Genomic DNA, 114,655 nt, shown 5'->3' with positions numbered 1-114,655 from the left:
AACCTTACACAAATTGATGAATAAATCGCAGTATGCCACAGAAGGCTGAAAGCGCTGTAGCCGTAGCTTTGTCTTAAAATTCACATCGCAGCAAAGCTTGCAATTCTCTGCATATTTGCTGTACTGCATTCCTGACGTAAATGCTTCTATATTAGTTGCATGGCTATGAAAATCCATGCTTTCCAAATGTGCATGCCAGTTGTGGTCTCAGAGTAATATTTTACACAGGGGGTTAACCGGTTTACACCATGGCACACAGAGAGTTGATACTGGGCTGTCATGTCACCAAGGTTTTTCAGATGGCTCCCTAACGATACTTAGAACTCTGTTCCCATCTGGACAAAGGAGGATGTAAGCCAGCCTGATCTGGGAATGATAATTGCCTGTTGAGGTTTACCTTTTACACAAGCATCTTCTTGTCAGCCCTTTGGTACCTCCGTCACTGTGATGTGTGATGTTTGAAGCTGTCTCGGCATACAGTCAATCTTGCCTATTAAGTCAAATCTATTTGGACTGAAGAAATAGCTTTGACTTAGAGAAACTTTGACTAGATGTATGAGGGATTAAAATCAATAAAATATAAAGAGAAGAGGACTTGCAAAGACCTTTGACTTAGGCGATTACTGTATACGCCGAATATTTCGTGAGGTTTTTATTTTCGCGAATTTCGCGAGTCGGGTGCTATGCGCGAAATTAAAGACACACAAAAATAATGACTCTAATCCCGATAGGAATGTGACGTACACATATACATTTCTCCGTTCAGTACAATACTCCACTATCGCGAAGTTAACCTCTCGCGGAATTGTCGGGAAGCCCCGATTCGCAAAAATTTAAACTTGCTAAATGTATGGCGTACACAGTATTCAATTTTTGCGAGGTGAACTTAAGCAGGGTTGACTGTATATGCAGTACTGCATTTTGCTTCATTTATCAAATTCCAGCACAGATGTATTTACACATTACTGTGTCCATCTGCAGCAGACCCACATTCCATCTGATCTTTCTAGTGAAATGTGTGTGTTTTAAAATGCACGTCAGGATTGAGATTAGCTGTAGGCACCTCACAAGATGGCACATTCTTTCTTGTGTAGTCTGTGTACAAATGTACATGTATGTGTGTGTAGGAGAACACTGGAAATTCAGAAATTAAAGAAATAGACTTGTTGAGAAATATGACTCGTCGAGAAAAGTGATTCTTTTGGGGACAGTCCTGATGCTTTGAGAGAGGCGCTAGATCAGTCAGCAGTTTAATGGGTAAGATTTATTGCCTACAATGCAAGCATACAGCTAAAGGGACCACTATCTTAGTCTTTTTCCATGTGTCTGTGTGTTGGGTTTTGTTTGTTTGTTTGTTTGTTTGTGTGTGTGCGTGTGTGTGTGTGTGTGTGTGTGTGTTTGGGGGATCTTCAATAGAAACACATACATTATTAACAGACAGACATACACTTCTTTGTAAATGGGTGCATTTATATCACTTTCACAAAATGCTCCAGTTTTATTTGCATCACGCTTGCTCTGTGCAATGAGCTCTGTAACACCTTTGTTAAATGAATTTTGATGACACAAAGTGTGGCTTGCTTTACATACAATTACATTAAATGCATATTTGTATGGATAATATTCATATAACTTACACCCAATGGAGACTCTTCCAGATACGAGCGTTTTTGTGAGCAGCACCATAATTTGAGAGATAATATCCAGTGGGCAAATACATTTCTTTATGCACACTAGCACACGTTAGTCAGTGCTATACACAGAAAATTCATTATATACAGATAACACAGCCCACACAGTACAGACTTCATAAAAGGGACATTCAACAAAAGCATATTCCAACACAAATCAATATAAAAAAGCCTCAAGTACATGTTTAGGTTTGGGAACAATCACTGAGGCCCTGGGGTGGCATTCTGAAATCCTTCCTAATTTGTTCCTAGGTCAGCATTTTTTCCTAAGTGGTACTCTGAAAATCTTCCTTCCTTTTTTCCTTAACTTAGGAAGAAACTGAGGAAGATATGCAAATGATGAGATACGCACATTTCTGACTTACAGTAGGAAGAAGTTGGTATTCTAGAATGCACTTAAGAAAGAATTTTAGGAAGATATTTAGGAAAGCCCCACCCCTGTCCTAAGTACATGTATGTTGTAAAGATATAGCAAGCTACAAAACATTGTGATAGGCACTTGTCATTCACCGCGCGCAACATGTACTTTGATACGCGAAATGAGCATGAGAAAGGGGACGTGGTGCACACATGTGTATTCAACCCTACACTGTACGTCATACCGGTTATAATATGCGATTGTCATTGGTTGGTTCCTAATGATACAGCATTTCATATGGCTTAAGAAAAGCCACGGGCAGGGATAAGGATGGCCTAATTTGCATTAAGAAGTTCCGGGAAGAAATTTCAGAATACTAATTCTGTCTTTCTGAGGCACTTCCTAACTTTCTGACTTAGGAGGAAACTTGGGAAGATTTTCAGAATACCACCCTTGAAAAATAAGGAATAAGACAAAAAGTGGAGAAAAGGGGACATTTTGTTTCTAATGGTTGAACATGCAAGTTTCCATGCATATTTGTTCATAATGTGGAAAAGTAAGGTGTACAGTACATGTAATAAAACTGTATGTGCTACAGACCAAGAATACCTGCTGTACCAGAAAATGCAAGTAAAAAAGAAATGTGCCGCTGAAATTCACAGTTCTGGAATGGCAATTGCCATGGAAATGACAAGAATCTAGTTTCCTTATTGGTTGTTGCTATGGGTAGTTGCCATTCCAGCAAGAGTTGCTATCCTAACATCTTTTATGAAATGGGCCCTGGAGTCTGTGTAAGATTAAAAACAAAAAGACTTGCAGACTAGTAATCAAACTGGCACAATATAAACACACTGAAATGAAAGAACAGACAAATGTATTCTCTTCATAAAAAAAGGGGGAAAAAATGCAAACAAAAATCCCTCAAAACAGCAGATTGATATTGACAGTTTGTAGCAATCATCTCGATAATTTGATAGCACACAGATCCTTGTTCACATGAAGTCTTGCTAGCTTGTAGTTTAGACATGCATAGCTCTGGATAAATGTTCCTTGCTGTAGCTGTGTGCATGTGTTTGTGTGGACACTTACAATATGCTGGTTTTCATGTTGAAAAACTTGTCAATTTTTTTATTTCTATTTATTTTTTTTTAATCTTAAAGCAAGCCAAGTCCAGGTTAGGGCCATACTACAGCCAACCTTGACAAAATTTACTCTGTGGATTTTGTTTTTCCCCCAAAGCAGAGAGGGGAATACATAAAACTTTACAGAAACAATTTGAAGTGTTATCTAATATTGCACTATGGTCCTTTTCCACACTTCATGTACTGGGAGAATCGAGACACAATACACTACAAATGACTGCAATATGAAAGAATTTGATTACTCTTCCAAGCCACAATTATTAGAAGATATATACAGTTGTACATACATATATATATTTTTCATATACATATCTAACATTTGTTCATGGCTTTCAATTTACATTTCTTTTCACAAAGTTTGTTTTAGCAATGGCCCTAGAATTTACAAATTCACAGAAACCATCCCTCCACTGCAAAAAGAACCACCCTCAAAAAAAAAAAAAAAAAGCAAATACTGGGCTACCTCATTATAAAGAGTTCGCTTAAAATGAGATGGTGAATTCGGCAGTCCTGATGTTTGATTTCTACATTTAGCTAATCTCTTTTTTTAGTGCATTTTCACAGGAGGAGGTATCAGTTATAATGAGGTAAAATCGACAGTCCCAGCATCCTCATAATGGGCTTTCCTAGTACTCGGTAGCGGATCCAGAGGGGGCACACCGGGCGCACACCCCCTCTTTATTTTTTGTTAAAACAAAAGAAATATCAAGAAAAAATGGGGAGGCATGTGCGCACCCCCTTTAATTTTTTAAAGGCGTGAATTCCTGGATCCGCTCCTGGTACTTATCTACATTCCTTAAAAACCACAGCCATGAACCCTGCGTCCGCATAGAAAATATGGCAGTTTGAACGGAGAAGATACGTCAAAGTCACATCATCTTGGTCCACATTGTTGAGGATACAACGTATGATCAAACACTTCCATGCAATATCTAGCCGTTACATTTGTCAGGTCAGCTGATAGAAACAGGTAGGTACCATGGTTTCATATATGCTTGACCAATGTTGGTACATTCCATACCTCTGAAAACACATCTACCAATCCATCATGGACTTTTCAAATCAGGGGCTGTGGAACCCAGGGACTGAGGCGGGAGCCCCCACCCCCTCCCCCTTTTGGATCCTTAAAGAAAAAACAGGGGGGTTGAGAATCATTAATCCAATCATAAGCACTACCCTTGACTCTTGGGAGGAGGTTGCATTCTCCACTATACTGCATCACACACTTCTTCAACATCAGACAATAATAAAGCTGACCTATTCCTATTTTTGTACATTTTGGCTCCTGCTTTTCGACAACACAGTATTCCGTGAACTTGAGATGTATGTAAAACAAATAACAAAGATAAAAATATATCCTGATCACTATAAATAAGACATCAAGACTCCAAAACAGGCAATGTGAGACTTTTAACAAAGGAAAAGCATTATATCACGGAAAGATGTGTTTTTTTTTTTTAAATACAGCATTCAAAATCCACACTGGTAGAAGAGCAATACCCAAGCAATTCCACAGCCACTGCTCCTGAAACGCATAGAGTACATTCTTGGAGCCGGTTGCAGAGCTCAGGGATGTGTAAATACAGCATCTTGTATTCCCTGTGGTGACGTGAGAGAACTTTTTTAATCAAAGTGATAACAAAGCAACTGCTATAAAAAAATAAAAAATAAAAAAAAATCAACATTTCCATTCCCATGACCCCCCACCTTCCCACACCATCCCTCGAGTTTCCACGAACGCATAAAATTCATCGCAAACAAATGAGAAATGCCCACAGCAACTTTGGTTAAGATTAAATTCTAAATTGGCAGTGAGCTTTTGAGACTTCCCATAACATGTTGCACCCCTCAACATGTCTACACAACAGACCCCAGAGCCACTTTAAATACTGCAGTTAGAAGTACCTATGTATACTACATGTACTGCATTGTAATGTTACTGAGAGTCCTTGTATACGTTATCACAACCATGATAGCTTCATCATAGAGCACATAAAAGGTCTTAAGTTTAGGGAGCACTGAGTAGCCCACATATTTTACAGTGCTTTTATTTTCGCAAAATTCAAGAGTTGATTGATCTTTGAGAAATGAACAACAAAACATGATAATGTCTCCCATTTAGAGAAATATATTACTGAAACACAAATACAATATGTCTGGTCTCCGAGGCGGAAATTGCTAACTTGCCCTATAAACAGGGATAATTCTCATATCGCTGCAGTTCTCAATCAAAAAGGTAACCATTCCTGCCGTTGTTTTACGGTTTCTGATTTGCTAAATATCATGCTCCAAAATTCATATCTGGCTTATTAAATACACTTGTCTCCCAATATTGATCTTCAAAGTAAGCAAAATGCCTACTTACCCCTTCCCCACCCCCCCCCCAAAAAAAAATACAAACAAAAAACAAAACACAAAACAAAACAAGTGAATAAAACCATGTTACAGTACAGTACAGACAAATTTCAAGTTGGAACAAAAACTTTTTTTACACACCATCACATACAGATGAACAATCGTTTCAAGTAATAGGTCACAAAGGGAGACCTAGAACTTTCTGTGATGCATCGCAATCCTGGCATAAAGTTGTCTAGACTCCTCAGGACAAACGTCACGCGTCCAAAGCCTACAAGGCAAGGAGGCGGGGAATGCACGGCCAATATTTACACCGCCACTTCGATCGTATATTTCAATGAGGGCTAAAGCAGAATGGACAATTTCAGCTCATTTCTGCTACACAGTGTGTCCTGCGATGCGGTTACCATGACAGCATGAACACACCTCCTAGCAAAGAGTACAGGCCAGGATGGGCTATCGAGGATACCAGGCACCTGTCCAAAGTCTTCTTTTTCTCTTCAGAGAACCCCATGTGCTTTCCTTCATCCACGCCACCATCGCTACTGGCAACAACATCATCTCTTTTTTCTTTCTTTTTTTTCTGAAGAAAGAAGGGTTCATCCCAGGGTGATGTCCACAGGCAGCTCAATGTCATTCAGAGTGTAGAAGTTGATGTCGGCGTTGTCGACCACGCCCCAAATGACCGGAATGGGGTCTGCCTTGATGAGTAGGTCAAGCTGGGCAGCCAGTTCTGGTACTGGATCCTCCTCACTAATAGGATCAAACAAAGACATTTAAACCATTTAAACCATTTAAATCAATACTCAATGTCTTCATGGTGACGTGATTGTATTTTCGGCATGATGAAAAGAACATACAGTTTGCCAACTGTGTATAGCAGCAGCATACAGAGAAAATTATCTTCTTTATCTTCTTTTTTGGCAGTGAAGTTAGAAAAAAAAATATGATGGAGCAATTTGGACTTAAAGGGAATGGCTAGTAACTGATCAGTGGGAATCAGTTGGAATGCTGGGGGGTGATTGTTCCAATCCTTGTGGGATTCATTAAAGAGTACATTATCTATTGTTGTGTGAAAATCATTTGCTTCAGAATGGTCTCATATTCAAGTAATGTGCAGTTTGCCTGTTAACGATCGCCCCGTCACTGTACAGGCATGCTAACCTGGAAACATTGAATTGCACATTACTTGAATATGAGACCATTCTGAAGCGAATAATTTTCACACAACAATACATATACAATGTACTCTTAAATGAAACCCACAAGGATTGGAACAATCATCCCCAGCATTTCTACTGATTCCCACTGATCATTTACTAGCCATCCCCTTTAAACCCAGTAGGTCTCACAATGGCATGTTTATTGTGGTTTGGCAAAACATATTGTAAATATAATCATTATCATTTCGAGTAAAATGTAATGCTTCATTTGAGGCCTTTGCTGTTCATATATAATTGTTTTTAGGTTGCAGAGTTTCAAATTCCTCTTTAATCCTACAACTATTTCCAGCTCTTTAATTTGGTGAACATTATACTGTTAGAAGCTCTCATTTCTCTCTAAAATTGATGAGGATGTTAATCCCCCCCCCCCAACTTTAGGCACGATAAATGAATTCTGCAAGTTCATCTTATTTTTCTAGAAAAAAAAAGACACAGAGTAAATTCAGAGTTGCCAATTTGATGATGAGATGGCATTTTCTGAAGCTTAATTCCTACAGGACTTGCAGAGTTAAAGGGACCCACAGTCACTCATCTCATCAAAGAATGAGTTTATCAGCCAAGTCACTCAAGAAGAAAACCTACACGTCAAACAGAAGATCTTTACAACAGATAGGCCCCCTAGTGTACAGTGCACTGTCATTGTAATGAAATCCTGTGTGCAGTTCGAGTACTTTTTCTCACAATGTCATAATAAGGTTTAATAAAGTTAAAAATATTAACCTTAGGGCAATAATTTGCTCTATTATAATGTGAATTTGTTGTATCTGAACTTTCAATGAGAGGCCACTGTATTGAAACTTCAGTTCTTCATTTTTAATAATCAAAGCATCAAGTGAAGAAGCATAAAAAAAAGAAACAACAACAAGATACATGCAAATGACTCCTTGGCAAAGTATGAATGCAGTGGCAGTGCTTTGACTTTCATTTTATTCTGTTGTGTTTTATATCAACTTGGTTTTATCTCCTTACCTGCAGACAACGACGCAGAAGTTGGGCTGGCCTGGATTGGTCTTCTTGTACTTCTTGTTTGGCATGAAGACATCAAAGGATATCTTGGAGTCTATCAGCGGTGGAGAGAATCTGTAGAAGGAGATCACATTTTGATCCACGTTGCTAGCCAGCGGGACACATGCACATGCACATGTGATTATTCAGGAAGGCCGGATATTCTCCAGTCATTCACATTCAGAGACAAAGTGAACCCCCCCCCCCCCCCCCCCCATTGTACTGGAGTCAATGACATTCTTACAGCAAGCATTGAGTGAATTCTAAAGATTGAATACTGGAAACCTCTTGAAGAAAGACAACAATGTGTTCCTGACCATTGTGCTTGGAGGAGTAGTTTAAATGAATAGCACATAATTCTCGAAGAAGCTTTTGAAGACAACTCAGAAAAAAAACATTCTGTAAAAGAGGATAATTTCGTGCTCTGCTTTTATAAAGTACGATGAAGTTTGTGTGTTTTCTATTCTGCTGAATCAAGACATTAAAAAAGTTGTACATATAACAGTAAAAATATTTGTGTGCATTTTCGCACTTCTGCATAAAAAATTCCATATTGCAAAAAACTCCAGTTTTACAGTTACTTGTCTCCAATAGATGAGCAAGATAATCTCAATTTCCCGGCCAATGAAAGACTCAACTAGAAATGTCACTAGGGCAATTGGTATGCAGAACAGGTCTTCAGAACATCTTACCAAAATGAGACAATGGTTTCACATGATTGGGAAATAATTACCATAAGAAAAACCAATTTTCATGAAAATGCTTTGAGAGAAGTTCATGAAAAAACCTTCAGGAATTGCAAGGGAAATGGTGAAATTTTAGTATTTGACCTTCACCTGTAACCTTTGATCTTATGAGTGTGTGCCCAAAACTTGATACACAAAGTTTCGTCCCCTTACACATACGTATGCCAAGTTTCATTTGCATACCTTATGTGGTGTTTAAATTACTCTGTTCACAAAATTGATTACGGACAGACGGAAGGACGGACAACCTGAAAACATAATGCATCCGGTGACATTTCATGGCAGAGGTGTAAAAACAAAAATGTAATACAATGGAATATCAAGGATGCCTCCATACATGCTATGCAATTCTTGCCAAACACATACCATCTGCTCAAGCGCTGTGACTTCATCCTGTAAATTCTTGCTTTTGTACCAATTCATACCGATGCATTCATCTTAGATCGGTTACTATGACATTGCTCGAGGTCGAATAAGTGAATACAAAGTTTTCACCTGAATACATGACATTTGAAGTCATTGAGTCAATCTTGACATTACATACATACATACAAACATACATACATACATACATTTACTTACTTGAAAATTTCAGAAAAAAAGGCCATACTTTGCACTTTGTTCATCTTTAAACCTACCTATTGGTTCTGTACTGCAGTAGTCATGCACTGACTGTGACATCACAATTTAATACACGAAACTCATTGAGAAAAATCTTTTCAAATTAACATCATATGACACCCCTTTGAGGTGACAAGGTGCTTTTTTTTCTAATGGAGGGGGAGCAAAAACTGACTTGCAAGTCAACAAAACAGAAAATTATAATCAGATGTAGCCCCAATAGCTAGGAATTTTTCATCAAAAACTCAAAGACTCCTACCCTGCAAACAGCAGTAGTAGTGTATTCCTTCTACACACATCTCATTCTCTGCTCATTAAACTCACCTGTGTCCAGAATGTTCACAGGTCAAGTTGGCCCCGTCGATGACCTGCAACTTGTTCAGCACATGGCCTGCAACAGGAAAAATGAAAGACAATGTCAATGAATGTATCACAAGCAAAATCACCCCACCCAATAAAAACAAACAAACAAACAAACGTCAATAACAACAAGGTGACACTTTATACACTAACTTGCATTTAGTAGGAGAGTAAGATATAGAAAAGGGATTGTTGTTTGTTTATGTGTGTGTGTGTTTCCGTTGCTGTTCTTGGGTTGTTGGTTTTTGTGTGTTAGTTCTTATTTTTCTTATTTTTCTTATTTTTTTTTTTATTTTTTATTTTTTTTGGGGGGGAGGGTGTTTTTTCCTTTTACAGACAAACTCTGAACACACAAGTAAAGCTCAACTAACCTGTGGATTTAGCATCAGAAGGCTTCACCAGAGGTTTGACATCGCCCTGCCAGAGATGTCCCACAGGTGAGTTGAGGAGCTCTGTCATATTCTTGTCTTCTTGCTGCTTCTTCTCCTTGTACTCCTTCCAGTTGTCCGGTTCCACAGACGCCTCTTTGGAGGGATTCTTTGAAGCCTGGTTTTTGTCTGGCATCTTGCAGTCACCAATCAGCTCCAAGACGTTGATGATCTTCTTCGACTTGGCAAGCAGCATTTTGTTGTTGTTGCAGAGTTTGGTGAGTTCTAATTGCTTGCCTTCGACAGTACTGAAGTCTTCGATGCAACGACTTTCTGCGATGCTGGCGGGTACCAGCTCCTTTGCTGGAAATGGAAGGAGAGAGGATTTCATGTTGGATGCAATGTCTGGCAGGGTGATCTTGTCAAAGTTCCAGTGAGGATACTCCAGATAGGCTTGCAGCTCCTGACTGTTATCCCCGACAGCTCCCTTTGGAGCTCCATGCAACATGGGAACCACCATGTCCAGGAACTCCTCCAAGTCTACAGACATGGAGGAGGCCGCGTCTGAGAGGCCAAGGTCGGATGAGGGGCTCTCGTTGGACTTGTCCTTTGGTGGCTTCATCCCCAACTTCCCTCCCTGCTTGCCATGCTTTTTACCCTTGCCCACTCTCTGATGAATCCAGGCTCCATCGGGGCTGGTCATCACGCCCTTTGGCCTGTCCAAGGATGGCATTGGACAAAGCTCAATGTCACTATGGGTGTCCTTACCACTGTCATCCTGAACGGTTTTGCTCTTCCTCTCAGTTCTGGTTGTCGCCAAGCACTGATCACCTCCAGAAGAATATGACGGCGGCTTTTTCCTTTCCAGGCTGCTATTGCTCTCAATGTCACTCATCTTCAGCCTCTTGTTTCGGTTGGAGCCTTCTTCACTGCTGCCGCCGAGCCTTTTTCTATGGAAGTCCAAAAGGCTTATGCTGGTTTCATCAAACGCTGATTCTTTACTCGCCTCTTTTTCTTCGGGATAGACCGGACCATCCGAGTACTCTGAACTTTCATCTGACTCTTCTTTTATAGCCTTGGCAATTTTTTCGCCGATATCAGCCATCTTAGGTTCAACAAATTCAGTGATTTTGCCTCCTTGCTCAGAGTTTTCAGCTGCGGCCTTCTCTCCCTTGGAGGCCTCTCCCGAGTCGTCTGAAATTTCTGCACTCACATCTCTGATGAATTTCATCAATTGTCCACCCGTCAGAGAATCTGACTTGTACGTTCCCGCTTGACTACTAGACTTCTGCTTCAGACCGGTCTGCCCTTTGTCCTCACTGCACATTTTGCCATACTTGGCGCTGGCACGGTGTACCTTCTGACGTGCCTTAATCACCCTCGACATCTCCCCCGCACTTCCCACCTCGGATGAGTCGCAACCAGACTGCACTACGCTGCCTCCACTGTTGTGCGTGTTGGCGTTGCTGTTCGTCGCTGACATCCGCCCGTCACGCCTCCGCGAGGTCTTGAGGGAGTCGGTGGACAGGCTGTTGAGGTTGAGGTCGCTGTCGGGCCAGATAGAGTTCATCGGCTCATCACCTATCTGCTGGAACCAGCCCTGGACCTTGTGGTAGGCCAGCTTTTGGGTGTGTCGGTACTGATGCATGCGCAGGCGGTACTCATAGTCTGTGATATCAGATCTGTTGAAAGGAGAGAAAAGCACGACTTGATCATGGTTCTACAAATCTCTATCATTATCATAACATTACTCACATAACAGGAGAACAAGATCTCAATGAAATAATAGACCATCTTTTGTGGAGGATGGACAGTCTGTTGCAAAGCACATTTATGTGACATCCCCAGCCTTGGTATGGGGTAACATGATGCATCTCATCGCATCTTCAGACCCACGTCGAAACTCTGTTTTTTCTCACAAGTCATCTTGTGCGTGACTTAAAAATTGCACTTGAGTGTGACGAAATGTCAATTTCACATGTATTTTGTTATTGTTATTGTTGTTGAATACTGTAAACGCCATATATTTCGCGAGCCTACATTTTTGCAAATTGGGAATTTCCAACGATTTCGCGAGTGGTTAAATTTGCGATCGTGGAGTCCTGTACTGAACAGAGAAATGTACACGCATACATCACATCCACATCGGGATCAGAGTCAATATTTTCGCGTGTCTTTAATTTCGTGAATAGCACCTGACTCGCAAAATTGGCGAAAATAAAAACCTCACGAAATATTCGGCGTATACAGTACTTACATTCAAACATGATTCAGTCATGAACAATGCTTGATTTTCATCCTTGTTGAAATACAAAACAAAAAAAAAGTTAACAGAAACATTCAAATAAGTTTTCTTAAACCTGTGAAACAGTAACACCTATCACCAGTAGAGCAAGTGTACGTATTGATTGAATGAAATTGCAAAATGCTACTGCGAGGCTATTCATTAAGAGCCAGGGAGGTGAAACATGTACTCCAACTCCACATTCTCAGTCAGTCTGGGGTTCCTGCCTAAAATTCAGATTACTCACTCTATGTGGCGGGTGGTGATGTAGCCTAAGCGCATCAGATGGCAGTACACCTGCAGAAACAAACAAACAGAAACAAAACAAAAACAGAAATAAATGAACCAAACTTGCCCACTCTATCAACATGGATAGACATGATTATCTATCATGCCATGAAGCCACTATGTTTGTGCAAACTCAAAACAGTGGGATGAGATAGAACTTTTCAGCCATGATTCAATCAACTACAGTGGTCTCTTTTTTTAGTTACATCAAAATTTCGTTCTAACCATACAAATGAATAATAAAAAACCAGAGCGGATAATGTTGCAGTCTGAACTTTTACTTTGTTGTATCTGGAATTTTGTTATAACGGAAGCGCATTGTACAGTCAGACCTCTGTCTAAATGGATTGCTCAAGACGGAAAAAAAGTCATCTCTTTTGTGACCTAGGGTTGAATCATCAGCAAATATACACAACATTTCATAGAATGGATGTATCATGTAAAACTCTCCCTATCACTAGTATGAATGTATGTTTTCTCAAAAGAGTAAAGTGCGACATCATAGCCATTCATTACCATGGAAACTGATTCTTAGCAACCTCACATAGCAGGAATATCTATGAATACAATGGTTGCTAACCATGCTCAAACAAACAAAAGACAGTGACATCAACACTTTGGTACTCTACTAGTATTGTAATGCTTGTTATAACCACACATTCATCAATTTCAGTCCTAAGCAGTTTTTGTGTTTCTGTATGTATTTGTACATGTATCTTCTCACTTTCTATAAACAATGTATAAAGTAATTACAATCTGGCAACTGTGGACACATTAACAGTGAATGGAGATTGGGTGTGATAAGATGTATATCATCAACAAAAAAATGCAGGTCAAAGGTTTCAGGTAAGTAGAGCAATTATAAGGTAAGACATGGCATTAATGAACTCAAAATGAAACTAGAAAAGTGCTCTGAGAGTGTAGACCTCCACCAAGCAGCTCATTTCCACCACTGATCTTATTCTTCCATAGAGATCACTGATTTCCATTCATAGATGCATGCTTAACATTGCCAAATTTCCCAATACAGAAGCCTTTTGTTATACATCATAAGCTTCCAGCTGCACGGCGCATCACCACACCACACACATGCAAACCTCAAATACTGTATGCGCAGCTTGAACTCTTGAAGTTCATTGACTCTATCTGCCAAAAGGTCAAAAATCCATAAAAATTCCCACATCACTACCAACATTTGATCATCTGTTCCCGGTTGCATAATCAACTTTTCTTGTAAGTTTCATCCAAAAATATGTTCACAACTTTTTGAGACATTTTGCAAAGGCAAACAAACAAACAAACAAACAAGCAAACAAACTAACCAACACCGATAAAAAACATAAACCTCCTTGGTGGAGGTGAAATAGATGGAAAAAGAACTGGTTTGATCAACATAGGGACCCTGGTCTCTTTCTTCAAATGTCAAAACGACTCTGGGCTAAGGCTAGTTAATAAAACACCTTCAAAGTAGAAACGCAAACGCAAACAGAAGCCTTACTATTAACATACATGTGTGTGTCGAGACAGGAGGAGGTTGTGCATATGTGTGTGTGCAGCTTGGTATGAAAAATCTAGCCTTCATCTTTTCTCAGGAACATTGAAACAGAGCCCATCAGTTTTGTGGCTAAATCATCCCCCTGTGGCTGTCATCTTTCATGAAACTTGCCAAACCCATGCAAGGCCTGCCAGAGACAGTAGCAACACGTTAGCTCCATGGTAGGAAGAACATCTCCTTTTCTTACCCTGTAATGTTCTTTGGACAAGTATGTTGGAATGAGAAGACTGTAGGCTCTCTGGATGGACATCGGGACACCACCATAGTGGAGCTCCATGGACCCCTGGCAACAGAAACAAGGAACGTGAGGGAGGAAGACAAATATGGGAAGGGAAGAAAAATGATGATGAAGGAGTAGGAGTAGAAGAAGGAGGAGGAGGAGGAGGAGGAGGAGAAGAAGAAGAAGAAGAAGAGGAAGAAGCAGAAGAAGAAGAAGAAGAAGAGGAAGAAGAAGAAGAGGAAGAAGAAGAAGAGGAAGAAGAAGAAGAAGAAGGAGAAGAAGGAGAAGAAGAAGAAGAGGAGGAGCAAGAAGAAGAAGAACAAGAAGGAGAACAAGAACAACAAGAAGAGGAAGAAGCAAAACAAGAAAAAGGAGGAGGAGAACAAGAAGAACAAGAACAAAAGAAGTACAAGTAGAAGAAGAAAGAAGAAGATAATTAAAGGACAAGTTCACCTTCATAAACATAAGGATTGAGAGAATGTAGCAATATTAGTAGAACACATCATTGAAAGTTTGAGGAAAATCGGACAATCCGTTCAAAAGTTATGAATTTTTGAAGTTTTTTTTCTGTAACCGCTGGATGAGAAGACTACTGCAGTGTGTGAATAACTTAGATGTCACATGCGTACAACAATGTAAGGAAAATATATAGAGAATTTCACAAAATGTCATCTTTTGAAAAAAAGTGCACATTCCCCCGACTCGTTACCAACAAATGTTGTGGGTAATATTATTCCCCCTCCCTTTAGAAAGAGGCAAGTCAAGAGCTCTTTTATTATGCGAAAAAAGTGAAAATATGTTGAATTTTCTTTACATTTTCTTTATACTGTTGTACGCATATGACTCACAAGCTGTAGTAGTCTCCTCATCCAGCGGTTCCAACACAAAAATTTTAAAAATTCATAACTTTTGCATCGATTGTCCAATTTTCCTCAAACTTTCACTGATGTGTTCTACTAATACTGTTGCATTCTCTCAATCCTTATGTTTATGAAGGTGAACTTGTCCTTTAAGAAAAGGAAGAAGAAAGGAAGAAGAGGAGTATACGGACATACCTCTTACACTGGTTTTAGTGAGCAAGTAGTACAAAAATCAGTGCTTAAATCTTGGCAAGTTTGTGTGTGATGAGTCACTAAGATTAGGAATGATACTACTCTTTCAATGCATTGTGAGGAAAATATTGACTCCAAATTGCAACAATCCATCTTATTTGAATTAGTCTACCTCCTATGAAAGAAAAGATCAAACTGTGCAAATGTGGACATCAAAGATTTCAATCAACAAACATGCAAAAATTGAATTCTTCACCCTTCCTTCATTTCCTTTATGATTCACCATGCCAGGTTGAAAATCTGTCCTTTTTACTATAAACCTACTAGTACCAAACTCTGCCCCTTGAGATCTATAACAAATCAAACTGACCATATATTGTTTGACAACTTTTGATACATTGGTATGTATCTTCCAGTGTACCAGTGTAAACAGTCCACTTACAATGTCCCTACTGCCTCATTGCATAGCATGTAATCTAAATTTTGTTGTAAGTCATCCTGAAAATGATATGGTATGGTTTATGCATTTTTATGAAATGGTTCACCTGTAACTTTCAAAAGTGTATGGTGTATACTAATGAGAATGACCCTCCGTTTGAGGCATTGAAAAAGAAGTCGTCATCAACACCCACGCTAACAGTGTTCATTGTATGCCTTCTTCCAGCACTAAGCAGAATGAAGACACAGGATGTCATAAGACTTTTCCCGAAGTCTGTAAGTGCAAACGTGTGTATTTTCGTCTCTGAATGCCAGCATTTTTCAGCTTACCACTTCTAGGAGAAAGAGCCCTTCCTCTGGATACAAGTATTTCTGACCCTGTAACATGTATCCCATCGTGTGCCAGAATTTGCCCTAGAAACAAAGAACAAAAACAACAAATCCAAGGGAATGATATACAATGAGGGTGCAAGAAATGAGCTTGAACAAAACTCTAAATTTCATGCATCAGAGCAGTAAAACTTTTTAAGTTAAGAATTAAAGTTTTAAAAGTTTTAAAAAGATGAAACAGTTGGACTTAGTTGACAATGTCAAGAGCACTTCAGGGTCGCCTCATGGAAACAGCAAAGAAAAATGACATAATACTGCCTGATTAGAAATACTCTTTTGCTTTCTCTTCTGGGTGATCACAATGGAACATTTCCTGAATATTTGTGGTGTAAATTCTCCTTCTACAGTTATAGATGGTTTGTGATAGATGACCTTTCGCAAAATCACAAGGCAACTGACTGCTTTGGAGCTAAATTAAGAAGCAACTGCAAGTGCTTTTTTCCCTTTCTTATTCTTTCTTTATATCCTTTTTGGAATATCAACACTGCATACATGTGTATTTCATCACAACAAGCCATCATTTTCAACTCTTGACATTCACGTTCACGATGGCCCTCATTAACAACTAGTGAGTAATGCATGGTCATCCAGAATTGGTGTTATTTCTGCCTTTTCTGGCAAACAAGGATGGCAGATCTCTGCTTTGACTCCCAAAGTTCAAAATGCAACATGACGACACACAGACCAGTCAAACAGATTTTGAAAATTGATACAAACCTTGTGACTTTTCACCACAACTAACTCCTTATCTGGCTCCCACACACCCATAGACAGGCTGCCACTAAAACATGAAAAAAGACAAATACAAATAAAACTTAACACTCATTTGACAAAACCTGAAGAACAAAAATTTTAAAGGCATAATTTACTATTTGCAGATGAAACAAAACCCCCGCATTAGTGCTTCAAAATAGTTCTAAAATGTGAGTTAGGGATAGAAACACCCAATGTAAAAATTTTAATCAGTATAATCAATGTTAAGTATTTTTAGATATACAAAATGTGAACAATGGTTATAATAAAAATGTTTCCAGACTAAACCGTCTACAGTTATGGTTTATTGAGAAAAAGTGATATCTAATTACATCTTAGGCTTTCTTGTAATTTTTTATATGGATGGATGTTTTGTGACACAACTGAACAACACATATGCATCAAATGTGATATCTTGAACATTTTTTAAAATCACTGCTCCCAATGGTAAACAGTACCTTTAAGAAACAATATCTATTGTTTTGGACAAAAAAAAAGGTACCATGAAAATGTGACTCACTCTGATGGGTACACAAGATACCTCAAGAAGTATGAGACTGTCTTTATCATGACAGCAGCAAAATGAATCACAAACTCTGCCTTGACATTTCACTGTAACAGGACTTTCCCAATGTCATGAATTAGCCAGTTGTACTTATCATCTATGACTTTTGCTATCATAAAGAGGCCAATTCCCCCCTCCCCCTTGTGTTGGTTGTCTCAGGATGTTTCCTGTGGACATGTATGTGAACAGTCTTCCAGGGGAGAGCAAACTTGTCCTCTTCCTTAACTCCTCAAAATATCACTCAAACGACATCATACGATGACATTTAGTATCAAAATAGCAAGTGTCCTGTTCTATTCAGCAATGTTTAATTTGTGATCAAATCATGTTCAGTTACTTCAGAGAGCATGTAATGTTGTCAAGTGACTTAGGGGTTGGCCGAATAAGGAATAACAGTTCAATCAATTCTGCCACAAGTGATACCTTTAGGATAAAAACAAGACATCTTTTTTCAATGAGGGATAGAGATATTTATTGTCAGAGTCAAGATTAGACATATGCCACTCCAGAAGTCTCCTCAAAAAAAAAAAAAAAAAAAAAAAAAAAGGAACATTGAAAAGGCTTGCATAAAAGGGATTGTGCTTTCAAGTTGAAAAGTGCCAATTGGACCAAGATTACAAATCTGGAAGATTACTGTATGGCAAGAATTTTGTGAGTACAGTATTTGGTGAATTGGAACTTGCAAGGAAACTTTGCAAGTTGTTGAATCAGCATTTAGGATTCACAGTGATGGTATGAGACACAAGTAGCTTCCACTTTTAGGACGAATGGTAGTGATTTCCCATCTTGGAGATGATATACAGCTGTAGCTCATTTATGCTATATGATGCAATAATTTCATGGGTTAGTTAACTCACAAAATTTACACAAATTAATATGGTACAGAATCTACCATATATGCCTTAAAGATGCATGGACTGGAGATGTGCAGTAAAATAGATAAATTCAGAATTGATCTTTGACTTTTTGAGGGTGTTCACAGAGGGTGCAAGAAATTTGCATTGCTATGCGACCCTCTGATCAAAGCAAACAATTTGTGGGGATATTGATGGGTTTAGTTTAAGAAAAGGCAACAAATGCTGAACCACTTATTGAGATATAGTGGTTTGCAGAAACTAAAAAGTTACACTGCAAAGGTTAATAGAATTACCCCTTCATTAAAAAAAAAAAAAAAAATGACATTCGAGGAGTTTGGAATACAGATAACAAACATACAGTAACTTCAGATCTCTCTGGAATACTGGGCACCAATTGTGAAGACAGGACAGAAATTTGCTGAAGACTTGTTCTCCCTTGAAAGCCTATCCCATGAAACAAGAATGTTTCATTTAGTGAGGTGGTCTCTCACATTTTGGCGATCCTGGGAGTCTTGATGAGATTCTGTCGCTGCTCCCTCCGGCGCTCCGCCATCTCCTCCTGACGCCTGCTGCCATCAGGGTGGGACTCCTTGGGACCCCGGGGCGGAATCACCATCTTGTTCTGATGGAGTTCAACCAGATCCTTTGCACTAGATGGGGGAGGGGACAATATTAGATATGGAAATTTGTGAAGATTATTTTTTTTTTTTTCTGATATGTGACCTTAATATAATGGCTATACAACAAAACAAATGATATAGATATAATTCATGCAAGTATGCAAGTAATTCATGCAAATATACTGTGGCTCAATTTTCCATTTGTGTTTCCATCTTAACCCGATGAGGACGGTTTGATTTTGCTACAACACGCATTTCCCATAGACACTTGCCCGAGTATACTCGGGACTCGTCCTCAACAGGTTAACAAGAAGTAGATATTTCCCACAAATCATTCTTCCCATGGATATAAAAGCAATGGTACATGTACCATCTGAAATCAAAAATGTATAATGTTTCATCCAAGGAATTACATGTTTACTTTCTTACCATTTAAATGCAAATCTACTAATATCACAGACATTGCTGTAAAATGAGGTTTGCACATGGTTTCAAATGGAAGTACCAGGAAGGTGGGGGTTTTTTTAGCTTTCCTTGAGATTGTTCCACTATTCTAATATCATAAACTGTTGAGGAGGTCTATCTAGAGAGGGTCGCTCATTCTATTCATGATCACTTTCAACAATTTTAACATTTTCAAATATTCCACCTATTTTCAGAGTGTTCCACTACAGTTTCTGCATCGAACACTGAATCCAAATAAAACACACATGTTTACAAGTTAAGCTCAACTGATTCTTTTCCTATCCTTTATCCTATCAAAAACACCACTCTTTCAGGAAATTTTTATCATCCAAATGTTGTCAGTTGGGAAGTCTAATAGGGACATGCTACTCCCAATACACGAATAATCATATTGTATATATATATGTATATGCATTTACATGTGTAATATAAGCCACAAGTTCCAAGATCATGCAACAGGATTCAACTGTTGGCAAAAGGGGGACCACTGAATAACTCCTTGCTTCTCAAAAAGAAAGTGAATGTTGTCATTTCACACCAGATATAATCCCAGCCATTAAAGGGACTGTACAGTACTGGTTGAGGTAGGGATTCATGTTTTGAACATTCCTAAGTGAGAAAATGAAAAGCCTCCTATGTATGAAATATGAAAGAGCATGTAATCTTAAGAAGGATTCAGCGTTTATTTGATGAAAATTGGTTTTCAAATGGCTGAGATATCCAAAAAAAGTGCTACAAGCATGTAATAATAAAAGGCGACATGCCCCAACTTTATTAGTATCTCTTTGTTTCACCTTGTTTTTGGATATCTCAGCCATTTCAAAACCGATTTTCATCGAATAAACTTTTGATACCCCTTAGAATTGCATGCTCTTTGACATCTCATAGAGTGGTTTCTGAATATCTCACAAAACGTTAAAAGCTAAATCTTCACCTCGACCAGAACTGTACACAACCTTTAAACTAGCTCACAAGGTCCCTTCATCACCCTTGCAATGTTGTCTTCTGCATTGTTGGTGATATAAAAAAAAAGAGCAAATTATCATAATATACTCTTTTTTTATATCACCAACAATGCAGAAGACAGCATTGCAAGGGTGATGAAGGGACCTATGATTATTATACAATTATGCACACAATGAAGTCAGGGACCCATCTCACTACACTTTGTATAATGCAGTTGTACACATATCAACTATACAATATCAAATGGAAATGTTTTACCAAAAAGGAGGGAAGTGGAGAGATAAGAAAATTATACAAAGACGAAAGAATTGTGATTAGTGTAAAAGTTACAGGAAACTCACATAAGTTTGTTTTTTTTTCTCTCTCTCTCTCTCTGCTGTTTCTCACTAACCAAGACTATGAAAAATAACAATTGTATCTCAGGAACATTTTTTTTCATCCATTTAACTATACAGTATAGATATGATACAAATTCCTTCTATAATATACTAAGCTTTTTTTTTGTCATCAATGTACATACTGTACAGCTTTGTAGCAAGCAGGATGAAACAATAATACATGTAATATATAAAAGTAAATGATCAGTAATGACATCATTTATCAGTACATGACCAGAATTGCAGAGCAGTAAGGATCATTCATCCTTGATCTGAGATTTTTATTATCAAACAAATATCTTATTATTTTATGATGGCTTGTATGCATTCAGATTCACTGGCAACTGCTTTCTCACAGTTTGTCTGATTTGGCTCAATAAACCTTCGGTGTTAATGTACCTTTGTATCCATGTCAGCCCACTAAAACTGCACAAAGATCACAGGAAATACTTTAAGATAGAATATTTCCTATTACTTGTGTAAAATTGAAACAGATCATCTATCAGAAGACAGAAAGCGTTGATATCAATATTGACTTTCATGTCATCGCTCAAAACAGCTCTCTCTCTCAGCGAGTGATCACGATGAACACTAAATACACTACCTACACAATATGAAACTTTAGTTAGCCAGCTAATATATGTGATGTCCACTCTTTCTACTAACCTGTGGCTAGAAATCAATACTATATAATCTAAGACAAGTTAAATGAAGTCGGTTGAGAACTGCAGTTCCTACAAAAAATGTATAGCACACACAAACAGACACTGAGACAGAGGAAGACACATGGTCAATTCCAGCGTAACGGACATGACATTCAGACCACTTTTTTGTAATTCAAACCATCACACAGTGAAATTGGGAGTCTCCAAAAGATTCTAATTGAGTTTATCAGACACATTTCAGTATATGTAACGTACACAGAAAATTTCGTGGAAATATATCAAGTGGTTTTTGAGAAATTGCATTTTTTGCAAGCGTAACGGACATGACACTAAATGGACAAAGCATTTTGATCTACTTACCATTATGAAAATTCCTGTGAATTTTTGGATAAGATGCAGCTGGTTTTGGTCTTGATTAGATCTTTGGGTCATGCTTTACTCATAAAGTCCTAATTTAGACTAGTTTTACTGTTCATTCTTTTTCAGTAGTTTAAAATATTGCGTAACGGACATGACACTTCGAGTGTAACGGACATGACAGTTTTGTCCGCTTTTTTTACGCTAAGAGAATTTTTTTATTACAAGGTTTAGCAGATATTCAGTTGTTGGCATAGTAAGGTTAGTACATAGGGATACACATCATAACTGCAATCGTGTAATATTTCTTATATTCATATCATTTTAGGGGGGTTAGTCTTTTTATATATTTACAAAACAAACAAATATAAAACAAATTCGCTCCTGCACCAGCTAGCAACAATTAGTGACAAATTTCTAGTTACTACCACCCACCATAGCAAAACAGGACATATTACTATCTTATACTATGGCTATTTTTTTTCGTAGTGGCATAACATTTGATACTTAGTATTATACACTAGCGTAACGGACATGACACCCTTGTAAAGTGAACCATATTTTCACTTCTTTGTTTCAAAATAAAGAGATTAAAATAACTGAACACTGCTAACTACATTATGTTCTTGAACAAAACATCAAAAAGTCCTTTTGTTGCAGGTTTCAGTGATCTAACAGCTACTCTAAAGCACATGGAGTACAATGCCCAGAGTACCACAAAATGGCATGTAAGTACAACACAAGACCATGTCTCCATATCTGCGGATAGGCAAAGAAAACAGAACGAACCAGATCTGTATGAAATAAAAAGTTTGAATACAACATCATTGAAATGCACCCAGGCAACATTTATGCAATGAAACAGGACCACAAAACTGTTTGCTACCATTATCAAATTGTAGTGTGATCATCTGAAAGAAATATTAAGGTATGTATAACTCATTTCTGCAAAGTTCTTTCATTTGGCATTAATGTCATCCTTGGAGTAGAATCATCCTCTGCTATCCAATCTTGGATAGACTATTGTAAAAACTTCCACTGCTAGTACCAGTACTTTATCATTGTCAACAAATGCTTTCTTTTCTTGGCTAGAAGTGAATGAACAAGCCCCTTTTTTCTGAGAATTTTCATAACATATAATCTATTTCCATGTACAATGTAGTGGTCACGTGGGCAACAAAGTATTTCTTGTTTTCTTCACGGCAAATTCAACTCGTACAAATTGTATAATCAACTAATATTGCTTGCTCAGGCACTTCTTGAGGCTTGCCAGAGTGGTGTACTGGTTAATTCTCACCAGCGTGTGAGTTGGACTTTTTGAAATACTGGATGTTTTCCCTACCAACTGGTTTAACTGATTATACAGTGTACCTTTCAGTGGATAAACATCTTCTCATAGCATCTCAAAATTGTGCTTTAGGTACGATGCTGTGTGCTGTCATATGCCGGTATATCCCTTGGCATAGAGGTACATCTGGTTTAGTTGTATTGATGAAATGGATCTAGGCAGCATTCAGACCGACTTTCTCTGACGATAGAGCTACATGTACTTTCAACACGCTTTTTAATAAAGCAAACAATTCCATTTTCAGCCCTCTTGGCAAGTGATATCTCATTAAAGTGCCACTGAAGGTGTGGATTTATAGAGTCGGAGAGATGAGAGAGGTACACGTACATGTGGTATAGATGCAGTATAAACTTTTTGTTTTAATTATGAGGCAACACCATCATTGAAGACATTGATGCTGGTGACATTTGGATTCTTTGTTGCTGTATCATCAGTGATCATGCTCATTGAATGCACAAGGATCCATTTGTGCAGGAGTTCCTGGCTGTTGTGTTGACTCCATGGTGGATACGTGTTAAATGTGGTCTACAATGTACTTATATGTAGAAAGTGCTCATTTTAAGTATTAAAGGGAAGGCCTACAGTGAAAACTCCATTGTCTAAATACTTCTTGGAATGACAGCTACTGTTTATCAGTCAGGATTACAAGAGGTGGGAATGGATCAAACCGGTGTAACAGGGTAGCAAGGTCATCTAAAATCAACAGTCTTCTAGTGGCAGAAAGCAAAGTATGCTTGTTTTTGTTTTATGGAGTGATGTGCAGACTTAATTATTTACTCAAGTATAGAAATGTCCTACTATCCTCAAGCAATTAAAACTAATCACCACCCTGTTTCACTGGGCCACAGTGTTATTTCTGCCACTTGTCTAATTTGAGGTGTCATGTCCGTTACGCAAAGTGTCATGTCCGTTACGCCATTTTCAGGAAAACTAGAAGTGGTATACAAAAGTGGTTTCCACACATGCAAGGGGATTCAATCCTAACATAGAAAATGAATTTGCAGCAACTTTACACTAATTTCCTCTTGGCTATGAAAACTTATAGTAAAAAACGTAACGGACATGACGCTTCAAATGTTATAGAAATCACACAACTTTGAGGATCGATGGGTCAAGAACTGATGAATGCTAAGGAAGTTGGTTGTGATTTTCCATTGATGATATACACTGGACTATGATTTAATAGCTGAATAAGGCCTCTAGGACATACATCTGGCCTTCTTTAGAGACAGGAACACTAAACTCTCTAAAAATAGCCAAATTTTTGTGTCATTGCAATACATCATACAGTATTTTCATTGACTGAGAAAAATACCGAATTTTGTAATGACAAAGATGCGACTTGTGAAAAATGAAAATATATAAGTTACTTTTTTAGAATATTTGAGAACTAAAGTGAAACTCAAAACTTCATTTTTTCACTAAAGTGAACATTTCTCATGGAATTGCCCACATGTACAATGCACAAGTACAAACTGTACATGCGCGCATTTCTCAAACAACCTCTTTCAACTTCGTCATTCAACTTTATCTGAAAGATACAACTAATGTAAGTCATGTAATATCAGGTAGATGGCTACCTGCGATACGTCGCTCACAAAGAGCACGTCGACCTGCATGATGCCAGGAAAGCTGGCATCGAGATCAATGCTGCCAACAACCAATTCGGTTCAAATTTAAATGAGAGATTGAAAATACAGCATTATTATCCACACTCCATCAAGTACAGTATTTCCTAGTGTGTGTTTGGTGCAATATGATGGATATGATAACATTGCCTTGGCTTAGACAGAAAATCTGTCTGTCTGGAGGAATCTTGTAAAATTTGTTTGACTTTGACAAGAGGGATTCAATGAAGCCAGATATTTTCACTATTCTCTGTGGAACATATCCCTGACAATATCTAGAGTAGACTGATCGTTCAGACAGACCAGGGAGGTGTGAGAGAGACAGAGTCTCCGCGGAACATACTACATGTACATTGTATATCCTCGACCATATCTAGACTGATCTTTCGGTCAAGTCTACGCTTAGAGTTAGAAAAATTTGTCTGTCCGGAGGAGATTTATGACATGTTTTACTCTCTTACAGTCATCCTCCTGCGGGGTTTCAAAAGCCAGATCATGAAGTCTCGGTGGAACATACAGGGTATATATCCCTGACGATAAAATACACTGTACTTTTTCAGTCAAGTCTATAGCCATATAGGCTACGCTTGTTGAAGGTTCTAGACACTTACAAACAATTCATGTATGTAGGATCTAGATATCATGCCAGTTTTTCAAACAAACTCAACATGGCTGTACATACTTCAGTGTTATCACTCTGATCAGGATTATGCCCATACATGTTATTGTGTGTGGACAGAAAAATCCACCTGTCTGGAGGAGGTTTTTTTTTCCGTCATTTTTTTACTTAAGAAATACTTTTACGGGAGATACAACTTGTACCATGAAGCCAGACATACCCCGCGTTCACATTAGTCCCTGCTACGCGGGGACAGCCACAAGAGATCTTATCTTTTTATGACCGACCGTCCACACTGCTATCTCATCTGTCCCTGAGCTGTGGGGGCATTTGGGGCTTGGGGCGAGCTCTGCCACTTGCAACCAGGCATAGCGCATTCGCACATTTGATGACAACAGCTGGACGCTATCAATTTTGCCCCAAGGTCACTTTCCCCTCCAAATCTTGTCCCCGTACCCGACTTGCTTCGCGGGGACGAGGGGACAAGTCCCAGCGAGCATTCACATTATGGTTTTTGAGGAGAAAGTCCCGCAGCGTGGGACTTTCCCCGCATCACAGGGACTAATGTGAACGCGGGGATAGTCTCCAAAGAACATATCCTTGACAACAAGATACATGTACAGACTGATCTTTCGGTCAAGCTCGTATAACTGTAGATTTTAATAGTACATGTAGCAGTACTCCGTAGAAGCAAATGAAAAAACACATTTGAGCCCATTACACTCACAGGGTGACAGCATAATCTGCCAATCACTTGGGGTTTAGTACAGTGTATAGCCCCACCAAACGCCGTGCTAGCGCACGGCGTCTGACGGTATGTGATACACCAATCTACTAAACCCCTCGAACACGGCCACACAGCAACAGAACTGTTGAAAATTTCTAAATTCTTATCATAAATTTTACAAATCACTCATGTGAATTGAGATGCTTAGACTATGAGCATGGTATATCAGTCCATAGTAATCCCTCGCGCAACATACACTGAGCAAAAATGCTGTGATCATTGCTGGGTGAGTCAAAATACAGTAAATCTTTCCCAGCTTTGAACAATGCAAATTGCGCTGCTAGAGTTTGTACGCCCGAACGGTTGACAGCACCCCCTTTGCCCATTATTTGGCAGTGCTGCGCCGACATTTCGAATCATTTCTGCGATCTCTACAATTTCGGCAGTGTATACGATTAAAAAAGGCTTCCTTTTCGGTAAGTTGCAATATCTGTATGTCACTATCGATAGCTACAGACGGTACATGTAGCTAAATAGATAAAGTTTTCATCTTCTTCTTCTTCTTCTTCTTCTGATTAAGTCTGCCTCCTTCAATAGACTGAAGATTCTTGCAGACTGGAGCTATTTACATTATAATACAATTTATTTACAGATATTTACAAGCACATAGAATATATGACGAAACTAATTAGCCACTGTGATCAACCGTTAGATGGTTTCGAAATGATCCCACAGATGGCGCTGAAACAATTCATGTACATCATGAATTCATGAATTCATCTCATGTACTGTACATGTAGTCTCAGTAACAAATATGGTGCAGTAATTCAAAATAGTATCGGCGCCCCGGAATTATAAGATTACGTAACGTAGTGTCCACACGGTACAGCCCTATCGCGACTTTAATACACTTGTGTGTACAGCGACAGGGCTGTGTATAGTTACATGTAGGTTTAGTATAGCCCCGGAGACTTCGTGCGGCGGCTGTCGCAGTTAGGTTTAGTAAATTTTATAGAATTTAAGAAAATGACATCAAAGACATTTTGTTTAAATTGATAATATTGTGACACATAACATGAGCACTTCTCGAGACTATGCAGGAATTATAGTAGAGTCTATTACTACATTTACAATGTATAAAAACAAAAACAAATGGTTAAAAAAATAGAAAATGGTAGATCAGCCCAGCCCTCACTCAGGCTCATTCATGTCAACACTACCACTGCCTTCCACTGCCCACGCAGATCCCGTATCGCTGTGGTGTCTAAGTCTAAAAAAAACTCTTTTTAACGTGCTAGAAATGAGTATTCCACAAAATGTAAATTGTAATGACATGATGTCTAACATTATCACAAGTTAGGTTGTGAAAAGCTATTTTTTCTCAATTTAACAGGGATTGCTGTCGTCAACACTCGCAACATACAGTTGTATTTATGTCATACAAAACAAACTTTGTACGTCTAAACGTGTCATCATGCATCATCAGGAATCGAAAGACAAAACCTACTCACCTCAGCACGAAGTCTTCCCGTCTCAACGGTACTTTTTCGGTGTCCATGTCGGTAATTCGTGTGTCCATTTACCTTTTGTTTTTATTATAGGACATTGCATTGGGTACGAAAACTGTTTACGCAGACGGATGTCTCAATCACCCAAGGCTGAAGTTGATCATTCAAAGACGATCAGAAATGTCCATGTCTCGAAGTCATACTCTTTCTGCAACTAGCGACAGTTCTTGTTTCCGATTTTCTCCATTACCGGGTATGAGTTCCGCTGTAAACGTAAAATGTCGACACTAAACGTGACCGAGGCGAGGCCCGTCCGAGCATACACACACTCCGCAGTGTGGATCACTCACGTTCACGTCACGTATGCGCGGAATACACATTGCACAATAGCTGCTGGTAAAAGCGATATCGCGGTGGATTGATTGTCACACGGCGATGCACGTGCTGCATGCCGGGCTTGTGCTTTCGCAGGGTCGGGTCAGAATGTATCTATTCTAATGTGACAAAAGGCGGTATGTATCGAAATAAGCAATTGATTTGCGTCATCAGATTTAGCAAGAGCCGAAATGTGGAAATAGAAATCGCAGTTTGTATCATTTATGTTTTCTGACCAGTGAAAAGGGCTTATTTCACGTAAACATCGATGCAAGTAATATCGAGTCTGTGAAAAGGGGGAGTCCGGATTGTTGGCTTTCTTGCACGACAAAGGCATTTCACCCCACCCCCACCCCACCCTCCGCGCCGCACTCAGGATTATGGCCTCGCGAGCTGCATGCGAGCTGCACACCCTCCATAGTCTAGATTCTGTGCCTATTTACGTCGTAGTAGAAGAACACGCACAAAATGTCGTGGGTTAGATATTCCATGGTTACCTTATTCACACAATTCCTACTGACGTACTCAGACCTGTGCATCAATATTATTATTGATCGATGTGATGTATTATAACGTGATCCGATATATTTTGGCATTGAAATAAGCAAACAAAAAAGGTCTATAGTGTAGACTGCACAAACGCGGACTTTTCTTTCGTCTCGCGGCGCAGTACTGAGATGAGACAGGTGGACTTGCACGTTACTAAGCAACGCATGATGACGATGATGCCCGATCGGCGCATCTCATATATACCAAGGAGCTTAAAGGTACTTGCATACACTGCATGCTTTTTTCTTCTTCTTTTTTTTTTTCCACTGGTGATTTGGCTAGAGATTTGGCCTGCTGGGTTTTCGTCTACCAGGGACGGCAGAACAATTTGGTGTGTGCGTGTGTGTGTGTGTGTGTGTGTGTGTGTGCGTGCGTGTATATGTGTTCGATCAAGAGGTACTTTTGTGGGGGTTCCATCTTCTGTTTTGCTTTATTTAGTCAGGCACTGTGGGGGAATAAAAATGACATTGTGGGAGCATTTGTATTTCTTTATATGGGAGAAAACAATGGGGTACTCCCACAAGTATACCTATTAATAGTTTATGTGCGTGTGTGTGCGTGTGGGTGTGTGTGCGTGCTTGCGTGTGTTGGGAGTGGGAATAGTTAGCGCTCTTATTACAAGTGGTTGTGTCAAGGGTTAATGTTCCCCGGTAAGTCCCCCCCCCCCCCCCCCCACCCCCCGTTCGGCAAGAATGTGGATGGAACCTTGTTCAAGTGGGGGTGTCTTTCGTTTTTGTTTTGTTTGCTGCGACCATCCAACTTGGCGGTTCAGTGACCCCAGCAAGCCATCGGAAACAGCTATCAAAATGTACTCCTTTTCTCGTATTTCATTGATGTTTTGCAACAGACGAAAAGTTGGTAAACCTTCAGGCAGGATAGATCAGTAAGATTACGTCGTATCTGATTCTCTGTATACGATCAAACACAATCAGTAATCCATGTATCAATGTGAAATGATAACTATAACTGGAACCTCTCTATTCTACCTTAATTATTTTGCTGAGGTTGAGCAAGTTTTTTTTTTCCCCTAATCTTCTGTTGCATCAATTTATAAAAGCCAGTCATGTCATACTTATCATATGGACCATTCATTTTTTTTAATGTGTCATAATAAACTGAAATACGAGTACAAATGCAAGAGGACACAGCCTGAGGGAGTTAAAAAGAATGTTTCAAACCGTGCATTCAACTAAGAAATTAACTTAAGTGCATGACGGTCGAGTAAAATCAAAGAAGCAGAAAGGACAATAAGAAGTTGGCATCGGACATGAAATACGAAAGAATGATATGAGATTTTGAAGTTCACGTATTTCCGTGAAACAGTTATCTTTGGCACAGCCCCACAATATGCAAATTGTACGTCGTGATTATCATCACTTAAGATATATCAGTCAGACCTGTCTCTATATAGCACAATTAGGGAGACGACAAATGGCCGTTAAAGACAGATGGTCGCTATTGTCAAGGTCTTAAAGGGTGTGTACAGTTCTGGTTGAGGTGCGTGAGGATTTAGTTTTTAACGTTTTGCGAGATATTCAGAAACCACACTATGAGATGTCAAAGAGCATGTAATTCTTAGGGGTATCAAAAATTTATTTGATGAAAATCGGTTTGGAAATGGCTGAGATATCCAAAAACAAGGTGAAACAAAGATCCTAATAAAAGGCATGGTCTGTCGCCTTTTATTATCATCATCACTTTTTTGGATATCTCAGCCATTTGAAAACCAATTTTCATCAAATAAACGTTGAATCCTTCTTAAAATAATATATTGTATATATGTGCTCTTTCATATTTCATTACAGGTTTCTTATTATCTCACTTAAGCCCCAGTCACATAGACATCCCGGATCACCCCGGACCACCCCGGATCTGATCCGGGGAGAGATCCGTGTTGACGCCGGGAGGCCAACACGGCAATTTTTGGAGGTCAAAAACATCCGGCGTCATCCGGGGATTGCCGTGTTGGCAGAGCAATTCGGGGTGGTCCGTGTGGCTGCCGTGTAGCTGCCGTGTTGATCCGTGTAGATGCCGTGTTTGTCCGTGTAGACGCCGCGCTCTTCCAGCCTTATCCGTGTAGCTGCCGTGTTGATACCGTGTGTACAGTCATACCAAAATCCCGGATCTCCCCGGACGTCCCCGGATCTCCCCGGATCACCGTGTAAATCCTTGAGCATCCGTGTTTATATGTGACTGGGGCATTAGGAATATTCAAAACATGAATCCCTACCTCAACCAGTACTGTACAGTTCCTTTAACACGGCTTTTCTCTCGAGGGGATTTTTTTCGGGTGCACGTCACGAGACCGACACCCACGAGTCATACAGCCTACGAGTCATAAAGCTCACAAGTCATACAGCCCACGAGTTATACAGCTCATGAGTCATACAGCCCATGAGTTCGACACCAAGCTAACAAGGCCCACAAGACCGACACATGAAGCTCCGTGATGTATCTGCCGAACTCGTGGGCTATTTTATTCTAGTGTCGAACTCATGGGCTTCTTTTGCCTAGTAAGTGTCGAACTCATGGGCTGTATGACTCGTGAGCTGTATGACTCATGGACCTGTTTTCAATGTCGAACTCGTGAGCTGTATAACTCGTGGGTGTCGGTCTTATAGTGGGATGACCCCCGTTTTTCCTATCTTTTTTTAATGACCGCTAAGGCAGGTTTGACTGTTTCCAATCCGATCACTGGATATTGTTTAACCCTCGGCCTCTCACATGCATATTATCTAGTCCATAAGTATTATGTGCTTGAAATTTGTGCACAGGCATTTGACTCGTTGGTACAGAAAGAGTTAATGGACGTGAAATACAAGTGATTACATTAAAGGCATCGAATTCTTGTTCTTTTTTTTGGGGGGGGGGGGGGGGAGGGGGTAGTTCCGTGGTCAAAGTATGCATAATTATAATCATGTGTATATGTATGCAACAGATTAATGAAACGCTTATTGAAAATGATAGGGCCTATTTAAGAAACTCAGATAATGCGTACCAAATTAGTAATGGAGGCAATTGCAAAGTTTGGGTCAGTGCGGTTTATGGCATTGGTTTCATAGCTTTGGTTCGAGCCCCTCCGTGCATGGATAAAGGATCTTTGGTCAGGTTTTGGTCAGAAGGCTCTGGTTTGGCTTAATGCATGCCGCCCTCTGTAGGCGGGAACTATAAACAATTAGAGATGGAATAGGAGAACGATAAAACACGAAAGTATGAAAATAACAACGAAACGACAATTAAAAACAAAAATCAACGAAAGGGCACTTGGTCTAGCTCATCAGGTAACATACGGATTGTTTTAAATGATGCACGTATCTTTATTGATAGCAGGAAAGACTCATTCATCAAAACATAAAGATGATAGATAATCCCGATGGAATTGCGACATCTGGGGCACATTTGAAAAAAAAAAGAGAGAAACGGGTGCGTGCATTTATTTTATTATTAGTTGTCACATATAACTTGATGATATTGCGGCAAGAGCTTCAACTGTGAAATTATGCATTTATATATAAAATTCTTTGACTGAAAAGGTCGCACATTGGCAGATTTTGTTTGATTCTATATATTACACATTATTTGTCAAAGTCGACTTGAACGTAGTGTGGAATTGCAGTTTAAGAATTACGATGAAAAAGGAGTATTGGTGTACAAGAACCTTTCCAACTATAATATTATGATCATCATCTATAGATGAAGGAATGACCGAATTGAAGGGACTAAGGAACATGGAATGATATATTAAGGACTCACCATATAAATCTGTGGTTGTTTTACAGACAGGATGAACTTTAATGCGGTTACAAACTGCTTCCAGTCAACACTCTAATAATGCAATCATCTCTTCCACTAAATAAATTATAATAATGATAGGGGAAAATTAATATATCTTTGTGGCTATACCCTTACGCTTATACATTTCCATCTTTAAAAATTAATGAAACCACTGATAGGACGATGGAAAACAACAACACTGATCTGCAAAGTGATTATAATAAAACAGTCGGTCTGATGCAGAAGGACATTAAAATCAACAATCTGCGGTTTGTGTGATCTGTGATTTCACTGATAGGGGAACACATTGATTTGTTTAAAAGTTATATCTAATTCAAGGAATTGCAGATTCCTTGAAATAACAATTTCGGTACGTTACCATGCTTACCTTCAGCGTGACTACATGTGACATGCACGACATCAAAATAAAGCAAGTATTCAAACAAGTATTAACTCTCGATCAGATACGATACCATCATTTCTGGTTATTATTATTTTTTCAATCTGTATTATAAGGGCATAGGCATGCAATGTATACAGAATCATTTTGATTTTGTGATGGCAGATTAGATAGAGAATGAATGTTTAGTCCTGTATGTTCTTAATAATGTACAGCGATTTTCATCTATATGATCTTTCCATTGTTTTAACTCTCAAGGATTCTGTCTCTGAATAAACTTGTGCGTGTTTACAGAGAACGACAGAAACGAACGAGATATATTGTTTCAATTTTCCTCACAGCCATGGGGAAAACACAATACAGTTCCTTGAAATGTCAGCATCAATTCAATCAAGCTTAGGTAGGTGCTTAAATGGCCTCTCAAAAATGTAAATTCGAACAATTTAGTCATGGAGCTACAGGTACCTCCATGATTTAATCATGCTGAAGAGATTCTTCTTGGCAGCTGCAGAATCTGGGCTCTTATTCAATTCAGAGCAATCCAAATGATGCCACATTTTCGCCGAGCACAATTAAATAATAGCCTAACACTGTTCTTTTGTTGCGTTTGTTCACCTCTCAATTCCACTCGATGTATTCTCAATAAGAAATGACTCATTTTCTCTTCTGCCACCGGCATGAGTCGTGAGATCACAATGCTTCACTTATCAGCAGAACCTCTACTGTCGTCATAGAATGATTAGCAGATAAAAACCTTGAGCTGATTCGCTCACTAAATTTAAGAAAAAAAATCTCTTACTGATCTCCAAGTGCTTGCTTTTTTTAAAGACCTCTGTCAACTAATATCATCCTGAATAAAAACAATCACGGAAAGCTTTTATTTATTTATTTTTTATTTTATTTTATTTTTTTTTTTTTTGGGGGGGGGAGGGGGTAGACAGCTGAGCAAGCTCAAGGTCGGCTAAGATGAGACTTTGGAGGTAGTCTCGGTCTGGCCTATGGACCTTTTCATTTCTGAAAGTATACAGTCCTGTTCCTGAAGTTCAAGTTCCTGAAATCCGTGGTATGGAGAAAGGTAACTCATTTAACTTGCAACAGCCGCGTTGTAACATTTTCACTTGATATCGCTCTAATCAAAATGTTTGGTGAATGAAATGTCATATATTCTTTAAGTTGAAAGTATACTGACTTTGAAATATAATACGATGATATTGATATATAGATTTGCCTAAATATACAATAAGGACGTGTTATATAAAAAACTGGACTTGCTATGTGTATCAATGCCCATGAGTAATGTACTTTTTAAATCTCATAATACATTGTACCGTAAAAGCTGCACCGAACTTTGGTACATGTATGTAGCACATTAATAACATAAAACTTAATTCGGAAATTTATGTGCTCGCTCTCCTACTCATGAATTCCTTGAAGGGAAATATAGCACATGCTGTATAAACAGAAACTTTGATGATCGAAGGGCATATCCTTGAGGTGTCTTCATATGGCCTCAAGACAAACAGACGCATTTGCACTGTGACCTCGACACTTACTATGACGATGATTCTTATACAAACTTGCATACCGTCATGCTGTTGAGGGCCCCGTCTTCTAACATTAATGTGAGTGTGCTAGACAGGGTAAACTTCATAGACCTGTTTAATTGTCACTAATTCCAAAGTCGAAGTTTCATCGCTGTGCAGCAGGACCACGGAAAGGGGGTGGGGGAGGCTGTAGGGCTGAAATAACCCTTATTTTTGGTCTGTAAAAAAAAAGAAAAAAAAATGAAGGAAGCGGGGGGGGGGGGGGGAGGGAAGAGAAAGGGTACCATTGACCTACAAGCCGCTCGCATCCATGGCCCCTGCATGTGCAGTATTTTGTTGACAACCCTGCATAATGATTTTTATTATCTAGAATGCTTATGAAATAAGATGTCAGAAACCATATAAAGGTGTATTTTGCAAAATGGTTATGATGACGATGATAATGATGGTGATGATGATGACGATGATGATTCCATGTTTCTTTAAAAAAAACACCTTAAAAGGTGCAGACTCCTCCAACAATTTTGTTTTATTCAGCAGTGGATCCAGAGGGGGGCACACCAGGTCAGTGGCGGATCTAGGGAAAACGGCGCCCGGGGCAAGGGCGAAAATTGCGCCCCTCATTTCTGAAAACGTGTTCAACCACAACCCCATCCCGGTAGGGACTTTAAAAAGTCCACATGATATGCTTTTTTAAGCACTTAAAAGGGGTCTTTTGAGGGTGATTTAAATGTACTTCAGCTTACAAAACATGGAATTCTTGTCATTTTTTTGGGGTTATTAAATCTTACAATTCTAATCAAGATATAGTGACGGCCTTATAGATAACGATTTATACCAACAAACTGAGGACTTGAAAAAATAACATTTAAATCACTTTTGTGATGACCTCAAGGCAACTTTACATAAATTATGTACCTTATATTTGGCAGAACTGCAGAAAAAAAGTGGAATAATTATGCACCCTAAGTTGTCAAACATGAAACTTGCACTTTAAATTTCTCATAATTATATGTGACAGCTATAAACATTGTGTTTACTGATTTGTTGTTGTTCTTGTTGTTTTTAATGAGGAAATGTCTGTGATGACTTATACATGATTTGGAGGTAGTATATTGAATTGCTAATTAAGTAAATTGAAAAACTTAGAGGTTTTGTTTGTTTTTCTTTGTCATGCATTTATTTGTGATTATGTATATTCGAGTTTTTTTTTTCTTTTTGCGCCCGGGGCACATGCCCCCCCCCCCCCCCCCCCCCCCCCCCCCCCCCCCGATATGCCACTGCACCAGGCGCACTCCCCCTCTTTATCTTTTTTTTGGTTTAAACAAAAGAAATAGCAAGCAAAATGTGGGAGGGGGCATGTGCGCCCCCTTTAACTTTGTAAAGGCACCTCCCCTTTACGGAATTCTTGGATCCGCCCCTGTTATTGAATGTTAAATGGCGATCTTACAGCCATTAATACTGGTGAAATTCATTGAATACACCTCAATACTTCAAGAATACCGGTATAAACATCCACACACACACACACACACTCTCTCATGAAATTGGTAAGCATATTTTCCAAAATGATTTTCATTATTGTTTTCATATTAAGCCCATCAATTAATTATGACATTCCTTCACAGATGTAGTGGCGTGACCTTCGTGATCACATGCATAGTGATGCATATGTGTCTATATTATGCATTCTTTTGAGTGACACTTTGAATTCACAAACAAAACATTAACGCTGGGCATAATACTACATATATCACAGTAAATCATTGTAGGCAATCACACAAGCATACATGTATCTACGACGAAAATTACTCACACCCAACATGAAATTGATGTCTTCTGTTCAAGCACCAGTTACGATAACCTGTAGACTTTGGGGGTTTTTTTCACATCAGAATATAATTTTAATGACTTAGAATTTAAAAGCATTGCACAGAGCACACTAAAAATTGACATTACATTTGCAGACTATAAAACACCCATACAGCTTCTGTATTGATAAATGCAATGATTCTATCCTTAGCCTAATACAAAATAGAATTAGCATTATGGAGATCAATTATATCAAAATGTTTCAAGTCCAGGACAGTTCATACTGCTGTACAATAGGTTTATACCATTGCTTTCAGTATTTTTTTTTTTTTTAATGGAAAATAGATCCAAGGATTAGCTGCAGTCATAAAAGACAAAACAGTAGGACAGAAAATACTTTCAAGTCTTCAAAGATCAATACAATATATAAAACATATCGTGCACTACATATAAACAAGACTAATATGCACAAATACATGTCAACAAACAAAATGACACAGGAATATGGTACACTGCTTTCAGCTGTCAAAATGGCAAAGCCTGTTTTCAGAGTCCCTTTTTGAGAAAACATTGAGTCAGCCTGGAGCTGCTTGTATAGTATTATTACTCCTCTTGGCAGGACAATATGGAGGTAGCATTCATTTACAATGATATGAAAGATTTTGGTGATCAACCATATATTTTTCCCCAAAGCTCAAACAACCTAAAATCACACATCACAAATTAAACCACTCAAGAACTGCTTAAGTGAAATAAAATAACTTCTTTTTCAATCACACATTATTTTCCTCATGCTAAACTCAGTTGCATGGAACATGAATACACAAAAATAAATAAGCGCACATAAAATATTGCAAGACTACACATCATGACTCACAGACAATCATATGACAGATACGTTTTTATGGAGAATACACTAAACAAGCCATCACAATATTCTGCTCTACACACATATTGCACTTTGTTACAGTGTCAATGTATTAACTTTGGAAATGTTCAGTCAAATACCTCTAAAATTCTACATCTGACATTAACAATCAAAAGATTAATTGCAAAATCAAACTAGCCAACTGCCTTGTCGCTCTTAACAATTTTACAATATCTGCTCTAATTTCATTATCTATTTGCCATGTCACTGAAAAAAAGAGTAAACTTTCAGAATCTCATCTTCAACTTCCATCTATGATTTCACAAATGAAAATAGATTTTGATAGATAATTACTGGACCAAGTCTTCTTAACATGTATATTTCTTTCAAACTCTATTTTTGGGCATCAACTTTGGTTTGGCGACACTGGACCATGCACCATTTAATTTGTTATGTTGTACTGATATCTCAAGTCACTCTGTAATGTTATGGATAACAGAAATAGTAAATACAGATGGGCAAACAGGAAAAGACATGACATCTCTGGCACCATTTCATGGTGGAAACACAAAGATTTCACATTCTGGAACCTGAGCAACTTCAACCTTGCAAGCTTAATCATCAAATATGTTCACCCTTTATTGCCCATTCATCAGAGATAAAGCTTTTTGAGGGACAGCTTTTCTTGCGCAGTCAAAGTTCTGTGCTGATGTATCAAGCCAAAATGTGAAAATTACCAATCAAGTGGTCAGTATGGCAGGACACATTTTTTTGTAGTCATTCTCTTCTGAAAGTATGACAGGTGTCCAATGAATTGTTCATCTGGAAGGCAAGTGGTGGGCTCTTTCAGCTTGTAGTTCACTATGGCCTAAAAATACTGATCAGCATTTTATCATTATCACTTTATGGTACATGCAAAAATAACAGCTATCGTCATTTGAACTGACATTCTATATTAGCTCAAATAGGCAGTTATGTTTCAATGGCCACTGTGGATGTAAAGGACCGTGATTTTGTTATCTTGCGTTAAATTTGGCAAATAAGAAGTGCAGTATTATGGCTGGAGTGAACTGGATTATGATGGCCAGGAAATATAGCATACTTGTGGTTTTCACTTGCTGATTATGAACAGGATGTTGCATGGCAATAGATTCGGCCCAAAGGACAAAGATCATAGAGTTATTTGACTCTTCACCCTGCTTTGGATTTGAATATCTAGGTTGGCGATGCAAACTGAATGGTCAGTTTGGCCTAGCTGTGCTGGACAGTGGACACTGTGAGGTCAGTCCTGCCTACCTATACTGGGCAGCATTGGTTGAGTGGTCACCCTGGCCTGAAAGTAAAGGGTCCCTCCCTTGCAGAAGCGGCCATTTACTAGTGTGTCGGTCTTCATGAATTTAAGCCGTCCCCGACTCTGCATCTGGCTCTGCTCCTCTTGGGGGCGTGGCATCTTCTGGCACGTGATGTTGGTTGTCAGGTGATTGCTGCCCTCGCTCTGGTCAAAGAGAGTCAGCGCACAGACCGCGCTGAAAGGAAAGAAGAGGCTGTTATCGTGTTCCCCTTTGCACAGCATGACGAAGAGCGAGGTGTAGGAATCCGAGCGGGTGACGTGGCCACGTAGCTCCAGGCAGAGGCGTAGCTTGTAACCGCAGGGGGCGGTGAAGAAAGGAGGGCTCAAGAGGGGTGTGGTGAAGTCCCGAGAGGAGATCTGGACTTTCCAAAGGAGCTGGCCAGTGTAGTTGATGCTCCGTGACAAGGCTAGCTCCTCCCTCAGGAGATCCACTTCCTCAGTCAAGGTGGCTATCTTGCTGCAAGATTACAACCATTCAAAAACAGTCAGCGAACATTAGGATTCTTTATCCTATGTCCATACATCCATACTTACATTTTCATGTATGCAAATCAATTCATTGACATAGTTTTTCCCTTTAATTTAACAATCATAAAAATTATTCTTTAAGTAACAGTTTCTCTACAGTCAGCTTACGGTATAGGCCGCACACTTCGGTTGCATTTAACGAGAATAATTATATATGAAGAAATTCAAACAAGCTACATATCTGGTCTACCTGATGAGTCGAAGCTTAAAAGAATTGGTTCACTTTCAAGTTATGTTTCTTCTTTCCATTTCATGTGCAGATGTTTGACAATCATATGCCCCATATGAAATGCACATGTATGACATAGTTAAATTTCCTTAATATGGAGTGAGCCCTCTATGTCCAATCACGCACTGCATTACGAAAACTTCAGGTATATCATCTTAAAGATGAGATCAACCTTTCCGTGCATGTTGGTATCAAATACAACAACAACAACAACAAAATACATACATATTTGAGAGAGAGAGAGGGAGAGAAAGAGTAAAGAAAAAAAATCTTCTACAAAACATTCCTCATAGGATGGATGGACATGCTTTCCTTCAAATTTGACAAGAAAAAAATCAATCTTTATGCATATTCATAAAACATACACCATTTTGAGTGGTAAATCTTTAGTCTGTATTCACAGATCTTGGAGCAAAGTTTGAGCTCAGAAGCCTCCCTTGAAAATGTCAGTTTGTGAACTGCAAAGGGAGAACAATTACCAATAGTTAGATCTGATATCAAACACAAATCATAATGAATATATGTCATATTTTACAGCAGATTTTTAGGTGATCCGAGTATCCTCTCGGATCACCTTCTGTATCTGTACGGATTCTTTGTTTTTCTTCTTCTTCTTTATTTCTCCTCAAAAGTTGTGCAGAGGTTAGCTCAGAAAGTGCATTGCCTCTCAATGTCAGACTTATACCATAAATGTATCATGTCGCAAAGACGACAGCGCAAGTAAAATCATAGTGATCAGTCGACCGTGACGTCACGATGACGTCATTATATGAAAACACATTTTCATGCATATCTCATTAATGGAATGGAATATTTCAATGAAATTTACGTCACATATATTTCAAGTCAAGCGCATTCTACTCATATTCTCAAAATTCATTTTTATCTCAAAACGCGCGCGTACGCGTTGAAATATTTGTATGCTCAAATCCACCTCAAATTTTTTTTGCACACGTTTCAGACCATTTGGAGCATTTTTTGAAAAATTGTAAAAAATGGACGGACGCGTACGCGCGCGCACATATACGCACGCACAGCTAATATGAAATAGAAATTTTCAATTTTTTCACACGGATCGGATGTCCGAAATTTCAAGGAATACTTCTACCAAGTTTCAAGTCGATCCGACTCAATATGACGTCATACGGGCCCGTCAAATTCAAAATTCCGCGCGTGCGTCAATGGGGATACACAGTGCAACTATGCCAAAAAACCGCCAATTTTAAATCGGATTTTACTCGTCAGGATGGACGGTGACCCCCCATTTTCTTTACATATTCTGAAAGGTGATGAGTTGTACATGTCATTTTATGGGCTGGCTATGCTGATAAAATGATTAAAAGATATCAAATTTCTTAATAAAGTAAAAAAAGTAAATGTTCAAAATGACGTCATCAAATTTCAAGTTTACTCGAGCGTATCTCACTAATCCTTTGCCAATTTTCACCCAAATTTCAATATGTTGTAGCTTATGAAATGCTCTTTCATAAATGTAATTAAATTATTTTGATTTGATGACGACATCACCTCGAAAAAATGGATTGAAGGTAACCTTGTCAAATTTGACCAGTTTACGTGTAATCTCTATGGGAGTGCAATTTTTATGGAAATGAAAATTGACATGACTATCTTTATCGAGCACTAGCTCACTTATGCTTCGGTGAATTTCTCTAAGATTTTAATATGTTGTAGCTGAGATGTAGGGCTATCGTAAGTGTGCCCTTCGTTTTTTCATACGTTGTCGGGATCACGTGAAAAAACTTGGTTGAAATTAAAGTTTATCTTCGATGTATTGAAATATTTCTTTCTTTTTGCAACTTTCTTTGCAATAACTCAAGAAAAACAGCCCCTATCACCTTCATATTTTGCACATGTTTAGTTCATGTCACGAAAATTATTTCATAAAATTACAACTACTTGATCAGACGCCATCTTGGGTATGTAAATTAGGGTCAAAGGTCATAGATGTTTCATCCTGTATCTTGGTGAATACATGTCCTATCTTTCCCATATTTTGCACACGTAAAGACCATGTTACAGGGATCATTTCATAAAATAACCACTTTTTGCTCAGATGCCATCTTGTCTGTGCAAAGTGGGGTCAAAGGTCATATGTACTTCTTTTTCTATCTTTGCTATGACGTGTTATCTCTATGGGAGGGAATTTTTTAGATGTGAAAATTGACATGACTCTCTTTATCGAGCACTATCTTACTTATGCTTCGGTGAATTTCTCTCAGATTTTAATATGTTGTAGCTGAGACTTTGCAGTATCAGGGCTCGAATCATTGATTAAAAAGAAGATCGGATCACCTTAATTTGTCAGTGATGACAAATTACAATCTCTAGTTGCTTTTATTGTTGTTTTGAAAACAAACATCCTACTGGAAATTTATTGAAAGGTGTGCTATGTAAAAGAGAGCAGCAGTGAATTTCAAGATCTGGGGGGCATTTCATGAAGGAACTTGTCAGATAAAATATCCGACAAGTCAATTATAGTCCGACAAGTTTTGAGAAATTCTTTCGTCTGATTGGCTGATTTCTCTGAACTTGTCGGATATAATTGACTTGTCGGACATTCTATCCGACAAATTCCTTCATGAAATGCCCCCCAGGGCAGCATTTTATGAAGCAGTTTGGTCGGATATTTTTTCTGACAAACTGTTACAAGCTATTGAAATCCTTCCATCTGATTGGCTGAGAGCAGATTTGTCCGACAATTTTGTCCGACAAAATGCTTCATGAAATGCCCCCCCTGATATTGATGATACCTGTCTGTCTCTGTCTTCTGGCACATCAGTCTGGAGCAGGTCTCTCTGAGCTCCTGCATCACGGAGTTCTGCTCCCGCATCCGTTCAACCTGTGTCACATGGTTAGTCAAGAGCAGCTCCAGATGGCATCCCAGGGACTCCTGGCAGTGATGCTGGAGATCGGAGCGCCCTACCTGGAACACAACAGGGAATGTGCAAGTTAAACCATGAAGTCCCAGAGGAATTTGCTGCAGGGATTATCATCTTTTCATCAAAGCATCGGCACCTCCGAGTTTTATCCTCTTATACTGGAGAAATATTAGATGAAAATAGCTACATTAGATCTGCACAAAATAAAAAATTAATTTATTAAAAGACAGAGGGATAGAGATACACAGAAAGAAATCTGATCTTCCAAAATGTGTTGTCAATCATAATCATATAATATAACATAGTACAGTATAATACAATATAATATAACATAATATAAATTAACATAATATAATATAAGATATGTGATATGATATAATATAATATAATATAATATGATATAATATAATACAATATAATATAATATAATATAACTTAATTTAATTTAAGAATTAATCATGAATTCAGCAATTCAAAGGATTTTGAAAATTCAAGAACTGAAGTAATACTTAATTACTACATAAAAAAGGATAAAGAATCACAAGAGAATGACACAAATAGGAACATTAAATCAAATAAAGGTTAAGATATGAAGTGGCTATAAAAAACAGGGAAGATTGATGAAAAGGAAACAAAGGGAAATAATGAAATAGAAGTTAAGGAACATGATGGAATATGGTCATGAAGGTGATAGAAATGTGGGGACTAATGAATATGATTAAATGGAATGGAAAGTGAGAAGGATAATAAAGGGAAAGTCCATCTTCATATCATATTGCTTTGTATGAAAACAGAAAAAATCAGATAAGTAAATTAGTGAAGATTTGGGAAACAAATCAGACACACAAAAGAGTTATGAACCGATAAGTTTATAGAGTAAGACATATTGGTAACTCTATGTGGCATACGGCAGGTGCTGACTGAGCTGTTCTCCATTCGATTTGTACAAAAAAACTAAGCAATCTTCATTCTTTCCCCACAAGAGAAAATTTCTTCAGACCTGTGCTTGGTAAATCATAAGAAGTCTGGGTTTATTTATTTATTTTTTTTTTTTGCTTCTTTTTTGTTTTGTTTTTTGCATGTTCTCCTCAGTGTACAACTTCTGTCCATGCCCAAATATTTGAGAAAAAAAAGAACAATAAAAGCAATTGTGTGTACAAAACAAATGGAGAGCTGCTCAACACAAATATCACACAAAGTTGCCAATTTGTGCTCCTCTCTACTCTTACCATTCATATCTTGTTTGCATGTCTTATTTTTTCCCAAAATTTTCACCGATGGACTTCCCCAATTTTTCTCTTTTGTTTTCATGCAAAGCAACATAATACTTTTTTCAAAATTACTGTCATTTGTACACGATCATTTTCAACGAGCCTCTTGTGTGCTTTTTATGATTCCTCCATTCAAAATGTATAAATTGTACCAAGACAATTGTATTTTGATTTTTGTGAATCCTATGTTTTGAAATGGGAATGAATGAATGAATGAATGAATGAATGAATGAATGAATGAATGAATGAATGAATAAATAAATAAATATCTGGATGGAATTCCCCTTCAAAGAGGAGGAGGGGACAGTAGAGGAGAAGAGAATGAGAAGATAATCATGTGAGAGGGCACAAGCTCATGGAGAGAATCTATAACAAGAAAAACCAGGAAGAATATCAAAAAAAGGGGGAAACATGAAAGGAATTATCTAAAGGAAATGTGATAAAACTGAAACTGTTCAAAGCACCTCTGACATACATTGGCCAGACTGCAAAACTGGTGCCAAGAATCAGGCTGTTTTGACACCTGACCGTATGCATACATGTTTTCTTTGTTGCAATTTATAGAAAGCATCACATGCGATAAAACTTGATCTATATTACATAGGAAGCATGTACGGATTTGCACAAGGAAAAAACAACAATGGGCTCATCCAAGAATACAGTTATGTTTGAAGACTACTAAGGGCAGGTGAAGAAACTAGCAAAGAACTCTTGTGGCTCAGTGGATATGGCTATGGACTCTCAATCATGAGGCTCCTGGTTCAAGTCCCTTCGCTGCAGTGGTTGTGTCTAAATAGGCAGGACATTTTCTCCTCCTTGCCTAGTCCTTCCAAGGGGAGTGAAAATCATCAGCCCCATGGTAGTTGGCTTACAAGCATCCAATGCTTCTTAAAGAGCCATGTAAAACATATCATAAATCCAATTCAAATTTAAAATCAAAAGACATGAAGACAGACCAACAGACAGAGACAGACGGACTAACTGACAGACAGACAAGTAAAACCTATTGCAGTGGTGGATCCAGGGGAGAGTGCAACGGGCGTGCCCCCTTATATTTTTGTTAAAATAAGAGAAATGAAAAGTAAAAAAAAAGGGGGAGAGGTGTGTTTGCCCCCCCCCCCTTTAATTTTATAAATGCACCCCCTATTTATGGAATTCCTGGATCCACCCCTGTATAGTGCAAAAGTTTACCTGGATCTGGCATCCCATTTCTGCAAACAGGCAGGGCACCACAGCCTTGGGACAGTCCCCATCCTTGTGGTCTGTGTGCTTGGGCAGCTGCCAAATATGATGTAGAAGAGAGGATATGGTTCATGGTCAAATGTCAAAGAAGATCAAGAATGCTATTTGCACTGCCAGAGCAGCCAATACCCAAATCTGTGTTCTGTATCAGCCAACAAGAAAAATATCTCTTCACATAAGAAATGTGGGGGGGGGGGGGGGGGGGGAGACAGCAAGAGGTGTTTCTTTTTCTGATAATTGTCTTCAGTTTATTTCAGTTCCAAAAGAGGCTTTACTGTGTGAACTGAGCACAAATCTACATCAAATTTTGACAATTTCTGAAAGCTTTTATCTTAAACAGACCATTACATTCATTTTGTTTGATGAATTGAATAAAGACTATGGTCATGTATTTTGAGTGCCTATCTCTTTGCTATAAACACTTTCTTCTCTTGCATCATTTAGAACAATATAAAACTAAATACTTTACAGACAGCATTTGCATTCATTGCATTAATTTTACATGAGCAATATATTTATACAGGAGTTTATGTCATTTGCCATTGTTACAGTTTTCTTATTTTATAACTCTTTTTTGCTTTATTGGCGAAATTGAACACAATCTAGTTTAAGTCTTTTGTTCACATGAGAATCAAGTGACAGAGTCATTATAATGATTTTGGCTTGTGATTTTACTGACATCTAAATGTTTAAAATGCTATATGTTTTATTTGATTTATTTATTCTTTTTAAATATACACATATGGTTGATAGGATTTCTTTTGAGTGCATATTTTCTGCAAACATCCTCTCTCCATGGAAGCACAATGCATTAGCAAAGACAATTCAGACGTTTAGAACAATGCATACATCATATATATTGACAGACTTACCCTAAAAATAATATCAATTTATCATTTTAATGTCAATGATAATACAAATTTTAGAATAGGATGGAAGTATTCACCTCCTCACGCACAAAGCCTGTCTTTCCGCAGAGAGGACAGTCCAAGATGTACCGTGGACAGAGCAGAACCTGGTGTTGCTGAAGTCGGAAGAGGAGATATTTCAACATTTTGTGGAAATTCCACCACTATCAAATCCTTCATTTGTATAGAGTCATTGGGATTTGTCCACTATCAGGAGGATTTACCAAAACTGATACAATTCAAAAGGTCAACACACAAAAACCTATGTAAGTCATTATTGTTGTTTCAAATTACAAATGATCTCAAAGAGGAAATTGAATGGTCAACATACCAATTTGAATTTCAACTCCTGTCTATTGAGAAGTAACTTGATATTTGGCTTCACTGAAGCGCATACTTAAAACAGGGCTGCATACTAACTATTTTTTTTTTTTCCGAGTGGTGCGACAGACAGGTTGGACTTGTAGGTACCCAGTCTTTCTACTTTTTACTGGTCAATTCCTGAAAAAGTAGTACTGGTTTGACAGTGATTTTTTCTGGTCAGGGACCATCAGACCAGTGCCAGTGTGCAGCGTTGCTTGAAATCACATGGAATGCTCAAATCCTGAGAATCAACATGGTGGACTGAGTTCTGCCGGACAACATCAATTTTAAACAAAAGTAATCTTGAAATAAAAAACAAAAACAAAAACAAAACCACTCACTAAAAAAAAACCCAACAACCAACAAACAAAAACAAAACCACTCACATTGAGGCACTTGAAGGTAACCTGCTGCTGGCAGTAGGAACACTCCACCAAACGGGAGGGGCAGTCCCTGTGGTGCTCCTCGGTATCCATCCTCTTGTGATGAGCCAGGCATCCATTTGTGCACAGTATCATTGCATGAGGGCACTCACTGAGGTGGCTCTATCAAAGAAAGAAGTAATACAAAACAGACAAAATATCAGAATAACAGAAAATTCCCATGAAAATGATCTCTCTGAGGTGGTGTCATATTGAATGATGAATGATGGTAATTACACAATGCTTCAAAAGTCTGATCAAAAGTTTATCTTACATCTGATAACTACAAGTACATAGTTAGCTGAATAATCACTAGAAGCTAGAAATAGGCCTACACCTCTTGAAATGAGGGGCTATGTTAAAAAAAAATACACACCGTATGGGCTATGTTTAAAAAAAAATACACACATGCGCTTTGTCCATATCATAATAGGCATCATGAAATTTACATTTTTTATTTTTTGTGCATATATAAAAAACTAGCTGATTAGGCTAATTAGGCCATTGGGCTGAGAGGATTCTGCATTGTGACAGAGAATTCCCTTAAGGTGGTATATATAATACATATCTATTATCATTGCCTTGGCACAACCAACATACACATCCTGACTTAACTCGTCACAACAACAAATGATGTTTTTTCTTTCTTTCTTTTTTTCCCCACTGACCATACCTATTTATATCTGCCTGTGAAGATTGTATTGTGTTTTGATCCCTTAATAAGACATACAAAAAATGACAAATGAGGTCTTATTCAGGACAGCATTCATCTAGATAAGTATCTCCATGGTTGTACTGTAAATAAATGAAGCTGAATCAGGTGAATGTGTGCAAAATGATGCTCCTTGAATTAATGCTATTATTCCATGCAATATCTACATACAATATGTATTTCAGCTATGGTTTTAACCACTGTAAAGTGATTACACAAAATATTTACAAAAATGGCAACTCTTCATATTTTGGTGAAGTGACAAGTATATTTGTAAACATGCCTGACCTATTAAAGAGCAGAAAAAGAAAAGAAAAAAGAACTAACTGTTCTGCTGCTTTTCAGTTTATCTTTATCATGTAAAATACAGATCTTGGTGGATTACAGTTCCCTCTATTCTATGAATCAAGAAGTTGTTTGTAAGCATAATTCAATATCTCAAAAAGATGTTTTGTTGTACAAATCAAGGTATGAAATCACCGAAGAGTTTGGTTTTCAAGTGTAGGATACCAAATCTTGAAGTGGGTATACAAACCTCCATCACTCGGAGCTCTCCTTCCCACTCGCATCCATGGTCCACATTGGAACAGAGCACTGTAAGAGATAGCACCTCTCTTTTCATTGCTACATCTTCAAAGACCTACCAGGGAAGAAACAGAGTTACATCTCAAAAGGTGATGCTTTTTACAAACCATTAGATGATCTTTGTCTATGTGGTAACAAAACATTAAGTGATCTCTGCATGTCTGGGTGGTGCAAGGTCAAATTTTGCTGATTGTTATAGATCTTTATAATCATTTATTTGGTTAGAATTGTCCTAAAGCAAAACATCTGCCCATAAGGCAGACATTTGGAGGTAGAAGGGTATAAGTTCAAGGCTGATGTAATTGCATGCCAAACTGGGATGCTAGGAATAATATAGATAAAGAAAACAACAGCAAAGATGCCACATCATGAAATGTTAACTTGACTTTTTTTTTCAACCAAACCTATTCCTTACACAGTAACCAGAGTTATGCATTCAAATGATACGAGAGTATTACTGATAAAAACTGAGACAAAGTTCACAGGCATCGCTTACTAGTTTATTACAGTTTTCAAATGCAAAGTGTTTGTAGCTTTAACTGTGTTGTTTTGTTGTTTTGCTTTGTTTCCAGACATTTTGCAATTTCAAAATTATCATACCAGTAATATTTACATTGCCCAGCTTCATTATCTAGTTGGATCTTGATGGAGATACACCATCACTGTCAAACTATTAACAGGGCCGGCGGAGCATTTTCAAAAGTGTGTGGCCCACTTCCGGGTTTCATGAGCTAACAAGCAATAAAAGGTCCCCAGCTCATCTCTCCATTTCCGGGTTTCTTCAGCTGACAAGCAAAAAAACAAAACAAAACAAAACAAAACAAAACAAAACGGTCCTCAGCTCATCTCTCCCCTTCCATTTCCAGTTTTGTTTTTTTTTTTTCAGCTGACTAAAAAAAAAGATATGTTTGCTATCTAGTGCCACTTACATACTTCCGGGTTAAAATAAAGAGTGGGAGCCCAAAGTGAAGACAGCTTATGTATTCCTTTGTATGATGCACAAAAAGTGTGTGGGGGCCTGAGCCCCAACAGTCCACACGGTTCCACCGGCCATGTTTGTTAACCCATTGAGGACAATTTGATTTGCTACTACAACACGCATTTCCCATAGACATGGTCTGCCCGAGTATACTCGGGACTTGTCCTCATCGCAACAGGTTAAAAGATGTAAAGTGATAGTAACACTGACCTCAGACCTGACATCAAACCAAAGCTTGTCCAGGGGGCACTTGGCGGTGGTACCAGATCTGGTGTAAATTGAAAGCAATTGATGTCATAGAAACAAACAATACACTTCATGATATATTAAACAGTGCCGGATCAAGAGGGGGGTACAACAGGCGCACGTGCCCCCTCTTTATTTTTGGAAACAAAAGAAATAAAAAGAGAAAAATGGGTGGGGTGCCTGCGCCCCCTTTTGATATTGAAAAGGCGCCTCCCCTTTACGGAATTTCTGGATTTGCCCCTGTATAACATTGTTCATACATTACATGGGGAGGCGAAATATCAGTAATACATTTTATTGAGGAAGTATTCAGAGATCATCCATAGATATTGCAATTTACTGAGGAAGTATTCACAGATCATCCGTAGATATTGCAATTTATTGAGGAAGTATTCACAGATATGTGCAATACAATTGTAAGCACTATTTAACTGTTCTTTGTAATTCGATTTTGTGAAATACAAACCACACACAGAAAATAATAGCCAATAATATGTCAGTGCTGTGCATTTTTCTGTTACATAGAAAAAAAAAGAAATTTTTAGCATTGGTGAAGGGAAAAGAAGACAACTTCCTACATTATATGGAAATGGCATATGACGAAGACTTGCAACTATTTCAATTTATCGATCAGCATTATACAATCTGGCATCTGTCAGTAGTGTCACCGAGTAAAATACCAACGAAGTGCATGTCACGTGACTAAAAAACAGAAATGGTTTTGTGATTTACTCTTCTATATTTGCAAACTCAAAATATATCATCTCACCCACTGGCTCTGGTCAGACAAGCTCTACAGAATCGGTGGCCACACTTTGTCTGCATAGGGTCGCGGAGAGCAGCAAGGCAGACTGGACATAAGTACTTCTGGTCCAGGGGCGTTTTGAATCTTGCCTCGTACCCACTCTGCCCCATAGAGTCGACTGCACCTGCTGCACCGCCGCGTAAACCCGAGCCCCCAGTTGCGGGTCCAGTGGCGGCGGCTGAAGCTCCATTGCTACTTGGCAAACCAGCAGTAACTACACGTGCAGACCATGGTGCCGTCGACATCCCCGGATAATTCGCAGAATCTAGGCGCCTGAATCCTCCCGCACCGGTGTAACGCTGCTCTCTCCTGCTGTTGCGGCTCGTTCGCTCGATTTCGACGAATTATTGGCATATTTCAAAACCTTAACCAGCCAGATTCACTTCTTATTCTTCCGAAGCTCTGCACTTCGTGTACTTGTATGGGCTTCGATAAGACACGCAGCAGTGAAAACGTGGTTTGAGAGGAAATTCCTAACACCGCCCACAGAATTCAGAATGCCACTGCAAACCGCAGAGTGGTTTCACCACGTGGGCTGGGTGCTACCCTAGAAATTCCGGGAAAAGGCTTCCGACGAGTTCGTGCCTCTCCATTCACTAGCGTGGGTTTCTTCCAGGCAACAGGACATCGCGTGAAGAAGAAAGAAAGAAAGAAAGAAAGAAGAAAGAAAGAAAGAAAGAAAGAAAGAAAGAAAGAAAGAAAGAAAGAAAGAAGAAAGAAAGAAAGAAAGAAAGAAAGAAAGAAAGAAAGAAAGAAAGAAAGAAAGAAAGAAAGAAAGAAAGAAAGAAAGAAAGAAAGAAAGAAAGAAAGAAAGAAAGAAAGAAAGAAAGAAAGAAAGAAAGAAAGAAAGAAAGAAAGAAAGAAGAAAGAAAGAAAGAAAGAAAGAAAGAAAGAAAGAAAAAGAAAGAAAGAAAGAAAGAAAGAAAGAAAAAAGAAAAGAAAAAAAAAAAAAAAGAAAGGGAGAAAGAAAGAAAGAAAGAAAGAGGGAGGATCCCACATTACTGGCTCAGGTGGTCCAGTGTACATCATTCGGATTGCCGAAAACAGCTTTGTTGTTAAAGAAAGAAAAAGAAAAGAAAAGAAAGAAGATCCCGCGTTCGGTAATACTGGCTAGGTGGCCCACTGTGTAGCCGAAAACAGCGTTGTTGTGTGTTAGTTTTTTACTTGTTTAGGGTGTTGTTTGTTTGTTTGCATTTTGTATCTTTTGGTTTTGCGGCTTTAGCGTTGTTGGTTTTCTCCTTTTAATTGTTGTTTTAACTTGGAGGGAGATGCTACTAGATTTGAAACTGCCATTGTTTAGTGCTGAAAACATCTACTGGAAAAAAGTAAAGCATTTACAGTATATCCTCCTGCCTCTATTTTTTAGGTGACATGAGATGTGTTGGCTGAAGATCCGAATTCATCATTTATTCTTGTTTAAAGGTTCTAAGCTATTCTGAAATCCCCTTCGGAATTATACAGATATAAACTTAAAATTGACTCGGCATTGACAGTTCGTCAAGTGCAAGTAGCTTATTCATATTGTGATACGAAACAACTCTCAAATTCCCCTTTCACGTGTCACAGAGAAAAGAGGATGGAGTGAATGGAATTGCCCCTTGGCCCCACCATGAGTACCCCCCCCCCCCCATACACACACGCAAACACACTTCAGAGAACGTTCCACTGCCCATGTGCATCAACTTGATATCTGCACAATCTGCTGTATAATGTTACTTCGATAATGGTTACCATTTTCATTCACACTTTACCACTGAAATATTTGGCATTGTTTTGTCTTTGAGACTTGACCTCTGTGCATATCATATTCGGGTTCATACTGTAATAATTCTAATGTTGCATGTTCAGGATTGCACGGACGCTTGCATGGTACACACAGCGTCGGGGTATATGCCTCTCATTCGGGGTCTTAGGATGGGGTGCACGTCACGAGACCGACACCCAAGAGTCATATATACAGCCCACGAGTCATACAGCTCACAAGTCATACAGCCCAGTAGTTCAACACTAAGCTAACAAGGCCCACAAGACCGACGCATTAACCCGTGTTGTATCTGTCGAACTCGTGGGCTGTTTTTACCTAGTGTCATTCTCATGGACTTTATTTGCCAAGCTTTAGTGTCGAACTCATGGGCTGAATGACTCGTGAGCTGTATGACTCATGGACCTGTTTTAAATGTCGAACACGTGGGCTGTATGACTCGTGGGTGGCGATCTAGTGGGATGACCCCATAAGACGTTTAGAGCATTCTTACATTAGCATTCTTATGTTATGCTTTCATTAACATAACAAAGGTCGATCTTGAAGACCGAAAATCTTGAGCTGGTCTTGCCCAACATGACAGTTTTGAATTCAACTCGCTCCAAGGTCAAAGGAAATGATTGTTTATTTGAATACAGTAATACAAATGTCTACTCAAAGACACAACATCGATAACCGCGGAAGGACATGAATCCAGTGAATTCTGCCCTCATACTGAATGCCGCCGTAAGTTATAATATTGTATGGTAAATAGAGCACGTCCTCAGGCCGTTGCCACCTACAGCCCTGAAACAAATGGTGAGAGTTATGATTATGACATAAGAGTAACGAGAGCATGCATGCCATCTGTGGTGTTCTAAAATTCGCGTGTTTCGCCAAGTCTTTCACAGCGATGGGTTGTAAGTACTTTAAGTTGTTGTGACGGCTGTCAGATCCAAATCACCAATGTATTATAGCAAATAGCGAAGGGGTCTGACGTATATTTTTCATATCTATGAGGAAAATTGTGATTTTCTCCCTCGCTCTCCTAATATACCTCACGCCCCCACTCTCTCTCCCTCCCTCTCATTGTCTCTCTTTCCTTTTACTGATTTATCAAAATTAAAAACAATATGCATTTAATAATAATAGTAATCAAAGTGCCTAGCACTCGAGAAGGGTACGAAAAAATCCTGTAATATAGTAAATAATCGATCTTTTTTTTTTCCAATTGGATATAAGAAGCAAAACTGCAGTTGGTTGCGTCATATCAATAAGCCAGTTCACAGTTAGCACTATAGCTTGCAATGACCTCTGGAACCACAGACTTTTATATACAAACCTTGGAATAATCTTTTAGAAGGCTCTTGAAAACATCCAAGCAGAGAGTTGTAATTGCAATAGATAAGTCCCTGCAGGAAAGTCTTTTGTTAATTCGGATGAAAAGAACACAAATTCACCTGTATATTTCAGTATGCACTTGGTTTACAAATATCATAAAGACCTATATAAAAAAAAATCAGTGCCTCAGTTACAAGTCAATTTCAAGAGAATGTCTGCAATGACCTTTATCTGCATATTCTCAGATTGCAGCTGTGAAAACGATTTATTGAGGAGCTCAGCAGACACAGCACATGTTACATTGCATAGCAGCCAAGCCTCGAGTATGATATTCAATGCGCAAGAGTCATAACCTTTACCCTCTTCAAACTTTCCCCTCGCATCATTATTTCGCGTCACTTTCCACTACCTATACGGCATATCATTTTTAGCCATGCAAGTCACAGTGTCAAGGGAGTAATGAAAATTATTAAGCATTAATGTTTTTGGACGGAATATTATCAATTCAGTCTAACAATTTAGCTTAATTACGCTGTATTTTGTAATCAAATGAAATTCCGGCATAGAATGAAAAAGAGGGGCTTCATTCCACTTAGATTTTCAGTGCGAGAAGTGGAATGAATCAAGAAGTATTCAATTTCAATTGCTCTAAAATTTACTGTTTCAAGTACTGTCGATTTCAGAGGCGGTCAAAATGCATCATACTTCCCTGGGAAGTTGCTGGGGTGAGCTAATGCTCATGACAACATATCGATTGCCCCTAGCTGCCGTTATTTGAAACTCTGGAGGCACGAAGTTTGGACTTGCACTTTAGCCAAAATATCACTTCTACATACTTCGTGTTCTTATCATTGAGCGATCACTAATAATGATGACTATTTTGCAAAGATCCCAGGGGCATGTTACAGAAGAAAAAAAAAATATTGAGATTAATGGATGTAGTGCAATGTACGAGGCTTGTTTAGGTAAACAACTGCACGTGTGTTCCGCTCAGCTGTTTTGCCAAAATACGTGACGTCAGAGGGGAAGTCCTGGTCATGTGACTTCATTCAGCTCCGATCAGTGACGTCAGAGCAAAGCTGATTGGCTTCGCAAGGACTGCTTAGCGCGGGCTTGCGTGCACGTACGTACCACGTTCGTGTAGTAGTGGACTACGCACGAGAAGATGCACAGTATCGCTGAAGAAAGCAAAATGCCGTCCGAACAGCAAAAGACCTCGGCTAATCAAGTGATATCTGCTCAGCCAGAGAAACCATTTCACTACACGTAAGTAATGATGTCAACCTTTGTCTAGTTTTTGCATACATAATGAATTACTCGGCTTAGCTGTTAACGTCGTGCTCATGTTTTTATTCTGCCTTTCATTACAGATACTTGAAGGAGTTTCGCACACAACAATGCCAGGATTTCTTGCAACACAAGTGTCCGCATCATCGACCGTTTACCTGTTTTCATTGGCATTTTCTCAATCAACGACGTCGACGACCCATTCGAAAACGTGATGGAACGTTTAATTATAGTCCGGATATATATTGTTCCAAGTATGATGAAACATCAGGCCTTTGCGAAGACAGAGACGAGTACGTATTCTCTGATGTTTACACGATTTATGTCTGACAGGCGTTGAGAAATCTTGACGCCATGTTTGTTATGGCCGCGCAAGTCGGGCCAACTTGTTGACAATATTTGACGGATTCTTGCTTAGAGCTTGTGATGATGACGATGGTTAGCAATATGATCTTTTAATGGCAATCGGTTTCAGATGTCATATGGTATGAGTTAAACTTGCTTAATAACTTCAGAAGTCGTCTGTTAAGGGTGATTTAGTGAATATAGTGCGAGTATTGGGGACAGTGCTTACGTGACGGCGAGACAGAAATTGTTGTGTGATTTGTATTTGGGCGCGCTATCGCATGTTTGTGCGTGCCTCGTTTTTGTTTTCGAGCGATCCGCTGATCTGAGTAGCCAATGCATGCACGGCGAAGTCCGCAAACCCTATACTGTACGGACTCCGGCCAGCCTGTGTTTGTATTGCCGTAAGATTGGAAGAGTATGTTGACTAATCAAACCTGTGCTGTGGCTGTAGACATGCCCATGCTGGTTTTCATTGTGCTTTTGCTGTGCTGTCTGACAATTTTCAGAGGCATGTTAGCGAGCTACTAGTAGGTTACAGATTGTACACAGTTCAGGTCATCAGGACAGAGACTGTATTATACTGGTCATGATGATGATTTTGGGCCAAATTTGGCTGCTGTGTCCATTCATCATTTCACCGCATTTTCAGTTTTCATGGATGGCCTGGGTGGGATAGTGAACAGAATATGTGGATACCAGTGGCAGTGCCAGGTTAGTTGTGTGGCAAATGGAATGTACAAGTGGCATGTAAAACCAAATACTAGATACCTTGGTATTTATAGCAAAAACCAAAACTATGTACAGTCAAACCTGCCTTAGAGGCCACCTGTCTATAGCAGCCACCTGTCTATAGCGGCCACTCAAAAATCCCCCGAGAGAAAAGCCCTGTTAAAGACCCTGTGTATAGCGGCCACCTGTCTAACGCAGTCAGCGGCCACAATTTTTGTTTCTCGCGGTAGATTTTAACCTGTCTATAGTGGCCACAGAGCCCGTATTTCAGCATGTTTTTCTGATTTGTGGACGTGGCAGACATTCATGGGCAACGTTTAGTGATCGCCATTGCTGCATTCATCACTTACTCAGTCATAATAAATCACTAGTGTTAAGCTTTCTTCACGACTGTACACATGCTGCTGTGCAACAATTTCATAAACACCGGCATTGTTCAATGCATGAAATACACATGTGTACACTTATACGCATATGTACATTATGTACATTAAATACTTATTGATATATCCAACGATGATATGTACATATGTATAGATTAGGCAATGCACATAAGGTTGGATTACCTGTCTATAGCGGCCACCTGTCTATAACGGCCACTTTTTTCGTTTCCCTTGGGTGGCCGCTATAGACAGGTTTGACTGTATGATGCTTACTGCCTTCCTTCCCTGCAATCTGTGAATTAGAGAAAAAAAATAGCAATTGTAATAATAATAGAAAAGTTTACAACATCTACACCTACATTACAAATTAAATACAATTGAGGATTTGTACCTGTGTAGTGTTACACTTTTTAAAGTTATATTTTATGTTGAACAGAGGGTGCAATATGCCACACTTTTAAGTTTTATCAATAGGCCCTACCACTACCAGTGAAAAAGTGTATTTAGTATTATGATGCACAAGTGTGTTTCTGTCTTGTATTTTGACCATCAAAATGAACCCCTTTAATATTACAAGCAGCTCTTATAGTGTCACCTCAACTGCCCTTATACTCGACATTTGTTTTTCGTAACATTTTTTTTATTTTCCCTTGAGAGAAGTGAAAGGATAGAGTCTAGTAGTAAATTGATATTTTGCATTGCATTTGATATTTCACTGTTCTGCTCCAACACTCAGAAATTCTGTTTCCATGCGATATAATTTCGTTATGAAGAGTGCAATAATTGATAATGCTTTTGTAGGAAATCAAACCAAGATTTGAAAGCATGTAAAGCCTTCATTGAATTCATGATAAAGATGTTTTATCCATCACAATATTGCAGAGGTGACAGTTACAAATGTTACTATAAACAAGAAAATCCCCAAATAGAATGGTTTGTCTGAAGAGAATGAAATGTCATTTCTTTTAAAAAAGGAAAAGAAAAAAGAAGTTTCATAGTCTGAACTACTGTACTAGATGTACACGTATGTCTTGCCCAAATTTCAGCATCTTAAATTCAAAATTTGTGTTTGTACAATGTTTTAATGCCCTATCTCTACTATGCTTGACTGCATGTAAACCCACCTCAGAATTGTTACCCAGACCATGTTAACTTCCTTATTATGGTGTTTCTTCTGTTGATTTTTTTTTTTCAAATTAAGTGGGACAAATTCTTTACCATTTGCAAGCTTAAAAAGCACACATTTTGTGGTGAAGAGACTGATTGTTAGTAAAGTATACATCCAGATATTCCTCAGAAAATTACCCTCCATCAAGTTTTCATCCAGTCTTTAATGTTGCAAATGAATATTAAATGCTGTAACTGCAATCTTATATACACGTAAATTATGACTGTACAGGAGGTAGTTATATTTTTTTATTCTTTACAAAGTAACTGAATGTCATGGAAAAAATATATTATATTGGATAATGAATGGTGATGTATGAAAAAGTTCAGCATGTAGGAGAAATTCAGCCATGTACAGCTAATTGTCAGAATTGATTGCTAGGCTAGCAGACATTCTTATTCTGTGAGATCTCATTGCTTTTTTCTTCCAACAGATGATTTGGTAGCACACATGCACAAGTACATGCACATTGTACATGGATTTAGTATGTAGTAAAACATGATATATTCGCGGCATGAATTTTTCATGAATTGGAGCCGACAGCCTTTTTCGTGGCATGAAATTTTCGCGAAGTGCCACTGGCGTTCAATGCATTTAGTGTAAACATTGACTTTCGCGTGCATTTTAATTTCGCGAATCTTGGCGCTCGCGAAATTCTTAAAGTGCACGCGAAAATTCCTTGTTTTACGGTATTGTACAACCCATCCTGTCCTGATGGGAATAGAATGCTCTTACTAGAATTTTGGGATGGATTATAAATTTATCTCAGGTGAGGGCCAATAAAAAATGCTGAAAATCTTGATCAGTGCTGTTACTGATTTTAGTTCTGAAGGTAAAAATGTGAGTATTCTCAGTTGTGACCATAGAGAAGAAATTTAGAAGATGTATAATACACAATGTACATGTATTAGAGTCTGTATTCACACAATAAGCCTACTTTGTTTTTCCTTTCTTTTGTTAGACAGGCAATTGTACTAGTGTATGATACATTTTAAGGGCAAGTACAGGGTATATCCTCATAGTTTGTAAAATTATACATAAATGTAGACTTAGATTGAAAGTGAGTTTTACTGCTGTGTAGGCTTTTGTTACTCATGACTTTTGTGGTACTTTATGGCTACATTAAGATGTTAATGGTATATTTTCTACTAGCTCTCATTCCAGACGTGGCTTTAATAAGCCAGTTCGTAGTTCTACTTTGCGCATGAGCAGAAAAAGGTCATTGGTACCAAAACGCATTAATGGTTTTTAAATTCACGGAGATAAGCATCTGTCATATACACGTGTAATGATTATTCATGCATCCTTGTACATGATACTTGCCATTACATCCACCTGACTGCAAACCTGGTATTTGGCAATACGAATATAAACATGTTTTAATGCATTCAATATACAAAACAAAGAAATAGATGCTTCCACTGAGGGTTGTTTGACGGACCATTCTGGTCACCTGGTCTCGCTTTGCAAGATCATGTTTTGTTTAACATGAATTCCATAAATTGTTACGCCGGGCAAACTTACCGGTACGCATTATGTTGCTTTGAATATGAGTGTAGTGCCTAACCAACTTAGACCCGTTTACAGTGCCGGGCTGGGCCGAGCCGCGGCCGAGCTGCGGCCGAGCCCAGCCTCGATTGCGAGGCCAAGTCCCGCAATTTTGTCCGTTTACACTGCCGGCTCGGCCGCGCTTTTGATTCAAACCTTTCAATTTTTTGTCGTAGTGGCGCTCTGCTTGTAAACAAACGTAATTTGGTATTGTCTGGTTTCTCAGACCCTTTGCCAACTGAATTCCGTGGCGACAAAGTCGCCGTTTGGGCAAAGGCCTTTGCCGAAGGAAAAAATCCTTTGCAGGACACAACCACCTTATAAACTATACTAGTTTTCGACGTTGAGGGGGTTAATATCCTGAATAGCGAAATAATACAGGCAGAGGGTTTGGAAGCCAGACTAAAATTGGCCGCACATTTAGCCCAGTTTGCGTTTACACTGAGAAAAGACCACCTCTAGAGCATGGCCAAGTGCGAGGCCAATTTTGGCCTCGCATTTGGCCTTTTGCGCGTTTACACTGAAATGAAGGTGGGCTCAGCCGCGGCCGAGCCTCGCACTGTAAACGGGGTCTAGGAAAATAGAAAGGTCATTTGTACCAATGTGCACTTGAGGTAATTACGAACTGGCTTATTGTGCCGACTGAATATAACAAACACGTGATGTTGTACAAATATGGTTTAGAATATAGAATTCATAGTCACAGTGTACACTGTATCTTAACATCTGTTTCACTGAAAGCATCCTTATTCAACATAATTGCTAAAGTTAATGAAGATGCATGACAAATGCAGAGGAAATGAAGTTGAAGCATACAATGTACAATGTACATGTATGTTTACTCTTCAGTGTTGGTTCAACTTTTTGTGTTGTGTTTGGTGCCTACAATGGTATAAAACTTTCAATATATGCGAGTAATCGAAAGACCATTTTAGCAGATTCAGTTACACAGAAACTGAAAGCGATTGAAACACGGGGATACTTAAAACTTTCTCAAAAGTCTGTTGCTTTCTGCCCAATTTCAAGTATTTGTCTTGACATGTGAAATGCAAGAAGTGTGGAATTTGTGCACAATTCCAAGAGTATTTAAAAAATCCATATGAATAGCTTATTTCCTAGAAATGAATTTTCCTGTGTTCAGAGAGGCAAGTTTGATTTTACAGTGTATAAGATATAATTTGCTGAGTGATAGCATAATAACCAATATACAGTATACATATATGGAAGTGTCTTGTAAAATACAAATTTTATTTGTTATGTAAGATCTTACAAAATACCCCTACAAAATTCAAGGAAATGAATACTATCTGGTCTGATAACATTTCTCGCTAAAAAAAATTGCCTTGTGCCAGCATCTACAGGATGTATATCTGTCGTCATGTTTGACTTACACATGAATGTATATATTCAAAGAGATACACTGTAATAATAACTTGCTCTTTTCCCTGAATGCAACATCATATCCTTGTGTACACACAGGAAAATATTAATGCACTGTTATTTCTCTCTCGGTTTCAGAGGAACAAGCGAGATACCTTTGGTAGTCCGTATTTCCTCCTGTTGATTCACCTAACACTATGCTTTCTTACAATGTAGGTAGCAATGCTTTGGAAGAAAAGTGACTTTTCCATACCTCTCATAATTTCTGTGAAATGCATTTTGAATACATGTATTTGATATATATTTTGACAATTATAAAAAAATGTAAAAAAAAAAAACCTTGCAAATTTACTCGGGAACTGTGATCTCTGGCTATCAGTTTTTAAGGCCTTGCTGTAGCAGAGATTGCACAAGTATGCAATTATCTGTATTCTACTCACACATCAGAATTTGTGATAAACAGAAAGGAAAGCATGCTGTAACCATTCTCGTTTGCAGTGTAACACAAACTAGTAATACTTTGATGATGTAAACAGTGTACAGCAATAGTACAAATGTACATTGTATACTGTGCCAAATAGATATCAAACTTCCTTGCTGTTTGACAGATGAGTGATCCAGTCTCTTTATCTATATTTCATTTACAATTAGCTGAACAATTTAGCTGAGAAAAATTGCTTTAAATGAAATATGAAAATCAAAGCAGTTACTTCAAATCTGTATGGTAACGCAGAGCTGCCAAGTAATGTTCGTACAAAGCTACAAAGAAATATAAATTGTATTTTGAAGATTTTTATCAGAACTACTTGTACATACAGCTTGTGCAGTTTGTAAGCCATTATATGATGTGCTCTTTTTGAGTACTTTTCTGTGATATCACACTGTATCCTTGGTTGTTGTAGACATCATGATACTGTACTTGTATCAGAACTTCTCAGTTTCTTATACATTTGTATATCTGTTAAAATAGGTTCAGTATTCACTTTGTACTTTGATATGGCCAGTGTACATTAAGCTAGGTAGATTGCTGTTTGTTACAGAAAAATCCTTATGAAAACATGTACAATTCGTCGGGTGCCCGTGCATTGGCCGCTAACGCGATACAATTTGTATTGCGTTAGCGGCCAATGCACGGGCACCCGACGAATTGTACATCTTCGTCATCATGGCATGCAATGTAATCAAACTTTGGTGGTGAAGTCTTTTGTACTGTACCAATGATGCTATGTAAATACTGTGTACATGTATATGTACAATTGTATGGGGTAGTTTATGGGTTTGGTTCTTGTCAAAGAACATATCGGTACTGCCCAAAATACACCTTGCATTAAACAATCTTTTCTGTATTTTTTCCCCATTCTTTTTTCACTTTAAGGACGTTCCTCAGTTGAGTTTGTGCGCATCCTAGCTGCGCAGGTTTCAGTGACGTAACAAAGAGCGTAGAAGCGCACGCACGAGTGATGAGCTGAGCTAGCTGAGCTGAGCAGCTGCTGCTAGTAGATCGAGCGAGAGTGTGGAACGTACGGATACCCGACAGCTCCCCACCGCGGCCGCGCTGGGCGGCCTCGCTCGGCTCGCGTGCCGACTGTACGCGTTACAATCTGTACGTACTACGCGAAGTTCAGCGGTCCGAGCCACATCTATACATGGTCATGGTATAGCACAACACTGATTGACAGAATCGGGAAGCTTGAAAATGGAACAGAGCTGTTTCCATTTTCAATCCATAGATCTGTTTTGTGACATGCAGTTCATTATCTGTTCATCAACATAGTAAAGTCGAGTGCTAAGGTACCTAGGGCCTATAGGCCCTAGTCGGGGACTACTAGTCGACTAGACTAGGTGTTAAAAGCAACAACAACAACAACAACAACAACAACAACAACAAAACAAACATATAACATGCATTTCATCTTTAGGTCTAACAACTGAAACAATCTGTGTATCTCTGTTAAAATCTAAATTAGATCTAAACTTGTCATTACTAATACAAAATATTGTTTTTTTTGTATATTTTTGGTTACAAAATACAAGGTCATGGAAGTATTATCAAATAAGTATTTATCACTTTCACCATTCAGATATTAATTTTTTATTGCCAAATCTGGTGTAACAAAAGGAGAATCAAGGAAATTTTTGTTTTCGGGGGGGGGGGGGGGGGGGGGGGGCATGACATTCATGCACCCCACCTAATCAGGGCACCCACGATAGGTTTATAACCAGATTTTGGGGTCCTGGGATAATTTCTATCATATGGGGGGCTGCTAGCACAAAAACAAGCACATGAACCCCCACTTTTTATTGTTTTTCTGGAATTAGTAAGCCTTTTTCTACAATTTGGTCAAGTTTCATGAAAATGACCTGGGTTTTGAATGTACAGCATTTAAGTTTTATGAACCCACCTTGTCAGGGCATCCCTGCATAGGTTCCTGACCAGATTTTGGGGACTTACGATGATATATGTTGCATGGGGGTGCTGCTAGCACAAAAACGAGCACATGAACCTCCACTTTTTATTGTTTTTCTGGAATTAGTAAGCCTTCTTCTACAATTTGGTCAAGTTTCGTGAAAATGACATGGGTTTTGAATGTACAGCATAAGTTTTATGAACCTTGTCCTTTAGCTCACCCCTAACAGAAAACGTCGATGAGAAGGATATTGAGAGATTTCGGTGTTTTCTGTTGTGTGAGGGCGCTGCTTGCTCAAGAATGAGAGTGTAAACCCTAACTTTTCCTCGTTTGGGTACCTTTTTCTGCAATTCTTGCAAATTGGAGAAAATAACCTGGATTTATAAAGAATTATGGGGATTTAAGTTTGTTATTGCAGATTTTGTTGCCAATCATGGTCTCGATCCTGTAACGCTATTATTTTGGTACAGGACGGCAGATTAGTCATATTCTTCAAAGTCTCGTTGAAGAAAAACAACCACATGAACCTATGGTTCTATTTACATATTTGAGCTTCGGATGGGTCAAAGATACGGTATGGAAAGTTTGAAGAAAATGACATGGATTTCACTTTAACTGAGGAACGTCCTTAAGTCCCTAAGTCAAACAGAGGCAGACAGGCAACCAGCTTTGTTATCAAAAGTGATGTTACATTTTGATGTAGGAGTGAGACAGCTCAAACTTAGCCAGTCATCATAAATTCTAGACTGTAATACGGCATCATCTTATCTACCTAGAGTGAGCATAAAAAGTTATTTTGGTTTGCTTTTGGTTTTCTGTGTAAACAGGAAAGGATGATCATGACTTGATTGTTGTTTTCAATGAAAAATCCATCACACCAATTACATTTTCAGCTGCCCATATTTACACCGCAACACCGGAGACACAGAAAGGAGGTACCACTTACGCTACTACAAAACAGGCACCTGTGTCCACGAGACAGATGCTCGGGGCCACTGTGTCAAAAATGGCCCTCACTGTGCATTCGCTCATGGCCCACACGACCTGCGACAGCCAGTGTACGACATCAGAGAGATGGCGCAGACCAAGCCCCTGCAGGGGCCGCCTATGCTACCAACAGACTGCCCCTCGTCCAGCGATGCTCTCATTGCGTCTCTGACAGCGAATCCACTGACTACTCAAGCACCAACAGTGGGCCAGACTTCTCTGGTGGCGGACAAGGACAAGACCATGTATGTTGATGATCCAAGATGGCAAGGTAAAACATGAGTTTATATCTAATGCTATTATTTTCATATTTGCTGAAGGGTAAAATGCATTGTCCTTGAACCCAGTTTCACTGACAAGTTATGTATACTGGTATGTTGCCATAAAGCTAAAATAAAGCTAGTATGTGTAATATGTTTGCAGCATGTTTATTGAGCACAGGTATGGCCCATTTGCAAATTTTCTTCAAAACAATGCATACAAATAGTTTCTTTCAGTAATTTTTCTTCTTCTTTTTCACTATATTTCCTGTAACAGATACAAACTTTGTGTTGGCAAACTACAAGACAGAACCTTGCAACAAACCTCCTCGATTATGTCGCCAAGGTTACGCATGCCCTAGATTTCATAATGCCAGAGACAGGAGGAGGAATCCACGTAAATTCAAGTACAGGTGAGACCTCTTAGTGACATCACTCAAGTGGTAAATGTGATAAAAATATACAATGCAACTTGAGATCTTCTGTTATTTCCTGTCCAGTACAGTGACCTTCCGTGTTGTTGCTGAATACTTTTGTGTTGTTTTCAGCACCAATACAGAAGGCCACTGCTTTTTCTTTTAACCTTCCTAAGTTTGATGAATGGATGCTGATTGCTCTGTGGATGTATAAATCAACATGAATCTAAAGTTTTGCTCAACTTCATTCTCACCCTTTCAGTGTCATTGTCATGGACTCATTGATAGGACACATGAAATTTTGAAATTTTGAGTTTCATAGAATAACAACGAGAATTACAATTCAAGTAGAATGCTCACATTTCATAGTTTTGTATGATTGCAGAGTTGAGGGCAATTTGTTAGGTACTAGTAGTACTAGTAGTGTTTTGTGAATGATATTAGATATATCAACACATTTCACAATTGTCTGCTTCAAAACTGTTGTTTTTGTTGTTTCCTATTGCAATTTATATATAAAATCATTCTGTCTGCAAGAAGGTGCTCTCTAAGATGTTCTGTTGCCATTTTTTGACTTTGTTTCTGCAAGTATTGAATTTTGCCTTGACCTTTTTGATTTGATCATACCCCACGCCCACGTCAGGTCAACTCCATGTCCGAATGTTAAGATAGGCGATGAGTGGGGGGACCCATCCAATTGTGAACAGACTGACAGCTGCCAGTATTGCCACACCCGCACTGATCAGCAGTTCCACCCCGAGATCTACAAGTCTACAAAATGCAACGACATGCAACAGACTGGCTTTTGCCCTCGTGGGCCCTTTTGTGCATTTGCCCATGTAGACCGTGAGTACCTGCCAAACCCATTTTGTACATGCCAGGAACCATCACTCAGCATATTTTGGCACCCCCTCCCCCTCTCATCTCCTATTCCCCTCCCCCCCCCCCCCCATCTTCTAATGCCAGCTCTCTGAGAACTATAAGGCACAAGACTCACACTGAGTTGAGATAATATCTGACTAGTACATATGCATAGACTTTGGTAAATATGAAAAATCATATCATAATAAGCAAAGTTATGTTATGTTACCCTGACATATTGTATTATATAACTTGTTGACTTTTTGCTTTTTACTCCCTTTTCTCACAAATGTTAATGATAAAAAGGTATTGTGTCTTTTTCTCATGAATCAGTTTTGATACTAAGTGGGACCAAATGTATCTGCCAGTCTTTATGTTTTAAAACTACCGAGTGAATTTATCAAAGCTTTGATTTAATGGGACAACCGGGGAGAGAGGGTTGAAAACATGTAGTACTCATCTATCTAATTTCAGTTTTTTTTTTTTTTTGCAACTACTTGCCACCATCACATCATTTAGAAGGAAATGATCACAAACATTTCATTTCCAGGTACTCAGAATCTCATTTGATAAATGATCCTTGGTTATTCTCTGCATTTCAGACTGAAGTTAAATTTTTTTTTTTTAAATGAACAGAGAGAGAGAGAGAGAGAGAAAAAAAAAAAACATTCAAAACAAATTCAATCAGTTTCTTGTGACATACATTTCCAGAAACAAAATCTCTTATTAGAAAAAATGGAAATGAGAAGTTATTATGTAGTGAGTAATGAGCCATCTATTTATGATATGATATTCAGTGAATGTTGTTAATATTTTCTCTTAATATTACCTACAATGCATGTGCATGACTATGGTTCACTTTCTCCCTCTTTCCAATTGAATGGTTTGACTTGAGCAGAGGAAATGAGTGACACACATCGTGAATTAACCGAGGACCAAACCAGCTTGGCTCAGATATCACCTGTTTCATCCGCCTCCTCAACCAGTAACCAAGTCATGAATCCATCATTACAATCAGTGAGTACTTCTTCTCTTTTTACTTCACTTTTGGTTCATTTCTTTTTATTTAGCACCTTGTTCTGTATCAAGGATGGCTTTGATAGGTCAAAATCTCTACAGTATGATCATTTCTCTATGTTTACAATGCTTCCATGATAGTTAAAGACCCTTCACTCAAACATATCCTGTTTATGTAGTGTACTTTAAGCAGCCTTTCAACTGATTTTCAAAGCTCTTATTGATATTGGTCTAAAGAATTTTTTTTTCTTTTAGTTTGTTTATTCTTTGTCTTATGTACTGTATTTGAACAGTTTAAATTTTGATGATTCTTTGTAATCTTAGAATTGAGTCTGATAAGACAAGGTGCTTGATGCATGTGCAAGCGATTTCGTTTGTAACTGTCAGCAATTATCTGTGTGATTATTTTGTAATTAGTCTGTACATGAAAATTCAAATTGGGTGCCTGTTTTGCAAGACTTTACACTTGAGTGATGATAGGCCCTACTTCTGTGGCACAAGTCAAAATGATCAAATTCAGCTTCAGGAATTTAAGGATTAACACACTGAACAAGTTTTTTACCTATTCCTTCTTCTGTTCCAATGACAAGTAGCCCGTAATTGGTGGTCGTATTGGAGTGCATAGGAACATATACACACTGTTTCATGAGCTATATGATCTTAATCATTGTTTATTACCATAATAGTAGTTATAATGAATCATGCAATGTCTAAATTTTTGAGCTGGGTGCGCACCAGGATTTTCACAATTATCCTTTCTGATTAGCACTGGTATATTTCAGTAACTGAGTATATGCAAAGTACAAAGGCTATCAAGTAGAATATTAATCATGAGTGCCTATCCTTCGGTAACTGAGTTTATTACAACACAAAATACATTATTATGGCAAAAGGTATAAAGTTGAAGATTTAAAATGACTCAATGTTAAATTAAGTTCTTCATATCTCATTTGATGCATGTATCATGCATGCTCGTAGAGTAGACTCTAATTAATAATCTTGTGTCCACTCTCCCCCTTTACTGTTTCAGGAGTTGTGTCTTGATTTTTCGTTTATGCAGTCCAATATTTTGGGCCACCTTGGGGGAGGAGATGCATCTAGTATGAACAGTCCCGGCAGTAGTGGGCTTGGTCCAATCGGGAAGCCTCGCTCCAACAGTGCTTCTAGTAGCTATTCCTCCGTCTCAGAAAGCTCTAGCTATCATCGTTCACATAATGCAGAAAAAGATGACAATTCAGTGAGTGTAGATGATTTTTGTTCTTTTTGACCGAATTATGATGATAATTTAGCCCCTTTGTACCATTCATCTTCCTGTTAAATTTTTTGTTTGTTTGTTTGTTTTCTTGGGGGGGGGGGTGGTCTGTAGAACCTTCTTGCAGTCTCTAAGTTTTTTCATCCCAAATTTTTCCATTAGATTATAAAGATGAGTACATGGTAGTGCCAGATGAGTCAAGTTTTACATCAATGTAATAAACAGCTGGTGCTTACAGTATAGTGGTCAATCGGCCAATAGAACTATTTCAGACATTCCATTATCAGCTGAGTTAACTTTTGAAGGTTGAGATCACACAAGTGCCAAATTTGATTTGGAGTTTCCGAATCTTTAAGCTTGGCAAACACAAGGTCGATGCTTGGGGGTGCACAGCCACATTTGTCTGGTTTTGTGAAGTCTGGATACATGGTGCGGCTGAGTAAACAAACAATACGATGCACCTGCTCTATTGTGTGGTTAATGTGTTGTACTTTGGTCCCAGGGTCTAATCTCATGTTCAGTTCAAGTGTTATCCGCTATTATGTTATCTGAGGTAAAAGGAAAATATGGATTACTGTGTCGTGCAGTTGCCCTGTAAACATTGAGCAAACATATCTGCTAAGATCTGATGGAAGAGTGGTGCGTGCAGTAAATATGTAATAGATTATTTGCTGGAATTTAGTCATAGGAATTGTTCTTTTTCAACAAACATTTAAAAATATTTGAAGGAAACACGTAGATGTTTTGAATAAAATTTTGCCCATTCTCGTCTTTAACATGAAACTTGTGGACAATTTATTTGTAAAACGTTCAGTGTACCACTCCAAGCTCAAGTCGTAACTTGCTTGGTGTATTTATGGCAGTAATTCTGCAAGATAGGCATGTTTATTAATTCATAGTCTTAGAGTCTGAAATGGCAATTTAAATGGGTGGGTGGAAGTGTGTATGTGTGTTTTCCTCCTGTAGTTTTGTTTCGCACACATTCTCCGTAAGGTCATATTTGAGGCTTCAATTTGATGTTGCAGAGGGCCTATATTTTCACTGTGTCTTTTTCAAATTTTCATGCAGATTATAGTAAAAGAATTTGCACAAATATATATTCAGGAAAAAGAGTTAGTCGGCTGTCTTGATTACTCTAGCATTTGACTGTAAGACATTTTTCATTAGATTCTTCACAGGTTAAAAAAATGGTATTAATGCTTTCATGGTATGACTTCTGGAATCAAACAGATTGAATGGAAGAATGAATGAGAATTGAATTTGCCTGATACTGGTGTACCCTGACCATAGAGCTCAGTGGAAGTTGTTTCATTGTAATACGGTAACATATCTTTTCTTAAACAAAACTGCTGATTTTCTTATGTAAAACCAAGACAAAATATTATATATTTGTTTGTTTGTTTGTTTGTTTGTTATTGTCAGGCTTCTGGAGATGGCCCAGCTTACTGATTTATTGACTTTTAAGATTTTTTGTAGAGTCCATTCATTTGTTATTTTGATGTTTTTTTAGTGATTTCATAAATTTCTGTGCAATGCCAATGTCATGTCACTGCTGGTATGCAACACAAACCTTTTCTTGGGTCATGTTCTCCCTTGTGGTTTCAAATAGCATTCAAGATCCAAGCCACTGAAACCACAGTGATGCTGAGGTCACGGGGTCACACCACTGACTCATATAACTTAATTCAGCACTGGGCCAGCATGAGTGTGTGAAGCCAAGTTGGTTACTATTGGTGATCCTAATGACTTTTTCTTGTTGTTGTTGTTGTGGCTAACTGTTTCATCCATTGTGCTGTTCTTCATACATCCTTAATCATGGAGAATGTCATGTTTTGCCAGATGCGTGGGAAAGACATCCAGCCTTCTGCTAATGGGTATGGGTGCATGAAAAAAGAAAAGAAGGTATAGGCATGGAATATAAGTAATTGTACCACAAGACTGATGGATTTTTTTTTTAAGACTACAAGGAATTGTTGTTGTCATGACCCTTTATTATGTAGTATTTTGAGTATGACTGTTAACAATGAAAGCTCTACCAGTGGTGATAATGTGAAAGTTTTATTAATGAGACGAAAAATAAACATTGCCCATCGATTACATTTATACTGCATTCAGAAGTTGCATGTAGCACAACTAGATGAAATGTTTTCTTACTATGGTTACTGTATATTTTCTGATTTCAGAATCTCTTCTACCCAGCCTGCTCTCAAATACCTTTAACGACGAACAGCGCAACAAACTCATTCTTCGGCAGCACAATGTCAGCCAATGCCCAGCCGTTCTATCCTACTAGTGATACAGTTGAATCAGTTATAGGTAGGCAAACAGTTGCACCATTGGGTGGTGTTGTTGCTGTTTTTTGTGTGTTTGTTTGTTTGTTTTCTAATGGATTGCTTTGTTTGCTGTTCAGTTTTGAATCTGACCTTATATGGCCAGCTCCAATGTACTGTTTCTTGGTTGCAGGATGATTTTTCAGTGAGCTGAGCCCTTTCTCTCTTGGACTTTGTCTGCAAGTACAGGAAACAAACAGGATATCCTGGTTGTAGGCTTCAAATACATTGGGTTTTGATGCTATACAAGAGATATCACGTGATCAAAGAGATATCATGTGATCAAAATGATATCATGTGATCAAAGTAATGTTATGTGATCAAGAGAGTTCTTGTCATGTTCACAGATTTTTGAGAGATGCTTGCCTGATCTAAATAAACTCACTACAGTACCATCCAGATAAAATTTTACTGGAAGACACTTTGAGCTTTTTTACTCTTATGTCAATGATTTTTTTTTTTTTTTTTTTTTTTTTTTGTTATTCCCAAAACTTTCCGTTTTGAACAATTTGGGTTTAAAGCAAAAAATACCTTTGTTGCATTTTCATTAAATTATGCTTGATAATCTCTTGCCAATAATGGTAGAGAAACTAGAGCTAAGTCCAAAGAAACGTTCACTCTCTTTGTTTTCAGTCATGTGATGCAATGCTTTCTCCTGCCAATAATGGAAAAGAAACTAGATCTAAGCCCAAAGAAACATTCACTCTCAATGTTTTCAGTCATGTAATGCAATGCTTTCTTGACTGCAATATTCTTGTTTGTTTGTGTTGTTGTTGAGAGTGACCAGCTGTATGCCATTTATGTACAAAGATATTGATGAAATTATCCTTTTATAAGTGTAGGATGTGTTTGATGGCACTGCTCACTCCAATGACCAATTAACTGTTGAGATTTAAGAATAATTTGTTGAAAAGCACAAATACAATATGTATGAGTAGGAAGGATTAGGGATTTTGCTCACTACTTACTTTTCTTAAAATTATACAGTTATTTTGGTTTTGCTATCTGTTTTGTGGGGATTTTGCTTAATGTGATGTATCAACCGTCACACTTGTAGCACATACTTACTCTGATTAATTCCCTAAGGCCATTTGTATTCTGCATGACCTTTGAGGTCATTGTGTGATATGTTTTCCCCTTTATTAATAGTTTGTATGTTGCACTCATGGGGATTAGTTCAGCAAAAGCATATGTTTCAGATGACCTAGATTTTACATGTCCTTTTTAGGATTTTACTTTAAAGGTGTGAATAAAGTCTCACGTGCTGGTACATTATTTATCACTGAAGATTTGTTTCACCAGCTATTATTTGTGTGAAATAACCATTCAAACGATTTTCATATGTCACTATGTGGCTGTGATGAAGGATTTCTCTCTTCCACCTCATTTTTTGAGGAGACTTTGAGTCTGTTATGTGACACAGAGCATCTCAGTGACCAGTTACTACATGTAGCCACTACCATGCTCAAGATATGATATGCACTCTATGCTTGCACAAGAGATTATTATTTACCAGCACAAGCACCATAGATCGCATGCAGCATGATGTTAATATGAGTGAATATATGCAGTAACAGCAGATTCATGGCTGGGAGATTACATTAAGTTGTTCTCACCTTCTGCACAAATATTCAAAAAAAAATCTTCATGCATGCTCTAAATCATGCATTTCAAAGGTTTTAGAAGTATTTTTATGTTTATTTTTTTATTGTTGTAAACTGCACTGAATGGAATGGTGTGAATTTGAATGAGCAATGATTATGCTAGCATACCTTCACTGCCTTCGATGGGATATGTGGCACATGAAGTAGTATTGATGCGTTCTCTTGTTGCTTATCAATCTTGAAGCATGTGATGCATCAGTTACTGTACACGCTGTTATTTTTGCGTACAGATATTTTCGCGAAGGAGGAGGTCATAGACATTTTCGCAAGATGTCGTTTTTCGCGAACTGACGCCGACGCTAAAGTAAATGCGCTATTACCCTAGCACATGGAGATATTTTCGCATGTTGTTAAATTCGCGAAAATTAAACCCTCGCGAAAATAACAGCTTATACAGTACATTACTTTCCCAGCCTTGCAGCTCAGAGCTTTCTTGTCGTCGGCAGATTGCCCACACTTAGAATGCTCCATTTTTGTGTTTAGGTGTGGCTCTTTTGAAATTTTGTCCTAGTTATTTTGTTATTGCCCAAGGAATGCAGAATGGTTTCAAGTCCAGATCAATTATCTCGTTACCAGAATTTGCTGGACTTGATGTGGGTGAACTCAATTTGTTTCCTGTTATTTTTGTAGGCTTACAATAGAATTAATTTCCATACTGAGCAAAAGGTAATGAAACAAGTTTTAGGTGACATAGGGAATTCATAATGCTGTTGAGTATTACTCTGCAATATGATTTCTATGATTTTTTTTTTTCACCGAAGTGAAATTACACTTTTATGCATTATCTATCACTTTAGTGATATCACATTTTATATTTCTGGATAGACTAATCAGTGCATATGCCCTACAATGAAAAATAAACAACAAAAGTTTCCTATTATTTCAGCAATCATCTGTTTGTTCATTTTCGGGGGCAAATTTGTAGTTCAATGTTATCATTTTGTATTTCTCAGGGAATGCTTTAGATGAACTCAATATGGATGACTTTGATGTAGCAGCTACGTGTATAGACAAAGAGTTGGACAATGATAACTCCTCTATAGGAAGCTCCACAACCAGTTTGGGTCATTTACCCATGGGTAAGTCCTTTGCCTTGTGCCTTTCCCATTCATCTCACTAGTCTGATGCAGATCTAGAAAGGGTCCATCTTTGTCCCAAACCTTTGGGTGCTATCTAGGTCCCTGATGAACACAACAACAGGTCACTCAATTTGCATTAAGAAAAAGAAAAAGAGAGACGCTTATATACATATAAGAAGTGCATGAAAATTTGTTTTTCAAGCAACTGCACGATGTTGGTCGTGGAAAGTGTTTCTGTGGGAGTGTGTGTATGTTGTTGTTCATTCCTTTCACTGTACCTGTTTTCACAGCCACATTTAAAAGAAAAATGTCACCAACTGCTGAAATTTCTTATTGATAATTTTGCTGCATTGTTCACAGCCATCTGTATTATACTGGTTCCTGTGTGTGCGCGGTCATGAATAGATTGTTCATGTTTCACTTCAAAACATTATTGAAGAAGACTTCACTCCTTGTATCAAAGCTACTTCTGCTTTTATGTTCCTGAAACAACAACAACAAAATTATAATGCCCTATGTAAGATGCATGGAGAGCAGTATTTATAACATATTGTGCTTCACTTATGTCACAACACAAAATATTCCAATTGGACCTATATACAAGATTTTCTGACAATCAATTAAATATTGTAATGCCCGCCATTTATGTACCTGATTATTTTGTTCAGAATTTCACAAAACGTTTATTCTTATTTCACCCAAATCATTTCCTCCTTTTAGACTCATGCCATCTGTAAGAAATTTGAAATATGCTGCATTTTGATATTGACATACAAACCTGTCTCCCCTGTGTTCTGTAAAACAATCTGCCTGCAAAATTCTAAATTTGTGTTATTAAGCTCCAGTCCTGAGTTTCCTCTTCTGTCCATTGACACCCAGGTCTAAGTCTAGGAACATCAGCGCCAGTCAACATCCCTACCAGCACCAGTCTCAATCATAAGTCTTCAATGCCGGAGAGCCCTGCCTCCCCACTCTCCTCCCAGCTTCCCCCGGCCTTCGTGCCTCAGCACATACAGCAGCAGCAGCATCAGCAGCAGCAGATAGAACAGGTATGCCTACTACCATCTGTGCTTCCAGTTATGTAGCAGATACAGTACATATATGCTGTATGCTACAAGCAGAGTGTGTGTCATTTCCTTTTGTAATTCCCTTCCATCCATGTTGCAATTCATGTAGAAGATACAGCACATACCGTATGCTAAAGGGCGTACAGTGCACTCCCATTATAACGAACACAGTTGTAACGAAATCCCGGTTACAACAAAGTAAAAATTCAGGCCACAACATTATCCACTTTAAGTATTCTTATTGTTTATTTGTTCGGTTATAACGAAATTTCGATATAACAAAAGAAGATTGCTGGTCCCGAGGACTTCGTTGTAATGGGAGTCAGTCGTATCTCACTGGAGGAAGCTTTGCTGCGACTGCTGCTACTTGTGCAACTCGAGAGAAAAAAAAAATGGCTTGCACTCTCATCGAGAAGGAAATTCCAGGGCGACTCCAGAGACGTCTCCAAATAGGATAATAATTCATTCGTGCGGGAGTCGTGGAGACGTCGTTGCGACACCTTGGAGATGTCTCTGCAACATAGGTTGCCAATGGATCTACGCATAGTCGCGGAGACGTCTTGGAGACCTCACTAATAAAATTAGTCTGTGACTTAGCTGCAACTAGAGGAAGACCTTGTGGAGACTCATCTACGACCTGCTGCTTGAGACTGGAAAGAGTCTCTGAAAAAAAATCAATATACAAATGATGCACAGGTCTGAGTTCGTCAGTCGGAATTGTGTGCATAAGGTAATTATGGAATGCTTAACCCGCGAGGCGAAGCGGAGTGGGTTTGGGTTTAGGCTAAATTCCATAGTTACCGCATGCACACTATATTCCGACTGACGCACGAAAATACATGTGAGTCATCTGATTTATAGAATGGGTAATTTTCTTGCCAAAAACCCATTTTTCTATCATGTTACCCGATGACAAAATGACTGGATGCATTTACTTTTGGCTTGCCGTAAACGAGCGTGCATCAGTTTTTACTGGACGCACGGCCAGCTGTGCAATTAGTTTTTACTGGACGCATGGCCAACCTGAGTGCGCGAACGCTTGCTTAGTGCGCGAACCTTTGTTACAAGTACGCGTACTCTTGAAAAGTGCGCGATAACATGTTTACCACTGTGACTCAGTGTGCGGCCAGTAAAAATCAACGCATAGCTCTCGACCAGTCAGATCGCAGGATTCTCGCTACCCATTCTATAAACATGTTTGATTCTCTCGCGCAACTCTCCGGAGGCTCAGCTGCATTCCACAAGATGTTGTGGAGACATTGTGGAGACATTGTGGAGACGTCTCCACAAGCAGGGAGACTTGAGTCACCATCAGGTCACCAAGTAGTCTCCAGCCCTGTGAGATAGCCACGAATAGAGCGTGTGGCAATTCCATCTGTTTTGTGATTTATGTTGCAGATACAGCACATATATGCTGAATGCTACAGATAGAGCATGTGTACCTTTCATTTGTGTTGTGATTCACGTAGCAAAACAGAACATGTATGAGTCTGACGATTCCATTCCTGTTTTGATTTGTGTAGCAGACAGAGCATGTATGTTGAATTCCATCTGTGTTGTGATTCCTGTAGCAGACACAGAGCGTATGGAAAGTCCATCTGCATAACACTAATGATGACAATAGTAAAACATTATTATTTGTAAAGTGTGATATCCACCGTACCTAGGTGTTCAAGGCACAGTGCAATGTGATAAATAACCTAAGCGCAACAGAATGGAAGTTCACGACAATGCACAACCACACAAACATAAAAGAAATAAAAACACAATTATCAGAATAGATGAAAGGTGAAACAAATAAAGTGTGTAATCATATTCCATTTTGACCAGGTGATTTAAGGCTTAATTTGATAGCCTACATAAGGAGAGAATGAAGTATAAGGAGAGAATGAAGTATAAGGAGTATAGATTCTAATTGTACCATGTTATGATGCTATCATTAAAACACACACACATGCACAAGAACAGATACAGCTGATGTTGACTGTGTTGCATCTGTGAGGTAATAGCATGTCCTTAATTTTGTACTTCTTTCATACTCTTTCAGGCTGCTGCAGCATTCATGAGTCAACCAAACACAGTGCCATCCAACATACGGCACATGGGTCTAGGGCACATCCTCGGCGACCCCATGGGCCCAACGTCGGCCTCTTCGGGCTCTGCCACCCAGGGCACTGCTGCCCCCAGGGGAGGGGGTCACAACCACACGGGGGAGGGGGAGATGGACACACACAGGTTACAGGAAGAGATCACAGCACTCCGGAGTCAGGTGCAGAAGTGGGAGGAGACATGGGTACAAGCCAAGCAGGTATGTCATATGGGCCCCACCCCTCCCTTCTCCCTCCCCACCCCCCCCCCCCCCAATCTGTCTTGTGACCTTTAGCATTTGGCCCATTTGCAGTGTGAAGTTAATGCATTGTGTTTTAGTGTCTCTCTTGCCAAAGTAGCCCTCATTTCCTAACCCCTATTCAAATTTCCCTCACACTTTTCCAGAAAAGTGAAGGGAAATGATACTTGAAGAGTATTGTATTTTAGTGTGGGTGAAAATTGTAAATCATCTTCATTTTTATTTGTATCTAGAGTTCTCACAGCATCATCTCATTGCTTTATGTAAAGAGTAGATGGCATTTTCATGCTCACAAGCACTACAATTGAATCATCAAATGAGACCCTTTGTCTGAGCGCATAAGTCTTCACTTCAAATTGGAATATGTGTGTTTAGAACTTGTGTGATACATGTATACCTTTTCAAATTGGGACTGATATTCTGAATCAATAAACAATGTTTTTGATGCATCACAATATTTTGTATCTGTATGTAATCTGAAAATCTTGGGCCTTTAGGTTGTTTGCTGTTTTGTCCACGAGGTTACCGTGCAGGTCTAATGTGATCTGTGCTGTCCTTTCATGCAATAAGAGTCTATTGCTTTAGGTTTTCCTTTGTCCCAAATTATACAATTTGATTGCGGAATGTGGCATACAACTGTTTGATATATTTCTGACTGTTTTGTCGTCTTAAAGGAAAAAAAAAAGGATGTCTCAGCTTTGGAAAATGCTGAAATTATTTTTAATGAAATATGAAGAAAATAAAAAGGAGTTTGTATCTTGTGACAAGGAAGAATCCTTATTATTCATTTTGGACTCAGCATCATGCTCAAGTCAAATCTTGTGCCATACCATTGATTTCTCGTGTGAAAACTGAGCACCTTTAAATACATGTAGCATTATTCCTGGTGTAATATCAAAACAAACAAATGTATTTGGAGATTAAAGGAATATTTATGCCCTGAACATTAGCTCTGAACGTTCTTACTCTGAGAGGATTTTGTGTAAGTTTGCATGTTTTTTGTCATTCCACCAGTGTGAAGATATCATGACTAAAGCCCGCCACACACCATACGACCTGGGATCGTACAACCTTAAGACCATAAGACCAGGGCCCCATCTCACAAAAGATGTTAGGATGACAACTCTTGCTGGAATGACAACTTTCCACAGCAAACAGCCAATCAGGAAGCTGTATTCTTGTCGTTACCATGACAATAGTCATTCCAGCAAAGAGTTGTCATCAAATAAACTCTTTATAAAATGGGGCCCTGGTCATACGACCTGGCAACGCACATTATACGATCAGACTACACCACTAGGCTCACGACCTTTCTGGCTTCAGTACATTTTACCAATGAGTATCACGCAGTGCACATTGCGTGCACTTCTATACTCTTCGCATAATGCCGTATCGTGATTGGCTGAAAGCCCACGACTCGTCGTGGAAATTTGACTTGTCAAATCTCTATGACTGGCACTACGACCCAGTGGTACAACTGGAAACTGGCAGGGCTGGTGACGCCACACCTGGTCTTAAGGTCGTACGACCGGTCTGATCGTACAGTGTGCAGTGGGCTTTAGGTTCACCAAGTCCATATAATATCACGATGGAGCCCCGAAGAGAGATATAGTTCCATGGTTATGGCTTGGATGTGTATTAATTGGGTGTCATTGTGACATTAATAACAAGATTGCAGTGAGATTCATTTTTTTTGCCATTTACATCCTGAAAGATCCTAACAGAAAATGCATGGGGACAGATGTATGTGACTTGATGCATGGAGATTTCTTATGAATCTAAAATATGTCATAACAATAAGGAGAACATGATGTAATACCAACAACAACAAAAAAAAAAAAGAGAAAAAAAAATGTTTTGTGAATCATTGTATGATATTACTTGCCAAACCAAGTTGCCTACACATATATTGAGGGCTTTTATGGAGACAGTGAGTCTGTATTTTCTTCTCTGGTTACTGCCCATCTCGCATTCTAATAATGACAGAAATTGGTTGAGGTAGAGTATGGTATATATGACATCCCTTTCATCATAGAGATAGCCTCCTTTTTGTTTGCTTTGTTTCAGGCATGTGATGCATGGAAACGTGAGGCTACGGAATCACAGGAAAAAGCCAAGCATGCAGAATTAGAAAAGAATACGGCATTACAAAGAAAAGAAGAGGTAATACTTTGGGGGAATTTGAATGAATTTGAGAATAAATACGAGATTACTGATTGCTTGAAGATTACAGATTGATTAAAGTTTCAGCAACAGCAAATGGGAAAATGACAATTATGACTGTTAGAGATGTAAGTACAGTCCATTGCAAATCACTTCATGCAACAAACGGTGCTCAGGACGGCATCTACAGTAAAATCAGAAATATTTGCGGCATGAAAGTTTTGCAAATTGGAGCCGACGACCTTGTTCGCAGTATGAAATTTTTACAAATTGTCACTGGCATTCAATGCATATAGTGTAGACGAGAACTTACATTTGCATTTTGATTTTGTGAATCTTGGCTTTTGCAAAATTCGTGAAATTAAAATGCACACAAAAATTTCGGGTTTTACAGTATGTTATATGTCTGCAGTGATCTTCTCAGAACCTCATTCAGTGATATCGTAAACATTGATTTTCTCAAACTTATTTTACTTTGAAAAAGGGAAACAAAATTATTGATTCTGCATGAGGTATATGATATATGTTCTTGTATTGATGGATCTTCAACTGATGTTGCTGCTTTATATCTAGTAAAAGAACAAAATAATACTTTGTATTTTTTCCTGTTCACGGGTAGTAAAGATCACTCTTGTGGTATCACATATGCATGTTGCCAGTTTGAAGTTCCTTCTAATGCCATATTGGATGCCTTACTGACAGTACTACAGTAATGATTTTGTATCTATTGGGTTAAATTGTTCAAAAGTTGATCAATTCAAATTTATTCCTTTGCCCTGCAATGCAAGAATTGCATACTCAGGGGAAGGGGGGGGGGGGGGGGCGGTGTCACCTTTAATTGTGTGCTCTAACATTAGAGAAGCACAAATATAATCTCTATACACTCACAGTGCCTTTTTTTTCAGAGGGTTCTCCAGATATATTTCACATGTGCCTACCACCTATATAAAGCCATGATTTCATCCTACAAGGCACAGTCATACATTGATAAGGAGATAAGTCTGCGGGATGAGAAGTTAGAGCATCCTGTACCTGTATCCCGAGAATGTGAAATGTCATTAGATGTGGAATTAATCTAAACAAATAATAGAAGACCTTGAAATCTCATGCAAGATTTGTTTTGTTTTGTTTTGTTTTGTTTTCAATTATGCTTATGCTCATTGTTTGTATGAGTGAGTAGAATATCATTTGCTTTAATTGTGCAGTCATAGAGTCCTGTAAGAGAGAACATTGTCAAGTTATCTACCGGTAAATGGCTGTATGTAGTGTGTATAGGATACCAAGGAATGAATCAGAAATATCTCTTCTTTGGCTGATTTCACCCACATTTTATTGATATCCTGACTGTGTTAGTACCTCTAAAAAGTATGTGTCACTTCAGGAAGATTTTCTCGGAATGATTGGAATATGTGGATGGTTGTTGAGAAATAGAACACCGTTCAGCTAGGTATGCCAACGTGACAACGTTCTGCTCCAAGGGTTCAGTTTCGAGCTATCGTTTGCATCCTCTCCAGTTTATGTTTATCTTCTTTCTCATTTACACACCAGAGAGTACAATGATCATCTCTTTGGCTGAATGCCAAGAAATATTTGGTGAAATTAACATGCCTGCATTGCTCTCTCTGTTTCTCCCACTCTGCCCAGGCTTTCAACGAGTCTAGGATACTAAAACAGGAGATAGAAGGGCTCTCCGGGGGACCACATCTACACGTGCTGAACAAAGCATCAGAGCTTTATAGTTTACCCTTGCCCAAGCTGAAACAACTTCAATCGCAGCTCAAAGTAGACTTAGAAAGGGTAGAGAAGGTGGGTTATCCTCTTGAGGTTATTTTCTTTGTGGTGTTTAAACTGTATTACAGACAGTACACATGCTACGAATGCTCAGATGATGATTAAATATTAAGTTTCAATGCTCTGTATCAAGTATCTATTGAATTTGTACCAGAAAGATTGCAATTGGAAAAATGTAATTGAGCTGCATTCGTGACATGATTTGTCAAAGTATACAGGTGGTAATTATAATGAATTACAATATTACCAGACATGCACCATCTAGTAGTACATTCGGATTTGTAGTATTTCAGAGTAGGATGCTTTTTACTCCACCTACTGGCTACAATGTATTCACCCATGATGTTTAGTGGAAGGCAAGATATTGGCAGATTATCTATCTTCCTTGCTGCCTGCATAATTATTTCTTTTTGTTTTGCCATGGTAATTTGGGAGCTAGAAGAATCCACATATATCTGGTCTATAGTGGAGGTGCTTGAGGTTTTGGTGCAGATATACTTTGTGATGAGAGAAACTTAATTTTGGAGGTATCTCCTTGGAGACAACTGAACTCTATGTCTGACTTCCATTTGATAGAGTTTCATTTACAATGCTAGCCAACAAATATGTATGCAATTTGATATCATTTGTTTTGTTTTGTTCTTTCCTCTCCTCATCCTGCTAGATTCTGCATATAAGAGAGAACTTCCTGTGTTGCATATGTCAAGAGCGGGAGCGGAGTGTGGTTGTGGGACCATGCCAGCACCTAGTCCTCTGCGCCTCCTGTGCATCAGCTTGTACCGAATGCCCTGTCTGCCACAAATCAATCAGCAGTAAGACCAATGTAGTGGTCCCCGCCCCTCTCTGACTGCTTCGGTGTCCTAGGGAGCAGCAAGGGGGGTAAGGTGGGGGGTTGACGGGGGGTGACGGGGTTGGGTTCACCTATAGCCTCCAGTCCCTATGTGGTTGAATCTGGTAGCAAATATTTCCATTGGTGTTTGAAATAATCAAAGGTCAGGAACCACAATCTCTTTGTGGAAGAGAGGGTGGTTTTAAGCCACTACAGCGACTTCATTTTTTCTGCGTTTCTTTGTAGAATTTTTTTGTTTCTTCCTCTTGACACACTACATTTGATATGATAAATTTAAGAGAAATTGACTCTTATCATGGACTTATACAATGTTCAGCAGTATCATGTAGCATGGCTGTGATGTATGCAGGTACATTTAAAAAATTGTATGTTCAATTCATGTTTCTTCCATATCCATGTTGCTTTCAAACTAGATTTCTCAAAAGTATTATACCTTACATGCAGTAGAATGTACCGAACATCTTGTATAGTTACTGATTGCAGATATTGAATCATAAGTATCTCATAGCACTCCTGAAATCAGTCTTAGAAACTGTTCTCTTGTCTTTACTGTAAGAAATGGAAACAAGTCACATTCTTGTTATCAAGCTTCCAGAATGATATTGATAACACATTCTAAAATTTGTTCTTTGTTGTTTCCTTCAAAAAGATAGAAAATTAGACACGGATACAATTTTTGGGAACAATACCCAAATTGTTTGGCATTAGATGCCAATTCATATGCCATCGTTTCTGTGTAATCTTTAGAAAGTACAGTGTAGCATTGAGCAGAGATGGCTTTAGAATCAGTCTTACAAATATTCAAGATAATGAATGTTTATTATAATGTTCTTCCATCAGAGATAATGTAACATCCAAGAGTAAGCACAAAAGAGGACTACGTCAATTTGATAACAGAACTTGTGTGCGATATTCCAGTCTTTGGCTAGTCATCCTGAAACTTGTAGCTTCAAATGCAACCTTTTGATTTATATGTTTCATGCACACATTTTACGTCGCAAAATATGAAAACAGATTATGTAGTATCTTTACTGTGTGCTTGATTACCAGTAAACTTTCACTTTCAACCATATGCGATGGTGGTAATTAAAAACTGTTTGAACAAATCTGAACGAGTAGAAACTTGATTGTAGTCTTCTTTATGCCTCTTCCATCTGACTTTAAAAAAGAATGCAAAAATAGGAGTATATATTATTTGTATGCATACTTTGATTCCACCACATTACTGAACATGGAGAGGGAAATATGATATATATCTCCAAAATATTTGACTGGGAGGGGAATGCTTGAGGAGGAACTGATGTTGTGTTTCATTTTCTCTATTATGAGGAAAAGTGCTCAATTCCAGTTATAGATGTACACAGAGAACATCTATTGCTAGCATACAATTGTGTCTGTATTGCAACGTCAGGTTCACTGTTTTCTGTTGGGTCAGAATTTCAGTTTCAATCATTCACAGGTCCCACAGATGACCTGGCCGGAGTCCCTTTGTCTTGTGGCATTGTTAAAACAGTTTCAAGTGACAATGATTACAATTTTAGTAGCACCAAGTCCTGCGATGGCCTATCAACGTGGAGCATAGCAGTTGTTGTGATGTATGCAAGTATTGTTGCATGTCATGACTAAACCAAAACTCTTAATGAGGCGGAACCATGTTGGAGCTGTTTGTATGGTGTTTTTTTTTTTCTTTTTTTTTTTTTTTTTTTGCATCAGGCAAGTAGTATACTTGTGTAATCCTGTTACCTTGAAGAGATATTTGTTGAGTTTTATATCCTTTCATCATTTTACTGGCATGATAGATCTCCTCCAGTTGCTATGACTGTGTAGTTCAGGATAGAATGTTCTATTTCCATGTTTATTTATGTGTATGTCATCGTAATCAATATTCAAAAGCACATCTGTATTTATTGTAGGCTTATGTTGTGATTTGACAATTAAGTTTCTTGTAAGTTTCCAATATGATAATCATTGTTAATGTGTCTTATTCGCAGCTGTCCAATTTACTCACCTCTAGGAAAAAGCAACAACTCATTTCTTGATAATGGTAGGAGAAAGTCTGAAATTAAGTCATCAATCTTTGAGTATATGAATGCAAGTTCGTCTTATAATGATATTATTTTACTGGAGCAAATGAGTGAAATATGTGTGACCATACAACTGTAGTGCACTACTCTGAGCAAAACACATACATACAAAACAAAATAAAACAAAACAAGAACAAAGAAACATCAGAACACCAGAGCATCAAAATTGTATCACTATTCTAAGTAACACAGAATTGTTTCTGGATGAATATGAAGTGTTTGGATATTATTAAGATAATGAAAATAAGAAGGTGAAATAAAAGTTTGATAAAGTAGACAGAGCAAACCACTTCCCTTATGTGCCAGTCTTTTGTCAGTGAATGACACAAATAAGTTCAAATAATCACACTATTTTGAAAGGATTTTCTAATCGTAGTTTTCAGGTTACCCTCGGTAATGCTCTCCAATCTGAAGATGTTCTTCAATGCCGAAAACTTCCAGTTTTCATTTTGCAGAAGAATCCCTGACTATGCATTGTGATAAGAGGTGTCCCCGCTGGGGTGGATGATAACTGGCCAATTGTTTCAGTCCACAGGATTTGGGGAAAGTATGTCATGCATGTGGGACAAGTAAACTTCACTCCCATGCAAAGTTTGATCAGTTTTGCTCCTTGTTAGACGACACATCGCAGATTGAGAACGCCAACATGCGCAGCCAAGTTGTGCAAATAAGAAATCGCCCCACAATTTGGCCTGTAACAGTGACTACAATGTAGCCCAACAAAGTGTTGAGATACAAACAATTCACAAGCCAAAAATTTGTTGCAGTAGATGAAATCATGTAAGAGGAAGATTAGTATGTGCGTTTGATTTCCTGTTTGTCGTGTATGCAGAGGAAGGGAAGATGGGTTACTGCAGTAATTTTATTTTTGTTTTAATGTTGCACTCCATATATGATGAACTACTATCCAGATTGTAAAGAAAGAAAGAAAACTTCTTACATGCTGGTAGATTACAAATCACCAACACAGTGTGTATGATGGTTGAAGCATGCACCATATCATATCCATTCCACCTCTTCTAGACAATGCCATGATGTGTCAATAAAGCAAGATAACGGAACATCTTTCTTGGTTTTTTTCTTTTAAACTGAGCCCTGTCATATGTAGACAATTCCACAAGTATTACTGGTAGTCTGATGCCATATACAATTATTATGAAGAAGTACAGTTATGAAGATTGGCAAGACAACATTTTTTTTTTTTTTAATGATGGCAAAATGGTAAAAATGAGCAAATTTCTTCCAGTCCAGAAGTCTTCAAAGTCATTTTTGTTTGTTTGCTTTTGTTTTTTAAATATTTATTGAAGGAAAGCTTCCTGTCTTTCTGTACACATGAAAGTGTCCTGTCATGCACACTTGTCATTTTTTAAAACTGTGTGGTACTCTCCCTCACAAAGTCACATTTTGATTTCTACTTCCAAAGCTCGACAAGAATTGTGTGCTTGTTGCACTTTTTATACAGTTTGATTTGTGATGTCACACAATAATCATTTCAGTTCAAATAACTACAAACAGGTGTTTTGTATCCATTGTGGAAGTTTACTACACATAAATTGTCTTTGATATGGCAATCAACACTTTTTACCCTAGTAATGCAAAGCTTCAATCAGCTTAGGGTGAGCTAAGGAAAGATATATTTTCAATTCTCTCTAGGTATTATGTGTTACTCGGTAATTACTTTTATTGTTAATGCATCTTGTAAATATCCAGACATTTGTGAAGATTAATGTTTTGTTATTTCATAAGGAGGAGAAAAAAAGCATTTTAAACTTTGACTAACATCAGTACTGATTTTATAGGTTAACTTATGGTTTTCAAAAGAACTTCCTTTGCAGCTAGTATGTTAGGATATTTCATTTGTTTTAAATTCATTCAAAATTGTGCAAAACATATTGAAACTTGGTGATGATTAAAATAAGGAGAAATGCAATAGATATTTCATTGTTTTGATGCCAATTTTGTACCGTGTTTGTGTAGGCATGGAGGGTTAACGCTGTGCTTACAAGTTTACATAGATTAAAGGCTTTGTTGGTATTCAGTTAGAACTATAGATGTCAATATAAAGTGTATTTTAGGTACTGTGGTTTGATTCAACATTTCATAATTGCCATTGAAAGCATGGATAAGCTTTGGATGCATTTATTTTTTCTTCTTTTTTTATTTTATTTAAATTTTATTTCACTATTCCAATATGCAATGAAGCAGACTCTAAGTTTGAAATATTCCAAGGAGTTTCCAGAGATAAATAATATATTTTTAAACAGTCCTTTTTTTCAACGATATAGTATGGCTGTCATATTATTAACATCATAACTACCTTTCCCCATTTTTTTATATTTGTACATTCTCCATCATTAGGTAAATTCAGCGATCACAGCTCCATCATTATACTTTTATTAGCTTTCTTCTGAAAAAGTTATGTTGTAATTAAGTGTTTTTTGATAGAGAGAAGGGTCATAATTACATTTTAGTGAACATGACAAGGCCCATTGTGCAAAGTACTTTTTCCCTTTGTCAGTCAAAAGAAAGGTGTAGCCAATATCTGGGAAATGTGTTCACCCATTGAAAACGAGTCTCAAGCATACTTGGGGCAAGTGTTTACGGGAAATGTGTGTTGTAGTAAAATCAGCCCGTCCTCAATGGGTTAAGAGTTGATGCGAGGCTTTTATGGAACTTTGACTCTTTTATTGAGGTAAAATCAGGCCACTAAAGGAGTTCTGGTGCACAGTCAACATTTGCTTGATTTTGTACCTTTTATATGTGTTACATTACACCCCATTATGGATACTGCATTCCACTTGCATAAACCAATTTTTGATGCATGTGATTCTTACACAAGCACCCCTTTTTCCTAAAATTCTGCAGCAAATTAAACGCTCATGTCAATCGGAGTGAAACCTGCCTCTAGTGGTATGTGATTTTAAGTTTTCCTTCTTACATGCAAACTGTAGGTCTATACACTGTAACATTGATCATCTCAGATTGAGCACAAGATGTTCCTACATAATGAATGCTCCAGCTTTGGTGATGTAATATTTTTACTGTTAGCATGTGCACTATGATAATGTACCCAGAATATTTTAAGGATATACCTTTGGAGACTGTAATCCTGTGGCATTACAAATGTCCATGTGTACATAATATATTGTCAGACTTGTTATGTTTTACTGTCACTGGCTGTACTGTTCTGAAATACAGAGATCTGGAGCATTTTCTAGGGAGAGGGGAGTGTTTTGCCTAAAATATCAGTTGAAGACAGATTGGTTTGCAGTATAGGTGAAATATTTTGCCAGTTTTTATGTTACCTCTGCGTATGCCATGTATTTGTTCCAATTTGCTTGTTTGTTTGTTTTTTTATGTTAGAATCAAAATGTGATACCCCTGCCCAGAGTGTGATTGCAATATTTGAACTCCTATTTCTGTGCAAGCACGACTTCAGCGATCTCTGTTTTCTAGAACACCAGGCCGAAAATGTGTCATAATCAGAGACGGCAAAGTTTTCTGTGTAGTTGATTCCAATTGAAACCTCCATGTTGTGAAATCATGTGCTGTTACATGACCAAGCTAACTACTTTGACCTTGTACCTGAGATGTGTTTGAGGATTGTACATGTATTTCTTACTGGATACAGTACCAGAAAGGCGTAATTGTGTCTATGTGTCCTTTTTAATCCTTTGACAAACCCTTGCTGTGCAACAAGAAACTGCAAACAAAATGTAGTGATATGAGAAGAGCAGGTGAATTGTGAACTCCATGTATTTGGCTTTGCTTCGATTTCACTCATGTAGGCAGGGTTACTGAGGAGATGATCTCTTGTGAATGTTTCTGGTTGTGGTTGTTGAGGATGTACTACAAGTATGTTGACATGTAGGCATGTTGCAATTTTGACACACAGACTCTTCCACAGAGGAGTAATCTTGGAGCTAGAATTGAGCCTTCTCCTTGTGTAGCTTGCATTTTCATTGATAGGCATTTCTGTGATTTGTGTAAATTCATCGACCAGCATCAGAGTCGTTGGATTCATAAACTTGCAATTGATTTCAAAGTTTGAACAACTGAGTGACCCTGATCTCCAGCTACATGTGACCTTTGTTAACATTCAGAGGTCAAAATAGTCTTGGTTTCAGGCTGCATATTGTGTTGTATCCTTAGGGTTCATCCATGTGCCATAAGGAAACTGGAAATATCCAATGGATGTGAATGTACCTGCTTCATCTCAGCCTGGAACCAAGACTAACATTTTTTTTTCTGTTTTTTTTTTTCTTTGTTGGGGGGAGGTGGGGTAGTTTGAGATATTAGTAATGGAAAGGTCAATGTACACCATTTAGTGATGTGACATTCTGAGTGGTTCCCATGGAAACACCTCACTTCCAAAAAGGTGTGCAGTTTTGTGTGGTTTTACCATGCTCTACTTCTGACCCTGTTATGCATCTATGATGATAAGTATTGATCCCTTACTCCTTAAGCCATATTCAGTATTCTTGTCAACTAGATGTTGTGGATATTCCACAATATGTGTGTAACTCTCTTTCTCTTCTGGTGGAAGTTTGAATGTATTTAGTTGATTATCTTAGATTTATTTTCTCAGTATTTTTCAAAAACTCTTATATCATTGTAATTAGTATGCATTACATGAGGTATGTCGCCTCAAAGATATTTTTATGACCAACTTTTCATGTGATTTTAAATGATAGTTAAGTTACTAGTTCCATACGAGATCTGTTATATGTAATCCATTATTTTTTCTCTCTCTCAATTTTATCATTGTAGATGTTATGATGTGATACAAACATACTAAGTTGTAAGATATATCAATAGGATTTTTTTGTGTCATGAATAGTATGTTTTTCCAGCAAACGATTTGCGTAAAGTACAGAAAAGACATCATATGCATGTTATAAATAAAGATATACATTCTTTACCAAAAATTGATTCATATTTGACTCTTGTATTTTTCTTTCCACTCTTAGGAAATCAAATTATAGAGCATTTCACTGTTGAAGCATGCTCATAAATGTACACCACTCACATTATGTGCAAATGATCTATGACATGGCAGATATTATGATATCTTTGGAGTTGATGTGTGTATACACTTAGTACAATGTATTGGCATAAATCTATCATTTGGTGAGATTGTGGTGTGTGTGTGTGTGTGTGTGTGTGAGTGTGTGCTCGTGTGTGCTCCACCTATAGATTTCAGTTGTTGAACACAGAGGAATGTGACAATTGTATCACAAAGAATGGGCTGTCTCTCGGGATCTCACTGAGGTATTATATCCAGTGCATTTAGAAAATATTAAATTGTTCTTTTCTTAATCAAGTGCATGCACACACACACACACACACACACACACACACACACACACACACACACACACACAAAGGGAAATGCCATAACATGAAATTATCACAAATAAGGCAGTGATGAATTACTGAATTGTTATGTTTGTAGAAAGGCACTATGTGCCCACTACAGGGTAGTAAAGACAGGAAGAGTAGAAGATTAAAAAAAGAAAAAGAAGATGAAATGGGAGATGTGTTAATTATTTGCCTCCTGTACCAATGATAAAAAAAAAAAACTGCCATTGGTGTTGATTTCATTCATGTGAATCCACTGTATGACTGAATAACTGCAGTTACCTATCACACACACACACACACACACACACGAAAAAAATAATGAATTGATGAATAAGAAGAGAATATATATATATGTATATATATATATACATACATACATACATACATATACATATGCATACATACATAAATGCAGGTCATAATTGCCATCTATACGTTCCAACTCGAAATGCAGCAGAGGCATGTCTTTATAGCATATGCTTTCAGTTACAAATGACCATGACAAATGAATGTAGGCCTACTTCATATAATTCATCTCTCTTTTCGATTCTTAATTTTGGATATGGCCTGCTTTCTTTCTCAACCATATTTATCAAGCAAATGTATGTTTTTATTTCCTCTTTGAGAAATGTAAGTTTTATGCATCATGAATTCATCCAGGAATTTAACATCTATTTTAGTCTCACCCACAAGAGGGCCTTTGTATACCTGAATCTCTCTGTCCATCTAAAAAACATCTCTCTCCCCATAAAATAAAATGCAGGAAACATCTCTTATCAGTCATACCGGGATAAAAAAATATTCACATCTCTTTTATTCATGATATATACTGCCTATATTATCACGATAACAGAGAGTACATGCGTGAATCGCTCATACATATTCAGTAGTAGATTATGATGTGAGTAGCCAGTACAATGTACATGTGTATGTCTATTAATTGCGGGATCCAGGAGATATTGATTCGTGTAGCAGAAATATATTTGGAAAATCTATATAATGCCGGTGAAAACGACATATAGGCCTGCTGGCGGCAATCCCGGCGTTTAGGGGCAGAAGGTCGTTCTGTCGCGTTCACCGCACAGAACTTTAAAGAGTTCTGTGGTTCACCGGCATTGGATTTTCCAAATATTACAATGTATTCTGCAACACGAATCAATATCTCCTGGATCCCGCTAAAAAAATAGTCATATACTGTATACTAGAGTAGGATAATAGATAGGCTGACTACTCTCATCATAACAAAACCTGTGCGCTTACTACTTTACACACTAATTTCCCCAGGACCCGAGAACTGACAGTCATGACTGGATCTGGATGTCAAAGTCACCTTCAGGCGAACCGCCCGTAACCGGTGCCTGTCATCACGAGAAGTTCACTATTTTCGGTAGATGACGACGCTCCATGCCCTCGTTGACGTCGATGTCTTTGGACCAATGAGCCTCAAAGCTTTTCTCTCGGAGCTCCGCATGAGCGCTTTGGTATGGGCGAGCTGAAAAAGCTGATGCAATATTGCCCATACAAGTGTTCTAGTGTTCGTACGCGTAAAAATATAGTTTTATTTGATTTATTTAGTAAATCCAGATTGTTTACCAATTTACAAGACAAAATGAAATTAGAAGAAAAATCGTGTTTGAAAGAATGATTGGGGATAAGATTGAATGGAAATATAATTTGAAACTTGATGCTATGTGTACTATTGCGGATTAATATTTTCAACATTTTCTGTAATTCGGCCCTCGCCCTTTCTTATTATTATCCACACATGCCACATTGCGCCATATTTCCTCATGACAAGACACAGAGAAGTACAGCGAAAGATCGCTCAAGATGGCTGTGTGAAAGAGAAAATCGGGCACCCCCTCGGCAGCAGTTCGTCAAGAATTGCTATTTTCAACATGGCGTAAGTTCTTCTGTACATTCTGTTATGTATTACTGATGCGATTATTTTGCTCGTGGTCCCATGATCCCAATAAAATTGAAACTCAGAATGAATGACCACCGCACCGGCACAGATGTTTACCCCATCCGCCCATACGCCATAGTTTTCTACTGGGCAAGACTACCTTTTGTGTGAAATAGAATGTCTATTTTCGAACCAAAATGTTCAAATATTTAATTTTGATTTAGACCATCTAACATATAACAACAACTTGTTAGATGTCTGTCACAGAAGTAATTATAGCAAGAACATACATGTAACGTTAGAATATATGAATGAACTGATGTCGAAGGATCTCTTCTGTTAGTGTCGGGCAGCACTGCCACTTGTCTTTGTTTCAGCAATATTTTCCAGATTCCTGTGGGATTATTTTGCACAGCAATCTTCTTTGTTCTTCAAAAGGGTCTGTGTGATCATAAATCGGCATTTATGTTTGTTAAAAGGCAATTAACAATTTCAAGAACCTAGTTATCAAATGATACGGAACAAATTAATTTATGACATGGCAGTAACCAACTTTGTTAGGTTTTTTATTCATATTTAAAGATTCTTACCTTATGTGCATGGTGGTATGTTGGTTGCAAAGTTTGTTCTCTTGCCAAGGAGAAAATTTTTGTAGAGCTACCCATGCAAACTTGAGCCTTGGTTACAGTCATGACCATGGTGATGACCAAAAGGCAAAGAAAACATTTTTATGATGTTTTTGGAAACTTACTGGATCTGTTTAATTTGTAAACCTTTATTTCTTGGCACACCACAAAGTTTACACACAAAGATAGTAAATTAAGATTGTCTAAGCAATTTGAAGAGTTTTACTCAGACACATGTAGATCAACCAATAATACACATTGCAATGATCTTTTTGTTGCAGATCCCAAAATGGCTTCTCCGCATTCTATGCTGGAACTGGACGAATCCAACCAGTCGACACGATCATCATACACAGAGTACAAGCAGGCATTTCTCAAGACTTGGCATACGTAAACCAGCAAAATGAGCTTCACAGAGGACATGCCAGTTCTGTCGCTGTTCAGCGACGAAGACTCTCTGTGGGGGCAGCTACATGAGGATGGGGGACTGGATACAGACTTCTACTCCTCACCCCCAAAGGGGGGAAAGCTGGAAACAGGCTTGGACCCTTTTGCTGATCAGTTGTCGCCAGGAGCAGAATCAGGTACATAAAAATGTCTTCCATGTAGGAATTGGATATCTTTTGTTTGTTTTGTTTTGTTTTTCTTCCTTTTTTTTGGGGGGGGGGGGGGGGCATGGAGTGAATGATGAGAAACAAGGTGTGAAAGAAGTTGTCAAACAGACTTATTTTTGGAGTGAATTTTGTTTGGTCACAGCTAAGATATTCAAAGGGAAACTTCAGTAAGTGCAGACACAAGTGAAAAGAAAATGATAAATGTAGCACATTAAATTTGTGTTCGTTTAAGATTGTGATTTGCATTCTCCCTCTTTCCTATTCCAGGCGATGACCCTCTGCCTGACTGGATGTCAGAGAAGGTCCCGCTGAGTGCATGGCTGGGCGACGAAGAAGACATCCCCATGGCTGACCTCATGACCATCCCTGAAGCTCCGATCCTGAAGTCTGTCCCAGCTGAGGCCGAGGCTCTGCTCAAGGAGCTCCTTGTTGAGGCCAACACCCCTCCAGCAGAGCCTTCTCTGGTAGAGGAAGACGCCATCTCTCTTCCACCAGTATCTCCGGCCCAGTCACCGACCTTTGACACCGTGTCTGCATCTAGCTCCCCGCTGTCATCGCAACCTCCGTCCCCCATGGCTACAGTACCCGAAGGTCCAGCAGGCGGGGACCTGGAAGCCCAGGCCCTCGCACTGCTGGACTCCATGGGCTGCATGGATTTCTCGTCCATTTTAGATGGGCAGGTCATCACCATCACGCTACCCCTACAACCGGACCAAACTGAGCAGGAGCAAGAGATTTCAGACCCTCCCATTTCTCCTCAGTCCCTTGCGTCCCCATCATCTGTTCAGTCTGAAGACAACTCATATCCACTTTCTCCACCACCCAAAACGCCAATCAGGAGAACAAGGACAAAGCAGAAGCTTAAGAATGCATCACCAATAGACCGGAAATCAAGGAAGCGCGACCAAAACAAGCAGGCCGCGACAAGGTACCGCGTGAAGAAGCGAGAGGAGACCGACACCTTGATGACCGAGCTTTCTCAGTTGGAGGACACAAACAGGAAGCTCAAAGATAAGACTGAAGGTCTGGAGAGGGAGATCAAGTATCTGAAAGATTTGTTGATCGAGGTGCGGATGCTGAAAGGACAGATAAAGGCTGTTGAGAAATCGTGACCAGGCCTCTGTTTACAAAATTGTAAATGATGCTTTGTTTTAAGTGTTTGTGTTTGTGAAAAATGTTGGTATATTTTTGTAAAATTTTGAAAGTAACATGTTGGTAGTGATCAGTTTGTGATGTTTGAAATCATCTAGCACTGCATATGATTAGCACTGCATTAGGTTTTTGTTTGGTTTTGTACTGTTTTTGGCTTTCCTCATGTTGTACATGCAGATGCAGTTACAAAGGACACAAAATGAAGACAACGTGATAAATTAAGTGGGGATAAGCAATAATAATGTCTCAGTACTGTGGGTAGTGAGGTGTCAGAAAGTCCCATTGCAGGGGGGGGGGGGTCTGGGTCCTCAGTATTTTACAATAAATGGCAACTCCCCATTAAATGGCAATTAAATTTGAGAGTCCCCAAACAATTAACCAATTAGTTGACTGCTCAAATGCTCACTAAACCCATTACCTGTTAAAGTGCTTGTAATTCTTGCAAGAAAAGAAAAAGAAAAAAAAAAAGCGGCAGTGTCTGTAATACCCGTGTGCAAAGTTAGTGTTGGCCTGGAGCCTTGTAATTGAATATTGTTACCACTTCACTGGATTCAGTGGTGGTTCATGCAAGATTCTTGTAAATAAATTATAGTATATTATACGATCTGAAATTCACAGTTGTCTGTAGTTTTATGATTGCAGGTCTGTTAGTGTTCATGTGTATGTTAATAATCTGTTAGTTACGATATGGTGCAGACCTTCCAACCATTCTGAATTTATGGGAAAGATTCTGAATTTTGTCAATTCTCAGCTCTTGTTTCAGTAGGAGTTTCTAATGTGGTATTTCTTGAGAATTTTCCTACATATTCCTATAACTGCTCTTTCTTTCTTATGAACTAAATCTGTATTTTTCAATGAGGAAGGTTGTTGGTCTGGTGATGGTGACTTTGAATTGATTGCTAATGCACAGGTATGCTTTAGATAAGAGAGTGAAAACTGCATGGTATGGCATCCCAGTTGTATGTGTGCTGGAGTGAGTGTAGCGGTGGTGTGGATTCAGAATGATATACGTACATTGTACTTGGGTAGTGTGCCTTGATGTGTTCAGGTGAACTGAGCAGTGTGTATCTGTGTAGGAGTTTGTTTGTTTTCATATCCATGGCATAAGTCTATGGACACAACACGGTCTGGTATCATTTCACATACAGCACAAGATATTCCAAAGAACATGTACATGTATACAACAGTTAGATCAAAATACAATGTAGGTCACACAAGTTATAATCTCCCAAATAGCAGAAGTGCACTGGACGTGTGTTAAAAGAAAAGAGTTACAAATACGGGCTGTGTACTGTAGTATTGGAGTACATGTACTGTACTTAAGTTGACTTGGATGCTTCTGTCTTTGTTTACAGTAGCCCTATCTGCCAGTAGTTTGGCAACCTTCAATTCCATTCAAATTGACTTCTTGATTTTGAGCTACCATCTTTGTGAATACACTGTATTACCTAAGAGTTTACAATATTTTTATATAAAAAGAAATCAAATACAATGTACAACACTGAAGAAATTTGATACATGTGAACACATAATATGGAGCAAAATTGTGCAGTGAATGTGGTTCGTCAATTTTATTCAAATTAAAGTTCTGTGACTTAACCTGGTACATAATGTACCATTTACTATGGTACAAGTGTACAATGACATTCATTTTGATTCAAAGACTCGCAGGGCATTCCTGACGTTGAAGTCTACTGAAAAATGATACACATTTAAAAATGCTGAACATCTTGTTTTGTTGTTGTTGTTTTTTTGCATGTGTGTGTTTTTTGTTTGTTTGTGTTTTGTTTGTTTGGTTTCTTTTTTTCTTTTTTCTTTTTTTGAGGGGGGGGGGGGGGGGAGGAGGAGGGGCGTTACTGACCATAGAAACCTAATGCCACCGGAGGCATGCTGACATGATTACTGATCAAAGAATAAAATACTGGAAGGGGCAGGGAAGGCTAGACATTAAAGGGATGGTACAACCTATGAAATGTTACAAAGCAAACAATTCTAAGAGGAATTCAAAGTTTATTTGATGGAAATAAGTTTTGCAATGGCTGAGATATAAAAAAACAGAGCAAAACAAATCAATCCTGATAAAAGGTGAGTCCCATCTTTTATTAGGATTCCTTTGTTTTGGATATCTTGGCCATTTCAAAACTAATTTTCATCAAATAAACTTTTAATCCCTCCAAGAATTACATTCTCTCTCATTCGAGGTTTCTCACTATCTCACAAAACAAGTTGGAAACCTAAAGTCCCATCTAAGCCAAGACTATGTTATCATCCCTTTAAAGGATCATAAAGTGGTAGGTGTGATGGAAGGATCAAAGAATAAATACATGTACATGTACAGTGTAAAACGAAATGTACTGGAAAGTATGCTTGACCATAAGTGCTTCGAAGAGCCAGCGGGTGATCATACACTGTGTTTATATCATACGGGGAAGAAATTAAACGTAATGACAAACAGCACATCCTGGCAATGCTTGTTAATATTTTAAAGCCGCATGCCACAAAACAATATTATATAAATGTCATTGTGCTGTTGTATATTATTTCGTGGCATACGGCTTTATTATGTATACATGTACATACTACGACACGAATGAGGGTCGTCACCAAAGGTCGTCACATTGTGCGGCGATCCACCACGAGGGGGCGCGATGCAATCAGTAGTTGCAGAGCCTTAGGCTCTGAGTAGTTGTGGAGCGAGGATTGTATTGACCTGCACCAGTGGAAAACGCCAGTCTGTGTAGTAGAATCGTGGGTGTGCATCCGACTGTGTCTACAAAATTGCAGGAAAAAGACACAACAGGTGACCTGATAAAATTGCCAAAATTCCTAAAAACTAATCTACGATAAATCTACTTGACATATTCCATTGGTATTAGTGTTCCAACATTCGGAAAGACAGGCCATGGATAGATTTTCTGTAAAACAGCGCAATATTAGTCAATTTTACCTTGTTCTAGAATGCAGGCATTTGGAAGACAGCGTTCAGGAAATGTCATGGTAAGTTCCTTTTTCACATGTTCGAAGGGATGGTGGATTTTGATTGAGAAGGGGCTTCAGGTTCCCATCTTTTTTGTTAGGTAATGAAAAACCTCTTATGAAATATGAAAGAGCATATACAATATAAGAGAAATTTAAAATTCATTAGATAAAAATTTGTTTTGAAATCAGTGGGGTACATGTTTTCAGTAAAAAAAACCCCACACACATTGAGTTCCCAATGAAAGGTGGAACCCACCTTGTATTAGGGCCACTTTGTTTTACTTTTTGTTACTGTATTATCTCAGCCATTTCAGAACCGATTTTCGTCAGATCAGTTTTGAATTCCTCTTAGAATTGAAGAGTTTGTCCGCAAAAACCGATAAGTCCATATTTGCCAAATGGAGATATTTGCGATTAAAGGTCAAGAAAAATAAAGAGAATAATAAGAACATTTTTGCTTCTTTTGACCATAACTTCAAAAATGTACCTTTATATGTAGTGACCAATATATCATTTAAAAGGTATTATTTTGTACTTTATGACAGAGACCGTACTTAAAAATCTTCAAAAATGGACTTATCATTTTTGCGAACAAACTCTTCAATTGTTTGCATTTTGATATTTCAAATGTGATTTCTTATTATCCTGCTAAAAGTTAGAATCTTAATCCCCATATCAACGAAAAATACATCATTCCTTTAAGGCAGGTACTAAGTATATGACTTCTTGTCATTATTTTGTAAAGCTCTATCGTTCTGTCTGAGCAAATTCTCATTTAGATTCTGATGTAACCATGTATAGTTAAACATGCTGCGTAATGCTTCTGGTGTCAGAGGCTGGCGAAAGATATGTAGGTCCTACACATTTCTATGCCTCACATAAAATAAAACATTGGGTTGCCGTCAGAGATTTACGAGAAAGAGATGAAAGTCTGTTCCAATTGTTGTCTGTATGTAAATATTAATGTGCGTGATTGTACGTTTTCTGAATGAGTTTCTGCACATGACAATCAATCCTTGTGGGATACGGACAACTCAAATATGAGGGGTGGGGATATAGACCTATAAGGGAGGGGATATAATAAGATCGAAGGGGATATGGGGGGGGGGGGTCCAGCTAAAAATCTCCCACCAACTGTCAGTACAGTGAGCGACAACAGGAAGACGTATAGACGATAATAATCATATTGATTATGCAGAAAGATATATTTCGTTGTGAGTCACCAAACGACAGCTGTGTATGTGCTGCATGCGGTTTGCTTTCTTCCGTTTTCACGATCACACTTTAACTTTAAAGGGAAACCGTATTTTTTTTTAACCTGGTTGATTTACATAAGGAGTAACGTCAAACACAATAAACGAGAAAAAAATACATTGTCCATACCAAATACTGTACATGTTTTGCATTTTCTCAATACAGTTTGCATTTCAACAGCCTTAGCACTTCTCTTAATGAGAAAGCTTCTTTAAGAATGTTATAATGGTGAGTATCAGGCGAATGCAGAAAGATCCGTAAAACAGAGAGATTATGGGAAAATTGGACAATCCCTTCAAAAGTTCCGAATTCTTTCATTTTTTATCATTATTATTTCTTTGGATTTTTTTTGTTCTCTCCCAAAACATATAAAGTGTCACTTGTATTATTCACTAACATTTCGACATTTCTGTATCTACATTAATTTTGTTTATACGGGAATGCCACTTAAAAAAAAAAGTTCATCAGTAAATATTAGTCTGTACGACAGAGTATTAATTCACTTCGAGACATGTTCTTATGGAATTTATCAGAAATACGGAAGCACGAGGAGAGCAGCAACAACAACAACAACACACACACAAACACACATACACACACACACAGACACACGCACACACACAAACACACATACAAACACACACACACACAAACACAAATACACTAAATAACATCATGTTGTCTATAGTCTGTAGTAACTACAACACTTGCCCTGATGATAATTGGTAGGATATTATTGCAACACAACAAAACTTTGATGAGAAGGAAACAAACTGTTATTTCCTTTAAAAAAGGACATTTTGTAAAGATCTGTGTGTGCCGGTATTAAAAATGGAAGACCCACACAACGTAATTGTCACTCATGGCACTCTTTTGTGAAAATAATTATGCCAAACTCTTGAGATTATACCAAAAGTATATACATTACGTCTTGACGTCGATGAAACCTCAACCATTTTGTTGGTTTGATTGTTCGCCATTCTAGCCATCTCAACCAAGGTAATCTATGGTAACTTAATAATGGTAATCAGTGGTAACTATCAGTGATTTCTTGGCTTTGATTAGCTATGGAATAGATTGCTGTGGTAGTTACTATTGATTGTAGAGTCATCATTACTCGTCAAATTACCATATTTTATGCAACAGCGCCCTGACGTGTAATCAGGTCGACGTTGAAGTATTACAATAAACGCTTGTATTGTAGAGCGTTTAGATGGGAAAAAGGTATATGCAATGCAAGGTACGGGACACACGATATCGAATATTAATAATACGTCGTACTGATAAAATTATACACACGTCACTCTGTAGTGTTTGTATAATGAAATATAATTTATATTCATTCATGTGTTAAGTACAAAGTCCATATGTGGCGAACACGATCACGTAAAAAAATGTTACACATTAATATGATACAGTGCATATTACATTATACACACATTTGAAGCTTGTAGGCCTGCATAATCACAATATACGTCATAATTGAGTATTTCAACTACATATATCAACTCGGTCTATCCAAACGATGTCTAAGTCCGAAGAATGGGCAAAATTTCTACTCAAGTGTAAAATGCTACAGGTATTGTAAAGTGGGGATTTTTTTTCATGTTTGTTCTATTTCTTCTTTTTCTATTTTTAATGTTTGCTGTTGGATACACACGTTATAATTCCATTCTTTTAAATAACAAATACATTGTAGATCGAAATGACCTCGCGAAATCCGCACAAAAGAGTTTTACAAATGATGAAATCACTATTACACCTCTCAGAGAACAGAATGGGTAAAATGTGACAGCGTGTCCATCTCTCGTCGAACGATGTAATACATGATATTGCTTTGAATTTTTCACAATGGCATTTGCTACACACACGCTTGCCTGTTATCAACACGAACCAGTCTAGCATTTTCTAGCGGTGAGTCCAAAAGATTCATAAAGATGACTTTTCAAGAGTTGCATCTCTTTATTATAGATACTCATTATCACCTTTCAGCATGCTGGCGCAGTCAGTTTCCTGGCGACATTTCAATGGTGAAGGTCGGGTGACGAATATCATAGCAACACTGTGTACTTGGCTGGCGACAGACTTTTTAATGGCTCGAAGTTTATTGATAAGGGCATGAAGCTCTCGTCATTTCAGAAGAAGAGTGTAGGTAAGTGCCCCGTAATCTATAGCGTGGAAAACGCAGATCATCATTCATTCTATAGTCGACTGGTTGCATATAGCTCTGTTAACGCAATAATAATTTTAATCAGCTTTTTTTTTTTCTCGCAAACCACTCTTCAATACGATCCCACAGTATCATCTTCTGGATATGAGCCATGAGCTATATACACTTATTGTAAAATTAACATGAAGCTTGTGATGTCGATAATTGCATTTCCGTTTTCATGAGATTTCAACAACCTAGGACACAGACATAATGGTATATGGCTATGAAGTACAGTAGGGGCTAGCACCTTTCGACAAAACACAATCAAAACAAACGACTGAAATTAATAAGTATTCAAGATCATCTGTCAAAACTGTTCGGTGAAAAATGTCTTTATCTGATTTCACTTACTGCCAATCATGTGCACATAAACCGAAACTAGAAATACCACACGGAGCTTGGCGTCGAAATACTCATCATCAAAACTTTTTTTTCCAAAGTATACAGGAGTTCTACGAAATCTTAACAACTTTTGAAACAGAGTAATAATTTGTCATGTTAAGTACAGTTTGGACGCAATTTAACACACGATTAGATATGGAGGAGGATAGAGAGGTAATTTACACTCAGATATTCTTGACATCTGAAAGGGAAAAATTGTAATTTAGTATTCAAAGTGTGTCGATGATCACATTGCATACTACATTATAAGATGCGCGATAATTTATACTTTTCACGAACAAGCCGACAGATCAGATTAGTTCCGAAGGAGATATCGATTTCAAAAATTGGCGCCAATTTTCGTTAAAGTACCACGGTGAACCAAGAATTAATTTACTAAAACAGACACAGTGTGCCGGCAAGTCGACCTTTAGAAAAAAAAATAATTATAATGCATAAAGTAGTGAAATGTATACTTTCATCTCAATCAGTCATGTTCCCAATAATTGATGATTTTGCATAGGAAACTTCTTCTTTTTTTTCGCCGTGCATATACGTGTATACTCCTCCCTGATACAAAGTAGCATTGATAATAAATTATGAAGACGTCCATTTGTTACAGTTTACACAATTTTTAGTCCATGCACGGAAACAGGGAAGTAAAACGCATTGAGACATGACGTGGTAACTTGACGACGGTAAAAAGAATATCAGGAAAAATGCTACACAAAAAAAAAAAATGTCAAACAAACTCAATCCTCATTAAAAGCCCTTTCTGTACTAATGAGTCGTGATGTGTACACATTTTTACACACAAACATATGGGCAGGTAATACAATGTGGCACACAGAGTATTTGAAGTCAGAAACTGTAGACAGAAAGCATACTAGAACAGAAATTGGCTTAATATTCGGTATCAGACTTTGGTGTGATTGTCTTGAACGTGAAACTAACGCTCGATGTGTCGAACGAATGAAAGAACTTTCACAAGCTTGCTTACGACCTTCCTATAATCATAATGATGTTTCGTTAACTTGTGCATTTTGATGTTCTCGCGTGTGTTGCAATGTTGTAAAGGAAATAGGCCTACATAAAAAATCAAAGTGGCATTGCCAATGAGCCTCTCTTTCTCTCCCTGTCGCCCTCACTCCTCTTTTCTTCTCGCTCTCTCTCTCTATATATATCTTGTTGTTGTTTTTTCTCTCTTGTACCACTCATATATATGGTGTTGCCCTTGGATGGTGATGATGATGATGATGATAATGATGATGATGATGATGATGGTGATGATGATGGCGATGAAGCCGTTGCTGTTCCGCTGCGTGATGGTTAGGCGATAATGAACCCCCGTGAGAGATACACAAGGTATTGTGCATGAAAATGATTATGTGGTAATGCTTGTGTAGCACATACGTTCGTGCAAAACGTATACATAACCTGATGAATACTGCTGTTAAAAGTCCATTAACATAATGACTTGGACTAAGGGTGGGATTTCACGGAGCACGCGAACGATTTGCGAAGGACGCGAATGGCAAAATCCAGCATTCGCATTTTGGTCTGCAAAAGATCGCCAAACGAACGTGAGGGTTCGGAAGCGTCGTCAATTGTTCGCGAATGTCGTTTTTACTTCGGCGAGAATTTCAAAAAAGTTTGAAATTTTCTGCGAACCTTTTCCGCACACTTGGTCGTGATTTGCTCGTGAATTGTTCTCGAAAGTGTCTTTAAAGCCTCGTCATATGCGCAAGACCTTCGCAAGACACGCGCGATGTTCGCAAAATGTTCGTGAAACCCCAAACAGACTCCGAAACTTTGGAGAATGTCTCGCGTATGTTACGCGAAATCTGCGAAGTTTTTCCGATCATTTTACGACGTAATCACAAACTGTTCGCGTACCTTTTGAGACATTCTCGCGAACGTTTAGCGCACGTTTGGGGGATGTATGACCTATACGTTTTCTACAAATAAAAATCGTAGCATACACCTAAACATCAAACAATTATTAACAACTTTAGTAACAAAAGAAATTAAAGACTAGCAAAGAGAAAGAAATATTTGATATACAAAAAAAAAAACGCAGAATACAGTTAAAATTAATCTAAAGTATGTACAATTTTATTTGAAGTGTAGAGATTAAGTGTTGGAGGAACTGCAAAAAAAAAAAATATGCTTTACATAGGGAGATACGTCCTAGGAAAAAAATGTAGGCAAGCACACAATAGAAAAATGAGAGAAAAAGAAAGGAGAAATAGAGGAAAGAAAAAAATTCAACTCAAGACAGCTTCCACCTCTCCTTGTGTACATTTTCTCCCATGATTATAGAAAATTTTTCGTTGTTCGCATTTCCGTCGCGTGTTCTTCGTGTACGTAACATGCTGTACTTTAGCAATGATACACACGACATTCGCACATACGTCGTGGAAACTTCGCACAAATTGCGCAAGAATAGTTTTTGGCTTCATTGTCGGAAAACATTCGGAGAAAAACTTTTCCGAATGTTGGATTTTGTCATTCGCGTCCTTCGCAAATCGTTCGCGTACTCCGTGAAATCCCACCCTAATAAACACACACACACAGTGAAATGACTGCATCTCTTATACACGGCATAGCACTCAATAGAAATAAAAATGATTACAATTATTACACATCATCTATACACAATGTGAATGCACATCGGGATAGATAGATTCATCAGGGGCATGTAATTAGACGCTAAATTGGGCAGATGTTGTGCCACCTACATGATCACATTTCATAGTCGCACAGGCATAGACAGACATAATATAGATAGATGGGCAGATAGATAGACAGATAAATACAATCAAGATAGATAAGTAGATAGACAGATACATCACAGAGACAGACAGATAGATGTATAGGTAGATAGATAGGTATAATAGATGGATAGGCCAATATCTAGATCAAAGGATGGAGCAATAGCAGACACACGTATTGAGGGACAGGTAAGAAGATGGTATACATGTATGTTGCTGCCAATCAACATAATGAATTCTGGCAAAATTCAACAGCAAACGTCATTTCACCAGTTTCCTTAGGTATGAGAGGTTCTTACGTTTCTCCCCTCCCAGCATCTGCATGCTCACTTTCATTCATTATTAAAAATGACTTCTGACTTGGCGCATATTAATGAATTGAACCAGTTTCTATAATTTTACTTCAGTTTAAGACACGCAGTGAAATTAGTTGCCAACTTAAGGACGGCAAGACGACCATTAATTTTCTGCAGCAAAATTCTTCACGAAATTGATGCATAAAAAGGAAGACTATTCCCGAAACATTCTTTTCATAATCCAAGGCACTTTGGAACTTTTCAGCAAAGTTGTCACATACAATACATGTAGTTTGATTGAAGGCTTTGCTTGGCCTAGCGTGCAAACTATGTTCTCTCCTGTGTGTTCAATGGAATGACAAGAGTCGCTAATCTCTGAGCGCAGAGGACCGCGACGCGTAGCCGTAGTTTCCCATCTTACACCGTACCAGCCGAATCGATCACCAGCCAAACGGAGCATTAATTTCCTCGTCCAATTTACAGGCACAGTTTCATATTTCATCTTTCAAAGGGCTGACACGGGACGGGAGGTCGTGACATCCTTACCCCAGCCTCGCCCCGGGCCTGTCAGTCATAGCTCTGATAGTCTAGCTCCACGATCCCATTTTCGTGCTGCTGATGTCCGAACATGACGATGGGGTTGCACATAGCGTAGGGCGTGGTCTTTGGCTCTGTGATCACCTCCCTGTACAGCTCGGCCACATTTACCTTGATGCCATATCTGCAACGAATGACGAACATCTCGCAGCCATAGAACTGCACATTATACCAGTCCAGACCTACCTGGTCGTAAGCGGTGTTGACGATCTTTTCGGCGCGCAATGGCTTGCATTTGAGCACTTTATGTTTGTCATTGTTGACGCGGACCAGTCGGCCACCGGCCGCCTGGGCTAGTGTCTCCTTCTTCACCCATGGTTGCCTGACGTGGATGATGTAGCCGTCGCCGACGTAGACGCCCCAGTGGTTGAACGTCGACGAGGGGTGGAGGATTTCGACGAGGTCTCCCGGCTCGCATCGGGGGAGGAGGCGGTCCGCCGAGCAGAATTTGTTGTTTGACGCACCCATCGTTGGGTTCCCTGAACTACCCTCTTTTGGACCAATCCAGCACTTTCAATGAGAAAGAAAATAAAAAATACAAATATCAATGGAATGAATGATTTCCAAGTCATATCAATGACATAATATATGTACCTAGAAGCAAAATACAAACACGCCCCTTTTACTACAGGCTGCCCACGTGTTTGCTAAAGATGTACAATCGTCTTATAGAGTATTTTAGAATTGCGTCTGTCAGTATATCTTATCTCTCGGGATTTTCCCTTTTTTTTCAACCACATTCGAACATAAGTGACGTATGTGATGTATGTAGGCCTAACCTTCAGCGCTTCAGTGAAGTAATGATGGCTGCGATGACTTACAAATTCATGTAAATTCGTTTAGTTAGCATATACATAACCGATGTTTATACACACTATAATAAAAGGACAATGAACATAGTACTTGTCTCTCGCCTATCGTGTTCTTTACACTGAATGCCATCCACGAATACTATGATTCAAAACGAATTTTGCGCTACGATAATCAAAATTTCGATGCTTATATATTCCCGACCTAAAATACTATACTGAATATGAAATTATGTTTTTATGAAATAAAATCTACAATGATACGGAGCCTATAAACTTAGAAGAAGACAGGGTATGGGCGAATATGGATACCTTGCACTGCGTATGGTCTTGAAGATGAGACTATATCCACCTGGACAGGAATTCCTCAAGTTTCTTCGGGATCACCTTACGGTCCGGAGAGAGGGTTCGACTTGAACCAACACCGTTGCTACGGGGCGTGACCTCTCCTTCGGTCAACCGTGGTGAAGTCACTGGAGTGGGACTGAGACCCGGGAAGCCATGTCAACTTTCCTTGTCTGCCTGCATGATAACGTTGGAGAGAAAGTGGTGAATATATATCAATGCATCAATCTTTGAGGGCAATCCAACATCACAGGGTCCTGTTCAATTGGCGAATTATTTTTCTTTTAAAGAGTAAAGTGAAATTAAAAAAAAAAAGGAATTGCCATGGATTTCATCAAGATCGGACCTGAATTAAGAAAACGTTTTTCTTTTTCTTGTATAGTTCTGACACATCTCTCTTTAAGTTAAATCGGAAAGTAGAGTTGGTGATTCCTCAAGTATGAAAAATGGCAGAGGAACTATTTCTCAATTACCCTATAATATAGATACCGGTATAACATAGAAGAATATATACTTCTATACATCACTCAAACAAATCTGGATGATGTGGAAACGGAGCCGAGTACTGAAGGGGGGAAAGACATCAACTGGGCAGTTGAGTTTGAAGTTCGAAGTTCATTTCTGTGTCTGTACAAATCCACATTTTTCTCAGTTTTAGCCTGACACTGAGGGTAGCAGAGACCAATGATAACCACCACAGTAAGCACTTTGTGTCTAAAATAGGCCCTGTATATCTCAGTGACAGAGTGCGTACTCATTGTGTCAAAAATAAGGAAGCGAAGAAATAGGCCTACATGACATTTGAAGATGAGAGCGCGAGGGTTTTGTAATACTAATTTCGACCGTATTATGTTTCATCTTTACTAATACATGTAATACTTTACGTTGTCCTATAAAGATACATAGAAGGCAAGATGCATAATAACATCGTTTCATGACAATGAAGCTGAGGAGCAAAGAAAGAAAGAAATGGAAGAGAAGAGAACGACAAGATAAATTGCAGTTGATGCCCAATGATGGGTCTTTTGCATAATTTCAGATTTCCAATGAAGCGCAATTCAGTATCGTAAAACTCAAGGAATGTAAGAGCATGCAGGCATTCATCTGACCTGTGTACCCGTATCACCTTATTGCCCTTGGCTGAAGACAACCCTGAAAGTGCCATGCACTTGGTACAGAAACTAATCCAGTATCAGAATGCAACTCGCACCTGAAGTTGCCATGAGTTATTGCAGAAGAAAAAGAAAACAATACATGCAACATCTAACTCATAGGCTGATGACATCAGTATCCTTGTAAGCATGTAACCAGGATGTAACTACACGTGTACTAATCACGTACGCTACCCTTCTTCTCCCAATGTCGGATTGCCTATATATCGATACGATATGCAGTAATATCAGGGAGGTGGCCTCCCTGGTAATATTGTTTTTACTGGTAACCTTGCATCAGGCCTCTCGAACCATAAATTGAATTTTCACCACAGCATGATCATTCCGAGTTGTGTAGCTTGGCAAAAATGGGGGTGGGGTGTATCGGCTCAGTAGGTATGCATGACCACAAACCACAACAGAAGAGTTGTGGTGAACATCGACGGAAAAGATAAATTACAGACCACGAGCTTATGCTCCCCAAAATATTGTAATCTGACATAAGCTCTGTCTAAAACAGCCTTGAAATATGAATGTGGGCTCGTGGGTGATTTATCTGTATTGTATAAACAATGTGTAGGCCTACTGTTTACAAACTTAATGAAAAGTATATAAAGCTCTAAAGATGTATCTCTATAGACTCCGGGCATCAACAGGTCTAATCGTAATTACGTCAGCACGAGCGATCATTTCTGGCTATACTGATACTGTACTCATTATCACTACAACTATACTACTACAAAATAATCGCCAACACCATGCACCATCATCATTTATCTTGTCAACGTATTGATAACAATGGGAGAAATGATCAGTAATTGTTACGAATATGATTTTGATCATAGTCAGCACCATGAAACCAGGGCGACGCGACGTCGTGCACTACGGATGTCGAGGTCTTGGCAAAAAGCTTCGCATCAGCTATCAGCATAAAATTAATCATCGTGCAGCGATTCCAGGCCGAGTTCGACATTTTGGTGGCTCGTGGAAGATGTGTAATGATGTTAGAATGGATTAAAAATCCCAAATCGTACACAGTGTATTATGAAAGTTTCGGAAATTATGCTGTCGCTTTCAATCACATCAAGTACTACAAGGGTATCAAATTGTTCTTGTAATTCTTTCTTGAAATATATACCTTGTACTGTGGAAAAATATTCCGTTGGTGAAGTCTCTTTGTATTTTCACTACATCTTTTCCCTCATCACATTACAAATTGTTGTACAGATTTTTCCCCCAGCAACGACTGCAAATAAATTTTCTCTACATAACCTTCCCAAAACTTCACTGTGTGGGAACTACTGATATTTCTGCATTCACTGAATTCAAATATATAGGCCTGGGCATATCTATTGAGGTAAATTTCCACTTAATCGTGCATTTCTCTCGTGGAAGGTTATTATTAATATTCCCTATGAGCACAGAGAGGAGTGCAACTATAGTTATTTAGAGATACATGCAGTTGCTTTTTATATCTCGGTGTAGTTCTATATCTGACAAGACACAATATAGGGCACAGTTCGGCGTCTGCTATCAATCACTACACGCAGCTTGTGAGGTGGGTCCCCTTTGGCCCCCTGGCGGGAGAGGAGGGAGCGGCTTGTTAGCTGCGGGAACCTCCGCCTAAGAAGCGCCGAGCATCTCTGCGGGAGCTGACCGACAGAGCGACCCGAGATTCCAGGTCCACATGAGCAATTTGCTGCAGTTCGTCAATGAATAATATTACCCTAAAATCTATAACGAAGCTAAAGACGGAGTAAAATATCTCATTCCATGGTCATAAAAGCTATGCTACAAGCAGAATAGTCGATGCAGTCTCTTGGATTTGAAAATGAAGATTAATACTGATCAATGTAAACATAAAGCCGATATAATTACGCAGTGTTCTACAACTTAAAAAGAAAATACGCCTTAAATGTGACCTTTCTTGGTCTAGCTTCAAATCAACGTTCGTTTGATATAGCATGTAAATAATAGGTTTCGATACCACCTTGCAACAGTGACCAGTAGGGCCTATATTTATATAGCAAAACTTTCGTACAAATCAAACTGCTACAAAGCAGAATCACGCCGCAGTGTCGATGAAACTGCCCGTGAAACTGTCTCAATGATACTGTCTTGATAATTTAGCATGAATACTATTCAGCAATCTCGATTAAATGACATTACAGGCCATGAAAACTGAAATCAACTGACATGCAGGAGCGCAGTCTGCATTGACTCAGAAAGATTAATAACATTTAGATTTAGACGAGTTCCAAAGCGACAGGGTGGAGGCGAGGGAGATTGCTTGCATGCAGGGTCAATACAGGTCATCTCAAGTATTCAGAGAAAATTAAAGGAAATACGAAGAATGCACTGCATCATTTTGATACAACTCTCGGTGAAAGACGTTATGAATGGATCATTACATTTACTGTGGAACAGCGAATTGTTATGGACGTCCAGGCTTGGAATCTTATAGTGGGTTGCCAAATATAGACGTTTTGACCTCAAAACTTCTCTCATTTGTTCACGAAACATGTTTGAACTTTTATATGGATTCAGGACCACGAGGATGTCATTTACCCGGGTTCTGTAACATGAGTTCGTCTAGTATAAATAAACAAACACAGTGAGCGACCTGATGAGATCAGTGTGTTTGTAGAGGAAAACGTAAAATAAACATGCAACGGACAGTGAACAGTGAAGCTTTTGTGTCTTGAAGTTTGCTAGACTGAGCACGCATAAAACGCTGAATGTTTGGGTAAGGCGGAGAGATGGCCGTTGGAACCAGAAGGGTGTGTGTGAGAGGAAGAGGTGTGGTCCTGTCGGTACACATGCACTGTCATCATGGACAACGACAGCAGGTTTACAACGTAACATCAAGGAGGTACCTATGACCCCCTTGGTATAACAACATGCAGTAACATGCAGACATAAAAGTGTTATTAAAATGATCGAGTGAAAATGTGTACCTTTATGCAGAGTGTAACCATGCCATATACCACGAGTTGGTAAACCCCAAACTCAACGTGAGCGTGTTCGTTTATCTGCGTGTTGTTGTCGATATGTACAAAATGGAACATGGCCTAGGGTGGACAGTGCATTTACTGGCGAACATCCTCACTTGGCAACCAAAGTTCTGAACTAATTTAGAGCAAGAATAATAATTTGACGTGAATATGTTCACCTCGTAAAACGCAATAGAAAGCCCACGTTCGTTTCTCTCGAACATTGTTTATCTTTTTTTCAGTGCAACTGCAAATAGTATACATCTTTACCACTCCTATGTTACACATGACTTAAACATTTACAGCTCCACACGATATTATGACGTGAGGAGAACTGACTGGCAATGTTATCCTCCCCTCTAATCAATTCTGCCATCTGAAATTCGACTTTGTCAATGTTCATGCGATAAAGTCATAATTGTGTCTCTGTCATGGCCGGGTTTACGATTGTGGAAAAAAAAATACAGAGTGACGAAAACACACACATAAACCCGTGCACATTGCACACTCACATACCCACATGCTGGGAGATATCTCATAAAGATTAGTTCATGTGATAATGACTTAAAATGTAGGCCTATATGACTAGTTTAGAAAGCCATGAAGAGGACCAACCTGACCCCGCCTCCCATTGCGAAATAAAATGAAAGCGGAGTATGGAAAGCAGGAACCGATATCTGTGTATACAATTAAATTGGGAGTCTTGAATCTAGCGTCAATTCCGATATGAATAGGGAGAGATTGTACATAGCGAAAGAAAAAAAAAACACAAAACAAAGTAAAGCGATACAATGCAAAACAATTTATATACTAACTGCATAAAAAATAGGCAGTTGGTATATAGTTATTGTGTTTTATAATCGACAATGTCTGAATTGTAGAAGAGAACCAATCTTTCAACAGCACATTTTTACTACCCAATTATACGAGGATAACGATCTTGAACAGGATATGCAACCAACACTCCCCAGCACTCCCCAGAGTCCCCATCACCTCCGACCCTCATCCTGACCCCGCCTCCATCCCATTGCGAAATAAAATAAAAATGGAGTAAGGAAAGCAGGAACCGATATCTGTGCACAATAAAATTGGGGATATCCCCGTGATACTTCTTGATAGAACATCGGTATAATCATTGCATACAATAAATATATAGGGCTGATGTTTGAACTACTACTCATACGAATAGTTACAATAGTGTGAGAAAATATAATTAAAATCATTGATTGCAATGAAAACACGGAAATGTCTATACACTACATGTATAGCAATCTTAGTATAGTGTCGGTTTAGCTTTTTTTTTTTAAAGACCAACTTTTTGGTATGCAAGTCACAATGTCAGCATTTTTCTTATCACATATTATATCACAGATATTATGACTATATTTCCGATATAAGAGGGTCGTACTGATTATGTGGAGAAGCACAAACAACGTTCTTCATGCTCGAGCTGAATGAGGGATATAGTACAAAGTTTGCTCGAAACATTAGTTCTGCGGAAAGAGTGAAACATAATGTGCATGAGACATCGTTCTTATGGCTACAGCCATAGGCGTACCCAGGATTTTTTAGAGGGGGGTGTTCAGTGGCGTAGCGTGGGTCAAAACATTGGGGGGGGGGGGGGGCGCACCTCATGGAAGCAACATCAGAATTGCATAACTGTACAATTAAATGCGAGCGAGCGGAGCGAGCGAGCTTGAAAAGTTTGACATTTTACAGTCCCCAAACTGCCGTTGGCAGCTCTATTTTTTTCGCTTTAGAAATTAAGGGGAGGGGGCGCACCGGGCGCAACTGCTGGTAATTACTGACAGCAACATCAGGAGAATTGCATAACGATTAAATGCGAGCGAGCGAAGCGAGCGAGCTTGAAAATTTTGACATTTTACAGTCCCCAAACTGCCGTTTGTAGCTATATTTTTTCGCCTTAGAAATTAAGGGGAGGGGGCGCACCGGGCGCAACTGCTGGCAATTACTGACAGCAACATCAGGAGAATTGCATAACGATTAAATGCGAGCGAGCTTGAAAATTTTGACATTTTACAGTCCCCAAACTACCGTTTGTAGCTATATTTTGTCGCTTTAGAAATTAAGGGGAGGGGGCGCAACGGGCGCAACTGCTGGCAATTACTGACAGCAACATCAGGGGAATTGCATAACGATTAAATGCGAGCGAGCGAAGCGAGCGAGCTTGAAAATTTTGACATTTTACAGTCCTCAAACTGCCGTTTGTAGCTATATTTTGTCGCTTTAGAAATTAAGGGGAGGGGGCGCACCGGGCGCAACTGCTGGCAATTATACTGACAGCAACATCAGGAGAATGGCATAACGATTAAATGCGAGCGAGCGAAGCGAGCGAGCTTGAAAATTTTGACAGTTTACAGTCCCCAAACTGCCGTTTGTAGCTATATTTTGTCGCTTTAGAAATTAAGGGGAGGGGGCGCACTGGGCGCAACTGCTGGCAATTACTGACAGCAACATCAGGAGAATTGCATAACGATTAGATGCGAGCGAGCGAAGCAAGCGAGCTTGAAAATTTTGACATTTGTTTACAGTCCCAAAACTGCCGTTTGTAGCTATATTTTTTCGCTTTGGAAATTAAAGGGAGGGGGCGCACCGGGCGCAACTGCTGGCAATTACTGACAGCAACATCAGGAGAATTGCATAACGATTAAATGCGAGCGAGCGAAGCGAGCGAGCTTGAAAATTTTGACATTTTACAGTCCCCAAACTGCCGTTTGTAGCTATATTGTTTCGCTTTGGAAATTCGGGGGAGGGGGGGGGGGGGGCGCACCGGGCGCAACTGCTGGCAATTACTGGCAGTAACATCAGATGAATGGCATATAACGGTTAAATGCGAGCGAGCGAAGCGAGCGAGCTTGAAAATTTTGACATTTTACCGTCCAAAAACTGTCGTTTGTAGCTATATTTTTTCGCTTTGGAAATTAAGGGAGGGGGCGCACCGGGCGCAACTGCTGGCAATTACTGACAGCAACATCAGGAGAATTGCATAACGATTAAATGCGAGCGAGCGAAGCGAGCGAGCTTGAAAATTTTGACATTTTACAGTCCCCAAACTGCCGTTTGTAGCTATATTTTTTCGCTTTGGAAATTCGGGGGGGGGGGGGGGGCGCACCGGGCGCAACTGCTGGCAATTACTGACAGCAACATCAGGAGAATTACATAACGGTTAAATGCGAGCGAGCTCGAAAATTTTGACATTTTACCGTCCAAAAACTGTCGTTTGTAGCTATATTTTTTCGCTTTGGAAATTAAGGGGAGGGGGCGCACCGGACGCAACTGCTGGCAATTACTGACAGCAACATCAGGTGAATTGCATAACGATTACAATGCGAGCGAGCGAAGCGAGCGAGCTTGAAAATTTTGACATTTTACAGTCCCCAAACTGCCGTTTGTAGCTATATTTTTTCGCTTTGGAAATTCGGGGGGGGGGGCGCACCGGGCGCAACTGCTGGCAATTACTGGCAGTAACATCAGGAGAATGGCATATAACGGTTAAATGCGAGCGAGCGAAGCGAGCGAGCTTGAAAATTTTGACATTTTACCGTCCAAAAACTGTCGTTTGTAGCTACATGTATATTTTCTTCGCATTGGAGGGAGGGGGCGCCCGGTGCGCCCCCTGGATCCGCCACTGGTAGTCAAGGGTGTCGGTTTATGTTCATGATTGGGGGAGGTATGACCAGCGAGGGGGCGTCGAAGTGACCAAGCGGGAGAAGGATGTCCAAAATCTGCACTTTATATAGAGCATCCCCTAATTTGTTTGTGTTTGTGAGTGTGTGTGTTTCATAGATGGAAAAGTTAGGAAATAGCCAAGGTCAAGTCTTATTATTGGCAATGCAAGGCATTTTAATATAGACTAGTATGTAAAGCAACACTGCAAAATCAATGATCAAGCTTTGATAGCAAATGTGTACAACCTATCAAACATTGCGCAACATTGCAGCGACTCTTTTTGCCATTCCGATATTCTGAATACACTGCGCACATCCTGCTTGTATTCAAAATGCCAACCAGGAATCACGCTGAATCATAATCTTTTGTCGTCTCCGAGCTTTTTGAACAATGTTATACCTCTTTAATTATATGGTTAAAAGAAATCTTAGAAAAATATCTTTTTTTTTTCTTGATCATCCTTTCATGTTGATTTCAAAAGCAGTTTACTAACCCTTGACTTACCATTTTCGTAGGTTTTTTTCTTTCTTTTTTTCTTTTTTTTTCTTTTTTTTTAATCAGCGGATGGGGGGGGGGGGGGGGGGGGGGGCACGTGCCCCCCCCCCCCCATGTCCCCGTTACGCCACTGTTCCTAGACCTAGATATCTAATGAATTTTAGGCGCAATAAAGTCATCCAACCACAATTTGTAGACTCACACTCAGTTATCTTTCAGTTTTAACTTTCAGTCATTGAAAAAATTCATATCTTCTATTACTAAAGATTACCAAGTCCATGTGCTATTACGGTACTAATTACATTGAGTAGCAAGTAACTTGCTACTCCCAGAGCTTCCAGAGCTTGCTGCTTCCAGTAGGCTACTATACTGACTGTACTTGGTAGTCAGTGGCGTATAGGGAAAACGGCGCCCGTGGCAAGCGCGAAAATTGCGCCCCTAATTTCTGAAAAAGTGTTCAACCCCAACCCCATCCCGGTAGGGACTTAAAAAAAGTCCTCATGATAAATGCTTTTTGAAGCACTTAAGAGGGGTCTTTTGAGGGTGATTTAAATGTATAGGCAACCCTAAATTTTGATATATTTTGGCGAGCGAGCGCAGCAAGCGAGCCGAAAATTTTTATATTTCAGCTTTATACATAACATGGAAGTCTTGTCATTTTTGGTTATTAAATCTTCGAATTACAATTCTAATCATAGTGACGGCCTTATAGATAACGATTTGTACCAACAGTGTCCAACCCCATCCCGGTAGGGACTTTAAAAAGTCCACATGATATGCTTTTTCAAGCACTATAGAAGGGGTCTTTTGAGGGTGTTTTAAATGTAATAGATATTGAAGAATTCTGGCGAGCGAGTGCAGCGAGCGAGCCGAAAATTTTTGTAGTTCAGCTCACAAAACATGGAATTCTTGTCATTTTTGGTCATTAAATCTTCGAATGACAATTCTAATCAAGATATAGTGACGGTCTTATAGATAACGATGTATACCAACAGTGTTCAACCCCAATCCCATCCCGGTTCATAGGGACTTAAAAAAAGTCCACTTGATATGCTTTTTTTCTTTTTCGAGCACTTAAAAGGGGGTTTTTTGAGGGTGATATAAAATCTGATAAATTTTGATAAATTTTGGCGAGCGAGCGGAGCGAGCGAGCTGACAATTTTTGTATTTCACCGTACAAAACATGGAATTCTTGTCATTTTTTGGTTATTAAATCTTACAATTCTAATCAAGATATAGTGACGGGTTCATAGATAAGCTTTATGCCAACAAACTAAGGACTTGGAAAAATACTCTGAATTACTACGAGTGAGTGAGCCGAAATTTTTATATTTCCACGTCATCATTACGTTTTGTTCTTCTTATTTTATTTTATTTTTTTGGATAAATTTTGGCGAGTGGGCGCAGCGAGCGAGCCGAAAATTTTTATATTTCAGCGTTACAAAACATGGAATTCATGGAATTCATGTTTGTTTTTATCTTGTTTGATTTGGTTTTCTGCCCCCCCCCCCCCCCCCCCCCCCCCCCATTCTCCTTCCCCCCCGTCCGGGTGAGATTTTTTTTTTCTTCTTCTTCTTTTTTTCTCGTTTTTTTTTTTTTTTTTTGACGTGCCCCCTTGCCCCCCCCCCCCCCTAGATACGCCACTGTTGGTAGTTGATACTACTGACTTAGCATGCAATGTGCCTATAATAGGCTGCAGCGCAGCATGCATTGTACACACATGATATTATGCATCATACACAATTTACGGTACCGCGTACGGTATAATACCGGTAAACGGTGAACATTATGCGCAATGTATCTTCGCGATTCGGTCAGAAAGCAAAGCAGGGATCGGGAATGTCTACTGTTTGCGCGTCAGCTTCGCGCGCGGTGTAGTAACGTAGTATTAACACGTACTGTACACGAGCTCTTTAGTGCGTATGATATTATTTAACTCCATAATGTATCATCATCCACACAAACATTAAAACAAGGAAGAGAGAGAGAGAGAGAAAATGAACGCAAAAGAAAGGAAAGGCCGAATTCAAAACGGAAATAAAAGCGGTAAAGACAGCTTTTATTTCATTTGTCAACATGTAAGCATTGCTGAAGAGGGGTGTTGAATAGCTCAAACACCTCCCTTTTGCCCTAGGGGGGTGTTTGAACACCTTAAACACCCCCCCCCCCCCTTTTGGCAAAGGGGGGTGTTTGAACACCCAAAACACCCCCCTCGGTACGCCCTTGGCTACAGCCTATCTACGTGGGAAGGTTCTGGCTTCATACAAGGCTATTAATTCATTCATGAAGCGGCAATCCAAACGGCTGTTTTGGGTTTCTGTCTGTACTGCACCACCACATAGTATCTAGACACACGTTTAGCCTTGTCGGAGATAGAGCGTGCATTGCAGTGGTTTTCGAACCTTTGGCAAAGACATCACAATGTTTTCACTTCAATGACTGTATTCACTCAGCTGCTCTCTTTGTCTCATTATGTGCCGCCACACGTAAGAATAATGACTGATTGATTCGGCCTTTATACTTTCTAATTCCGAAAGTTATCTTTTCGTTGTTTACTAGACAGTGCTGCATTGTTTCACTCAACTACATTAAACGAAGTCATCATATTCCCCTCAAAAATAGTAAACAATGAAACATACTTACTTTTTGATTGGATATATAATATTTCTAATAAGATAAACTGAACACCTTGTGACAAGTAGGATACAGAATGCGGACGAGGAATGAGATTCTGTAATTTCTCAGGATTGGAGATAAACACATTACTCTTGCACAACATCGCCGTTTGGCAAGGTCAGGTTAAAATTCAAAGGCACTGGCGGGCGGGTATATTCTAACTATAACAGAACATAATGAACATTGTAAGTGTACCTATAACCACCAGGTAAAGAAAAAGAAGAATAAAAATCCATCTAAACATACTCTCTTACTCACTCAAAACACTGTTAGCACGCAAAATTGTAAAGTTATCAGCACGGTATATTCATTGAGCTATATACCGTGGTATAATAAAGTAGTTCCACGGTTTATTGTAGCGACCGATAGATGAGCAATGAGTTTAGCTTTTAGTGTGTGTTTGAGTGAGAGTCATGGAACAAGTTT

General features: G+C 38.7%; 4 protein-coding genes across 5 annotated transcripts; 2 read left to right on the top strand and 2 right to left on the bottom strand.

Moving 5' to 3' along the window:
* Window positions 1-5,666: 5,666 nt before the first annotated feature.
* On the bottom strand, window positions 5,667-27,601 carry LOC139734760 (uncharacterized). Its single transcript, XM_071645556.1, has 11 exons — window positions 27,555-27,601; window positions 18,763-18,921; window positions 16,814-16,877; window positions 16,037-16,120; window positions 14,184-14,279; window positions 12,401-12,450; window positions 10,613-11,551; window positions 9,873-10,564; window positions 9,466-9,532; window positions 7,739-7,849; window positions 5,667-6,299 (listed from the first exon to the last, which is right to left on the bottom strand). The coding sequence occupies exons 1-11, from the start codon at window positions 27,599-27,601 to the stop codon at window positions 6,146-6,148; spliced, it is 2,463 nt and encodes an 820-aa protein (XP_071501657.1). The 3' UTR covers window positions 5,667-6,145.
* A 10,554-nt stretch (window positions 27,602-38,155) lies between these two features.
* LOC139734759 (TNF receptor-associated factor 6-like) lies at window positions 38,156-49,659 on the bottom strand. The gene is made up of 8 exons (XM_071645554.1): window positions 49,379-49,659; window positions 48,574-48,631; window positions 47,335-47,439; window positions 46,052-46,210; window positions 45,341-45,418; window positions 44,344-44,430; window positions 41,753-41,925; window positions 38,156-38,681 (listed from the first exon to the last, which is right to left on the bottom strand). The coding sequence occupies exons 1-8, from the start codon at window positions 49,657-49,659 to the stop codon at window positions 38,156-38,158; spliced, it is 1,467 nt and encodes a 488-aa protein (XP_071501655.1).
* Window positions 49,660-53,651: 3,992 nt separating this feature from the next.
* LOC139734724 (putative E3 ubiquitin-protein ligase UNKL) lies at window positions 53,652-79,828 on the top strand. Of its 2 annotated transcripts, none has more exons than XM_071645518.1 (14): window positions 53,652-53,762; window positions 53,867-54,076; window positions 62,641-63,005; window positions 63,272-63,407; window positions 64,054-64,256; window positions 65,170-65,288; window positions 66,349-66,525; window positions 68,724-68,856; window positions 71,488-71,613; window positions 72,493-72,662; window positions 74,728-74,988; window positions 77,095-77,190; window positions 78,835-78,996; window positions 79,646-79,828. In XM_071645518.1, the coding sequence occupies exons 1-14, from the start codon at window positions 53,662-53,664 to the stop codon at window positions 79,826-79,828; spliced, it is 2,442 nt and encodes an 813-aa protein (XP_071501619.1). In that variant the 5' UTR covers window positions 53,652-53,661. The 2 variants fall into 2 exon arrangements, with proteins under 2 accessions (XP_071501619.1, XP_071501618.1); XM_071645517.1 differs by having other exon boundaries at window positions 66,319-66,525.
* Window positions 79,829-90,381: 10,553 nt separating this feature from the next.
* LOC139734723 (uncharacterized) lies at window positions 90,382-91,673 on the top strand. Its single transcript, XM_071645516.1, has 2 exons — window positions 90,382-90,395; window positions 90,693-91,673. Exon 2 carries the CDS (start codon window positions 90,716-90,718, stop codon window positions 91,535-91,537), a length of 822 nt encoding a protein of 273 aa, XP_071501617.1. The 5' UTR covers window positions 90,382-90,395; window positions 90,693-90,715; the 3' UTR covers window positions 91,538-91,673.
* The last annotated feature ends 22,982 nt before the right edge of the window (window positions 91,674-114,655 follow it).

This window comes from Diadema antillarum, unplaced genomic scaffold (assembly GCF_040938485.1).
Source record: "Diadema antillarum isolate AM-2024a unplaced genomic scaffold, OU_Dant_1.0 seq00000546_RagTag, whole genome shotgun sequence".
NCBI classification, from domain to species: Eukaryota; Metazoa; Echinodermata; class Echinoidea; order Diadematoida; family Diadematidae; genus Diadema; species Diadema antillarum.
The sequence above is the reverse complement of the archived record's forward strand: the minus strand, read 5'-3'. Positions and strand labels throughout refer to the sequence as shown.

Bases quoted from the DNA above. Each gene is read 5' to 3' on its own strand.
- LOC139734760 (XM_071645556.1), bottom strand. From the start codon at position 27,601: ATGGACACCGAAAAAGTACCGTTGAGACGGGAAGACTTCGTGCTGAG. The intron at 10,565-10,612 runs GCTTTGTCCAAT...CGTGATGACCAG, and splicing joins GACACCCATAGTGACATTGA to CCCCGATGGAGCCTGGATTC. The intron at 9,533-9,872 runs GTTAGTTGAGCT...TTCCTGTTGCAG, and splicing joins TTCTGATGCTAAATCCACAG to GCCATGTGCTGAACAAGTTG.
- LOC139734759 (XM_071645554.1), bottom strand. From the start codon at position 49,659: ATGTCGACGGCACCATGGTCTGCACGTGTAGTTACTGCTGGTTTGCCA. The intron at 48,632-49,378 runs GTGAGATGATAT...AATTTACACCAG, and splicing joins TGTCTGACCAGAGCCAGTGG to ATCTGGTACCACCGCCAAGT. The intron at 38,682-41,752 runs GTATCATCAATA...GTAATCTTGCAG, and splicing joins CAGAAGACAGAGACAGACAG to CAAGATAGCCACCTTGACTG.
- LOC139734724 (XM_071645517.1), top strand. From the start codon at position 53,662: ATGCACAGTATCGCTGAAGAAAGCAAAATGCCGTCCGAACAGCAAAAG. The intron at 53,763-53,866 runs GTAAGTAATGAT...CTTTCATTACAG, and splicing joins GAGAAACCATTTCACTACAC to ATACTTGAAGGAGTTTCGCA. The intron at 72,663-74,727 runs GTATGCCTACTA...ATACTCTTTCAG, and splicing joins AGCAGCAGCAGATAGAACAG to GCTGCTGCAGCATTCATGAG.
- LOC139734723 (XM_071645516.1), top strand. From the start codon at position 90,716: ATGTCAGAGAAGGTCCCGCTGAGTGCATGGCTGGGCGACGAAGAAGAC.